This window comes from Camarhynchus parvulus, chromosome 25 (assembly GCF_901933205.1).
Source record: "Camarhynchus parvulus chromosome 25, STF_HiC, whole genome shotgun sequence".
Classification (NCBI taxonomy): Eukaryota; Metazoa; Chordata; class Aves; order Passeriformes; family Thraupidae; genus Camarhynchus; species Camarhynchus parvulus.
Window position 1 is genome coordinate 57,807 of NC_044595.1, and position 130,194 is coordinate 188,000.

General features: G+C 54.1%; 10 protein-coding genes across 15 annotated transcripts in view; 4 read left to right on the forward strand and 6 right to left on the reverse strand.

Annotated features, from left to right (window-relative positions):
* Positions 1-10,722, reverse strand: part of PI4KB (phosphatidylinositol 4-kinase beta) — a 21,089-nt gene extending 10,367 nt beyond the window's left edge. The window contains exons 1-5 of the mRNA XM_030965097.1: positions 10,480-10,722; positions 5,437-5,664; positions 4,438-4,665; positions 3,463-3,572; positions 1,790-1,901 (exon numbers count right to left, since the gene is read on the reverse strand). Of these exons, the coding sequence (XP_030820957.1) occupies positions 1,790-1,901; positions 3,463-3,572; positions 4,438-4,665; positions 5,437-5,664; positions 10,480-10,722 (921 nt within the window). The remainder of the gene's footprint in view (positions 1-1,789; positions 1,902-3,462; positions 3,573-4,437; positions 4,666-5,436; positions 5,665-10,479) is intronic.
* A 6,145-nt stretch (positions 10,723-16,867) lies between these two features.
* On the reverse strand, positions 16,868-22,727 carry RTL9 (retrotransposon Gag like 9). Its single transcript, XM_030965518.1, has 2 exons — positions 20,823-22,727; positions 16,868-20,789 (listed from the first exon to the last, which is right to left on the reverse strand). Exons 1-2 carry the CDS (start codon positions 22,568-22,570, stop codon positions 18,773-18,775), a joined length of 3,765 nt encoding a protein of 1,254 aa, XP_030821378.1. The 5' UTR covers positions 22,571-22,727; the 3' UTR covers positions 16,868-18,772.
* A 7-nt stretch (positions 22,728-22,734) lies between these two features.
* Positions 22,735-27,376, reverse strand: RFX5 (regulatory factor X5; the record flags this gene model as incomplete). Its single annotated transcript, XM_030965099.1, is given in 11 exon segments — positions 22,735-22,859; positions 22,862-23,006; positions 23,090-23,178; positions 23,611-23,812; positions 24,310-24,391; positions 24,630-24,746; positions 24,966-25,103; positions 25,828-25,910; positions 26,010-26,043; positions 26,394-26,528; positions 27,200-27,376. Coding segments are annotated over 10 exon segments (1,134 nt in total), but the record flags the coding sequence as incomplete, so codon positions are not given.
* Positions 27,377-29,879: 2,503 nt separating this feature from the next.
* LOC115913173 (methanethiol oxidase-like) lies at positions 29,880-34,989 on the reverse strand. Its single transcript, XM_030965100.1, has 12 exons — positions 34,902-34,989; positions 34,427-34,480; positions 34,052-34,164; positions 33,454-33,642; positions 33,202-33,322; positions 32,773-32,955; positions 32,197-32,378; positions 31,941-32,019; positions 31,541-31,662; positions 31,357-31,449; positions 30,481-30,599; positions 29,880-30,042 (listed from the first exon to the last, which is right to left on the reverse strand). The coding sequence occupies exons 1-12, from the start codon at positions 34,903-34,905 to the stop codon at positions 29,880-29,882; spliced, it is 1,422 nt and encodes a 473-aa protein (XP_030820960.1). The 5' UTR covers positions 34,906-34,989.
* Positions 34,990-39,527: 4,538 nt separating this feature from the next.
* On the forward strand, positions 39,528-44,422 carry LOC115913174 (methanethiol oxidase-like). The gene is given in 13 exon segments (XM_030965101.1): positions 39,528-39,615; positions 40,035-40,088; positions 40,351-40,463; positions 40,815-41,003; positions 41,135-41,192; positions 41,195-41,254; positions 41,501-41,683; positions 42,042-42,223; positions 42,395-42,473; positions 42,828-42,949; positions 43,041-43,133; positions 43,703-43,821; positions 44,260-44,422. Coding segments are annotated over 13 exon segments (1,419 nt in total). The 5' UTR covers positions 39,528-39,611.
* Positions 44,423-46,706: 2,284 nt separating this feature from the next.
* On the reverse strand, positions 46,707-54,542 carry LOC115913453 (methanethiol oxidase-like). Of its 2 annotated transcripts, none has more exons than XM_030965481.1 (12): positions 54,417-54,542; positions 53,107-53,163; positions 52,909-53,021; positions 51,908-52,093; positions 51,437-51,557; positions 50,818-51,000; positions 50,332-50,510; positions 49,981-50,059; positions 49,628-49,749; positions 49,449-49,541; positions 49,078-49,196; positions 46,707-47,144 (listed from the first exon to the last, which is right to left on the reverse strand). In XM_030965481.1, exons 1-12 carry the CDS (start codon positions 54,418-54,420, stop codon positions 46,982-46,984), a joined length of 1,419 nt encoding a protein of 472 aa, XP_030821341.1. In that variant the 5' UTR covers positions 54,421-54,542; the 3' UTR covers positions 46,707-46,981. The 2 variants fall into 2 exon arrangements, with proteins under 2 accessions (XP_030821341.1, XP_030821342.1); XM_030965482.1 differs by having other exon boundaries at positions 53,107-53,160; positions 54,417-54,527.
* A 1,264-nt stretch (positions 54,543-55,806) lies between these two features.
* On the forward strand, positions 55,807-83,474 carry POGZ (pogo transposable element derived with ZNF domain). Of its 2 annotated transcripts, none has more exons than XM_030965381.1 (18): positions 55,807-56,212; positions 59,752-59,876; positions 68,771-68,946; positions 69,592-69,700; positions 70,284-70,463; positions 71,203-71,415; positions 71,731-71,840; positions 72,044-72,354; positions 72,753-72,907; positions 73,292-73,392; positions 73,931-74,077; positions 74,647-74,781; positions 75,654-75,808; positions 77,046-77,186; positions 77,638-77,697; positions 78,119-78,231; positions 78,524-78,548; positions 81,360-83,474. In XM_030965381.1, exons 2-18 carry the CDS (start codon positions 59,753-59,755, stop codon positions 82,861-82,863), a joined length of 3,759 nt encoding a protein of 1,252 aa, XP_030821241.1. In that variant the 5' UTR covers positions 55,807-56,212; position 59,752; the 3' UTR covers positions 82,864-83,474. The 2 variants fall into 2 exon arrangements, with proteins under 2 accessions (XP_030821241.1, XP_030821242.1); XM_030965382.1 differs by having other exon boundaries at positions 74,650-74,781.
* Positions 83,475-84,869: 1,395 nt separating this feature from the next.
* Positions 84,870-89,015, reverse strand: PSMB4 (proteasome 20S subunit beta 4). Its single transcript, XM_030965313.1, has 7 exons — positions 88,830-89,015; positions 87,626-87,832; positions 87,023-87,169; positions 86,624-86,705; positions 86,358-86,477; positions 85,232-85,320; positions 84,870-84,996 (listed from the first exon to the last, which is right to left on the reverse strand). The coding sequence occupies exons 1-7, from the start codon at positions 88,973-88,975 to the stop codon at positions 84,984-84,986; spliced, it is 804 nt and encodes a 267-aa protein (XP_030821173.1). The 5' UTR covers positions 88,976-89,015; the 3' UTR covers positions 84,870-84,983.
* A 4,697-nt stretch (positions 89,016-93,712) lies between these two features.
* CGN (cingulin) lies at positions 93,713-106,965 on the forward strand. The gene is made up of 21 exons (XM_030965102.1): positions 93,713-93,830; positions 95,282-95,629; positions 95,713-96,282; positions 96,635-96,726; positions 97,005-97,074; positions 97,622-97,713; positions 98,143-98,269; positions 100,661-100,840; positions 101,450-101,598; positions 101,755-101,887; positions 102,046-102,108; positions 102,343-102,474; positions 102,617-102,769; positions 103,182-103,352; positions 103,451-103,612; positions 103,836-103,925; positions 104,401-104,484; positions 105,025-105,146; positions 105,457-105,565; positions 105,988-106,151; positions 106,390-106,965. Exons 2-21 carry the CDS (start codon positions 95,300-95,302, stop codon positions 106,505-106,507), a joined length of 3,111 nt encoding a protein of 1,036 aa, XP_030820962.1. The 5' UTR covers positions 93,713-93,830; positions 95,282-95,299; the 3' UTR covers positions 106,508-106,965.
* Positions 106,966-108,195: 1,230 nt separating this feature from the next.
* Positions 108,196-121,662, forward strand: TUFT1 (tuftelin 1). Of its 4 annotated transcripts, none has more exons than XM_030965376.1 (14): positions 108,196-108,299; positions 109,822-109,935; positions 110,245-110,313; positions 111,087-111,188; positions 111,514-111,588; positions 112,071-112,169; positions 112,681-112,740; positions 113,143-113,223; positions 113,465-113,572; positions 114,604-114,698; positions 115,243-115,348; positions 115,791-115,874; positions 116,389-116,489; positions 120,929-121,662. In XM_030965376.1, exons 1-14 carry the CDS (start codon positions 108,258-108,260, stop codon positions 120,981-120,983), a joined length of 1,191 nt encoding a protein of 396 aa, XP_030821236.1. In that variant the 5' UTR covers positions 108,196-108,257; the 3' UTR covers positions 120,984-121,662. The 4 variants fall into 4 exon arrangements, with proteins under 4 accessions (XP_030821236.1, XP_030821237.1, XP_030821235.1 ...); XM_030965377.1 differs by having other exon boundaries at positions 108,197-108,299; positions 109,825-109,935; XM_030965374.1 differs by lacking the exon at positions 108,196-108,299 and adding an exon at positions 108,794-109,169 and having other exon boundaries at positions 109,825-109,935.
* The last annotated feature ends 8,532 nt before the right edge of the window (positions 121,663-130,194 follow it).

A 130,194-nucleotide genomic window follows, 5' to 3' on the forward strand; every position in this document is an offset into this window, starting at 1 on the left:
GGATTGGGGCAGATCCCGGGAATTGGGGCAGATCCTGGGACTTGGGGCAGATCCCAGAATTGGGGCAGATCCTGGGATGGGGCAGATCCCAGGATTGGGGCAGATCCTGGGAATCCCAGGGGGGCAGATCCTGGGAATGGGGCAGATCCCGGGATTGGGGCAGATCCCGGAATCGGGGCAGATCCTGGGAATTGGGGCAGATCCCGGAATGGGGCAGATCCTGGGAATGGGGGCAGATCCAGGGAATCGGGGCAGATCCCGGAATTGGGGCAGATCCCAGAATCGGGGCAGATCCCAGGATTGGGGCAGATCCCGGGATTGGGGCAGATCCCGGGAATTGGGGCAGATCCCAGAATCGGGGCAGATCCCGGGAATTGGGGCAGATCCGAATTGGGGCAGATCTGGGAATGGGGGCAGATCCGGAATTGGGGCAGATCCTGGGAATTGGGGCAGATCCAGAATTGGGGCAGATCCGGAAGATGATGCAGATCAGATGGGAGATCGATTAGGGCAGATCCCGGATTGGGGCAGATCCTGGGAATGGGGGCAGATGCCAATTAGGGCAGATCCCAGAATCGGGGCAGATCCTGGGAATTGGGGCAGATCCGAATCGGGGCAGATCTGGGCAGATCCCAGGAATCGGGGGCAGATCCTGGGATGGGCAGATCTGGGAATGGGGGCAGATCCTGGAATGGGGGCAGATCCCGGGATCGGGGCAGATCCCGGGAAACTGGGGCAGATCCAGGGAATTGGGGCAGATCCCGGAAATTGGGGCAGATCCTGGGAATTGGGGCAGATCCCGGGAATTGGGGCAGATCTGGGAATCGGGGCAGATCCTGGGAATGGGGCAGATCCTGGAATTGGGGCAGATCCCAGGGAATTGGGGCAGATCCGGGAAATTGGGGCAGATCCGGGATTGGGGCAGATCCCGGGATATTGGGGCAGATCTGGGAATCGGGGCAGATCCGGGAATCGGGGCAGATCCCGGGAATCGGGGCAGATCCCAGATTGGGGCAGATCCTGGGAATCGGGGCAGATCTGGGAATTGGGGCAGATCCTGGGAATCGGGGCAGATCCGGGAATTGGGGCAGATCCTGGGAATGGGGCAGATCCCGGAAGGGGGCAGATCCCGGGATCGGGCAGATCCCGGAGCGAGGGGCAGATCCCAGGTTGGGGCAGATGCCAGGATCGGGGCAGATCCCAGGATTGGGGCAGATCCTGGGAATTGGGGCAGATCCCAGAATTGGGGCAGATCCCGGGATTGGGGCAGATCCCAGGATATTGGGGCAGATCTGGGAATCGGGGCAGACCCCGGGATTGGGGCAGATCCCAGAATTGGGGCAGATCCCGGGATGGGCAGATCCCAGAATTGGGGCAGATCCTGGGAATTGGGGCAGATCCGGAATCGGGGGGGCAGTTGGGAATCCAGGGGGCAGATCTGGGAATCAGGGCAGATCCCGGGATTGGGGCAGATCCCAGAATTGGGGCAGATCTGGGTATGGGGGCAGATCCCAGGATCGGGGCAGATCCCAGGATCGGGGCAGATCCATGGGCAGATCCCAGAATTGGGGCAGATCCTGGGAATCGGGGCAGACCCCGGGAATGAAGCAGATCCTGGGAATGGAGCAGATCCCGGGATCGGGGCAGATCCCAGGATCGGGGCAGATCCCAGAATCGGGGCAGATCCCGGGATCGGGGCAGATCCAGGGAATGGAGCAGATCCCGATCGGGGAAACCCGGTTTGGGTCGGGGGTTTTCCCGGACCCCGGATCCGGGATCCCCACCTGACTTTTCTCCTGCGAAGGCTCCGGTTGGCGCACGGAATTCCTGCGTTTTGGCTCAGGGCGTTGGGTCGGAAATGCCGGGTTTGGGTCAGGAAATTCCCGCTTTTGGCCAAAATTCTGGTTTCAGGGAAAAACCCCATCGCTCCGGGATGCCGGAGCGCGGGTTTGGATCAGGGAAAATTCCTGCATTTTGCCTCAGGGAATGTTGGAATTCGGGGTTTGGATCAGGGAAAATTCCTGCGTTTTGGCTCCAGGGAATGCCGGAATTCGGGGTTTGGATCAGGGAAAATTCCCGCATTTTGGCTCCAGGGAATGCCGGAATTCCGGGGTTTGGATCAGGGAAAATTCCTGCATTTTGGCTCCAGGGAATGCCGGAATGCCGGGGTTTGGATCAGGGAAAATTCCTGCATTTTGGCTCCAGGGAATGTCGGAATGCCGGGGTTTGGATCAGGGAAAATTCCTGGATTTTGGCTCCAGGGAATGCCGGAATGCCGGGGTTTGGATCAGGGAAAATTCCTGGGTTTTGGCTCCAGGGAATGTTGGAATTCCGGGGTTTGGATCAGGGAAAATTCCTGCATTTTGGCTCCAGGGAATGTTGGAATTCCGGGGTTTGGATCAGGGAAAATTCCTGCATTTTGGCTCCAGGGAATGTTGGAATTCCGGGGTTTGGATCAGGGAAAATTCCCGGATTTTGGCTCCAGGGAATGCCGGAATTCGGGGTTTGGATCAGGGAAAATTCCTGCATTTTGGCTCCAGGGAATGTTGGAATTCGGGGTTTGGATCAGGGAAAATTCCTGCATTTTGGCTCCAGGGAATGTTGGAATTCCGGGGTTTGGATCAGGGAAAATTCCGGCATTTTGGCTCCAGGGAATGTTGGAATTCCGGGGTTTGGATCAGGGAAAATTCCTGGATTTTGGCTCCAGGGAATGTTGGAATTCCGGGGTTTGGATCAGGGAAAATTCCTGCATTTTGGCTCCAGGGAATGTTGGAATTCCGGGGTTTGGATCAGGGAAAATTCCTGCATTTTGGCTCCAGGGAATGTTGGAATTCCGCGGTTTGGATCAGGGAAAATTCCTGGATTTTGGCTCTGGGCAACGCCAGAAAGCCAGGGTTTTATCAGGGAAAACGCCTGCATTTTTGCTTTGGGGAATATCAGAACTCCAGGGTTTTTACGAGGAAAAATGCCTGGATATTTGCTCTGGGGAATGCCAGAGTTTGTATCAGGGGAAAATCCATTTGTTTTGGGGAATGCCGGAATTCTGGGATTTTTATCAGGGAAAATTCCCGGATTTCTGCTCTGGGCATTGTCAGAATTCGTGTTTTGGGGAAAATCCGGATTTCTGTTGGGCATTGTCAGAATTCTGGGATTTTTTATCAGGGAAAATTCCGGATTTCTGCTCTGGGCATTGTCAGAATTCGTGGTTTTTATGAGGAAAATTCCCGGATTTCTGCTCTGGGCATTGTCAGAATTCCGTGTTTTTTGAGGGAAAATTCCCGGATTTCTGCTCTGGGCATTGTCAGAATTCCGTTTTTTATGAGGGAAAATTCCCGGATTTCTGCTCTGGGCATTGTCAGAATTCCGTGTTTTTTTGAGGGAAAATTCCCGGATTTCTGCTCTGGGCATTGTCAGAATTCCGGGATTTTTTGAGGGAGAATTCCCGGTTTTCCCGGAGCTCACCGGATGTCCCCAGCGGCGATGAAGACGGGCTCCCGGCTCTCCTGGCTGGTGATGGAATCCACGGAAAACTGGGAGATGTTGTCACAGCTGTTGGTGTGCATCTCTGGGAGCTGCGGGAATCCCGGGAAAACCCACAAAATTCCATCAAATCCCATCAAATCCCATTGAAACCCCACAAAATTCCATGAAATCCCATCAAATCCCATTAAAACCCCATAAAATCCCCTGAAATCCAATAGAATCCCATAAATGCCATAAAAACCCAAAGAATCCCATAAAATGCCACGAAACACCATTAAAATCTTATCAAATCCAACTAAAATGCCACGAAATCCCACAATATCTCGTAAAACCTCATTAAAACCCATGAAACCCCATAAAAACCCATGAAATCTCAGTTTTTGGGGGGGGCGAGAATGACAATCCCGCACGGAACCCCCAAGGACACCTTGGGGACACCCAGAACCTTCTGGAAAATCCCATTCCCAGCATTCCCACCACCCTGGTGCCATCACAGTGACCAGAACCTTCTGGAAAACCCCATTCCCAGCATTCCCACCACCCTGGTGCCATCACAGTGACCAGAACCTTCTGGAAAACCCCATTCCCAGCATTCCCACCACCCTGGTGCCATCACAGTGACCAGAACCTTCTGGAAAACCCCATTCCCAGCATTCCCACCACCCTGGTGCCATCACAGTGACCAGAACCTTCTGGAAAACCCCATTCCCAGCATTCCCACCACCCTGGCGCCATCACAGTGACCAGAACCTTCTGGAAAACCCCATTCCCAGCATTCCCACCACCCTGGTGCCATCACAGTGACCAGAACCTTCTGGAAAACCCCATTCCCAGCATTCCCACCACCCTGGCGCCATCACAGTGACCAGAACCTTCTGGAAAACCCCATTCCCAGCATTCCCACCACCCTGGTGACCAGAACGTTCCGGAAAACCCCGTTCCCGGCGCTCCCACCTCCACCTGGAGCTCGCCGATGTCGTCCACGGACCAGGCCTCGTCGTCGTTGTCGTAGTTGGGCACGGTGCTGAAGCTGCCGGCCCTGTGCTCGGGGCCCATCCCGCATTCCGGAAGGTTCTCGGCCGAGCGCGTGCTGCGGATCCGGTTCTCGGGGATGCGCGCGGGGACGCTGGCCGTGTCGAAATTGTCACACTCCAGGACCTCCACGTAGATCAGATAGGGAGCCTGGGGCGGCGGGAACGGGGGATCAGGGGCAGCCCGGGGCTGTTCGGGGGGAACCCCGGGCTTGGTGGGACGGGAGGCGCAGGGCGCAGATCCCAGAGGGAAGCTGGAGCTTCTCGGGGCTTTGGGCCCAATTCCAGCTGTGCCAGCACTCCCAGCACTGCAAGTGACACCTGCAGGACCCTCCCACCATTCCCAGGCCATCCCAAACCCCAACTCCCATCCCAAACCCCAACTCCCATCCCAAACCCCAACTCCCATCCCAAATCCCAACTCCCATCCCAAACCCCAATTCCCATCCCAAACCCCAACTCCCATCCCAAATCCCAATCCCATCCCATCCCATCCCAAACCCCAACTCCCATCCCAAACCCCAATTCCCATCCCAAACCCCAACTCCCATCCCAAATCCCAACTCCCATCCCAAACCCCAATTCCCATCCCAAACCCCAATTCCCATCCCAAATGCTCTTTCCCATCCCAAATTCCTTTTCCCATCTCAAATTCTCCCATCTCAAATCCCCTTTTCCATCCCCAGTTTTCCCACCCCAAACCCCCAGTTTTCCCACCCCAAACCCCCCAATTTTCCCACCCCAAACCCCCAGTTTTCCCACCCCAAACCCCCAGTTTTCCCACCCCAAACCCCCAGTTTTCCCACCCCAAACCCCCAATTTTCCCACCCCAAACCCCCAGTTTTCCCACCCCAAACCCCCAGTTTTCCCACCCCAAACCCCCAGTTTTCCCACCCCAAACCCCCAGTTTTCCCACCCAGACCTTGTCCTTGGAGTTGAGCACCACGGCCTGCGAGTGGGGCACGCGCACCACGTGGTGCTCGAAGGCGGCCGTGGGCAGCCAGGCGCGCTCGGGCAGTTTGTGGTTGAGCAGCGACAGCTCCGAGATCAGGCGCTGCGTCTTCTGCTCCTTGGTGGGCAGCGTGGCCAGGCGCTTCCCGATGGCCATCAGGGACTTGATGAACTCCCGCTCCGGAGCCAGCCGGGCCGGCTGCGGCGTCGGGAGAACGGGGGAGAACGGGGAAAAGGGGAAAAGGGAGGTGGTGTCACCTTCTCCACAGGGAAACACCTTCATCCCATCCCGTCCCATCCCGTCCCATCCCATCCCATCCCATCCCATCCCGTCCCGTCCCATCCCGTCCCATCCCATCCCATCCCATCCCATCCCATCCCGTCCCGTCCCATCCCATCCCATCCCATCCCATCCCATCCCATCCCATCCCACCCCATGGGATGTTCCCACCCCTCGCTTTCCCCTGCTCTTCTCATCCCAGACTAGCTGAGAAAGGCTTGGGACGAAAAATAAAAAGTTGGGAAAACAGCAGGAAAATGGAGGTGATGGCTTGCAGTGGTTTTCCAGTTTTCCCGCTTTTCCCTTTTCCTGCTTTTCCCTCTTCCCTGCCCTTTCCCTTCCCCTTTCCCGCTCCGGAACCAGCCAGGCTGGCTGGAAAAGAATCTGGATAAAAATAAAAACTTGGGGAAAAAAGGAGGAAAATGGAGGTGATGCTGGTGGTGTTCCACTGGGACCAAATTCCTGCTCTTCCCTCTTCCCACTTTTCCCTCTTCCCACCCTTCCCTTCTCTTCCCTGGAAATCTGGGAGTCCCACCCATCCCCCAGCAGAGCAGGATCCCGGGGCCTTTTCCTTCCCCCTGGAATTCCAGAGCCAACGTTCCCAGCGGGATCTCCCAGTCCCGCTGGATTCCCGGGATCTGGGATCACCCGGATTCCCGGGATCTGGAACCACCCGGATTCCCGGGATTTGGGAGGATCCTCCCCCCGCCTGTCCCAATCCAACGATCCCACGGGGATTTGGGATTTCCCTCGGGATGCAGCAGCCCCTCCCCTCCCCGCGCCGATCCCAAGTTCCCGCTCCACATTCCCAAACTCGGGAATAACCCGCGGCTGATTTTCGGGACCCCCAAGCGCTCCGATCATGCTGGAAACGGCGCATGCAGAAAGCCACGGTCGGGAACAGGGGAGCAACGGAAAACCGGGAAGATCGGGAATATCGCAGAGCAGGAGGGAAGGATCAGGAAAATCAGGGAGAGGAGGATGGGGAGGGCATTCCCGGCTGGGAACCCGCTGGGCTTGTAGTCCAAAAATTCTCTCAGGAATTCCGGGATAGCGCTCGGCTGCCCTGCCCCCACCTGGCTCCAGGCACGGCAGGAACATTCCAGAGGCTCCCGATCCCGGCCGGATCCCAAAATCCCTCCAGCTCTGCGCGGACTGGATCCCACCCCGCAATCCCGGGACAGCCCATCCCATGGGCGCTCCCCGCTTTTCCCGCGGAATTCCGGCGGCTCGGACATTCCTGCTCCTCCCACCCAGGTTCTCCACGGGCGCTGTCCCCTCGGAATTCCGGGAAATCTTCTCCCAGAGGAATTTCCCAAGGAGTTCGGGAATCTGGGATCAGCCCAGGGATCCCTCTGCATCAGCCCCGCATTTTCCAGGGATCCCAAAACGCTTCCCAAGGATCTTCTCCCGGCCTCAGGAACATTCCGGAGGTGCCAGGATCCGTTCGGAGCCTCCGGAATTCTGGCTCCGGTGGGAACGCTGGAGATCTTGGATCTTCCAGCCACGGGGGCTGGGAAATTCCATCACATTCCCGAGGGAAAATTCCTCTTCATCCCGTTCCGCAGGGAAATTTCATCCCATTCCAAAGGGGAATTTTTCTCTCCGTCCCATCCCATTCCAGTGGAATTTTCCTCATCCCATTCCAGAGGGAAATTCCAGAGGGAATCTTCCTCTTCTTCATCCCATTCCAGAGGGGAATTCGCCTCTTCCTCCCATTCCAGAGGGAAATTCCAGAGGGAATTTTCCTCCTCATCCCAGCATTCCCAAGGATCCTTCCCACACCAAGATCTCCCACTCCAGCAGAACATTCCATGGGGAAGGAGGAATTATCCCTGTTTTCCGCTGATTCCCAAAAAAAACCCCGGAGAGGAGCCGTTGGCTGGGCTGGGAGGAGCAAGAATGGGCGGAAACCAAGGAATTCCCGGAATTTTGGGCGGGAATTTGGGGCTTGGAGCTCACCCCAAGCGTCCTGTTATCCCTAAAACCAGCGGGATTTAGGACGAGCCCGAAATTTGGGATCAAATCCCGACAGAATTCCCAAATCCAGGCGTGGGAATGATCCCTGGGAATTCCCAGCAGCATCAGAGCTGGGCTGGAATCCAGGAATTCCCAGAAAAGCCTCCCCCAAAAAAATCATGGAATTCTTCCCAAACTCCCCATGCTGGAGGAAATCATGGACTACACATTCCCACCGGGAATCCTGGTGGGAAAAGAGGGAAAGATTCCAAAAAAACAATGGAAAAAACGGGAAAAGGGTTCATTCTGCAGAGAAAAATCAGGGAAAAACGCCAGGATTCGATTGGAATTTTCATGGAAAAAAAGAAGGAATTGAGAGAATGGAATCAAGGAATGATTGGCGGGGGAAAAAAACATGGAAAAAAAGCAAATCAATTCAATCCGGCCGAGAATTTTGGGAGCCAAATTCCAAGGGAAAACAAAAACAGCATTTCCTCTTCCACCTGCAACTGAAAAGCAGGAAAAGCGGGAATTCCCTCATTCCCGGATGGCTTTCGGTGGAAAAACGGGATTTTCCTGGATCTTATCCAACTGGAAGGGGTTTTCCTGGAATTCCCATTCCGAGGAAACGCCGCCGGGATTTTTTTTTTGGAGGTTTTTTTTGGGAATATCTGGGGAATGCTGGGGAATTCCAGAGGGGCGGAATTGAGGAAATGCTGTGGCGGGAAGAGGGAGCCTCCGGAAAACGGGATCGGAACTTACGGGAGCCAGGGATTTATCCAGGCTTTCCGTACTCGAGGAGAATTCCTGGGAAAAGCAGGAACGGGGGGACGCGGGGCAGTTTTTTTGGGGAATGTTTTCCACAGGGAAGAGGGGAAGGAGCAGGGAAAAGGGGGGAGAAAAAGCAAAGTTTAGCTCCAGGTGCACTTCCAGCAACTCCCAAGTTTGTTTTGGTCCCATCCTCTTGGAATTGCCAGGAAAATTCCGGGAAGGAAAATTCTACGGATCTCCAGGGGGATGGGATCAAAGCGGAGCAGATCCGAACGCTGAATTCCCGGGATTTTCCCGGATTTCCTCCTCTCCGGGATTCCTCACCCCAGCCCAGAAGGACCAGGACGGATCCAGCTCCGAATTCCTCGGATTTCTGACCTTTTCCACCACCAAATCCACGGTTTTTTCCTTCCCTGGACTGCAGTTTATCCCAAATTTCAGCACACCAAACGAATCCCATGGAAACGATCCCGAAAGTTCCCAAAATCCCGGGTTTTGAGGCCCTTTTTACCACGGAGAAATTCCTGATTTATCCCAAGTTTTCCTGCCATTCCCACATTTCCCTCCAAGCTCCATCCCAAGCAATTCCCATCCCAAATATCCTGAAATTCCAGCGCTTGGAGTCCCTCAATTCATGATTTTATTCCTAACAAGGATCTCATGGAGCTTCATCCCCTAAAACCCAGGAATTTTGGGGCTAAAATTCCCAAAAATTCCCCCCAAAAAAAGGGACAACCAGGTCTGGATCCCACCTGGGGGGGAAACTGATGGGAAATGACCCCAAAGTTCACCAGGGGAGGGAAAATTTGGGATGATTTTCCATCGATTTTCCTTTCCCTGACGAATTTTGGGATAATTTCCCTGTTTTTTCCAAGGAATTCCTGGATTCCAGAGGGAGAAGCACCCAGCGCTTCCAAGGACCCCGGGATTTTTGAGGGGCAGTCGGGATCCAGGGCTGGAGCCTCCCTGGTTTTGTGCTTTCCCAGCTTTTTCAGGGTCGTTTCCAGGAGTTTCCTCATCCATAATTTATGGAAAGGCTCCGGTTTCCGCCTCCTCCTTTTCCATATTAAAAATTCATCCCGGCGGGAACGGCCCCGGATTTTTCCGGGGCGTTTTGATCCCGAATCCGGCCTGGAAAATTCCTTCCCAATCCTTCCTTCCACCCTTATCCCAATTCCCAGGGCGTGGAACAATCCTTGGCTCCTTCCAAGGACTCCCAGCGGAACCAAACCTCGGATTTCCGATCCACCTCCCAGGAATTCCTGGGAATTCCCAGCCAGCTTCCCGGGGTGCATTCCCCCCTCTGGAGGATTCCTTTTTCCCACATTTGGGAAGCGCCGCTCCCAAAATCTGCTTCCGGCACCAGCTCGGGGCTCCCTTCCCGCCTGGAACTCCCAGCTCATCCTGGGATCAGCCCTGGAGCACAGCCCAGCCCCAGAGGAGCTCTGGGACGAATCCCGAGGAACCGCCACGGGATTTCCCCAGCACACCAATCCTTGGAGCTCAGCCCCACAGAATTCCCTCAGGAATATCCCAGACTTTACCTTCTATTCCTCGCTCCCCACCTTGGGGCTGCTGGCTGGGCCTCGGAGCACAACCCCAACCCTGCATCTGTGACAAACCTCAATGCAGGACCACGGGATTTCCCCAGCACACCAATCCTTGGAGCTCAGCCCCACAGAATTCCCTCAGGAACGCCCCAGGCCTCGCCTCCTCCTCGCTGTCCCCCTTGGGGCTGCTGACTGAGCCTTGCAGCTCCATCCCAACCCCACAACAGCCTTTCCCACAGAATTCCCTCAGGAATATCCCAGACTTTACCTTCTATTCCTTGTTCTCCACCTTGGGGCTGCTGGCTGGGCCTTGCAGCTCCATCCCAACCCCAAAGGAGCTCTGGGATGAATCCCAAGGCAGGACCACGGGATTTTCCCCACGAGTTCAATCCTTGCAGTCAATCGAGCTCCATCCCAACCCCACAGCATTCCCTCAGGACACCCCAGGCCTCACCTCCTCCTCGCTCTCCACCTTGGGGTTGCTGGCCGTGCGCTTCAGGTTGCTGCTGAGGCTGATGGACACCGTGGCGTCCGACTTGGACCTCTGGTGAGTCCGTTTGGAGGGGGACAGCCCCGTGTCGGGCCCGGGCAGGGCGGCGCCCAGCTCCCTCCTCCTGCCCGCCGGCTTCAGCTCGTCGGAGAGGATGAGCCTGCGGAGCTTGGTGCCGCGCGAGTGGCGCTGCGTGGAGATGTGCATTAGGGTTAAAATGGGGAAAATTGGATTTTTAGGGTTAAAAATGGGAAAAAATGGTGGGATTTTAGGGTTAAAATGGGGAAAAAATTGGGATTTTTAGGGTTAAAAATGGGGAAAAAATTGGGATTTTTAGGGTTAAAATGGGGGAAAATTGGGATTTTTAGGGTTAAAATGGGGACAAAAATTGGGGATTTTTAGGGTTAAAATGGGGGAAAAAATGGGATTTTTAGGGTTAAAATGGGATTTTTAGGGTTAAAATTGGGGGAAAAATTGGGATTTTTAGGGTTAAAAATGGGACAAAAATTGGGATTTTTAGGGTTAAAAATGGGGGAAAAATTGGGATTTTTAGGGTTAAAATGGGGAAAAAATTGGGATTTTTAGGGTTAAAATGGGGGGGGAAAATTGGGATTTTTAGGGTTAAAAATGGGGGAAAAATTGGGATTTTTAGGGTTAAAATGGGGAAAAATTGGGATTTTTAGGGTTAAAAATGGGGAAAAATTGGGATTTTTAGGGTTAAAATGGGGACAAAAATTGGGATTTTTAGGGTTAAAAAGGGGAAAAATTGGGATTTTTAGGGTTAAAAATGGGGAAAAATTGGGATTTTTAGGGTTAAAATGGGGACAAAAATTGGGATTTTTAGGGTTAAAATGGGGAAAAATTGGGATTTTTAGGGTTAAAAATGGGAAAAAAATTGGGATTTTTAGGGTTAAAATGGGGAAAAATTGGGATTTTTAGGGTTAAAAATGGGGAAAAAATTGGGATTTTTAGGGTTAAAAATGGGGAAAAATTGGGATTTTTAGGGTTAAAAATGGGACAAAAATTGGGATTTTTAGGGTTAAAAATGGGGAAAAATTGGGATTTTTAGGGTTAAAATGGGGGAAAAATTGGGATTTTTAGGGTTAAAAATGGGGAAAAATTGGGATTTTTAGGGTTAAAAATGGGGGAAAATGGGATTGGGTTTTAGGGTTAAAATGGGGAAAAATTGGGATTTTTAGGGTTAAAAATGGGGGAAAATTGGGGATTTTAGGGTTAAAAATGGGGAAAAATTGGGATTTTTAGGGTTAAAATGGGGGAAAAATTGGGATTTTTAGGGTTAAAAATGGGGAAAAATTGGGATTTTTAGGGTTAAAAATGGGGAAAAATTGGGATTTTTAGGGTTAAAAATGGGGGAAAATTGGGATTTTTAGGGTTAAAAATGGGGGAAAAATTGGGATTTTTAGGGTTAAAATGGGGAAAAATTGGGATTTTTAGGGTTAAAATGGGGAAAAAATTGGGATTTTTAGGGTTAAAAATGGGGGAAAAATTGGGATTTTTAGGGTTAAAAATGGGGAAAAATTGGGATTTTTAGGGTTAAAATGGGGAAAAATTGGGATTTTTAGGGTTAAAAATGGAGGAAAATTGGGATTTTTAGGGTTAAAATGGGGGAAAAATTGGGATTTTTAGGGTTAAAAATGGGGGAAAAATTGGGATTTTTAGGGTTAAAAATGGGGAAAAATTGGGTTTTTAGGGTTAAAAATGGGACAAAATTTGGTTTTTAGGGTTAAAAATGGGGGAAAAATTGGGATTTTTAGGGTTAAAATGGGGAAAAAATTGGGATTTTTAGGGTTAAAATGGGGAAAAAAAATTGGGATTTTTAGGGTTAAAATGGGGAAAAAATTGGGATTTTTAGGGTTAAAATGGGGAAAATGGGAAAAATTGGGATTTTTAGGGTTAAAATGGGGGAAAAATTGGGATTAAAAATGGGGAAAAATGGGATTTGGGATTTTTAGGGTTAAAAATGGGAGAAAAATGGGATTTTTAGGGTTAAAAATGGGGAAAATTGGGTAGGGTTAAAATAGGGTTAAAAATGGGATTTTTAGGGTTAAAATTGGGATTTTTAGGGTTAAAAATGGGACAAAAATTGGGATTTTTAGGGTTAAAAATGGGGGAAAAATTGGGATTTTTAGGGTTAAAAATGGGGAAAAAATTGGGATTTTTAGGGTTAAAAATGGGGAAAAATTGGGATTTTTAGGGTTAAAATGGGGAAAAAATTGGGATTTTTAGGGTTAAAATGGGGGAAAAATTGGGATTTTTAGGGTTAAAAATTTTATTTTTAGGGTTAAAATGGGATTTTTTTTAGGGTTAAAATGGGGAAAATTGGGATTTTTAGGGTTAAAAATGGGACAAAAATTGGGATTTTTAGGGTTAAAATGGGGAAAAATTGGGATTTTTAGGGTTAAAAATGGGGGAAAAATTGGGATTTTTAGGGTTAAAAATGGGGAAAAATTGGGATTTTTAGGGTTAAAATGGGGAAAAATTGGGATTTTTAGGGTTAAAAATGGGACAAAAATTGGGATTTTTAGGGTTAAAAATGGGGAAAAAATTGGGATTTTTAGGGTTAAAAATGGGGAAAAAATTGGGATTTTTAGGGTTAAAAAATTGGGATTTTTAGGGTTAAAATGGGGAAAAATTGGGATTTTTAGGGTTAAAAATGGGGGAAAAATTGGGATTTTTAGGGTTAAAATGGGATTTTTAGGGTTAAAATAAATGGGATTTTTAGGGTTAAAAATGGGGAAAAATTGGGATTTTTAGGGTTAAAAATGGGGGAAAAATTGGGATTTTTAGGGTTAAAAATGGGGGGAAAAATTGGGATTTTTAGGGTTAAAAATGGGACAAAAATTGGGATTTTTAGGGTTAAAATGGGGAAAAATTGGGATTTTTAGGGTTAAAAATGGGGAAAAATTGGGATTTTTAGGGTTAAAATGGGGGAAAAATTGGGATTTTTAGGGTTAAAAATGGGACAAAAATTGGGATTTTTAGGGTTAAAAATGGGGAAAAAATTGGGATTTTTAGGGTTAAAATGGGGAAAAATTGGGATTTTTAGGGTTAAAAATGGGGATTGGGATGGATTTTAGGGTTAAAAATGGGGAAAAATTGGGATTTTAGGGTTAAAAATGGGGGAAAAATTGGGATTTTTAGGGTTAAAAATGGGGAAAAATTGGGATTTTTAGGGTTAAAAATGGGGGAAAAATTGGGATTTTTAGGGTTAAAAATGGGGAAAAATTGGGATTTTTAGGGTTAAAATGGGGAAAAATTGGGATTTTTAGGGTTAAAAATGGGGAAAAATTGGGATTTTTAGGGTTAAAAATGGGGAAAAATTGGGATTTTTAGGGTTAAAATGGGGGAAAAATTGGGATTTTTAGGGTTAAAAATGGGGCAAAAATTGGGATTTTTAGGGTTAAAATGGGGAAAAATTGGGATTTTTAGGGTTAAAAATGGGACAAAAATTGGGATTTTTAGGGTTAAAAATGGGGAAAAATTGGGATTTTTAGGGTTAAAAATGGGGGAAAAATTGGGATTTTTAGGGTTAAAATGGATGGGGACAAAATTGGGATTTTTAGGGTTAAAATGGGGGAAAAAATTGGGATTTTTAGGGTTAAAATGGGGAAAAATTGGGATTTTGGTAGGGTAAAATGGGACAAAATTGGGATTTTTAGGGTTAAAATGGGGAAAAATGGGATTTTTAGGGTTAAAAATGGGGAAAAATTGGGATTTTTAGGGTTAAAAATGGGAAAATTGGGATTTTTAGGGTTAAAAATGGGGAAAAAATTGGGATTTTTAGGGTTAAAATGGGGAAAAAATTGGGATTTTTAGGGTTAAAAATTGGGATTTTTAGGGTTAAAAATGGGGGAAAATTGGGATTTTTGGGTTAAAATGGGGAAAAAATTGGGATTTTTAGGGTTAAAAATGGGGAAAAATTGGGATTTTTAGGGTAAAAATGGTTTTTAAAAATGGGGAAAAAGTGGGATTTTTAGGGTTAAAAATGGGGGAAAAATTGGGATTTTTAGGGTTAAAATGGGGAAAAAATGGGTTTTTAGGGTTAAAATGGGGAAAAATTGGGATTTTTAGGGTTAAAAATGGGGAAAAAATTGGGATTTTTAGGGTTAAAAATGGGGAAAAATTGGGATTTTTAGGGTTAAAAAGGGGAAAAATTGGGATTTTTAGGGTTAAAAATGGGGAAAAATTGGGATTTTTAGGGTTAAAAATGGGGAAAAATTGGGATTTTTAGGGTTAAAATGGGTAAAATGGGGAAAAATTGGGATTTTTAGGGTTAAAATGGGACAAAATTGGGATTTTTAGGGTTAAAATTGGGATTGTTTTAGGGTTAAAAATGGGGAAAAATTGGGATTTTTAGGGTTAAAATGGGGAAAAAATTGGGATTTTTAGGGTTAAAAAATGGGGGAAAAATTGGGATTTTTAGGGTTAAAAATGGGGAAAAATTGGGATTTTTAGGGTTAAAAATGGGGAAAAATTGGGATTTTTAGGGTTAAAAATGGGGGTTAAAAATGGAAAAATTGGGATTTTTAGGGTTAAAATGGGGAAAAATTGTTTTTAGGGTTAAAATTTGGGATTTTTAGGGTTAAAAATGGGACAAAAATTGGGATTTTTAGGGTTAAAAATGGGGAAAAAATTGGGATTTTTAGGGTTAAAAATGGGAAAAAATTGGGATTTTAGGGTTAAAATGGGGAAAAATTGGGATTTTTAGGGTTAAAATTTGGGGAAAAATTGGGATTTTTAGGGTTAAAATGGGGAAAAAATTGGGATTTTGTTAAAAGGGTTAAAAATTGGGAGGGTTAAAATTGGGATTTTTAGGGTTAAAAATGGGGGAAAATTGGGATTTTTAGGGTTAAAATGGGGAAAAATTGGGATTTTTAGGGTTAAAAATGGGGAAAAATTGGGATTTTTAGGGTTAAAAATGGGGGAAAAATTGGGATTTTTAGGGTTAAAATGGGGAAAAATTGGGATTTTTAGGGTTAAAAATGGGGAAAAATTGGGATTTTTAGGGTTAAAATGGGGGCAGGTCGGCAAATCCCCGTGAGGAAAAGCGGCTGGGAAAGGCTCTGGAAGGGGAACTGCGCCACTTCCCCCGCGGGGAGCGGGGCTCCGGCAGCGATGCCCTGCAAAAGGGACTGGAAAAGGCTTCGGGAGAGGTACCTGGAGCGATCCCGTCCCGCGAGGCTCCGCTCGGCGAGCCCGGCCCTGCGGCCGGCGCGGGCGGCTCATCCCGGGCACCGGCGGCTGCTGCGGGGAGAGGCGGAAAACAGCCGGGGATCAGCGCCGAGCCTCGGCCGGGAAAGGCCAAACCCTGCCCCGCTCCTGCGCCACGGAGCCGGCCGAGCAGCAGCAGGAGGAGGAGGAGGAGGCGAGGCCGGACGCGGCCGCGGAACCGCCGGGGGGACCGCGCTGAGGGGGCGGAGGAGGCCGCGGCGGGGGCGGCGAGGGCCGGGCTCACCTCGGCGGAGCGGGGAGGAGCGGGGCGGCGGGGAGAGGCGCGGAGGGGCCGGGAGGGGCCGGTGGAGAGGCCGGAGCGGGGCCGGGCAGCGGGGCCGGCCGGAGAGGAGCGGGGCCGGCGGAGCGGGGCCGGTGCAGCCTCGCCAGGCCCGGCCCGGCGCCGCCTCACGGGGCCGAGGGGCCACAGCGCCCCCTGGCGGGCCGGAGGCGCGGGAAAGGGGCGGGGTCTGTCGCCGGGGGCGTGGTTTGTGTATTTATATCAGCGTGGGGGCGTGGTTTGAACACGAATATGGACGGCGGGCGGGGCATAGAGGCGTGGCTTACAGCGCCGGGGGCGTGGTCTATACGTCAGATGCGGAAGGGAGCGCGGTTTATGTACAAATATGGTTAAAGAGGCGTGGTCTCGTGGTGTTTGGGGGCGTGGTCTCGGCACGGAACCAGCCCACGGCGCCCCGCGGCTTCCGCGTTAACCAAAATCGGCGATTTCGGGGCAAAATCGCCTCGGATGTCCCTGTCACCGCACGGGGGATGGGACGGGTTGTCCCCCCCCTTGTCCGTGTCCTCTTCCACTGCGGCGCGTCCCCTCCCGGCTCCCAGTGTCCCCTTCTCAGTGCCAGTGTCCCCCTCCCCGGTCCTCTCCCCGCTCCCAGTGTCCCCTCCCGGCTCCCAGTGTCCCCTCCCCGCTCTCCGTGTCCCCTCCCCGCTCCCCGTGTCCCCTCCCCGCTCCCAGTGTCCCCTCCCGGCTCCCCGTGTCCCCTCCCAGTGCCCGTGTCCCCTCCCAGTGCCCGTGTCCCCTCCCGGCTCCCAGTGTCCCCTCCCCAGTGTCCATGTCCCTTCCCGGTGCCCGGGCTCACAGACACACAGCCGCACGGCAGTGATTGGTTTTTACTGGTTTTTACTGGTTTTTACTGGTGTGACGCAGGGGACCCCATCCCTGTGCCCGCCCTCGTGTGTCCCTGCGTGTCCCCGAGGGGGGACCCGGCCCGGCTGTGACCCCGCTGTGCCAGGGCTGCCGGTGCCACTCTGGTGCCCGTCCTGCCATCCCTGATGACACTGACACGGACAGGAGGGACGGGCCTGTCCCCAGGGGTGGCACTGCTCCTGGATGGGCAGTCTCTGACAGGGATGGTGGCACTGCCACCGACCGGTGTGTCCATGCTGGGGGGACTGGCAGTGACGTGCCTGCTGTCCCCAAGGGTGGCACTGCCCCTGGACGGGCACTCCCTGACAGGGATGGTGGCACTGCCACCCACTGACCCAGCCCCAACAGGGAGGGTGCCACCGTCCCTGGATGGGCACTCCTTGGCGGGGACGGTGGCACTGTCCCTGCCCGGCCCGTCCCCACCAGGGACGGTGGCGCTGTCCCCAGACGGGCTCTCACTCACAGGGACGGTGGCACCGTCCCCGGACGGGCACTCCCTGACAGGGACGGTGGCAGTGCCACAGGCCAGCGTGTCCCCGAGGGGCAGGATGGCATGGCCGGGCACCCTGGACTCCACGATGGTGGCGGTGACCCTGGGGATGGAGTCCCCAACGAGGACGGTGGCGCTGACAAAGACGGGCGTGTCCACGATGGTGGCAGTGCCCCGGGCCAGGCTGGCCCTGACGGGGACGGTGACACTGCCCAGGATCCTCCTGTCCACCACGGTGCCACTCAGGGTCACCAGCGCGTCCACGATGGCGGCGGTGCCCCGCGAGGGGCAGTCCCTGACGGGGAGGGTGGCACTGCCGCCCCCCGCGCTGTCCCCAGCGGTGCCACGGGCCCAGAAGGGGCTGTCACCCACAGGGACGGTGGCACTGCCGGTGACAGGCGTGTCCACGATGGTGGCAGTGCCCCTGGATAGGCTGTCCCTGACGGGGACAGTGGCACTGCCAGGGACCAGCCTGTCCCCAGGAGTGCCACTGTCCCTGGAGGGACAGTCCCTGCCAGGAGGGGTGCCACTGTCAGTGGCCAGCCTGTCCCCAACGGTGCCACTGTCAGTGACCAGCCTGTCCCCAGCAGGGAAAGTGGCAGTACCAGTGACCAGCCTGTCCCCAGCAGGGACAGTGGCAGTGCCCCTGGATGGGCTGTCCCTGTCCTCGATGGGGACAGTGGCACTGCCAGAGACTGGCATGTCCCTGACTGTGCCACTGCCCCCAGCTGGGCTGTCCCTGGCAGGGACAGTGGCCCTGCTCCTGCCCGGCCTGTCCCCAGGGTCAGGGGCGCTGGGGGACCTGTCCCTCATGGGGACAGTGGCACTGTCCCTCATGGGCATGGTGGCACTGTCCCTCATGGCGACGGTGGCACTGTCCCTCACGGGCATGGTGGCACTGTCCCTCATGGGGACGGTGGCACTGTCCCTCACGGGCATGGTGGCACTGTCCCTCATGGGGACGGTGGCACTGTCCCTCACGGGCATGGTGGCACTGTCCCTGACCAGCCTGAGCCCGCTGCCGCTGGCCCTGGGGGACCTGTCCCTGATGGGGACACTGCCCCTGCCCGGCCTGTCCCCAGCGGTGGCACTGCCCCTGCCTGGCCTGTCCCCACTGCCACTGTCTCTGGGTGACCTGTCCCTGACAGGGACAGTGGCACTGCCCCTGCCCAGCCTGTCCCCGCTGCCACTGTCTCTGGGTGACCTGTCCCTGACAGGGATGGTGGCACTGCCCCTGCCTGGCCTGTCCCCAGCGGTGGCACTGCTCCTCACTGGCCTGTCCCCAACAGCAGTGGCCCTTGGTGACCTGTCCCTGATAGGGATGGTGGCACTGCCAGACACTGGCCTGTCCCCAGTGGTGGCACTGCTCCTCACTGGCCTGTCCCCAGTGGTGGCACTGCCCCTGCCCAGCCTGTCCCCAACAGCAGTGGCCCTTGGTGAGCTGTCCCTGACAGGGATGGTGGCACTGCCAGACACTGGCTTGTCCCTGACAGGGACGGTGGCACTGCCCTTGACTGATCTGTCCCCAGCGGTGGCACTGCCCCTGGATGTGCTGTCCCCAGCGGTGGCACTGCCCTTGCCTGCACTGTCCCTGATGGGGACAGCAGCACTGCCCCTGCCCAGCCTGTCCCCAGGGGTGGCACTGCCCCTGGCTGCGCTGTCCCTGACAGGGATGATGGCCCTGCCACTAACTGGCCTGTCCCCAGTGTCACTGGTCCTGGATGAGCTGTCCTTAACAGGGATGGTGGCACTGCCCCTGCCCGGCCTGTCCCCGTGGTGCCACTGGCTCTAGCTGACCTGTCCTTGACAGGGACGGTGGCACTGCCACTGTCTGAGCTGTCCCTGATGGGGACAGTGGCACTGCCCCTGCCCAGCCTGTCCCTGATGGTGCCACTGCCCCTGCCTGGCCTGTCCTCGTCAGGGACACTGCCACTGCCCCTGCCCGGCCTGTCCCCACTGGTGCCACTGCCGGGGACTGGCCTGTCCCCACTGGTGGCACTGTCTCTGGGTGACCTGTCCCTGACAGGGACACTGCCACTGCCCCTGCCTGGCCTGTCCCTGACAGGCATGGTGGCACTGCCCCTGCCTGGCCTGTCCCCACCGGTGGCACTGCCCCTGCCTGGCCTGTCCCCGCTGCCATTGTCTCTGGGTGACCTGTCCCTGGTGGGGACAGTGGCACTGGCCCTGCTCAGCCTGTCCCCAGGGGTGGCACTGCTCCTGGAGGAGCTGTCCCTGACAGGGATGGTGGCACTGCCACTCACCGGTTTGTCCCCAGTGCCACTGCCCCTGGGTGAGCTGTCCCTCCTAGGGACAGTGGCACTGCCACGGACTGGCTTGTCCCTGACAGGGATGGTGGCACTGCCACTGGCTGACCTGTCCCCAGTGGTGGCACTGCTCCTCACTGGCCTGTCCCCTGTGGTGGCACTGCCCCTGGATGAGCTGTCCCTGACAGGGACAGTGGCACTGCCACCAGCTGGGCTGTCCCTGACAGGGACAGTGGCACTCCTGGTGACCGGCCTGTCCCCTGCGGTGGCACTGGCCCTGGGTGAGCTGTCCCCCGTGGTGGCACTGCCCCTGGCCCGATTGTCCTTGACTGGTGTGGTGCCACTGCCACCAGCTGGGCTGTCCCTGACAGGGACAGTGGCACTCCTGGTGACCGGCCTGTCCCCAGTGCCACTATCTCTGGGTGACCTGTCCCTGATGGGGACAGTGGCACTGCCCCTGCCTGGCCTGTCCCCAGGGGTGGCACTGCCCCTGGGTGAGCTGTCCTTGACAGGGGCAGTGCCACTGCCACCAGACAGGCTGTCCCCAGGGGTGGCACTGCCCCTGACTGGCCTGTCCTGAGTGGTGGCACTGCCCCTGGACAGACCTTCCTTGACAGGGACGGTGGCACTGCCACCAGCTGTGGGGACAGTGGCACTTCTAGTAGCCGGCCTGTCCGCAGTGGCACTGGCCCTGGAGATGCTGTCCTGCCTGGGGACAGTGGCACTGCCCCTGGGGGAGCTGTCCCTCCTAGGGACGGTGGCACTGCCAGTGACAGGCTTGTCCCTGACAGGGACCGTGGCACCACTGACTGGCCTGTCCCCAGTGGTGGCACTGCCCCTGCATGGACTGGCCTTGACAGGGACAGTGGCACTGCCACCAGCTGGGCTGTCCCTGCTGAGAATGGTGGCACTCCTGGTGACCGGCCTGTCCCCAGTGCCACTGGACGGGCTGTCCCTGATAGGGACGGTGGCACTGCTGGTGACAGGCCTGTCCCCAGTGGTGGCACTGCCAGTGACTGGCCTGTCCCCAGTGTCACTGACCCTTGCTGGGCTGTCCTCAGCAGGGACGGTGGCACTGCTGGTGACAGGCATGTCCTCTGTGGTGGCACTGCCAGTGACAGGCCTGTCCCCAGTGGTGGCACTGCCAGTGACAGGCCTGTCCCCAGTGTCACTGCCCTTGGGTGAGCTGTCCTTGACAGGGCTGGTGGCACTGCCAGGGACTGGCTTGTCGCTGACAGGGACAGTGGCACTGTCACCACCAGGAGAGCCACCACTGGGGGAGCTGGCACTGTCACTGACCGAGCTGTCCCCAAGGGGGACACTGGCACTGCCACTGACCGAGCTGTCACTAAGGGGGACAGTGGCACTGCCACCACCACTAGAGCCACCATCAGGGATGCTGCCACTGACTGGGCTGTCACTAAGGGGGACAGTGGCAGTGCCACTGACTGAGCTGTCCCCGAGGGGAGTGGTGGCACTGCCACTGATGGAGCTGTCCCCAGGGGAGACGCTGGCACTGCCACTGATCAGGCTGTCACTAAGGGGGACAGTGGCACTGACCAAGCTGTCCCCAAGGGGGACAGTGGCACTGACCAAGCTGTCACCAAGGGGGACAGTGGCACTGCCCCCAACCAGGCTGTCCCCATTGGGGACAGTGGCACTGCCATTGACCGAGCTGTCATTAACGGGGACAGTGGCACTGCCATTGACTGCACTGTCACTAAGGGAGACAGTGGCACTGCCATCGTCCCCAGCGGGGACAGTGGCACTGCCATTGACCAAGCTGTCCCCACTGGGGATAGTGGCACTGCCATTGACTGCACTGTCACTAAGAGGGATGGTGGCACTACCATTGTCCCCAGCGGGGACAGTGGCACTGACACTGACCAGGCTGTCCCCAAGGGGAACAGTGTCAGTGCCATTGATCGAGCTGTCCCCAAGGGGGACAGTGGCACTGCCATTGACTGCACTGTCACTAAGGGAGACAGTGGCACTGCCATTGAGCGGGCTGTCACTGAGTAGGACGCTGGCACTGACTGAGCTGTCACTAAGGGGGATGGTGGCATTGCCATTGACTGAGCTGTCCCCAAGGGGGACATCGTCCCCAGCGGGGACAGTGGCACTGACACTGACCGAGCTGTCCCCAGTGGGCACAGTGGCACTGCCATTGACTGAGCTGTCCCCATTGGGCACAGTGGCACTGCCACTGACCAAGCTGTCCCCAAGGGGGACAGTGGCACTGCCATTGACTGCGCTGTCACCAAGGGGGACAGTGGCACTGCCACTGACTGAGCTGTCACTAATGGGCACAGTGGCACTGCCACTGACCGAGCTGTCCCCATTGGGCACAGTGGCACTGCCACTGACTGAGCTGTCACTAACGGGGACAGTGGCACTGACACTGACTGAGCTGTCACTAACGGGGACAGGGGCACTGACACTGACTGAGCTGTCACTAACGGGCACAGTGGCACTGCCGCTGCCCAGGCTGTCCCCAGTGGGGACAGTGGCACTGCCATTGACTGAGCTGTCACTAACGGGCATAGTGGCACTGCCACTGACTGAGCTGTCACTAACGGGGACAGTGGCACTGCCGCTGCCCAGGCTGTCCCCAGTGGGGACAGTGGCACTGCCATTGACTGAGCTGTCACTAACGGGCACAGTGGCACTGCCACTGACTGAGCTGTCACTAACGGGGACAGTGGCACTGCCGCTGCCCAGGCTGTCCCCACCAGTCACTGTGTCACTGTCCACCTCCATGCTGTCCCCACCATCCTCAGCAGCACCGCCAGCCTCCCCTCTGTCCCCACCGGGCACGGTGGCACTGCCACCCCCGGGTGACGCCCCCGGGGGCGAGTCCCCTCCCTCCTCCCCCCGGGCCACCTCTGCGTCCTCGGGTGACATCGCGCTGTCCCCCGGCCGCTTGCGGGGCCTCCCGCGCCGCCTCTTGTGCGCGGCGCCGTCCCCCGCTGTCCCGTCCGGGCGCTTGGCGGCCCTGCCGCGCTGCTGTCCCTCGCTGTCGCTCCGCCGCCGCCGGGGCTCTCGGCCGCGGGCACCCCCACCCCGGGCAGCAGCACGTTGAGCACGGGGATGGCGGCGCGCGCCACGGGCAGCGGCAGCGCCACCCTCACGGTGCCCCCGGGCCGCGGCACCAGCACGGGCGGCGCGGGGCCCGCGCCGGGCACGGGCGGGCGCTGCGGGCCGGGATGCGGGGCAGCAGCAGCGGCAGCCGCGCCACCAGCGCGCTCACCTGCGGGCTGCTGCCCGCCCGCGCCTCCGCCGCCTTCTTCTTGTCCGGCCGCGGCTGCGCGGGGACCTTGGGGACAGCGTCCTTCTTGGCCTGCGGAGGGAGGAGGTGGCACCGGGCTGGGGGCGCCGCCGGTGCCCGCCCGGCGAGGGGGCCCGGGGCTCCTGGGGTCTCACCTGCTCCTGGCTGCTCTCCGCGGGGTCCGGGCCGTTCTTCTTGGGGGCTGAGGGCGGCCGGGGGTCCTGGGGGGGCTTGTCCGTGTTTTCTGTGGGAGGAGGGGACGTGAGCGGGGTGGCACTGGGGAAGGTGGCCCTGGGGAGGGGACACGGGCACTGAGAAGGGGACACTGGGAGCGGGGAGGGGACATGGCGCAGCGGAAGAGGACACTGACAAGCGGGGGACAGCCCGTCCCACCCCTCCCCCCGTGCGGTGACAGGGACATCCGAGGCGATTTTGCCCCGAAATCGCCGATTTTGGTTAACGCGGAAGCCGCGGGGCGCCGTGGGCTGGTTCCGTGCCGAGACCACGCCCCCAGACATCGCGAGACCACGCCCTTTTAACCATATATGTACATAGCCCCCGAGGCCACGCCCATCCTCAATGCCCATTCAGGTCCAAGCCAGGACCCCCCCGCGCTCAAACCACGCCCCCAGGGGGGTGACAGTGTCCCCACGGGTGACAATGTCCCCAGGCTGACCTGAGAGCACCATGGCCATGAGCAGGTCGGCGTGGGCCGAGCGGGGGCTGATGATGTGCTGCTGCAGCAGGAACTGCGCCACCTCCACGATGTTGTTGAAGGAGCGCCGCAGGATCTTCTCGGCCCAGTCACACGTCAGGGCACACGCGGCCTCCGTCACCTCGGCGCTGTAGGAGTGAGCCAGCTCGGCCAGCTCTGCCTGCTGGGGACAGCGACAGCAACATCAGACAGGGACACGGTCACTGTCACCTTGCTGCTGTGGGACTGTGCCAGCTCAGCCAGCTCTGCCTGCTGGGGACAGCACGGGGACATCACTGAGGGGACAGGGACAGGGACGGGGACATCACTGAGGGGACAGCAGGGTGGGGACACCAACACCTCACTGCTGCTGTAGGGCTCTGCCTGCTGGGGACAGGGACGGGGACAGCAGACAGGGACAGTGTGTGAGACCAGGGACAGGAGGACAGCAGGGAGGGGACAGCAGGAGGGTCACGGAGCAGGGCAGGACATAGGGATGAGCCCACGGAGCAGGAGGGGACACCGGGATGGGGACGGGATGGGATTCATGGAGCAGAGCAGGACCTGCATCCCATTATCCCACTATCCCATTATCCCACTATCCCACTATCCCATTATCCCATTATCCCATTATCCCACTATCCCACTATCCCATTATCCCACTATCCCACCCAAACTCACCGTCTCGGTCACTTTGAGGTCCAGGCTGGGCAGGGGAGGAAGGCTGACCACGGTCTTCCTCCGGATCCCCCCGTAGCAGTACGTTGGGAAGAGTCAAGGATTTTTCCCAAGCCCAAAAAACCAGGAACCAACCCCTGAAGAACCCTCAGGAATGGGAAAAACTGGGGAAAACTGGGGAAAACTGGGGAAAACTGGGGAAAACTGGGGAAACCAGGAAAGGGAAAAAATCGGGGAAAAAAAGGGAAAAAACCAAGAAAGAAAAAGGAAGAAAACGGGAAATAGAGCAGCTGGCACAGGGATTCCAGGCCAAGGAAGGATATTTGGACTGGCCACGGCCCCCCAGGCGCCGCGCTTTGATGTTTGGGAAGATCTCGCGGATGATCTTGCCGGAGTTGGCCGTGCTCAGCGGGCGGCAGCCCAGGTTGTCACAGTAACGCCTGCGGGGACAGAGGGGTGACACGGATCAGGGACAGGGCAGGGAACGGCACCAGGGCCTGGGGACACGGGGACACAGCGCGCCGGGACACGGGGACATGGGACACCAGGACAGGGGCGTCCCCAGGGAGGTGGGGACACGGGGACATGGGACACCAGGACAGGGGGGTCCTTGGGACACGGTGACACGGTGACACGGTGACGTGGGACACCGGGCTCACTTGTAGGCGTCGTAGACGTCCTGCTTGGGCAGGCAGGTGTCCGTGTGCTCCTCCAGGTGGTTGCGGATCCAGCTGCAGGCGTGCATGTGCTCGGCCGTGCCCAGCGTGCTCAGCTCCAGCGAGGAGGAGCTGCTGCTGCTGCTCCAGGGGCACACGGGCAGGGAGGGGAGCCCGTCAGCACCTCTGTGCCAGCACCTCCGGGCGATGGACCCGCCCTGGGGCATCCCTGTGCCAGCTCTGGGTATGGACCTGCCCTGGAGCATCCCTGTGCCTGCCCTGGGGCATCCCTGTGCCAGCCCTGGGGCATCCCTGTGCCAGCTCTAGAGCATCCCTGTGCCTGCCCTGGGGCATCCCTGTGCCAGCTCTAGGTGATGGACCTGCCCTGGAGCATCCCTGTGCCAGCCCTAGAGCATCCCTGTGCCTGCCCTGGGGCATCCCTGTGCCCGCCCCGGGCACTGGACCTGCCCTGGAGCATCTCTGTGCCAGCACCTCCGGGCGATGGACCCGCCCTGGGGCATCCCTGTGCCAGCTCTGGGTATGGACCTGCCCTGGAGCATCCCTGTGCCAGCCCTGGGGCATCCCTGTGCCAGCCCTGGGGCATCACTGTGCCTGCCCTGGGTATGGACCTGCCCTGGGGCATCCCTGTGCCAGCTCCAGACCCATCCCATCTTGTCCTGTCCTACCTCCATCCCATCCCACCCTACCCTATAGATCCCATCCTATGGACCCCACCCCACAGATCAGATCCCATCCCATCCCACCCCACAGACCCCACCCCATGGATCCCACCCCACAGACCCCACCCCACAGACCCCACCCCACAGATCCCACCCCACAGACGCCACCCCCGGGTCCCCCTGACCTCTTCTCGCCCAGGCTGGGCCCCGAGGGCAGCTGCAGGTACAGGTAGAGTTTGTCACTGTCCGAGAACTTCTGCACGTCCTGCTGCACTCCGGGGACAGGGGGAGGAGGAGATGGGCATGGATGCTGTGGGGCGAGCCCCAGGAATGGCCCTGCCCTGCCCTGCATCCCCAGAACACTCACCAGGATGGAGTCCACCTTGCTCTGCACGGATTTGCTGCGAGGAACAGAGGCCACGAGTCAGGGACGATCCCAAAAACGCCGGGATCCCAATTCCAGCTCTGCCCAGGGCTCCCCAGGTGCCCCCAGGCCCTGAGCTGGACCCAGGATGGATCCAGGAATCCTGCATGGACCCAGGATGGATCTGGGATGGATCCAGGATGGACCCCAGGGCTCAGGGATCCAGGATGGATCCAAGATGGAATTCCCAATCCCCTACCCGTGAGCCCCCTTGGGGTGCCCTGGGGTGATTCCCACATTCTGGGGTGCCCAATTCCCAATCCCCCACCCGTGAGCCCCCTTGGGGTGCCCTGGGGTGATTCCCACATTCTGGGGTGCTGCCCTTACGAGATGTTGCCCCGGAGCTCCTGGAGCAGCGTGCTGGACTCGGTGGCACCGCCCCGGGCACTGCCAGCTGACACAGGGCCCCTCCTGGTGGCCCTGGTGCCCAGCTCCTCGTCAGCCATGGCAGCGCTGTGCGTCCTGCTGGGAGCAGGGAAACGGGAATTTGGGGTAAAAACGGCAATAAATCCCATTCTGGGCTCTAATGGGAATCGTGGGCACGGACAGGAGCCACGGAAATGGGACAGGGACACCTGCAGTGACCCCGGCAGGGCTGGGGACAGCAGGACAAGGGGGACACGGGGACAGGGGGACACCAGGACAGGGGGACAGAGGAACACCAAGGACAGGGGGACAGCAGGACAAGGGGGACACCAGGACAGGGGGACAGGGGGACAGGGGGACACCAGGACAGGGGACACCGGGACAGGGGGACAGAGGAACACCAAGGACATGGGGACACCAGGACAGGGGGACACCAGGACAGGGGGACACCAGGAAGAGACCCACAGCGCCGCCAGGAAGAGACGCCCAGGGACACGAGGCCATGAGGCCACCGGAAGCGACCCCTGGGGCCGCCACCGCCCTCCGCGCCCTCCCCGCGGCACCGGCCCGGTACCGGCGGCCCCGGCCCGGCGCGACCCCCGCGCTCCGGACCGGGCCGGTATCGGGGGCCGGGACCCCGCTGCGGGGCCCGAGCCCGGGGGTGTCCCGGGGAGTTCCGGGGTGTTCCCGGGTGTACCCAGGGGTGTCCCCGCGGTGTCCCCGGGGATGTCCCCAGGCCTGTCCCCCCCCCCCAGCCCCGCACCCACCTGGTCCCGTCCGGCTCGGGGGGCCCCGGGAGGGGGAGGGGAGGGGTCCCGCCACGTGCCCCGCGCCCCCCGCGCGAACCGAAAGTGGACGCGCCCCTCGCTCGCCGCGCGCGCGGCCCCTTCTTTTTTCTGATTGGCTGCGGCGCCGCTGGTCTGCCCGGATACGGCAGCGCTCGCGGCTGTGATTGGCTGAGTGCGCCCCCCCCCTCAGCTGGGGGTGAGCGCCCGGATGTGGCGAGGCGGGAGGGGCTGAAATCTGCCTGGCAACAGCGATCTGATTGGTCGGGGCGGGCGGCGCGAGGGGAGACGGGTGTGCGGCGAGTGTGCAAACGGGTCACGTGGGGTGGTCACGTGTGCGGGGGTTGTGCAACGGGTGTGTGTCACGTGCGCGTGTCACGTGTGAGTGTGCAAGGGGGCGCGCGGGGAGGTCACGTGGGGGGGTTGTGCAACGGGTGTGTCACGTGCGTGTGTCACGTGTGCAAGGAGTGTGCACGGCGCGTGCAAGGAGCGCTCCGGAGCAGGAAAAGGAAAAGGAAAAGAAAAGGAAAAGGAAAAGGAAAAGGAAAAGGAAAAGGAAAAGGAAAAGGAAAAGGAAAAGGAAAAGGAATTTCTTTGGATTGATTTCATCCCGCGGGTCACGTGCATCCCGCAATTCCCAAAGTCCGGAATTCCCCAATTTCCAAATCCGGAATTCCTGAATTCCCAAATCCTCCAATTCCCAACTCCAGAATTCCCAAATTCCCGACTCTTGGAATTCCCGAATTCCCAGATCCCAGAATTCCCGAATTCCCAACTCCTGGAATTGCTAAATTCCCGACTCCAGAATTCCCAAATTTCCGACTCTTGGAATTCCCGAATTCCCAAATTCCTGAGTCCCGGAATTCCCGAATTCCCAATTCCCAGAATTCCTGAATTCCCAAAATCCCAAATCCCCGAATTCCCGGGTTTCCCGGGGGATCACAGCCAGGCGCCGGGGGTGCAGTCCCCGGAATTCCCAAACTCCTGAGGGGAAAAAAGCCGGGAATCGGATTTAAAAATCCCCAATTTTAATCAATTTTTAATATAAATTCCCGCTGCCGTTGGGAATTCCAGGGGAAAGGCTTTGGAACAGCTGGAAAAATCGGGGGAAAGGGATTTGGATGTTCAAATTCCACGGAGGAATTCCAGCCGCTCCCTGAGGGGAAGGATTTTTTTCCCCCGTGGATTTTCCCGGGATTTGATCCCAGAATTTTCTCTTGGCTATTCCTGTTCTTTTTTTTTTTTTTTCGGATTTCTGGGCTTTGCTTTGGGGTCCTTATTCTCAAAAAATGCCCCTTTTCACCCAAAAATTCCAGTTTCTGGGAATAGCCGGTTGAAAATTTGCCAGGAAAAAATAAAGAAAAAAAACCCCAAAACCAAAACAACCGAAGGGTCCTTTTTCTATCAGGTTTGGGAAAAAAAAAAAAAAAAAAAGATAAAACCGAAAAAAATATAAAAAGGAGGATCCAAAAATCCCAAAATTCCCGGGGCGTGGGAGACGTGCAGGGAAGAGGATCTGGAGCTTCCCGACTTTTCCAGGGATGCTCGGGAATGGGGGAGGGAAAACCCCACATTGCTGAGGAAATTGGGGGAAGGGAAATCCCGCATTCCCAGGGATTTTTGGGGCAAGGGAAATCCCGCATTCCCGGGGATTTTTGGGGGAAGGGAAATCCCGCATTCCCAGGGATTTTTGGGGCAAGGGAAATCCCGCATTCCCGGGGATTTTTGGGGGAAGGTCGGAGATTTTTATCGGGAAGGGGAGAACTGGACAAGTGGGGTTTTAATTGCAGGGGGTGAGGCTGAGTCAGAGCCGGCCCCGGCTTCGGAACTTTGCCGAGTTTGGGATGGTGGGGTTGTGGGGTTTTGGGGTTGTGGGGTTTTTTGGGATTTTGGGAGCGATGGGATCTCAAAGCTCATCTCGTCCCACGCCCTTGGGCGAATCCCGCTGGCCCAGGCGGCTCCAAGAGCTGCCCGGGCTGGGCTGGGGCAATTCCAGGGATGGGGAATCCATGGAAAAACCGGGGCCGGGGGAGGATCCATCCCAAATATCCACCTGTATCCCGTTTTGTTTATATCCACCTGGATCCCACTTTATTTCTGGGCCAAACCTTCTCCAGAATCCCCCAGGGATAAAACAGGGGGAAAAAAGAGGGGAAAAAAAGAGGAAAAAACGGGGATAAAATGCCCAGCTGGACGCAAAGCCCGGGAAAAGAGGCAGCGCCGGAATTTCCCCCAGAGCCTTCCCGCAGTCCCGGCTCCGCCCGCGCCCGGCCCGGGGATTGTCCCGGCCCCGACGCCGCCCTCGGCCCCCCCGGGATTTGTTTGTCCCGGGATTTTCCGGGAATGAGCCTCGGGAAGCTGCGGCTGATGCAGAAAACAACTTTATTGATGGCAGGGAAAGCAGGGACGGGGACAGGGATGGCCGGGAATGGCCTGGGGGACCCCGAACCCTGAAATCACCCGGGGCACCCCAAAGCCCCGATCCCCCCAGTCCCATCACCCGGGGCACCCCAAAGCCCCGATCCCCCCAGTCCCATCACCCGGGGCACCCCAAAGCCCCGATCCCCCCAGTCCCATCACCCGGGGCACCCCAAAGCCCCGATTCCCCCCCGGACCCCAATCCCGGCGCTGCCGGGGGGGACAGCGGCGCTGCCGGGGCCGCTCAGGGCAGGGTCACGGATTTGGCATCGCCGCCGGGGAAGCGCATCTCGTGCGCCAGGCACGGCCCGTTGGGCTCCTTGCCGAAATCCACCAGGAAGTTCTTGTTGACGCTCAGGCCGCCCTTGTCCGTGTCCACGTCGAGCTGCAGCATCACCGAGCCCTCCCTGCGCGGGGACAGCGGCGGCTCAGGGCGACAGCGACCCCGGGGCCGCAGCGAGCCCGCCCGGAGCCGCTCCGGACAGCGCCGGGGAGCGCCCGGGCCCGGGGCCAGCGGCACGGGCTGGGATGGGGGCGGCTTGGGGTCCCCAATGCCCGATGGAGGGGACAGGATGGGCGCAGGGACAGCTTTGGGGCCCCAGCTCCCTCAGGACGGGCACAGACCCAGGGCAGGACGCGCTCGGCGCCGTTTCCCCTCCCCAGCTCCCCCAGGCTCGGCTCCGGCTGTGCCCGGCCAGGCCGGAGCCCCTTGGGCTGAGCTCAGCCCGGGCTCTGCCCGATCCCGACCCGGCCGGCAGCGGCTCCGGGGCAGCCCCGGGGGGGTCGCGGCCCCGTCCCCGCGCCCGCCGGGCCCGGGCAGCCTCGGGCAGCCGGGAGGGGCTCACTTGATCAGGCTGGGGTAGAACTGCCGGTCCCAGGTGCTGTAGAAGGAGTTGGTCACGTAGAGCCGCTTCCCGTCCAGGCTCAGCTGCAGCGTGGCGGGGCCGCCGTACACGCGCTTGCACTGGGACACACGGACCGGGGTTACTGGGGCTACTGGGGGCGCTGGGACACACGGGCCGGGGGTACTGGGGGTACTGGGGTTACTGGGGGCACTGGGACACACGGACTGGGGTTACTGGGGGCACTGGGACACACGGACCGGGGGTACTGGGGTTACTGGGGTTACTGGGGGCACTGGGACACACGGACTGGGGTACTGGGGGCTGACACACGGGGGGGGTACTGGGGGCGGGTACTGGGGCGCTGGGACACACGGACTGGGGTTACTGGGGGGCACTGGGGGGTACTGGGACACACGGACCGGGGTTACTGGGGGTACTGGGGGCACTGGGACACACGGACTGGGGGTACTGGGACACACGGACTGGGGGTACTGGGGTTACTGGGGCCACTAGGACACACGGACTGGGGTTACTGGGGGCGATGGGGGCGCTGGGACACACGGACTGGGGTTACTGGGGGCACTGGGGGAACTGGGGCTGGATTCCAGCAGGGGCAGTGAGAGCAGGCTCAGGCTCACCCGCGCTCAGGTGAGCCACACACTCACAAACACACCCGCGCTCAGGTGAACACACACACTCACAAACACACCCACGCTCAGGTGAGCACACACTCACAAACACACCCACGCTCAGGTGAGCGCACACACTCACAAACACACCCGCGCTCAGGTGAACACACTCCCACTCCCACGCTCACGCTCACGCCCGGCCACGCCCCCCAGCCCCGCCCAGGTGCTCCGGCCCCGCCCCGCTCACCTTGACCACCAGCGGCTCGGGCTGGCACTTGAGCTCCTCGTCCCTGCACACGGTCACGGGGCCCCCTCGCAGGATGCTGCCCCCCACGAACACCTGCAAGGGCCGCGCTGGCACACGAGCGTTCCCCGGCCCGGACCCCCGGCCCCCGGCCCCGCTCGGCCCCCGGCCCGGCCCTGCCCCTCACCTGCCCCACCAGCCGGGGCTTGCAGCTCCGGGACAGCTCGTACTGCCGGATGTCCCCGTGCAGCCAATTGCACACGTACAGGAACCGGTCGTCCTGGCTGATGACGAGGTCGGCGATGAAGGCTGCGGGCACACCGGGGCTCAGGGGCACGGCCAGCACCGGGGAGGCCCCACGGACCTGGGGTGAGCTGGGCTTTGGGACAGGGACCAGGACTTTGGGCTCGCTCGGGATCGGGGTCAGTCCCGATTCGGGGTCAGTCCTGATTTGGGGTCAGTCAGGACTCGGGGTCACCCAGCGGGATTCGGGGTCCCCCAGCCGGCTCAGGGGTCACCCCGCAGGCCGTGCCCGGCTGCAGAGCTCGCCCAGGGAACAGGAATGCCACCCCCGAGGGCACACGCACCCGGCATCTTGGGCATGATCCAGCCCGACACGTCCTTGGCCGGGATGCAGATCACCTCCTCCACGGCCCAGTTCTCTCTCTGCACAGGGACACCGAGCCCGGCTCAGCCCGCGCTGCCCCGGCCCCAGCCGAGCCGAGCCGAGCCGAGCACGACGGGCTCAGCCCCGGACCCGCCTGGCCCCGCTCCTCCTCCTCCTCCTCCTCCTCCTCCTCCTCCTCCTCCTCCCGGCCCCGCTCCCCGCCGGCCCGCACTCGCCTCGCAGGATTTGTAGAAGCGGAAAATGGCCCCGCTCAGGGCACAGGCCACGTAGCCCTCGGCGGCCTCGGGGTTGTGCAGGAAGCGCACGGTCAGCGGCAGAGAATCCTCGCCCAGGTCGAAGCACTGCGTGAGGCTGCGGCACGACAGGTTCCACACGTTCAGGCGGCGGCCGAAGACCCCTGCGGGACACGGGGGAGAGGCTGGGGGCGGCCGGGGAGAGACCCCCGAGGGGCTCCTGGGGGGCATCGGCACGGCAAGGGCGGGAGCTGGGGAGGGGGAACTGGGAACTGCAGGAGCTGGGGAGGGAGAACTGGGAACTGCAGGAGCTGGGGAGGGAGAACTGGGAACTGCAGGATTGGAGGAGAACTCAGAGAAATGCAGGATTTGGGGAGAACACAAAATGAGGGAAATGAGGGATCTGGGGGCAGCAGGACCCTGCCCACCCGGGTTCCACCCTGCCCATCCTCAGCCCGAGCCCGGCCGAGGCTCCGGGCACACATCGGCCTCTCGGGGGCACCGAGCCCTGCCAGCCCCGGCTCAGCCCTGCCGGCGCTGCCGCCCGCGCGTCCCCACCTTTCTTGAGGTCATCGGGGTTGAAGCCACGCCCGGCCACTCTGGGCACCACCCCGGCCGAGCTGACCAGGACGTTGTGCCGGGCCTGGTACCAGAAGTCGTAGCCGGTCGGGGGAGCCTCACACTCGTTCTCCCAGTTGCCCTTCAGCTCGAAGGTCTCTCCGTCCAGCACCACGAAGCCACCTGGGACACACGAGGGACGGGCGGGGACAAATCCAGGCTGCCGCGTTTCCAGCGGGACCCCCGGAGTGGGAGTTCGGGCAGGGACATGGGAATTCGGGAAGGGAAAGGGGAATTCCAACAGAGACATGAGAATTCGGGAAGGGGAGTGGGAATTGCGGAATGGAAATTCGGGCGAGGAAAGGGGAATTCGGGAAGGGACATAACAATTCGGGCAGGGACATGGGAATTCGGGCAGGGAAAATTCACCTTTGCCGTGGCCAGCGGCGTCGCCCATGTTGGCGACCAGGACGTCTCCGTTGGGCAGGGGGTGGGTGGTAGCCAGGTAGCCCTTGTTGCACTTCCAGAACACATCCACGGGCTCGATCATCTGCGCGAATCGGCGCCACTTTCAGCCTCCGCCTGCTCGGCGCCTTTCCCGGCATCACAGAATCCATCCCCGCTCCCTCCCTCCCTCCGCCCGTCCCTCGCTGCCGGTGCCCCCGGCTCCCCCGGCCGTACCTTGCAGATCCGCGGCGCCCGGCACTGGGAGCCCACATCCACCACGTAGATGCGGGAGGAGATGAGGCAGGGCAGCACCAGCTTGGTCCTTTTGGCCGCGGCGCCGCCGTCGAAGCAGCCGCAGGCGGGGCCCCAGCCCGCGCAGTGCAGCTCGTCCTTGAGGTTGGGCATGGGCAGCCGGTGGATCACCTGGGCACGGCCAAGGCAGCTCAGGCCGGGCCGAGCCGGGACAGCCCGGGGGAGCGGCCCCGGGGTGTGGGGAGCCCCGGAGCGGGGCTGGGGGCGGCCCCGGGGTGTGGGGAGCCCCGGAGCGGGGCTGGGGGCGGCCCCGGGGTGTGGGGGCCGGGGGGTGGGGGCGGCCCCGGGTGTGGGAGCGGAGAGGGGTGGGGGCGGCCCCGGGTGTGGAGCCCCAGGGGGGGCGGCCCCGGGGTGTGGGGAGCCCCGGAGAGGGGCTGGGGGCGGCCGGGAGCAGAGCGGACAAAGGTTTAAAGGTTTTCCTCGGTTCCCCGGCACCGAGAGCTGCCCGGGCGGCCCCGGAGGGCTCGGGGGCCGCGGCCCCGGCTCGGTGCCGCCCCGGGAGCCCGGCACGGGCCCGTACCTGGCCGTAGTGGCAGGAGCGCGGGTTGAGGTCCACGGTGGCCAGGAAATCGGGCTGCTCGATGCCGGTGCACCTGTAGGTGCAGGTCACGTAGGCGACCTCCTCCCGCGGGGCTGGGGACACAGAAGCGGCTCGAACCACGCCGAGAGACCCGAACGGGACCGGGAGAGCCCCGGGCGGCTCTCCGGAATGACCGCCCTGATTTCGGGGCGCTGCCGTTCCCTGCAGCTGCCCCCGGGCCGCTCCCGACCCGGGAACGAGCAGCAGCGACCTCCGGCAGCTCTGGCCGAGGGGCTCGGCACAGCCACCCAGCTCGGGGGACCCCAAGGAGCCCAAATCCCCCCGGCCCAGCCCCGCCGCACGGGCACCACTCGCCTTTCAGCACGTCGGGGCACGACGGGTACTCGTAGCACTGAGCTCTGCATCTGTCTGGGGAGCAGAGGGGACAACACCGTGAGCCCGGCCCGGGCCCGCACCGAGCCCGCTCCGGAGGGTCCCTCCCGGCCCAGAGACCCCCGGCACCACCCCGGGGCCACCGCGGCCCCTCCCGGGCACCCGTGCGAGCGCTCGGAGCGGCGCTGCCACCTCCCGGCTCCGGCAGAGGGACCCTGGGGACAGCGCGGGGACCCCTCCCCACTTCCCACAGGGACAGAGCCCGGACGGGACGGGGACAGAGCTGCCACCCGGAGCCAGGACACGGTGGCAGCTCCAGCACGGACAATCCCTCTGGATCCCGGCTCGCCAAGGGCCCCGCAGCAGCTCCGGGAGCAGCGGCCCCGCGGGCAGAGCTCGGGCCCGGCTCCCTCCTCGTGCCCGGGGCACAGAGGCACCTGCCGCGGGGGTCCCTTACCCATGGCTGCAGCTCTGGGGGTCGCGGCGCTGGCGGCGCAGGAAGGAGCCGGAGCTGAGGGGCAGCTGCTGCTGTCTCGGGGCTGGAGCGGCTGTGCCGTGCCCTGGCTGCTCCCGGGGGCCTTTTATCCCCGCCGAAGGCTGGGGGGAGCGCGGCCAAGCCCAGGGAGGGGCTGCCCAGCGCTTGGGAGGGGCCAGCCCGGCGCTGCGGCTTCTTTCCTCCTCCCCGCCGCCAATCTGGGCCCAAATCTGCTGCTCCCTGCAGCTCCCGAAGCCTCAAACCCCGGGGCCGGCCCCGGCTGAGCCCGGCTCGCCCCGCACGGAACGGCTGCTCCGCACCCGCAGCGCCCCCGGCCCGGCCCCGCCGCCCCCAAACTGCTCCTGCTCCTGACACGGGGACCCGGGCCCGACCCCGGCGTCAGCCCGGGGCTCCCGGGGGTCCCCGCTGGCCCAGCAGGGCCCCCCAGCGGGCTCTGCCAGGGACGGGAGTTTGGGAGCTCGGGGACGCCGGGATGGGCTCGGGGACACCGGGATGGGCTCCGGGAGCTGCTCAGGGCATCCCAGGGGACGGGGACAGACCCAGGGGACACCGGGAGCTCCGCCTGGATCAAGGGGCATCCCGGGGAATTTGGGATCTGCCCGGAGGGATTTGGGATCTGATCCCCGGAATGGGGCCAGGACAAGAGGGAACGGCCTCGAGCTGTGCCAGGGGATGCTCAGGGCTGGAAATCCGGGAAATTCTTCCTGGAAAAGGGAAAAGGCCTTGGAAGGGGCTGCCGGGGGGGTTTGGAGTGGCCACCCCTGGAGAATTCCTGGACGTTTGTCTGGGTGACCGGGGGGGATCGGTCCCATCTTGGACTGGATGAGCCTGGAGGGATTTTCCGACCCCAAAAATCCTGGAATTCTCGTAAGGGTCCCTTCAATCCTCGGTGCAATTTCCAAACCAAATTAATCCTGGGATTCTCCTAAAGGTCCCTTTAGCACTCAGCGCTATTTCCAAACATCAAATCCAGTTCCTAAATCCCCCGAAAATGAGCGAATCCTACAAAAACCGCAGCAAATGAACGTTTGGGAGAGCTCGAAATTCCCGTGGTGAGCCTGGCCGGGAGGAGATAAAGCTGCGGCTGATAAGATCAAGTTGCTGATAAGAGCTGGGATTACTTCCTGCCCCTCCCTGCGCCCAGGTGAGCCGGGCTGGTTCTCCCTGTGCTCACCTGCGGCTTTTCCATGACCAGAGGTGGGGGCAGCGTCCCCCCAGCCCGGTTCGGGAAGTTTCCCGGCTTCTCCTGCTCATCCCCACTTCCCATAACCCAGGGAAAATCAGATTTCTCCGTTCCTGACACTGCAGATCGCGTTATCTCCCCCGATTTGGAAGGGATTCATCTGGGATCTGTCCCGCCCATCCCGAACAGCCTCTGGAGCTGGACATTCCTGCCCTGTGGAGCGAGGAAAGGCCACCCCGAGCCTTTCAAGTCCCTCATTCCAAGCGGATCCAGAGGAGCGAGAGACGCCCTGGAATTATCTCGGGCTGTGGCGGCTGCTCGGGGGCTGCTCTCGCCCAAAAAACTTCAAAGCTTTGGGAATTCTGGGACCCGGCCCAGGGCAGTGGCTCCTCCCGGCCGGTTTTCCTGCTGGTTTGGGGAGTCCGGCTGTTCCCTGGAACAATCCCGAGGGAATTCGGGGTTCGGGACCCCCGCGTGTCCCCCTGGGCAGGGACAGGGACCGGGACAAATCTCCTCCCTCGGTCCCGTTCCAAGCCCGAGCCGGGGGATCGCGGCCCCGTCCTGGGCTGCAGCGGAGCCCCCCGGGTTTTGGTACCAAGGAAAAGCTCACAGGCTCCCCCGAGTGTGATTTTCCCCGTTTATTTCTGGTGGAGGAGCGGGGAACAGACTCCCGAGCTCATCCAGTGTCACCTGCCTTCCACTGGCCGGGGAATTTCGGGTTTTGCCACATTTTCAGGTGAACTCCGAAGCCAGCTCCCAAAAATCACACTTTTCCCACCCAATCATCAGAAAATCAGGGAATTCGTGGCTCGGAAGGGAATTTGAGCTCGAGGCTTTCTGATGGGAGAGCCGGGAACGCTGCGGAGCCCCGGGGGCGGCTCCTGGGTGGAACTGCAGCCCCCGGGGAGGAACGAGCAGCGGGATTTGGGGCTCCCTCCGCGAACCAAACGTTTTCCCAAAGTCAGTGCCCGGCTGAGGGGGCGGGATGAGGCCGAGGCCGGGAACGGAGGACGGAGAACGAGCCAAAAGCGCAGGAAATGGCGATTTAGGAACGGGAGGTGCTGAAGGAGCCCCGGCCCCGCTGCGGCAGCCTCAGGGGAAACCAAAGCCTCGCCGGGAGCTGCGGGAGGCCGGGGCCGCTGCCGGAGCCGGGAGCTGTCCGAGGTGGCGGCGGAGCTCGGGCCCGTCCCGGTGCGGCTCTCCCGCGCTCCCAATCCCGCCGCTCCCGCGCTCCCAAATCCCGGCGCGCTCCCAATCCCGCCGGGGCCGGAGGAGCCGGAGGGGCCGGCGGGGCGTGGGCAGCGGCCGGAGGGTGCCGGGGCTTGTCCTGCGGCCACGCGAGCTGCGCTGAGCCCGCGCTTATCTCGCTCTTATCAGCGCCGCGGGGACACGCGAGCGCAGAGGGGGGACAGGGAGGGACACGGCGACGTCAGCTCGGGAAGCCACTGGGAGCAGCGCGGCTCGTTAATGAGGGGCGGGCTAATGAGCTGGCTAATGAGGAGCGGGCTAATGAGCTGGCTAATGAGCGGGTGTGCAGCGCCAGGGGAGGGAGGCGCGGGCACGTGGGGACGCCGAGGGGTGTCCGGGGGACCCCAAGGCGGGGCTGGAGGCCAAGGACAGAACCTCTTCTGTACTTTTCCACCCCAAACTCGATCGTTTTTCGCGATTTTGCCGCTCGCAGTGCCCAGAGAAGGCCCGGGAGGCCCTGCCCGGTGCCCGGTGCCCTGTGCCCGCTGCCCTGTGCCCGGTGCCCTGTGCCCTGTGCCCGCTGCCCTGTGCCCGCTGCCCTGTGCCCGGTGCCCTGTGCCCTGTGCCCGCTGCCCTGTGCCCGCTGCCCTGTGCCCGGTGCCCTGTGCCCGCTGCCCGGTGCCCGCTGCCCTGTGCCCTGTGCCCGCTGCCCTGTGCCCGGTGCCCTGTGCCCGGTGCCCTGTGCCCGCTGCCCTGTGCCCGGTGCCCTGTGCCCTGTGCCCGCTGCCCTGTGCCCGCTGCCCTGTGCCCGGTGCCCTGTGCCCGCTGCCCTGTGCCCGCTGCCCGGTGCCCTGTGCCCGCTGCCCTGTGCCCGCTGCCCGGTGCCCGGTGCCCTGTGCCCTGTGCCCGCTGCCCTGTGCCCGCTGCCCTGTGCCCGGTGCCCTGTGCCCTGTGCCCGCTGCCCTGTGCCCGCTGCCCTGTGCCCTGTGCCCTGTGCCCGGTGCCCTGTGCCCTGTGCCCTGTGCCCGGTGCCCCATGCCCGCTGCCCTGTGCCCTGTGCCCTGTGCCCGGTGCCCCATGCCCGCTGCCCTGTGCCCGCTGCCCGGTGCCCTGTGCCCGCTGCCCGGTGCCCGGGGTGGCCCCGAGCGGCCAGGCGGGCTGAGCTGTCCCCGCTGCTGGCACATCCCCGGGCCCCTCGCGGGCGGCGTCCCCGCCCCGCTGGCGGCAGCAATTCCGTGTCCCTGCGCCCTCCGCAGCGCCCGGGCGGCTCTCCCCAGGGCTGGAGCCGCACTCCAGGGCGCTGAGTGTCCCTGGCGGTGGCACTGCTGGCGGGATCCGGGGGTGGCCTGGGGGGGAGACCCTGCTGCGAGCCCTCGGGGCCTGGAGCGGGATCTCGGCTCCTTTGGGGCCACTTCAGCCCAGTTTGGGTCAAATCCAGCGCGGCTGGTGCCACTTTAGTGCTGCTGGTGGCACCCGGGGCTGGGGCTGGGCACGGCCCAGGGGCTTGGGGACACTTGGGGGTGACCAGAGGGTTGGGGACAGTCCCGGGTGACCCTTCCAGCCCCAATTGCCAGAGCCGACTTCCCCAAATCCCCCTTGTCCCCAGCTGACCCCACGTCCCCACCCACAGGTGGCATCCACGGAGGCTGCCCCGTGTCCTGCCCTGGCCGCAGCTGCCCCAGGGGGGCTCAGGGAAGATTTCCTGAGGGTCCCCGGTGTCCCCTGGGTCTGTCCCCGTCCCCTGGGATGCCCTGAGCAGCTCCCGGAGCCCATCCCGGTGTCCCCGAGCCCATCCCGGCGTCCCCGAGCTCCCAAACTCCCGTCCCTGGCAGAGCCCGCTCGGGGGCCCTGCTGGGCCAGCGGGGACCCCCGGGAGCCCCGGGCTGACGCCGGGGTCGGGCCCGGGTCCCCGTGTCAGGGGCAGGAGCAGTTTGGGGGCGGCGGGGCCGGGCCGGGGGCGCTGCGGGTGCGGAGCAGCCGTTCCGTGCGGGGCGAGCCGGGCTCAGCCGGGGCCGGCCCCGGGGTTTGAGGCTTCGGGAGCTGCAGGGAGCAGCAGATTTGGGCCCAGATTGGCGGCGGGGAGGAGGAAAGAAGCCGCAGCGCCGGGCTGGCCCCTCCCAAGCGCTGGGCAGCCCCTCCCTGGGCTTGGCCGCGCTCCCCCCAGCCTTCGGCGGGGATAAAAGGCCCCCGGGAGCAGCCAGGGCACGGCACAGCCGCTCCAGCCCCGAGACAGCAGCAGCTGCCCCTCAGCTCCGGCTCCTTCCTGCGCCGCCAGCGCCGCGACCCCCAGAGCTGCAGCCATGGGTAAGGGACCCCCGCGGCAGGTGCCTCTGTGCCCCGGGCACGAGGAGGGAGCCGGGCCCGAGCTCTGCCCGCGGGGCCGCTGCTCCCGGAGCTGCTGCGGGGCCCTTGGCGAGCCGGGATCCAGAGGGATTGTCCGTGCTGGAGCTGCCACCGTGTCCTGGCTCCGGGTGGCAGCTCTGTCCCCGTCCCGTCCGGGCTCTGTCCCTGTGGGAAGTGGGGAGGGGTCCCCGCGCTGTCCCCAGGGTCCCTCTGCCGGAGCCGGGAGGTGGCAGCGCCGCTCCGAGCGCTCGCACGGGTGCCCGGGAGGGGCCGCGGTGGCCCCGGGGTGGTGCCGGGGTCTCTGGGCCGGGAGGGACCCTCCGGAGCGGGCTCGGTGCGGGCCCGGGCCGGGCTCACGGTGTTGTCCCTCTGCTCCCCAGACAGATGCAGAGCTCAGTGCTACGAGTACCCGTCGTGCCCCGACGTGCTGAAAGGCGAGTGCTGCCCCTGCGGCGGGGCTGGGCCGGGGGGATTTGGGCTCCTTGGGGTCCCCCGAGCTGGGTGGCTGTGCCGAGCCCCTCGGCCAGAGCTGCCGGAGGTCGCTGCTGCTCGTTCCCGGGTCGGGAGCGGCCCGGGGGCAGCTGCAGGGAACGGCAGCGCCCCGAAATCAGGGCGGTCATTCCGGAGAGCCGCCCGGGGCTCTCCCGGTCCCGTTCGGGTCTCTCGGCGTGGTTCGAGCCGCTTCTGTGTCCCCAGCCCCGCGGGAGGAGGTCGCCTACGTGACCTGCACCTACAGGTGCACCGGCATCGAGCAGCCCGATTTCCTGGCCACCGTGGACCTCAACCCGCGCTCCTGCCACTACGGCCAGGTACGGGCCCGTGCCGGGCTCCCGGGGCGGCACCGAGCCGGGGCCGCGGCCCCCGAGCCCTCCGGGGCCGCCCGGGCAGCTCTTGGTGCCGGGGATCCGAGGAAAACCTTTAAACCTTTGTCCGCTCTGCTCCCGGCCGCCCCCAGCCCCTCTCCGGGGCTCCCCACACCCCGGGGCCGCCCCCAGCCCCTCTCCGGGGCTCCCCACACCCCGGGGCCGCCCCCAGCCCCGCTCCGGGGCTCCCCACGCCCCGGGGCCGCCCCCAGCCCCGCTCCGGGGCTCCCCACCCCGGGCCGCTCCCCGGCGAGCTGCCCGGCTCGGCCCGGCCTGAGCTGCCTTGGCCGTGCCCAGGTGATCCACCGGCTGCCCATGCCCAACCTCAAGGACGAGCTGCACTGCGCGGGCTGGGGCCCCGCCTGCGGCTGCTTCGACGGCGGCGCCGCGGCCAAAAGGACCAAGCTGGTGCTGCCCTGCCTCATCTCCTCCCGCATCTACGTGGTGGATGTGGGCTCCCAGTGCCGGGCGCCGCGGATCTGCAAGGTACGGCCGGGGGAGCCGGGGGCACCGGCAGCGAGGGACGGGCGGAGGGAGGGAGGGAGCGGGGATGGATTCTGTGATGCCGGGAAAGGCGCCGAGCAGGCGGAGGCTGAAAGTGGCGCCGATTCGCGCAGATGATCGAGCCCGTGGATGTGTTCTGGAAGTGCAACAAGGGCTACCTGGCTACCACCCACCCCTGCCCAACGGAGACGTCCTGGTCGCCAACATGGGCGACGCCGCTGGCCACGGCAAAGGTGAATTTTCCCTGCCCGAATTCCCATGTCCCTGCCCGAATTGTTATGTCCCTTCCCGAATTCCCCTTTCCTCGCCCGAATTTCCATTCCGCAATTCCCACTCCCCTTCCCGAATTCTCATGTCTCTGTTGGAATTCCCCTTTCCCTTCCCGAATTCCCATGTCCCTGCCCGAACTCCCACTCCGGGGGTCCCGCTGGAAACGCGGCAGCCTGGATTTGTCCCCGCCCGTCCCTCGTGTGTCCCAGGTGGCTTCGTGGTGCTGGACGGAGAGACCTTCGAGCTGAAGGGCAACTGGGAGAACGAGTGTGAGGCTCCCCCGACCGGCTACGACTTCTGGTACCAGGCCCGGCACAACGTCCTGGTCAGCTCGGCCGGGGTGGTGCCCAGAGTGGCCGGGCGTGGCTTCAACCCCGATGACCTCAAGAAAGGTGGGGACGCGCGGGCGGCAGCGCCGGCAGGGCTGAGCCGGGGCTGGCAGGGCTCGGTGCCCCCGAGAGGCCGATGTGTGCCCGGAGCCTCGGCCGGGCTCGGGCTGAGGATGGGCAGGGTGGAACCCGGGTGGGCAGGGTCCTGCTGCCCCCAGATCCCTCATTTCTCTGTGTTCTCCCCAAATCCTGCACTTCTCTGTGTTCTCCCCAGCTCCTGCAGTTCCCAGTTCCCCCTCCCCAGCTCCTGCAGTTCCCAGTTCCCCCTCCCCAGTTCCCGCCCTTGCCGTGCCGCTGCCCCCCAGGAGCCCCTCGGGGGTCTCTCCCCGGCCGCCCCCAGCCTCTCCCCCGTGTCCCGCAGGGGTCTTCGGCCGCCGCCTGAACGTGTGGAACCTGTCGTGCCGCAGCCTCACGCAGTGCTTCGACCTGGGCGAGGATTCTCTGCCGCTGACCGTGCGCTTCCTGCACAACCCCGAGGCCGCCGAGGGCTACGTGGCCTGTGCCCTGAGCGGGGCCATTTTCCGCTTCTACAAATCCTGCGAGGCGAGTGCGGGCCGGCGGGGAGCGGGGCCGGGAGGAGGAGGAGGAGGAGGAGGAAGAGGAGGAGGAGCGGGGCCAGGCGGGTCCGGGGCTGAGCCCGTCGTGCCCGGCTCGGCTCGGCTCGGCTGGGGCCGGGGCAGCGCGGGCTGAGCCGGGCTCGGTGTCGCTGTGCAGAGAGAGAACTGGGCCGTGGAGGAGGTGATCTGCATCCCGGCCAAGAACGTGTCGGGCTGGATCATGCCCAAGATGCCGGGTGCGTGTGCCCTCGGGGGTGGCATTCCTGTTCCCCGGGCGAGCTCTGCAGCCCCGGCGGGGGACCCCGACGGGACCTCGGGGTGCCCCCCTGCTGGGGCCCCGAGCCACCCCAACGGTCCCCAAATCCCGCTGGGGACCCACCCCTGGGTGCCCCCGAGTCCTGACTGACCCCGAATCAGGACTGACCCCGAATCAGGACTGACCCCAAATCAGGACTGACCCCAAATCAGGACTGACCCCGAATCCCGAGCGAGCCCAAAGTCCTGGTCCCTGTCCCAAAGCCCAGCTCACCCCAGGTCCGTGGGGTCTCCCCCGGTGCTGGCCGTGCCCCTGAGCCCCGGTGTGCCCGCAGCCTTCATCGCCGACCTCGTCATCAGCCAGGACGACCGGTTCCTGTACGTGTGCAATTGGCTGCACGGGGACATCCGGCAGTACGAGCTGTCCCGGAGCTGCAAGCCCCGGCTGGTGGGGCAGGTGAGGGGCAGGGCCGGGCCGGGGGCCGAGCGGGGCCGGGGCCCGGGGGTCCGGGCCGGGGAACGCTCGTGTGCCAGCGCGGCCCTTGCAGGTGTTCGTGGGGGGCAGCATCCTGCGAGGGGGCCCCGTGACCGTGTGCAGGGACGAGGAGCTCAAGTGCCAGCCCGAGCCGCTGGTGGTCAAGGTGAGCGGGGCGGGGCCGGAGCACCTGGGCGGGGCTGGGGGGCGTGGCCGGGCGTGAGCGTGAGCGTGGGAGTGGGAGTGTGTTCACCTGAGCGCGGGTGTGTTTGTGAGTGTGTGCGCTCACCTGAGAGCGGGTGAGCCTGTGAGCCTGTGTTCACTGCGCCTGGGTGTTTGAATCCAGCCCCAGTTCCCCTGTGCCCCAGTAACCCCAGTCCGTGTGTCCCAGTGCCCCCAGTAACCCCAGTAACCCCAGTACCCCCGGTCCGTGTGTCCCAGTGCCCCCAGTAACCCCAGTCCGTGTGTCCCAGTGCCCCCAGTACCCCCAGTACCCCCAGTCCGTGTGTCCCAGTACCCCCAGTAACCCCAGTCCGTGTGTCCCAGTGCCCCCAGTTCCCCCAGTACCCCCGGTCCATGTGTCCCAGTGCCCCCAGTGCCCCCAGTACCCCCAGTCCGTGTGTCCCAGCGCCCCCAGTAACCCCAGTCCGCGTGTCCCCCAGTGCCCCCAGTAACCCTAGTACCCCCGGTCCGTGTGTCCCAGCGCCCCCAGTAACCCCAGTCCGTGTGTCCCAGTGCAAGCGCGTGTACGGCGGCCCCGCCACGCTGCAGCTGAGCCTGGACGGGAAGCGGCTCTACGTGACCAACTCCTTCTACAGCACCTGGGACCGGCAGTTCTACCCCAGCCTGATCAAGTGAGCCCCTCCCGGCTGCCCGAGGCTGCCCGGGCCCGGCGGGCGCGGGGACGGGGCCGCGACCCCCCCGGGGCTGCCCCGGAGCCGCTGCCGGCCGGGTCGGGATCGGGCAGAGCCCGGGCTGAGCTCAGCCCAAGGGGCTCCGGCCTGGCCGGGCACAGCCGGAGCCGAGCCTGGGGGAGCTGGGGAGGGGAAACGGCGCCGAGCGCGTCCTGCCCTGGGTCTGTGCCCGTCCTGAGGGAGCTGGGGCCCCAAAGCTGTCCCTGCGCCCATCCTGTCCCCTCCGTCGGGCATTGGGGACCCCAAGCCGCCCCCATCCCAGCCCGTGCCGCTGGCCCCGGGCCCGGGCGCTCCCCGGCGCTGTCCGGAGCGGCTCCGGGCGGGCTCGCTGCGGCCCCGGGGTCGCTGTCGCCCTGAGCCGCCGCTGTCCCCGCGCAGGGAGGGCTCGGTGATGCTGCAGCTCGACGTGGACACGGACAAGGGCGGCCTGAGCGTCAACAAGAACTTCCTGGTGGATTTCGGCAAGGAGCCCAACGGGCCGTGCCTGGCGCACGAGATGCGCTTCCCCGGCGGCGATGCCAAATCCGTGACCCTGCCCTGAGCGGCCCCGGCAGCGCCGCTGTCCCCCCCGGCAGCGCCGGGATTGGGGTCCGGGGGGGAATCGGGGCTTTGGGGTGCCCCGGGTGATGGGTTTGGGGGGGATCGGGGCTTTGGGGTGCCCCGGGTGATGGGTTTGGGGGGATCGGGGCTTTGGGGTGCCCCGGGTGATGGGTTTGGGGGGATCGGGGCTTTGGGGTGCCCCGGGTGATGGGTTTGGGGGATCGGGGCTTTGGGGTGCCCCGGGTGATTTTGGGCAGGGCTTTGGGGTCCCCCAGGCCATTCCCGGCCCCATCCCCGTCCCTGTCCCCGTCCCTCTTCCCTGCCATCAATAAAGTTGTTTCCTGCATCAGCCGCAGCTTCCCGAGGCTCATTCCCGGAAAATCCCGGGACAAACAAATCCCGGGGGGGCCGAGGGCGGCGTCGGGGCCGGGACAATCCCCGGGCCGGGCGCGGGCGGAGCCGGGACTGCGGGAAGGCTCCGGGGGAAATTCCGGCGCTGCCTCTTTTCCCGGGCTTTGCGTCCAGCTGGGCATTTTATCCCTTTTTTATCCCTCTTTGTCATCAATTTTTCCCCCTATTTTTCTCGATTTTATTTCTATTTTCTCCCTGTTTTAGCTCTATTTTATCCCTATTTTTTCGTGTATTTTATCCTTATTTTTCTCTATTTCCCCCTCTATTTTAGCCATATTTTACCACTATTTTATCCCTATTTAAGTTTTATTTTATTCCTATTCTATCCCCATTTTGTCCCTATCTTATCTTTAGACAACAAAAGAAGAGGGGAAAACGTCAGAAAATGACATGGTTTTTTAGCCGAAAATGCCCAAAAACCCGAAAAAAAAAGGGAGTTTCAGCTGCTGGAAGTCGAATTTTATTGGGAGTTTTGATTTTTGATCAGAAATCTCAGAGATGATTTCCAGGAGAGGCTGCTCCGGGAGCTGATGAAGCCCCAGGCACCCCAAATTCCCTGGGAAAAGCGATAGAGAGAAGAAAGGAGTGCGAAAAAACGGGATAAATTCTGAATTTCCTGGGATCAAAGGCAGATGGTGGAGGTGCAGTTCCCACATTCCCAAATATTCCCAAATCTTCTGTCGTCCGGGGAAATCAGGATATCCATGATCAGCCCTTCTTGAGGGAATTCCAGAGGAAAATCAGGGAATGGGAGCAGAGAATTCCGGTGGGCTCACAGCCACATGTCGGAGGCGCAGTCCCACATTCCCCCACTCCCACATTCCCAAACATTCCCAAATACCCCGGAATTCCAGCAGGATCACAGCCAGATGTCGGAGGCGCAGTCCCACATTCCCAAACATTCCCGAACATTCCCGAACATTCCCGAACATTCCCAAACATTCCCAAATACCCCGGAATTCCAGCAGCATCACAGCCAGATGTCGGAGGCGCAGTCCCACATTCCCGAACATTCCCGAACATTCCCAAACATTCCCAAATATCCCGAATATCCCAGAATTCCAGCGGGATCACAGCCAGATGTCGGAGGTGCAGTCCCACATTCCCGAACATTCCCAAATATCCCGAATATCCCAGAATTCCAGCGGGATCACAGCCAGATGTCGGAGGCGCAGTCCCACATTCCCGAACATTCCCAAACATTCCCAGATTCCCGAATATCCCGGAATTCCCCGGAATTCCAGCAGGATCACAGCCAGATATCAGAGGTGCAGTCCCACATTCCCAAACATTCCATATTTTTCGAATTCCAGCAGGATCACAGCCAGATATCAGAGGTGCAGTCCCACATTCCCAGATTCCCAAATACCCCGGATTTCCCCGGAATTCCAGCAGGATCAGAGCCAGATGTCAGAGGTGCAGTCCCACATTCCCAAACATTCCCAAATACCCCGAATACCCCGGAATTCCAGCAGGATCACAGCCAGATGTCAGAGGTGCAGTCCCACATTCCCAAACATTCCCAAATACCCCGAATACCCCGGAATTCCAGCGGGATCACAGCCAGATGTCGGAGGTGCAGTCCCACATTCCCAAACATTCCCAAATACCCCGAATTCCAGCAGGATCACAGCCAGATGTCGGAGGTGCAGTCCCACATTCCCAAACATTCCCAAATACCCTGGATTTCCCCGGAATTCCAGCAGGATCACAGCCAGATGTCGGAGGTGCAGTCCCACATTCCCAAACATTCCCAAACATTCCCAATATCCCGAATACCCCGGAATTCCAGCGGGATCACAGCCAGATGTCGAGGTGCAGTCCCACATTCCCAAACATTCCCGAACATTCCATTCCATCGCACCCTACCCCGGAATTCCAGCAGGATCACAGCCAGATGTCAGAGGTGCAGTCCCACATTCCCAAACATTCCCGAACATTCCCAAACATTCCCGAATATCCCGGAATTCCAGCAGGATCAGAGCCAGATGTCGGAGGTGCAGTCCCACATTCCCAAACATTCCCAAACATTCCCGAATCCCCCGAATACCCCGGAATTCCAGCAGGATCACAGCCAGATGTCGGAGGTGCAGTCCCACATTCCCAAACATTCCCAAATACCCTGGATTTCCCCGGAATTCCAGCAGGATCACAGCCAGATGTCGGAGGTGCAGTCCCCCCCCGGGTAGCGCACCTCGTGCGCCAGGCAGGGCCCGCCCGGCTCCTTCCCGAAATCCAGCAGGAACTGGGCATTGACGGCCAGGCCGCCCCGCGCCGTGTCCACGTCCAGCTGCAGCAGCACCGAGCCCTCCCTGCGGCGCCGGGACAAACACGGGGATGAAACCAAAACCACGGAGTAAAACCGAACTAATCAGCAATTAATAACCCAAAATTCCCCCTCAAAAACCCCCCTACATTTGGAATTACCAACCAATTAATACCAATTAACGACAAATTATGAATCAATTATAAACCAATTAGCAGTCGATTATTTGCCGTTTAGCAATCAACTAATAACCAATTAATCAATCAATCAACAACCAATTAATAATCAGCAACCAGTAATAACCAATAACCAGTTATAAACCAATTAATGATCAATTAATGATCAACTAATAACCAATCAATAATCAATAACGAATAATAACCAACAACCAATTGTTAACCAATTTAAACTAATTATTACCCAATCAATACCCAGCCAATACCCAGCCGACAGGCAGTTATTGATCGGGAGGGCTCACATGAGCAGGCTGGGGTAGAACTGCCAGTCCCAGGCGATACCAATCAATACCCAATCAATACCCAATCAATACCCAATCAATACCCAATCAATACCCAGCCAATACCCAATCAATACCCAGCCAATACCCAGCCGATACCCAATCAATACCCAGCCAATACGCAATCAATACCCAGCCAATACGCAATCAATACCCAGCCAATACCCAGCCAATACCCAATCAATACCCAATCAATACCCAATCAATACCCAATCAATACCCAATCAATACCCAGCCAATACCCAGCCGATACCCAATCAATACCCAGCCAATACCCAATCAATACCCAATCAATACCCAATCAATACCCAGCCAATACCCAATCAATACCCAGCCAATACCCAATCAATACCCAGCCAATACCCAGCCGATACCCAGCCAATACCCAGCCAATACGCAATCAATACCCAGCCAATACCCAATCAATACCCAGCCAATACCCAGCCAATACCCAATCAATACCCAATCAATACCCAGCCGATACCCAATCAATACCCAGCCAATACCCAGCCGATACCCAATCAATACCCAGCCAATACCCAATCAATACCCAATCAATACCCAATCAATACCCAGCCGATACCCAATCAATACCCAGCCAATACCCAATCAATACCCAGCCAATACCCAGCCAATACCCAATCAATACCCAGCCAATACGCAATCAATACCCAGCCAATACCCAGCCAATACCCAATCAATACCCAATCAATACCCAATCAATACCCAGCCGATACCCAATCAATACCCAATCAATACCCAGCCAATACCCAATCAATACCCAGCCAATACCCAATCAATACCCAATCAATACCCAATCAATACCCAGCCGATACCCAATCAATACCCAGCCAATACCCAATCAATACCCAGCCAATACCCAGCCGATACCCAGCCAATACCCAATCAATACCCAGCCGATACCCAGCCAACAGGCAGTTATTGATCGGGAGGGCTCACGTGAGCAGGCTGGGGTAGAACTGCCGTCCCAGGCAATACCCAATCAATACCCAATCAATACCCAATCAATACCCAGCCAATACGCAATCAATACCCAGCCAATACCCAATCAATACCCGATCAATACCCAATCAATACCCGATCAATACCCAGCCGATACCCAGCCGACAGGCAGTTATTGATCGGGAGGGCTCACGTGAGCAGGCCGGGGTAGAACTGCCAGTCCCAGGCGATACCCAATCAATACCCAGCCAATACCCAATCAATACCCAATCAATACCCAGCCGATACCCAGCCGACAGGCAGTTATTGATCGGGAGGGCTCACGTGAGCAGGCCGGGGTAGAACTGCCGGTCCCAGGCGATACCCAATCAATACCCAGCCAATACACAGCTGATACCCAATCAATACCCAGCCGATACCCAATCAATACCCAGCCGATACCCAATCAATACCCAGCCGATACCCAGCCGACAGGCAGTTATTGATCGGGAGGGCTCACGTGAGCAGGCTGGGGTAGAACTGCCGGTCCCAGGCGCTGAACAGCGACGTGGTCACGTAGAGCCGGCGCCCGTCCAGGCTGAGCTGCAGCATCTGCGGCCCCCCCGGGATCCGCTTCCCCTGAACGGAAAAACATCCGTGGGCTCGGAAATCCTGGAGTCGGGAATGGCCGGGCCCCAGATCCGGGCAGAAAGTTTTTTCCCCAAATTTCTTAATTCCACGATTTTTTTCTGAGGGAGATTTGGGATTTCGGGATGGAACCAATCCCTAAGGAAGCAAAATTCAGGTGGGAACAACCTCAGGAGGGGTTTTGGATGTCGGGAATCTCCAAAAATCCGGGATGAATCAGGAAAAAAGTTTGGGAATCCTCACCTGGATCACGCATGGCTCCGGCTGATCCCGCAATTCCCGATCCTCCACCACGGTCACAGCTCCCCCTTTGGAGATGCTGCCTCCCAGAAAAACCTGGAAAACCGTTACAATCCATGGGAAATCTGAATGAATCCCTTCAAAACCGCAGAAATTGGGTTTTTTGGGAATTTCCTCCTCACCTGCCCCACCAGTTTTGGGTTTTTGGGATCGGAGATGTCGTACTGCCGCACGTCCCCGTGCAGCCAGTTGCTGAAGTACAGGAATCTGTCGTCCAGGGAAATCAGGATATCCGTGATCAGCCCTTCCCGAGGGAATTCCAGAGGAAAATCAGGGAATGGCAGCAGAGAGAATCCCCAAAATCCCCAAATTCCCACGTGGAAATGCCAAACACACTCCGGATTTCCTTTGCTCATCCCAAAATTCTCCCTCAAAAAAAACCCCCAATATTTGGAATTTTTTGCCATTTAAAGATAGAATTCTGCCAAAATCTGCTCTGGATCCATGAGAAAATTCCCAAATTTCTCCCACTGACCTGGCATCTCCGGGAGGAGCCATCCTTGGACTTTCTTGCTGGGCACCTCAATCACCTTCTCCGCTTCCCATTTTCCTTCCTGAGGGACAGAAAACATGGAATTCCCAAAATTCACGGAATATCCGCCCCACCCCACGGCGATAAAACCTTGGAGATTTCCCTGAAACCCCAGGAATTCCATGGAAAAAGCCCCGATTCCCTGACGATTCCCCCCAGATCCCAGAGCTCACGGGGCTCCTGTAGAACCTCCGGATGTCCCCGCTCAGGGCAATGAAACCATGGAAAATCCCCCATTATATCATGGAAAAAGCCCCGATTCCCTGACGATTCCCCCCAAATCCCAGGGCTCACGGGGCTCCTGTAGAACCTCCGGATGTCCCCGCTCAGGGCACAGCCCACGAAGCCCTGGGCAGCGCTGGGATCGTGCAGGAATCGGATTTCCAGCGGGATGCAGCCCGCGCCCAGGTCCAGCTGCTGCGCCAGGCGCCGCTCCCTCCAGTCCCACACGTTGATGTGCCGCCCGTAGTGCCCTGGAAAGGGGAGAAATTCCCCAAACTCCCAGTTTTTATGGAATACTCAGCGGTTCGGAGTGAAACTGGGGGCAAAAGCGGGATTAAAAAAAAAATTTGGAATTTTTTAGGGGTTTTGGACGTCAGAAATAGAATTTTTGAGGAATTTTTATTTGGATTTTTTTTTAGGAATTTGCATGCAAAATTTGGACTTTTTAGGAGTTTTAACTCTCAAGATGTGGATTTTTTATGAGCTTCTGCTCTCAAAGATTGGATTTTTTAAGAGTTTCTGCTCTCAAAAATGGAATGTCCCAGATTTTCCCCTGACCTTTTTCCACATCCTTGGGATCGAATCCCTGGGCCAGGACTCTGGGGACGCCCCACTCGGTGCTGAGCAGGACGTTGTGCCGGGGCTGGTACCAGAAGTCGTAGCCCAGATTTGGGATTTTTCCTCCTTTCTCCCAATTTCCTTTCACTTCAAAGGTTTCTCCATCCAGGAGGACAAAAGTGCCTGGAAAAAATTCCCAAAAAAAGGAGTTTGGAGCGATTTATAGAGCTTGAAATAAAGCAATTTTTAAAAATCTATTTCTTCTTCTTCTTCTTCTTCTTCTTCTTCTTCTTCTTCTTTTTCTTCCCAATAATAATAATTTCTAGAATTATTTACCATTATTTTATTATTGGTAATGAAAATAATTTCCTAGGATTTTATATTTTCATATAACAATTCCTAAAATTATTCTGCTTTAAATAAAGCAAATTATTTATGTATATCTACTTCCATTTTTAAATTAAATGAAACATAAAAGCAGTCTAGGAAATCAATAAACAACCTGCAGGAATGTGCTAAAAATTCCAGGAAAATTCCAGGTATTCCATGGATTTTGCAGGATTTTGCAGGGAAACGAATCCCTGCGGATGTTTTTATGGAATCTGGCGGAATTCCGAACCTTTCCCGTTGCCATCAGGATCCCCCAGGCAGCTGATGAGGATTTCCCCGGAGCCCAGGCAGTGGGAAGTGTGCGGGAACGCGGCGTTCGCCTTCCGGGCCAGCTCCTCGGCTTCCACCACCTGGAACGGGGGGAAAAATGGGGGAAATTCCAGGAGAAACGGGAAAAATGGGAATAATCCCTCAGTTTCCACCACCTGGAATGGGGAAAATTCTGGGAAAAATGGGAAAAGTTCTTGGAAATCAGGTGGCAGGGGAGAAATGGGGATTTGCGGGCAAAGGTTTGTGGGAATGTTTGAAGGGAAAAGGGGGAAAAAAGGGGAAAAAGAGAAAAAATGGGAAGAAAGGGAAAAATCAGGGAATGAATAAATCAGGGAATAAATCAGGGAATAAAGGAAGAAATTGGGATAAAAGGATGAAAAAAGGGAAAAATAAGTGGGAAAAAAGCAGGGAAAAGGGGGGAATTGCAAACCTTGTGGAGCCTGGGAGCCCTGGGATCGGTTGCCACGTCCACGACGTAGATGCGGGAGGAGACGAGGCTGGGCAGGATCAGGAATCGCCGGGACTTGCCGGGGTCCCCGTGGCAGCTGCTGCAGGCGTTCCAGCCCGAGTGGTGCAGCTCGTCCCCCACGTGCGGCATGGGCAGCCGGTGGATCACCTGTGGGACATCACCTGTGAAACATCACCTGTGGGACATCACCTGTGGGACACCACCTGTGGGACATCACCTGTGAAACATCACCTATGGGACATCACCTGTGAAACATCACCTGTGGGACATCACCTGTGAAATATCACCTGTGGGACATCACCTGTGGGACATCACCTGTGAAACATCACCTGTGAAACATCACCTGTGGAACATCACCTGTGGGACATCACCTGTGGGACATCACCTGTGAAACACCACCTGTGGGACATCACCTGTGGGACATCACCTGTGGGACACCACCTGTGGGACACCACCTGTGGAACATCACCTATGGGACATCACCTGTGGGACATCACCTGTGGGATATCACCTGTGGGACATCACCTGTGAAACATCACCTGTGGGACATCACCTGTGGGACATCACCTGTGAAACATCACCTGTGAAATATCACCTGTGAAACATCACCTATGGGACATCACCTGTGAAATATCACCTGTGGGACATCACCTGTGGAACATCACCTGTGAAACATCACCTGTGAAACATCACCTGTGAAACATCACCTGTGGGACATCACCTGTGGGACATCACCTATGGACCCACGGGAATCCAGCTCCAGATCCCCCTTCCCGGAACTCCGGCATTGCTGTCCCTGCCAGGGCCGGGAAGGACTTGGGAGCCCGGATCTTGCTGGATGTGGGATGCCAGGTTCTTCCCCCGGATTTTCCCGGATTTTCCCGGATTTCCCCGGATTCGGGATCCCAGCTTGCCCCGGATTTCCCCGGGCTGGGGATCCCCGGTCTCTCCCAGGCCCGTACCTGGCAGTACCGAGGGGATTTGGGATCCACATCCACGGTGGCCAGGAAGTCGGGAATGCCGATCCCGGTGTTCCGGTAGATGCAGGGCAGGTACAGCAGCTGCTCCCGCGGCCCTGCGGTCACACCTGGGGCTCAGATCCACAATTCCAGAGTTCCCAGCAATTCCAGGATTTGGGAATGCCCGATTCCAGCACTTGCCTTTCATGGCCTCCAGAGGGCTGGCATAGCCCGGCCCGCACGCTCCGCACTTTCCTGCTGGAAAAGGGCAAAATTCCATCACTTCCACATCCCAAAAATCCCGGGAATTTGGGGCCTTCCATTGGCTCCTCATTGGCAATTCCCCACTGCCATCTCCCAGCCTTAAATCCATGGAATTCCCCATTCCCAGCTCCTCATTCCCAATTCCCAATTTTTGTGCCTTGGATTTGCTCATTCCAGGGGAAAAACCCATTGGAATTTATCCCAATTTTGGGCTCCCCGAGTTGTCCCAAAGTGCCAGATTAGGAGGGATAAATTTGGGATTTTAGCAAAGGCTGGAAAAAATGGGAGTTTCTGTGGAATTCCAGGGTTTAATATCAAAAATATTCCAAGTTCCAGGGAGGAAAATCCAGATTAAATTTGGGAAAAATCAAATTCAAAGTCCATTGAAAAAAACAGAGAGGTCACTGGAAAAAATCCAGGAATTTCAGGGATCTGCTCCCAAAAAAACAAATTCCCAAGGGATTTAGGGAGTTCATTTTTCAGAACATTCCAGGATTTATTTCCTTCCATAATTCCCAGTTTTTTTGAGCTCCCAGATCATTCCAGGCGTGTCAATCATTCCCAAAGTTATTTATTGACTTCCAGGAACTTGGACCCAAAAAAATTCCTCAAAAAATTCCACTTGGGAGTGAAAAAAATCCCAGGAAATCTGGGATGTCTTTGGTTAGAATATTGATATTTTTTGCTACATTCCTGCTACAAATTCCTCATGTTTGGCTAGGTTTGATCCCAAAATTCCTGATATTTTCCCGCTGTTTTGAGCTCCCAACTGTTTCCCATGGAAACGGCTTCCAACTTTTTGGCCCCTCCCACTTTTCCCACAGAGCCAAAAGTCAAAATTCCTGGAAATCCGAGGTTCTATTCTCAAAAAACATAATCAGGAAAACTATCCTGGAAATCAAGGATTTATCCCCATAAATATGGAATACGTCAGGGGAAAGCTCAAATCTGATCTTTAAGGATTTTTTTCCCGAGGGTTTTTCCTGTTCCCAAGCAGCAAATCCAGGAGTTTCTCCCAGTTTTTGGAAGTTTAGGGATCATAAATTCCCAATACTTCGAGGGAAAATGGATTTTAATGAAGGAATTCGAGCCCTTAATTAAAACCCACGGGGGTTTCAGGGGATATTTAAATATTTAAATCCAGGGAAAAGCTGGACTTTCACCCCCCCCCCCCCGGGAAACCAAAAGCAGCAAATCCCGGGATTTTGGGTTTTTTTGGGATTGTTGGGGATTTTGGGATCTCTTACCCATCCTGGGCCGGGCTGGGAATGGGAATTCCAGGAGTTTCGTTGGATTTTTACGGAGGAAAAGCCGGGAAAGGGTCGGAAACCCAGGGGGAAAGGGGAGGGCTGCGGGAGAGGAGGAGCCAAGGGGAGGATCCCGGGCACGGAAAAAACAAAATTCCGCCTTAAAATGCCAAAGGGAAACTTCCAAACTTCTCCCTCCGTGGAATTCCCGCTTCCCCCCCGATTTTCTCCTTCTTATTCCAAATTTTCCTGGGTTTTTTTTTTCCAGCCCGGAGAAGGAATTTGGGAATAGCGAAGGAAGGAGGAGTTTTGGCTGAGTGAACCCGAGTTGGGTTCAAAACCTCGGGATTTTGGGAATGTCTCCAGAAAATTCTCCCCCAAGGGATTTCAGCAACTTTTAAAAATATTTTGTGGCTTTTCTGGGGAAAAAAAAAAAATTTTTTTTTTCCTCTGGAAAATCAGGATTTCACTCTGAATTCCTGCTGGGATGGTCCCTAATGAGAATTAATTTATTAATTAATGATTATTTATTTCTTTAGTATGGAATTTTTAAGGAATCTGCCCTTTTTTTCCCCTCCTTCCAGGGAATGTTTATTTTGGAATTTCCAAAATGTTTCCATTTTTTTACATCCCTGCTTTTTTCCACGAACCACCAGGAAAAGCAGAAAAAAAGCAAAAGGGATTCTTCTGCTATGAATAAAGAGATTTAAATGGTTATTTTGGGGTAGTTCCTTTATTATTGAAGATATTTAAATTCTTACTTATTTTTCCTTTTTTTGGCTGTTTTTCACTCAGTTTTTGGGCTGTTTTACCAACACCTGCCCCAGGTGGGAGATTTTGCCCTCAGCTGGACAATTTTGGCCTCAGGGGTAGAATTTCTGCCCTCAGCTGGACGATTTTGGCCTCAGGGGGAGCTTTATTGCCCTCAGGTGGAGAATTTTGGCCTCAGGTGAATTATGGCCCTCAGGTGGAGTTTTATTGCCCTCAGCTGGACAATTTTGGCCTCAGGGGGAGAATTTCTGCCCTCAGGCGGACGATTTTGGCCTGAGGTGTAAGATTTCGGCCTCGAGCATCCCTCAGCTGTGAGGGCTGAGCGCTGCTCAGGGCCCGCCCGGCCCTGAGGGGCTCTCGGGCCGCTCACACCCAGCGCGGGACACCGGCCCGCGAGCAGCGCCGGCCGTTCTCCCGCCGCTCCCCAAGCGCTCAGCGCCTCAGCGCCGCCTCGGCCCCGCAGCAGCGGCGGATCCATGAGGGGGAAAGCCGCGAGGAGCGGGCGGGGGTCGCGACCCAGCGGCGCCATTTTCCCGCCCTTCCCCTTCCCTCCCTCAGCCGCCTCAGGGTCCGGCCCCGTGACGTCACCGCGCGCAGGCGGAAGTGACGCCAGCGGTATCCCTCCGCCGGCCAGGTCCCCTTTTTGTGTGTGTGGTGTGTGTGTTGTGTGTGTGGTGCGGCTGCGGGCGCCGCGCGCCTGTATCAGCCCGCCGGGCCCGACGACCTTTTTTTTCTTATCCCCCCCCCCCTTTTCCGTGAGGGGTGAAGTAGAGGAGGGGGGGGGAAAAAAACCCACACGCACGCCAAGCAAGGAGCCGCCCCCTGGCAGAACGTACAGAGGGCGAGCAGAGCCAGGGATAATTCCTTCTTCTTCTTCATCACCATCTTCATCCTCCTCCTCCTCCTCAGCATCCCGCCAAGTGTGAGGGGGAGGGCTCATGCCACCTGCCCCCGTGCCCTGCGGGTCGCCTCGCCCGGAGAGCGGCGGAGCCCCGTAGGAGCGAGCGGCGGCAGCGCTGAGGAAGGTGAGGCGGGGGGCGCGGGGAAGGGGGGGGATGAAGGCGGCGGGGTCCTCCGGGGGTGGCGGCGGCGGCAGTGGGAGATGGACATGGTGGGGGGGATCGGTGGCGGTGGAACCGGCTCGAACCGCCCGGGAATGGGGGAGAAGGAGGGAATGAAGGAGGGGGGGCGGCAGGGCCGGAGCGCGCCGTACACAAAGCGGTGGCGGGAGGAGGAGGAGGCGAAGAGCAGGAGGAGGAGGAGGAGAAGGAGGGAGGGCTCGGGGTGCCGAGGAGGGGCCGGGGAGGAGCCGCGGCGGCTCCGGCGGCCGCTCCCGCCGGGCCCGGGCGGGCGCTGAGGGACGCGGAGGGATCCGCGCGCAGCCCTCACGGCCCGGGGGGCGCGGTGAAGCGGCTGCCCTCAGGGGAGGGGGGCGGTGGTGATGCGGCCCCACCGCCGCTCCCTCCGCGCACCCCCTCCCGCCATACCGGGGGTCCCCTCACGGTCCCCTCACGGTCGCCCCCCGGTCGCCACCGCCGGGGTGAGGAAGGGGCGGTCGTGCCCGTCCTTTCCCTCGTCTCCCGGTGCTGCCGCCCCCTCCTCTCTTTGGCGGCGCTGCTTCGCTGGTGGGCGGCCATGTTGGGCACAGGGACTGTTTTTCGCTCTCTTTCTTAGCCGCCACAATACGCTGAGGGTGTGCGGGGGGGCTTTTCCCGGAGTTCTCGGGAGAAGCGGCCTTTTCCCGGTTTTTAGGGGAGGCTAAGGAAAAGGGGAGGGTCTGGGATCAGCGGTTTGCAGGGTGAGACCACCCCCCCATTATCCTTGGCCCTGCTGGTGCTTCCCCTTCGCTGCGTGAGTGCCCCTGTCCAGCGCCGTGAGGGGAGCGAGCCCCGCGGCCGCAGGGATTGGGATCCCAGTCTCCTTCCTCGGGATTTGCGATTGGGATCCCAGTCTCCTTCCTCGGGGATTTTGGGATTGGGATCCCAGTCTCCTTCCTCGGGATTTGCGATTGGGATCCCAGTCTCCTTCCTCGGGATTTGGGATTGGGATCCCAGTCTCCTTCCTCGGGATTTTGGGATTGGGATCCCAGTCTCCTTCCTCGGGTTGGATTGGGATCCCAGTTCCTTCCTCGGGATTTGCGTTGGGATCCCAGTCTCCTTCCTCGGGATTTGGGATTGGGATCCCAGTCTCCTTCCTCGGGTTGATTTGGGGGATCCCAGTCTCCTTCCTCGGGATTTGGGATTGGGATCCCAGTCTCCTTCCTCGGCATTTGGGATTGGGATCCCAGTCTCCTTCCTCGGGGATTTGGGATTGGGATCCCAGTCTCCTTCCTCGGGATTTGGGATTGGGATCCCAGTCTCCTTGCTCGGGATTTGGGATTGGGATCCCAGTCTCTTTCCTCGGGATTTGGGATTGGGATCCCAGTCTCCTTCCTCGTTTGGGTTGGATCCCAGGATTTTGGGATCCCTCCTTCCTCGGGATTTGGGATTGGGATCCCAGTCTCCTTCCTCGGGGATTTTGGGATTGGGATCCCAGTCTCCTTCCTCGGGATTTGCGGATTGGGATCCCAGTCTCTTTCCTCGGGATTTTGGGATTGGGATCCCAGTCTCCTTCTCGGGGATTTGGGATTGGGATCCCAGTCTCCTTCCTCGGGTTTGGGATTGGGATCCCAGCCCTTCCTCATTGGGATCCCGTTCCTTTGTGTCTCTTTGATTTGGGATTGGGATCCCAGTCTCCTTGCTCGGGATTTGGGATTGGGATCCCAGTCTCCTTCCTCGGGATTTGCGATTGGGATCCCAGTCTCCTTCCTCGGGATTTGGGATTGGGATCCCAGTCTCCTTCCTCGGGATTTGGGATTGGGATCCCAGTCTCCTTCCTCGGGGATTTGGGATTGGGATCCCAGTCTCCTTCCTCGGGATTTGGGATTGGGATCCCAGTCTCTTTAGATTTGGAGGGATAGTCTTCTTTTTTGGGATTTGGGTTTGGGTTGGCTGTTGGGTTGTGTTCATTTCCCTCGGATGAGATGATCCAGCTGAGTGCCATCAGATTCCTTTTGGGAGGCCTTTTCCTGAGGGATCGGTCACTCCCAGATTCTCCTCAGGGATTTGGGATTTCCATCCCATCCCTTTCCTCAGGGATTTGGGGCTGGGTTTTCCAACTTTCTCCTCAGGGGTTTGGGATCACCATCCCACGCCTCTTCCCAGTTTTTCCTGTCACCCTCAGCAGCAGCTCCATCCCCTCATCCCTCCCGGATCCAAGCAAGAAAAAATAGGAAAGCTCCTCATTTTCTCCCAAGCTGGGATCCCAAAACTCCTGGCTCAGGAATTCCCTCCCTCCAGCAGGATTTGGGATTCCATCCCCAAAACTCCCCGAGGCTGCTTCTCTGAAAATTCCCAGAGTTTGAAGTTTTGCTGGAATTCCCTGGGGCTGGGATGTGCCAGGGAGCTGGGGAGGGATGGGATCCTGCTTCCCAAAAACCCGATTTTATTGGGATTCACTGGATTTTATTGGGATTCACCTGATCCCAGCGTGGGCAGAGGATGGGAGGGATCCCACCAGAAAAATTCCTAAAGGTGCTGGAAAAAGTAATAATAAAACAATTTTAAAAAATCAAAATAAAGGATTTTAGAGGCTTTTAATGATTAATTAGCACAAATTAAATCTGATTAATTAACAGGATGAGGTTTTTCCTGTTTTTTTTGTGGATGGGAAGGTGAAGGGTGAAGTCCCAAAGGAAATTTGCATTTTGTTTCCCAAATTCCTCAAAATTTTCCCAATTCCTGGATGTTTTAGGGCTCTTAATTAAACAGAATTAGTAATTATTATTAACATCTAATTTGGGTGTGTTATCCACTTCAAAGCCAAGGAAAACCAACCCTTCCTGATATTTTTGGGATTATTTTTCCAGCTTCTCAAGGCCTGGAGGTGAGGAATTTTTTGGGAAGAGGCAGGAGAGCATTCCAAGGTTCTGCCTGTGGGATGGGAGACAGCAAAATCCCATTTTTTCCCCCATTCCAGGAAAATTTTCCACTATTCCCCCCATCCCAGACTGAAGCAATGGAGAGAATTCCCAGATTGGGAAGCTCTGGTTAATTTTTGTCTTTATCCCTGCAAATTTTTCCTTTGATCCCAAAATTATTGGAATTCTCCTCCCAGTGCTTTTATTTTTATTGTATTCTAATTTTAATTAAAAGCCCCCCAAACTGAAGCTCCTGCTGCCTATTCTAGTATTCTGGGAATTTCAGGATAACCAAAAATCCTTTGGGATTTTTTAAAATCTTAATTTTTATGGATTTAGAATTTTTCAAACCATGAAATAACCTGGAATAACTTAATGGGAGAGGAAGGAAAAAATTCCAATTTTTTGTCAAATCCAGGAATTTACCACAAATTTCTCTGGAAAAAAACCCAGAAATAATCTGAAAAATTCTAGCTCCTTTCGTTTTCCCTTGGAATTTTGGGATCTAAAACCAACCCAGACCCATCATTCCCATTCCTCCCCTTGGAATAAAAATCCCTGCGAGTTTTTTAGCGCCAAATTCCCTTTTCCCCCCCATTTTTCCAGGATGGCAGACACGGACCTTTTCATGGAATGTGAGGAGGAGGAGCTGGAGCCATGGCAGAAAATCAGCGACGTCATCGAGGACTCCGTGGTGGAGGATTACAATTCCATGGAAAAAAATCCCACAGGTCATTTCCCCCTTTTCCCACTTCATTTTCCCCAATTTTCCCCTTTTTCCAACTTCGTTTTCTCCCTTTTTCCGCTGATGTTTCCCATTTTTCTCAGTGACTTTTTCATATTTCCCACCGACTTTCCCCACTTACATTTCCCCTTTCCCCACGGACTTTTTCCCCCCATGTTCCCACGAATTTTCTCATGGATTATCCCTTTTTGTCCCACTTAATTTTGTCCCTTTTTCCTCCACTTGTTTTTCCCCAATTTTCCCATGGATTTTCCCCTTGTATTCCCCTGGACTTTCTCCCTTTTGCCATGGATTTTTTTCCCCCTTTCCTCCTAGATTTTCCCCCTTTTCCCCTTGAGTTTTTCCCCCTTTTGCCATGGATATTTTCCCCCATATTCCCATGGCTTTTTCCCCATATTCCCATGGTTTCCTGCTGATTTTTCCCCCTTTTCCCCCAGCTTTTCCCCCCATATTCCCCTGGTTTTTCCCCCCTCTCCCCTGTATTTCCTCCCATATTTCCCCTGTATTTCCCCCTATATTCCCCTGTATTTCCCCTCATATTCCCCTGTATTTCCCCCCATATTCCCCCTGTATTTCCCCCCATATTCCCCTGTATTTCCCCCCATATTCCCCTGTATTTCCCCCCATATTCCCCTGTATTTCCCCCCATATCCCCCTGTATTTCCCCCCATATTCCCCTGCCTGTTCCCCCCATATTCCCCCTGTATTTCCCCCCATATTCCCCTGTATTTCCCCCCATATTCCCCTGTATTTCCCCATATCCCCCTGTATTTCCCCATATTCCCCTGTATTTCCCCATATCCCCTGTATTTCCCCATATTCCCCTGTATTTCCCCATATTCCCTGCCTGTTCCCCATATTCCCCGTATTCCCCCCTGTATTTCCCCATATTCCCTGTATTTCCCCATATTCCCCTGGCTTTCCCCATATTCCCCTGTATTTCCCATATTCCCCTTCCATATTCCCCTGCTGTTCCCCCCATATTCCCCTGTTTCCCCATATTCCCCCTGCCTGTTCCCCATATCTCCCCTGTATTTCCCCATATTCCCCCTGTATTTCCCCCCATATTCCCCCTGCCTTTCCCCCCATATTCCCCTGTATTTCCCTCTCCCCGTATTTCCCCATATCCCCCTGTATTTCCCCATATTCCCCTGTATTTCCCCCATATTCCCCCTGTATTTCCCCATATTCCCCGTTTCCCCATATCCCCTGTATTTCCCCATATTCCCTGCATTTCCCCTTGTATTTCCCCATATTCCCCTGTATTTCCCCATATTCCCTGTATTTCCCCATATTCCCTGCCTGTTCCCCCGTATTCCCCCTGTATTTCCCCATATTCCCCTGTATTTCCCCATATTCCCTGTATTTCCCCGTATTCCCCTGTATTTCCCCCATATCCCCCTGTATTTCCCCATATTCCCCTGTATTTCCCCCCTGTATTTCTCCCCATATCCCCCTGTATTTCCCCCCATATCCCCCTGTATTTCCCCCCATATTCCCCCTGTATTTCCCCCCATATCCCCCTGTATTTCCCCCCATATTCCCCTGTATTTCCCCCATATTCCCCCTGGCTTTCCCCCCATATTCCCCCTGTATTTCCCCCCATATTCCCCCTGGCTTTCCCCCCATATTCCCCTGCCTGTTCCCCCCATATTCCCCCTGTATTTCCCCATATTCCCCTGTATTTCCCCATATCCCCTGTATTTCCCCCATATTCCCCTGTATTTCCCCCCATATTCCCCTGTATTTCCCCATATTCCCCTGTATTTCCCGTATTCCCCCTGGCTTTCCCCATATTCCCCTGTATTTCCCCCATATTCCCCTGTATTTCCCATATTCCCCTGCATTTCCCCCTCTCCCCTATATTTTCCCCCCATATTCCCCTGGCTTTCCCCCCATATTCCCCTGTATTTCCCCCCATATTCCCCTGTATTTCCCCTGTCCTGGTTCAGGGACAAAATTAGGGGAAATCTCCAAAGGGAGATCCCCCCCCCCAAACACTGGGTTCGGAAGGAATTCTCGGAGGAGCAAAGTGGAAAACAAAACCTATTTATTGACAAATAACAAAAGAACACTCCCAACACAAGAAAAGAAAAGAAAAACCAGTTCAGTGTTGTGGAGGGTGCCAAGCTTCTCTTGCAGGCTCCAGAGATCCCGCCGGGACGTCGGACGTTCCCAGGTCAGGTCCAGAGCCGGTCCAGTGTCTTCAATGGAGGGTGAGAAAGAGAGGAGACGAAAAGAAAAGGGAAAAAAGAGGAAAAAAACCAAAACAGCGCAAGAGAAAGCAGCAAAGGGAAAAAGCAGCTATCAGCTAGGGCTAAGGCAGTAGCAAGCAAGCGAAGCAGCAAGCAGAAGCAAGCCGGCCAGCCAGCCAAGCAGCTCAAAGCCAGCAAAAACTACCAAAAGCAAAAGTGCACCTCCACCCCCTCCTCCTCCTCCCTCCCCCCTGCCGCGCAAGACGGCTGGCAGGGGGAGAGAGAGAGAGAGAGAGAGAGGAAAAACACAGCTGCCAGATACAATACATGATATTGGGATAAAAGCGGTCATCCCAAGACACTCCACCCCTTATCCCGCATATCGTGAATATACAATAAAAAAACTTCGATTTCACTTTACTCACACCTTTTGACACCCCTTATTTCCTCTCCTCATCTTACTTGTTCAGACCTTTGACACTTACAGTTTCCTTCTGTCTCACATTCAGCAAACAATGACATTCATATATGAGCCTTATCCCACAGTCAGGTCTCCTGAGGTACACACCGTGTTGTTCCATCTTTCTGCATTATCTCACCACGTATAACCTGGTCCTTGAGCAAAAACAATCCTACGGATGGGTTTTGTCTGTACTGAGGCAGGGCTGATCCATACTGTCTTTCCCAATAAACCTCTGACATGGGCCACGCGGGCTTCTTTATCCCCATCATATTAAGGAGTTTCAGACCGAGCAGGACCCGCCGGTTGGTGGAACCCTTGAGTGCTAATTCAACCAGGTAGCCACGCAAATGCTGCTCCCAGTTTTTTAAAGACCCCACCCAATGCTTTTAAGGTGGTTTTTAACAATCCATTATACCTTTCCACTTTCCCTGCAGCTGGTGCATGATAGGGGATATGGTATACCCACTGATGCCATGTTCCTAGCCCAAGTATTAATAAGATTGTTTTTAAAATGAGTTCCATTATCCGACTCAATTCTCTCTGGAGTACCGTGCCTCAAAGGACCTGCTTTTCAAGGCCCAAGATAGTGTTACGAAGCTGTGGCATGAGACACAGGGGTAGGTTTCCAACCATCCCGTGGGTGGCTTCTACCATGGTTAGTTACATAGCGCTTGCCTTGGCGGTTTGAGGCAGCGTGATGTAATCAATCTGCCAGGCCTCCCCGTGTATTTGTACTTGGACCACCGCCCACCGCACCAGAGGGGCTTCAGCCGTTTAGCCTGCTTAATGGCAACGCACGCCTCACAGTCACCGAATAACCTGAGAATACTGTCCATGGTTAGATCCACCTCCGTCTCGTGCCCATTTTATAGGTGGCATCTCTACCCTGGTGGCCTGAGGCATCATGGGCCCATCGTGCCAAGAATAACCCTCTCTTATGCTCCCAGTCGAGATCTATCTTCAATTCCCTATCTTTGCAGCCTGAATGTACTTGCTGGTTGTTTTGCTGCTCTTCATTAGCTCTACTTCTGGGGACATGGGTATCTACATGTCCGGAACCTTCACAGGGTAACTCTCTCAACCCAGTAGCGATATCTTTCCACTCTTCTGCAGCCCAAATTGGTTTTCCCTCTGCGCCAGTTCGCCTCTTTCCATCTCTTCAGCCATCCCCTATAGAAGCGTACTACCATCCAAGAATCGGTATACAAATAGAGCCTTGGCCACTTCTCTCTCTCTGCAATACCTAGGACCAGTTGAATAGCTTTGATTTCAGCAAAGTTGACTGGATTCACCTTCTCCTTCAGTAGCCTCCGAAACCCGTCGAGTGGAACTCCATACAGCTGCTTTCCCACCTCGTTTCATCCCTATGACGCGACAAGAAACCATCGGTGAATAAAGCGTAACGTAGTTTCTTCTGCTGGCAACTGATTGTGTGGTGGAGCTTCCTCAACCCGGGTCACTGGCTCTTGTTCCTCATCCGCACACACTAAAGCTTTCACCTTCAGCCAATTTGTAATTATTTCCAGGATCCCAGGCGATTTAACCTCCCACCCCTGAGCGGGCCATGTGATGAGGGCAATCCACTTACTCCAAGTAGCATTGGTGGCATGGTGGGTAGGGAACCTTCCTCTGAACATCCATCCCAGCACCGTAGTCGGGTGCCAGAAGAAGTTGTGCCTCTGTACCAATCACCACCTCCGAGGCGCCCTGGACTCCTTCATAGGCGGCCAAGATTTCTTTTCTGTTGGGGTATAGTTATCTTCAGACCCCCTGTAGCTCCGACTCCAAAATCCCAATGGTCGGCCTCGGTCTCGCCGAGCACCTTCTGCCAAAGGCTCCAGGACAGAACCATGGCTCCCCAGCCGCAGAGTAGAGTACGTTCTTCACATCTGTTCCGTCCTAATCTGGACCCAGGGCTTTACAGCACGAGCATCTCCTGCTTGATTTGGACAAACGCTTGCTGCTGCTCAGGGCCCCAATGGAAAGTCGTTCTTCTTGCGGTAACCAGATAAAGGGGTTCCCCGCCACAATCTGACTATACTGGGATGCATCCTCCAGAAACCTATAGCACCTAAGAAGGCTTGTGTTTCCTTCTCTATCAGTTGAGGACATAGCAGTGATTTTTGTTAATAACATCCGCAGGAATCTGGCGCCGTCCATCTTGCCACTTCACCCCCAAGAACTGAATTTCTCGGCAGGTCCCTTTGACTTTGCTCTTCTTAATGGCAAATCCAGCTTTCAGGAGAATATGAATGATCTTTCTCTCCTTTCTCGAACACTTCCATTGCCGTGTTCCCAAACAATGATATCATCAATATATTGTAAATGTTCTGGAGCCTCACCCTCTAGTGCAGCCTGGATCAGTCCATGACAGATGATAGGACTGTGTTTCCACCCCTGGGGCGTAGTCGGGTTCCAGGTATACTGCACTCCCCTCCATGTAAAACACTGAGAGCCTGCATTCTGTTGCCAGAGGAATGGAGAAAAACGCCGTAGCAATATCGGTGGTCGCGTACCACTTTACTGCCTTGACTCCAACTGCATACTGCAGTTCCAGTATGTCCGGTACAGCCGCACTCCAGTGGTGGAGTCACTTATCCAAGGCACTCGATAGTCCACAGTCAATTTCCATTCTCCGTCGGATTTTCGCACGTGGCCAGATAGGCGTTGTTAAAGGGTGGAGTGGTTTACTGACCACCCCTTGGCCTCCAGCCTTCCTCAATCATCTTGTGGATGGGGGATCCGGCATCTCGATTCCGTTCGTAACTTGCCTGCGGTGCACTGTCGAAGTGGCAATTGGTACTCGTTGCTCCTCTACCTTCAAGAGTCCTACTGCAGATGGGTTCTCTGATAGTCCAGATAAGGTATTCAATTGTTTAATACCCTCTATCTCCACTGCAGCTATTCCAAAAGCCCACCTGAATCCCTTAGGATCTTTTGTAATAGCCATTCCGGAGGAAGTCTATGCCCAAAATACACGGGAGCCTCTGGACCAGTCACAATCGGATGTTCCTGCCACTCCCTTCCCAGTCAAGCTCACCTCAGCTTCCAACAAAGTCAACTGTTGTGATCCCCGTCACTCCAGCAATGGAAACAGGTTCTGTCCCCATATATTCTGATGGCATTAAGGTACACTGTGATCCAGTGTCAACCAATGCTTCATAGTCTTGTGGCTCTGATGTGCCAGGCCATCGATCCACACCTTCCAAAAAACCGATTTTCCGTGCCTCTTCCTGGCTAGAGGCAGGGCCCCTCTAAGCCAGATTGTCCTTTTTTCCTTGGGCGTATGCCTTAGAAGTTCCCTTCAAGGGGATCGACATGTCATCGTCATACTCAACATCTCGCGTCTGCGAAGCAAACGAGCTGCCCTCTTTTTGGTGATACTTCCTCTTCTCTTCAAATCACGCACCCGTTGTGCCAAAGCAGCAGTGGGTTCTCCATCCCATCTCCTCATGTCTTCTCCAGACTCACGCAGAAAGGCCCATAACTCAGCCCGTGGGGTGTACCTTCTCTCGCCATCCAAGGAGCGCCAGCGTTGGATACCAGGGCCTCTAATTTGCACAGCCGAGATTTGAATAAGGTCCTCCTTAATCTCTTCCCGGAGTTTCTTATGATTCTCCTCTATTTTTGTCCTCTAGTTTCCGCGAGTTGTGTTTCCACTGCTGCAATTCTGGCATGAGTTGGTCCATGCACAGCATCTGCATATGCTCGAAGCTTCTTCGCCATATCAAGCACAGTCTCATATGTATCATCCCGCTTCATTATTGCCAGAGCAGAAACGGTATTCAGGTGGCCCAAGTCGCACAAGTTTCCTCCACATTACAGGTGTGCATGGTACCAGGTCCGATTCCTAGTTGTTATATCATCTGAGAAAATGAGCTCTGCCACCGCCATTTCTCTCAGGCGTTGGATCCCCTGCTCTATGGTCTTCCACCCTGTCTGCTGCATATAGAGATCATCAGCACATAAGTATCTTTGTGCTACACTCTCAGGACCCGTTCCCAGAGGCTGTGAGGGCTAGCCCTGCTCATCATACCTTGATCGATCAACAGTATCCTGCGACAGGGATCCCAAATGCCTCGCTTCAGTACCATCCAAAATCGTAACCTCCCCTGCAGCATCCCAAAGGCCGGACTAACCAACTGATTATAGATTCGTCAGGTTGTCGTCTGTAATCCTTTCTTAGGCCCCTGAGGTCCTTCAGAGAAAGGAGTCAGTATTAGCTCAGAATCTGTGCCCCTTGATGTGGCCTCTGATTTTGGTGAGGGTCCTTCTCCTGCATCATCATCATCATCCTCCACCTTCGATCGGTCTTGTCTTTACACTTTCCACCTCTTGTATTAGCTGCGACAGCCATGGGTTGGGGCCTGTCGTCTGATTCAGCTGCTAGCCTGGAGCCTGGGATGTTAGCTGCAGCCTGGGTCACTCGGGATAGTAACTAACTTATCTCCCTGTTCCCTTTCTACTATCTGCTGCTCCACAGTATCTAGCAGAGTACGGTAAACAAACGCTAAGGCCCAGCTCACTGCAGTAAGTCTTTCCTCCTTAGTATTACCATGGCACTTTTCCCTCAAATACTTTGCCACCTCGACTGGGTTCTGAATTTGATCAGATGGAAAGTCCCAGCCTATAGGATCAGCAAATTCCTTTAAAGTCTGGCCCATATCCTCCCATTTCCCACTCCAGTCAAGATTTTCCCTGCTTTGTTTTACTCCTGAATCAGGAGTCTCTCTAACCCCCTCTAGAGATCTCGGCTTTCATTTTATATACACTCCAGACAGTATAGGAAAGGCTTAATAAGTTAAATGCCAGAAAGATGGTTTCTTTTTAAACTCAGGGGAAATTCAACATTTCCTAATAGAGATGTCAACAATTTGGAGGGAGAAGAAGGAAGACAAAAGCTGAGAAGCCCCCTTCCCCTTCTTCTCCCCAAACAAACTGAGTACACAGCCATGACAGCAATCCATACATTCCTGAAACAAGGTTTTCCATAAACCTCCGACAAATCAGCACACATAAGACCAGCCCAATGACTATTCTGGTTAGTGCCCCCTGCTTACAGAAGCTACTTATTACGGACAACACCAGAGCTATTTTTGGGTAAGGGAAATAACCCTAGGGACCACAAAGGTATTAAAGCTTCAAAAACCCCAAGGGACCAGAAATACCGGCAAACATTCACCCCAAATGACATTATGAATTACCAATATGCCCACAAAACAACCAAGACCAAAAATATTATTGTTATAGGTTTGTTTTCCACTGTCTTCGGCCTCCCTTTGTTTCCCGGCCAACGCACCAAAAAGGATGTCCTGGTTCAGGACAAAATTAGGGGAAATCTCCAAAAGGGAGATCCCCCCCCCCCCCAAACACCGGGTTCGGGAAGGAATTCCTCGGAGGAGCAAAGTGGAAAACAAAACCTATTTATTGACAAATAACAAAAGAACACTCCCCAACACAAGAAAAGAAAAGAAAAACCAGTTCAGTGTTGTGGAGGGTGCCAAGCTTCTCTTGCAGGCTCCAGAGATCCCGCCGGACGTCGGACGTCCCAGGTCAGGTCCAGAGCCGGTCCAGTGTCTTCACGGGAGGGTGAGAAAGAGAGGACGAAAGAAAAGGGAAAAAAGAGGAAAAAAAAAAACCAAAACAGCGCAGAAAGCAGCAAAGGGAAAAAAAGCAGCTATCAGCTAGGGCTAAGGCAGTAGCAAGCAAGCGAAGCAGCAAGCAGAAGCAAGCCGGCCAGCCAGCCAAGCAGCTCAAAGCCAGCAAAAAAAAACAAAAAAAAGCAAAGTGCACCCAGTCCCCCCTCCCTCCTCCCTCCCCGCCCCGCCGCGGCAAGACGGCCGGGAGGGGGGGAGAGAGAGAGAGAGAGAGAGAGAGGAAAAAAAAACACAGCTGCCAGACACAATACACGATATTGGGATAAAAGCGGTCATCCCACGACACCCCCGTATTCCCCCTGTATTTCCCCCCATATCCCCCTGTATTTCCCCCCATATTCCCCCTGTATTTCCCCCCATATCCCCCCTGTATTTCCCCCCCTATCCCCCCGGTATTTCCCCCATATCCCCCTGTATTTCCCCCCATATTCCCCCTGTATTTCCCCCCATATTCCCCCTGTATTTCCCCCCTCTCCCCTGGCTTTCCCCCCATATTCCCCTGCCTGTTCCCCCCATATTCCCCTGCCTGTTGCCCCTTTCCCCACGGCTGTGGGCTGTTTTCCAGGCGGGAACGCCGCTGTCCAGCCGGGCGGGCAGTCGCTGCTGCTGGCGCAGAGCCCCGCGCCCGGCCTGGGCGCCGTGGTGACGCAGCCGCTGCTGCGGCCGGTGCAGCTGATGCAGAACGCCAACCACGGCACCAACCCGCCCGCGGGCACCCAGCCCATCTTCATCACCACCCAGGTCAGCTCCTGGCCCAAAGCTGCCCCGGGAATCCCCTGCTTTCCTGGGAAAAATTCCCATTCCTCGCTCTGGTTTGGGTGCTGCTTTTTCTGTCATGCCAAAATCCCCTGGGCTGTGGGATGGGGGTTGGAGACCATTGCTTGGTTTGATTTTTCTGGGAATTGTCCTGGAATTCCGTGGAAAATCCATGGAAAACTTCTCTTTCCTGGGAAAAAAATCCCGTTTTTCAGTGATTTTTTTAATGCTGGTTTTCCAAAATCCCCCCGGGGTTGTGGGATGGGGGCTGGACCCCGTTGCGTGTTTGGCTCAACAAAACTTCAAACCCTCCAGAGGATTTGTTTTCCTTGAACCCCAATCCTGCAAATTCCAGTCCTGATCCCAATCCTAAACCCCAGCTCAAATCCTAAACCCAGTTCTAAATCCCAATCCTAAACCCCAAACCCAACCCCAATCCTGGGTGATTTTTAGGTTTGTTTGGGATATTTTTTGGGGATGGCATTCCCTCAGGAACGGCCTGGGGGTGACGGATCTGTTGGATTCCAGGGGTTATTTTTGGGTTGGTTTGGGACGGTTTTTGGGTTGGTGTGGGATGGTTTTGGGTTGGTTTGGGACAGTTTTGGGGCCGATGCATCCCTTGGGTTCCAGGGGTTCCCGGTGCAGAACGTCCGGCCTGTGCAGAGCCCCATGAACCAGGTGGGCATCGTGCTCAATGTCCAGCAGGGCCAGACCGTCCGGCCAATCACCCTTGTGCCAGGTAATTAATTCATTAATCAAATGAGAACCATCCAGTCATAGCTAGTAATGGGAATGATGATAATAATGATGGTGGTGATGAGGTGTGGCCAGTGCAGAGCCCCCTGAGCCCCCCTTGTGGCAGATAATAATAATAATAATAATAATAATAATAATAATAATAATAATAATAATAATAATAATAATAATAATGGCTGCATTAATAATAGTTTATAATAATGATAGTAATAACAATGACAAGGGGCCAATGCAGAACCCCATGGGCCAAGTGGGCCCCATCACCCTTGTGCCAGGTGATCATCATTAATAATATTAATAATAATTATTGTTAATAAGAATAACAGCTGTAAATCCCAAATAAAGCTGTAAATCCCATATTTCCTGGGGTTGGGGTTGGATCATGGCTCTCTGTTTGTCTTTGAAGCCCCAGGCACCCAGTTTGTTAACCTAGCAGTTGGGATTGACTAATTTCCAGATTCCTAACTCAGGATTACTCACACCTGGGTTAAAGCTGTAAATCCCAAATTTCTCCTGGATGTTTTTGGGACTGAGGTCGGATGACGGCTCTCTGTTTGTCTTTGAAGCCCCAGGTACCCAGTTTGTTAAACCAGCAGTTGGCGTTCCCCAGGTGTTCTCGCCGGTGGCGCAGGTGCGGCCGGGCAGCGCCGGGCCCGGCCGGCCGGCCACCAACGCCTTCGCCACGGTCATCCCGGCCACGCTGACCCTGCGCAGCACCGTGCCCCAGGCCCAGGCGCCCCAGCAGAGTGAGTCACCCAGTTCCTGATCCTGGCCCGAGTTCCTGACCGTATCCCAAATTCCTGATCCTGGCCCGAGTTCCTGACCGCATCCCAAATTCCTGATCCTGGCCCGAGTTCCTGACCGTATCCCAAATTCCCATCCTGGCCCGAGTTCTGACCCAAATTGTCGGCCCGAGTTCCTGACCGCATCCCAAATTCCTGATCCTGGCCCGAGTTCCTGACCGCATCCCAAATTCCTGATCCTGGCCCGAGTTCCTGATCGCATCCCAAATTCCTGATCCTGGCCCGAGTTCCTGATCGCATCCCAAATTCCTGATCCTGGCCGCAGTTCCTGATCATATCCCAAATTCTCGATTCTAGCCCAAATTCCTGCGGGAATTCTCATGGAAAAATCCATGGGAGCCAGGGGGCGGTGTTGGGAGTTGGGCCTGAGTTCGCTTTTGGCTCAGAGTTCATTCACAGATTAGGAAATGAGGAGAATCTGGGGCAGTTTGGGTAAAAAAGTGGTTCAGTTTGGGAATTCCTGGCTGGGATTTCACTGGAGTTTTGTCCAAACCATCCCTTGGGGGAGACTCGAGGTAGAAGATCCAGGCCGAGTGGCAGGGGTAGAATTCCAGGCTGGAATTTCACCGGAATGTTGTCCAAACCATTTCTGGTGAAGCCCCAAGAAGGGGGCCGGAGGAGGTGGCTGAGTTCCCAGCCCCGTTCCCGTCGGGAATCCCACGGAGCGCTCTCCCCTCCGCAGTGAGCATCGCCAGCTTCGTGACCGTGAAGCGCCCGGGCGTGCCCGGCGATGGTGGCAGCGGCGGCCCCGAGGTGGCCAAGCTGGTGAACACTCTGGGCACGGTGCCCTCGCTGGCACACGGCCCCGCCGCGCTGGCCGTGCCCAACAGCAGCCCCGGCAGCGCCCAGCGCGGCCCCGCCGGCGAGGCCTCGGCCTCGGCCGCGCCCCGGAAAGGTAAATCCCCTAAAAACAGGGAATCCCGCCCCGCCGGGGGGCAGGAGTGGGGTTTGAGGGTGCTCCGGGTTTGGGGGCGGCAGGAGTTGGTTTAAGATGCTTTTTGGGATAAAGGGTAGAGAAGAGAAAAACGGGGGGCTTGGGAGGCTTTGTGGGATAAAGGGTGGTGGGAAAGGGAAAAACAAGGAATTTTGGGAGGCTTTGTGGGACAAAGGCTGTGAAAATTGGGGATTTTTTTGGGATTATAAGTGTCCGGGGCAGGGGAGAAGTGGGAATGGTGGCGCTGGGAGCTGATCCACGTCTGTCCCGCTGCAGGCAGCTCCTCTCCCATTCCCAGCCTGGATTTCCAGGACGGGGGACGCAAGGTCTGCCCCAAGTGCGACTCGCAGTTCCGCGTCACCGAGGCGCTGCGGGGCCACATGTGTGTAAGTCATCATCCCAGCACTGGGGAGCTCTAGGCCTGGCTTAGCGAGCGGGGATTCATCCTAGACCCAGTTCAATGTCTCCATATTCATTGTCCCAGCCCCAGTTTAACAAGCAGAGATTAATCCCAGCCCCAGCTCACTGTCTCTCATTAATTACCCCAGCCCCGATTAACGAGCAGCCGTTAATTGCCCTGTTCCCGCAGTACTGCTGCCCGGAGCTGGTGGAATTCCTGAAGAAACGCAAATCCCTGGATTCCGAGCCTGCCCCACCCTCGGCCAAGGCCCCCTCCCCCGCCCAGGGCGCGGCCCCGGCCCCGCCCCCGACCCCGCCCAAGGCCGCACCTGAGCCGGGTGAGGGCGGGGCCGACCCCGCCCAGGCCAAGCTGATCATGCTGGTGGACGAATTCTACTACGGGCGGGACGGGGGCAAGGGGGCGGCTGTGCCACCGTGCCCCAGGGTGCCCACGTCCTTCCGCTGCCCCCACTGCACCAAGCGCCTCAAGAACAACATCCGGTGAGCCATCGGCCTTTAATTAGCCGTTAATTAGCCATTAATTACCCGGGCATAACCCAGAAATGGGATGGGAACGGTGTGGGAGTGATGGGCAGTGGGCTGGGGGCACCGCTGCTCCCACTACATCCAGTGAGCTCTTATCTGTTAATTATCCGCTAATTATCCATTAATTATCTGGGAATAACCCAGGAATAACCTGGGATTGTGGGAGCTGTGTGGGAATGGGCTGGGATTGTGGGAATGACGGGCAGTTGGGGCATGGGCACAGCCCAGTGAGGAATTATCCAGGAATTTGCCAGGAATAATCCACGAATAGCCCAAACGGAGCTGGGAGCGATGCGCAGAGTGCGTTTTCCCGGGATGAGGAACGGGAATCTGTGGGAATTCCGTCCCTGCAGGTTCATGAACCACATGAAGCACCACGTGGAGCTGGACCAGCAGAATGGAGAGGTGGACGTGCACACCATCTGCCAGCACTGCTACCGCCACTTCAGCACGCCCTTCCAGCTGCAGTGCCACCTGGAGAACGTGCACAGCCCCTACGAGTCCAGCAGTCAGTGCTTTTCCTGCTTTTCTTTGGGATTCACCTGGCAATTTCCTGTGGGGTTGGTTCATCGGGGGTTTGGACAGGGAAAATTGTCCCTCCTCCCTCGCCCCTTGCTTGAGGTCGCCACAAAATCCACCCCAAATCCCAGCCAAGTTTCATTTCTCCAGCCCCAGTTCCACCATCTCCCATTTCCCTCTGCCCTCTTTTTTTTTTCCCTCTTTTTCCATTTCCCCTTCCTTTACCCCCTTTTCCTGCTTTTTCCCATTTCCTCCCTTTTCCCTTTTCCTGCTTTTCTCCCTTCCCTCTTTTCCCCCTTCTCCCTTCCCCCCACACCTCCAACTCCCACATTTTTCCCAACTTTTGCCCGTTCTCCCCTGTTTTTTGGTGCAGCCAAGTGCAAGATCTGCGAGTGGGCGTTTGAGAGCGAGCCGCTCTTCCTGCAGCACATGAAGGACACCCACAAACCCGGGGAGATGCCCTACGTCTGCCAGGTATGGGAAACTCCCGGAATTCCCGCCTGGAACTCCCAGTTCCCACCCCAAAAATCCCAGAGTTATTCCCTGTGTGTGCCAGGTGTGAAAACTCCCGGGATTTGGTGCCCAAAAATTCTGATTTCAGCCCCCAAAGCTGCCCCAAAAATCCTAGAATAATTCCCTAAGGTGCCCTATATCTGCCAGGTATGGAAAACTCCTGGAATTCCTGCCTGGAATTCCCAGTTCCCACCCCAAAAATCCCAGAGTTATTCCGCCACCTCTTTGCCAAAAATCCTGATTTCAGCCCCAAAGCTAAAAATCCTAGATAATTCCTAGGTGCTATATGTGCCAGGTATGGAAAACTGCCTGGAATTCCCTCACCCCAAAAATAGTATTTTGTGTGAGGTGAAAACCCCTGTTAATTGGGATTTTCCCCCACCCTGCTGCTGAAATGCCCCAAATCCCGGGATTTTTTCCCCATTTTCCCGCATATCCCGGCTGCCTGGATTTTCCCGGCCCCCATGCCGGTTTTTCCGGGCTTTCCCGGGTTTTCCAGGTGTGCCAGTACCGCTCGTCGCTGTACTCGGAGGTGGACAGCCACTTCCGGCTGATCCACGAGGACACGCGGCACCTGCTGTGCCCCTACTGCCTCAAGGTGTTCAAGAACGGCAACGCCTTCCAGCAGCACTTCATGAGGCACCAGGTGAGCGGCGGAAAACGGCGTCAGGGCAGTGCCGAACTGAGTCTGGGGGGGAATTGGGGAAAAGCGGGGATTGGGAATTGCCTCGGCGCGATCAAGAATGGCAGCGCCTTCCAGCAGCCAGGTGAGCCCCAGTTCCAGGGAATTCCTTGGGGAAAGTGCCTACTTAATAACTAATACCTACTTCATAATTAATAAATGATTAATCAATCCCTACTTAATAATTATTAACTAATTAATAATATAATAAAAAATGATTTCCAGAAGAAGAGCACGTACCACTGCAACAAGTAGTTGAGGTTCTAATACCCATTCAATACTCAATAAACAATTGATAGCTACTTAATAACTGTTAAGTAATTAATAAATTAAAAATAAATAATAATTAGTACTAATTACTGCTTTTTCCCATAAGAGCATGTACCACTGCAACCAGTGCAGTTTTCAGTCCTAATATCCATTCAGTACTCAATAAACAATTGGTACCTATTTAATAACAGGTAGTAACTAATAAACAATCAATGCCTAACGGAACAATTAATGATTAATTAATGCTGATGGGTTTTTTCCAGAAGAAGAGCGTGTACCACTGCAACAAGTGCCGCCTGCAGTTCCTGTTTGCCAAGGACAAGATCGAGCACAAGCTGCAGCACCACAAAACCTTCCGCAAGCCCAAGCAGCTCGAGGGGCTCAAACCCGGCACCAAGGCACGCCCTGCCCGGGAGAATTCCCGGAAAAAATCCCGGAAAAATTCCCGGAAAATTCCTGGAAAAATTCCCGGAAAAATTCCCGGAAAAATTCCCAGAATTAATGGGAAAATTCCCAGAAAAATCCCGGAAAAATTCCTGGAAAAATTCCTAGAAAAATTCCCAGAATTAATGGGAAATTTCCTGGAAAAATTCCCCAAAAAAATTCCTGGAAAAATTCCCGAAAAATTCCCAGAATTAATGGGAAAATTCCCAGAAAAATCCCGGAAAAATTCCCGGAAAAATTCCTTCCCAGAATTAATGGGAAATTTCCTGGAAAAATTCCCCCAAAAAATTCCTGGAAAAATTCCCGGAAAAATTCCCAGAATTAATGGGAAAATTCCTAGAAAAATTCCCAGAATTAATGGGAAATTTCCCGGAAAAATTCCCGAAAAAAATTCATGGAAAAATTCCCAGAATTCCCAGAAGAATTCCCCAAAAAATTCCCGGGAAAAACTCCTGGAAAAATCCCCGTGGCTTTTGTTGGCTGGGGGTGGTGGGGATGGGGAAAGGGGTGGGATTAAGGGGAGGATTTGGGGAGGGGTTTATGGGATTGAGTGGATTTCCTATGGAGTTTGGTGTGTGGTGGGATTCACTGGGAATTTAAGGAGATCCGTTGAATTTTGTGGGATTAATTGGGAATTTAGTGGGATTAATTGGGAATTTACTGGGGTTCATGGGGTATTTCCTGTGCTTAATCGGATATTTCCTGGAGTCGATTGGTTTTTTTATAGAGCTGGCTGGGTGTTTGGTGGCACTGATGGGGAGTTCGCCCGAACCCCCGAGTGCCCGTGGAAAACGCCGATTTCCCCGATGTTTCTGTGCTCCCCCAGGTGACGATCCGCGCGTCCCGGGGCCAGCCCCGCTCGCTGCCGCTGGAACCGCCCCACGGCATGGGCCCGGACCCGGCGCCCCTGGGACCCTGCTCCGACCCCCAGCCCCTCTTCCTGTGCCACCGCAACGCGCCCCGCAGAGCGGGCAAAAAAACGTCAGCGCTTCTCCGGGCAAAAACGGGGCTTTGGGGAAAAATGGGGGTGTGGGGGAAAAACGGGGATTTGGGGGAAAACGGGGCTTTGGGGAAAAATGGGGGTTTGGGGAAAAACGGGGCTTTGGGGAAAAACGGGGCTTTGGGGGAAAAACGGGTTTGGGGAAAAAACGGGGATGTGGGGGAAAAACGGGGGTTTGGGGGAAAATGGGGGTTTGGGGAAAAACGGGGGTTTGGCGGAAAAACGGGGGCTTTGGGGAAAAACGAGGCTTTGGGGAAAAACGGGGGTTTGGGGGAAAAACGGGCGTTTGGGGGAAAATGGGAATTTAGGGGAAAAACGGGGGTTTGGGGGAAAAACGGGGGTTTGGGGAAAACCGGGGGTTTGGGGAAAAACGGGGATGTGGGGGAAAAACGGGGGTTTGGGGAAAAAACGGGGGTTTGGGGAAAAACCGGGGTTTGGGGAAAAACGGGGGTTTGGGGGAAAACGGGGCTTTGGGGAAAAACGGGGCTTTGGGGAAAACGGGGTTTGGGGAAAACGGGGGTTTGGGGAAAAACGGGGGTTTGGGGGAAAACGGGGGTTTGGGGGAAAACGGGGGTTTGGGGGAAAACGGGGGTTTGGGCGAAAACGGGAATTTGGGGGAAAACCGGGGTTTGGGGAAAAACCGGGGTTTGGGGAAAACCGGGGTTTGGGGGAAAACGGGGCTTTGGGGGAAAAAGGGGGGTTTGGGGGAAAAACGGGGATTTCGGGGTTCTCCAGCCACCATGGGATCCTCAAGAGAGGCAGCAAAAAATAAAGTCAGTGCTTTTCCTGGAGAAGTAGGAATTTTGGGGGAAACTCGAGGGAAAAACAGGGAAAATACAGGAATCTGGGGAAAGAATGGGGATTTTGAGGTTCCCCAGCCAGTGAAGCATCCCCGGAGAGCTGGCAGGAAAACATCAGTGATTTTCTGGGAGAAATAGGGGAAATTTTGGGAGAAAATTGTGTCATTCTGGGGAAAAAACAGGAATTCTGAGGTTGGTTTGGAAAGGTGGAGCTGGAAAGCGGGGAATTAAAGCTGGAATTCTGTCCTGGAATATTGACACTATTGATAATTTAGTATTAGTTCATTAGCATTGGTTAGTTTTAAATAATCATTCGTTTGTAGCAAATGCCCATCCCAAATCCTCCCATCCCCTTTCCTGCCCACCGAGTCCCTCCCCAAGCGCTGCTTTTGACGGATTTTGCCGTTTTTTGCCCCAGGAGCGGCCTGGGCCGGCAGACGTGCCTGGAGTGCAGCTTTGAGATCCCCGACTTCCCCAACCACTTCCCCACCTACGTGCACTGCTCCCTGTGCCGCTACAGCACCTGCTGCTCCCGCGCCTACGCCAACCACATGATCAAGTACGGGGTTCTGGGGGAAAAAAACGGGATTTGGGGAAAAACGGGGAGAAAACTGAGCAAAAACGGCAAAGAAAGGGGGAAAAATGGGGGAAAAATGGGGGAAAACGGGGGAATTCCTGCTGCTTCCATGCCTGTGCCAACCACATGATCAAGTACGGGGTTGTGGGGAAAAAACCGGGGATTTGGGGAAAAACGGGGGGAAAACTGAGCAAAAACGGCAAAGAAAGGGTGAAAAATCGGGGGAAAACCGGAGGAATTCCTGCTGCTTCCATGCCTGTGCCAACCACATGATCAAGGATGGAAAAATCTGGGATTTGGGAACGATTTTGGGCTCCTGAGCAGTTTTCCAGTGTTTTATAGGGGATTTTTTATTATTTGCGGGGTGTTTTCTGTGATTTTACAGCCGTTTCTCCAGCTTACCCCTCACTTGCCCACCTTTTTCCCTCTCCAGCAACCACGTTCCCCGGAAAAGCCCCAAATATTTGGCTTTGTTCAAGAACTACACGGCCAGGTATGGAAAAAATTCCCAAAATCCCCATTCCAGGGGAACTCCAGCCCCTGGGAATTCCTGACCTTTTTCATTCTGGGGGAAAATCCAGGGATTTTGGGATTTATAGGTCCTGTTCCCATTGGGGGGGAATTTTACATTTTAATTATTAATAATTATTATTTAATGTTCAATTATTGTCAATACTTTAATTATTATTAGTTTAATTACTAACGAGAAACAATTGATAATAATGATTTAGTTATCAATGATTTAGTTATAAATGAGGGGTTGGACACATTTTTCTATCTGATAATGAAGTTTATTTATTTATTTTTCCTCCTCCTCCCATTTTCCTCCCTTTTTCTTTCCCCTCTTTTTCCCTTTTTTCCCCCTTTTTTTCCCCTTTGTCCCCCATTTTTCCCTCTTTTTTCCCATTTCCCAGCGGGGTGAGGCTCTCGTGTTCCTCCTGCCTCTTCGTCACCTCTGAGGGCGACTCCATGGCCAAACATTTGGTGTTCAACCCCTCCCACGAGTCCAGCAACATCATTGTCCAAGGTAAAACTGGGAGGAGAAACCGGGAAAATGGGAAAAACCCGGAATTCCAGCCAAAATCCAAGAAATCTTCATATTCTGCAGCTCGGGTTGGGAATAAACTGAATTAATTTTACTTTTTTTTAATGGGATGGGAATTCAGAATTCATTCCTGAGGGAGCTTGGTTTGATTCCAGTTTTTCCAGGAATTCCCGCAAATCCCAAATTCCTCTGAAATAAAATTAAATAGAAGTAGAAACCTAAAACACCTCAAATGAATCAGAATAAAAACTGGAAATATTCTGTTTTATTCCAGGGCCTTCTTGGATATCACATTCCAGGTAAGCCAGAAATTCCTGTTTATCCTCATCCCTCCCAGTCCATGGGATTGGGAATTTTTTCTCATCTTTTTTCCTCCCTTTTCCATCCTTTCTTTCCTCCACTTGTTTTTCCTTTTCCCTCCCTTTTCCCCCATTTTTCCTTCCCCTTTTTCCTCTCCCTTTCCCTCCTTATTCTCCCTTTTTTCTCCCCTTTTTTCCCTTTTTTGTTCCCTGTATTTTTCCCTTGCCCCCCTTTTGTCCTCCTTTCCCCCCTCTTTTTTCTTTCCCTTTTCCGCCCTTTCCCATTTTTTTCCTTTTTTCCCCTTCCCTCCCCTTTCTTCTCCTTTTCTCCTTTTTTCCCTCCCCTTTCCTCCCATCCCCAAACACCCCAAACATTTCACTTTTCCCCCTCCCCCTTTTCCCATCCCCAAACACCCCAAACATTTCACTTTTCCCGCTCCCCTTTCCTCCCAATCCCAAACACCCCAAACATTTCACTTTTCCCAATGCCCCTTTCCTCCCATCCCCAAACACCCCAAATATTTCACTTTTCCTGCTCGCCTTTCCTCCGTATCCCCAAACACCCCAAACATTTCACTTTTCCCGCTCCCCCTTTTTTCCCAATCCCAAACACCCCAAATATTTCACTTTTCCTGCTCCCCCTTTTTCCCAATCCCAAACACCCCAAACATTTCACTTTTCCCAATGCCCCTTTTTCCCAATCCCAAACACCCCAAACATTTCACTTTTCCCAATGCCCCTTTCCTCCCAATCCCAAACACCCCAAACATTTCACTTTTCCCAATGCCCCTTTCCTCCCAATCCCAAACACCCCAAATATTTCACTTTTCCCGCTCCCCTTTCCTCCCAATCCCCAAACACCCCAAATATTTCACCTTTTTCCCAATGCCCCTTTCCTCCCATCCCCAAACACCCCAAACATTTCACTTTTCCCAATGCCCCTTTCCTACGCATCCCCAAACACCCCAAACATTTCACTTTTCCCGCTCCCCCTTTTTCCCATCCTCAAACACCCCAAATATTTCACTTTTCCCAATGCCCCTTTCCTCCGCATCCCCAAACACCCCAAATATTTCACTTTTCCCAATGCCCTTTTTTCCCAATCCCAAACACCCCAAACATTTCACTTTTCCCAATGCCCCTTTCCTCCCAATCCCCAAACACCCCAAACATTTCACTTTTCCCGCCCCTTTCCTCCCATCCCCAAACACCCCAAACATTTCACTTTTCCCGCTCCCCCTTTCCTCCCATCCCCAAACACCCCAAATATTTCACTTTTCCCATTCCCCAAACACCCCAAATATTTCACTTTTTCCCAATGCCCTTTTTTCCCATCCCCAAACACCCCAAATATTTCCTCCTCCCCCATCCCCAAACACCCCAAATATTTCACTTTTCCCGCTCCCCCTTTCCTCCCATCCCCAAACACCCCAAATATTTCACTTTTCCCAATGCCCTTTTTTCCCATCCCCAAACACCCCAAATATTTCACTTTTCCCAATGCCCCTTTCCTCCCAATCCCAAAACACCCCAAATATTTCACTTTTCCCAATGCCCTTTTTTCCCAATCCCAAACACCCCAAATATTTCACTTTTCCCAATGCCCCTTTCCTCCGCATCCCCAAACACCCCAAATATTTCACTTTTCCCAATGCCCCTTTCCTCCCAATCCCAAACACCCCAAATATTTCACTTTTCCCGCTCCCCCTTTCCTCCCCATCCCCAAACACCCCAAATATTTCACTTTTCCCAATGCCCTTTTTTCCCAATCCCAAACACCCCAAACATTTCACTTTTCCCAATGCCCTTTTTTCCCAATCCCAAACACCCCAAACATTTCACTTTTCCCAATGCCCTTTTTTCCCCATCCCCAAACACCCCAAACATTTCACTTTTCCTGCTCCCCTTTCCTCCCAATCCCAAACACCCCAAACATTTCACTTTTCCCAATGCCCCTTTCCTCCCATCCCCAAACACCCCAAACATTTCACTTTTCCCAATGCCCCTTTCCTCCCAATCCCCAAACACCCCAAACATTTCACTTTTCCCGCCCCCCTTTTTCCCAATCCCAAACACCCCAAACGTTTCACTTTTCCCGCTCCCCCTTTCCTCCCAATCCCAAACACCCCAAATATTTCACTTTTCCCAATGCCCCTTTCCTCCGCATCCCCAAACACCCCAAATATTTCACTTTTCCTGCTCCCCTTTCCTCCCAATCCCAAACACCCCAAATATTTCACTTTTCCCAATGCCCCTTTCCTCCGCATCCCCAAACACCCCAAATATTTCACTTTTCCTGCTCCCCTTTCCTCCCATCCCCAAACACCCCAAATATTTCACTTTTCCCAATGCCCCTTTTTTCCCATTCCCCAAACACCCCAAATATTTCACTTTTCCCCGCCCCTTTCCTCGCATCCCCAAACACCCCAAACATTTCACTTTTCCCGCTCCCCCTTTTTCCCATTCCCCAAACACCCCAAATATTTCACTTTTCCCACTCCCCTTTCCTCCCCATCCCCAAACACCCCAAATATTTCACTTTTCCCAATGCCCCTTTCCTCCCAATCCCAAACACCCCAAATATTTCACTTTTCCCAATGCCCCTTTCCTCCCATCCCCAAACACCCCAAACATTTCACTTTTCCCGCTCCCCTTTTCCCAATCCCAAACACCCCAAATATTTCACTTTTCCCAATGCCCCTTTCCTCCCATCCCCAAACACCCCAAACATTTCACTTTTCCTGCTCCCCTTTCCTCCCATCCCCAAACACCCCAAACATTTCACTTTTCCCGCCCCCCCGTTTTTTCCAGGCACACCCAGGACACGCCTCAGCCCCCTCCCTGCCCAACCCCGTCCCCTCCTGCCGCTCCCAAGCCCCAAGCGCCCCCGCAGCCCCTGAGCCCCGCCCCGAGCCCCCCGCAGCCCCCCGAGGCCCCGAAGGCGCCGGAGCCCGCGCAGCAGCGGGGGGAGCCCGAGCCGCCGCGGAAGGAGCCGCTGTCGGTGAGGAAGCTGCGCGTGGTGCTGTTCGCGCTCTTCTCCAGCCCCGAGCAGGCGGCGCGGCACTTCCGCAGCCCGCCCCGCCGCATCCGCCGCTGGCTGCGCCGCTGCCAGGCCCTGCAGGACGAGCGCCCCGAGCTGCCCGAGGGCAAGTACCTCAGCCTGGAGGCCGAGGAGAAGCTGGCCGAGTGGGTGCTGACCCAGCGCGAGCAGCAGCTGCCCGTCAACGAGGAGACGCTCTTCCAGAAGGCCACCAAGATCGGCAGGGCCCTGGAGGGGGGGTTCCAGATCTCCTACGAGTGGGCCGTGAGGTTCATGCTGCGGCACCACCTCAGCACCCACACGCGCCGCGGCGTCGCCCACCCCCTTCCCAAGGAGATCCAGGGCAACGCCGGCGCCTTCATCGAGTTCGTGCAGCGCCAGATCCACGCGCAGGAGCTGCCGCCGGCCATGATCGCCGCCGTGGACGAGATCTCGCTGTTCCTGGACGCGGAGGTGCTGGGCAGCGACGAGCGCAAGGAGAGCGCGCTGCAGACCGTGGGCAACGGCGAGCCCTGGTGCGAGCTGGTGCTGACCCTGCTGGCCGACGGCGGCGTCCTCCCCGCCCTGGTCATCTCCAGGGGCCGCCCGCCCTGTCCCACCACCCTGCCCAACTCCATCCTGCTGGAGTCCAAGGAGGGCGGCTGCGGCGATGACGAGATCATGGAGCTGTGGGCGGCCCGCGTGTGGAGGAAGCACACGGAGTGCCGAGGCGGCGCCTCCAAGGGGATGCTGGTGCTGGATTGCCACCGGACGCACCTGTCCGAGGAGGTGCTGGCCGTGCTCAGCGCGGCCGGGGCGCTGCCGGCCGTCATCCCCGCGGGGTGCAGCTCCCGCGCCCAGCCCCTGGACGTGTGCGTCAAGAGATCCCTGAAAAATTTCCTCCACAAAAAATGGAGAGAGCGGGCGAGAGACCTGGCGGATTCCGACTCCTCCGCGCTGCTCCAGCTGCTGCTGGGGTGGCTGGGAGAAGCTTTGGAAGTGCTCGGGAATTGCCCGGAATTGATCCGGAAATCTTTCCTGGTGGCCAGCGTCCTGCCGGGGCCGGCCGGGGACTCGGGGTCGCCGCGGCGCAACGGCGACGAGCAGGAGGAGCTGATCGCCGCCATGGAGGAGAGGCTGAAAATCGCCAAAACCCGGGAATCGTCCCCGGAATTCCCGGAGAACGACGACCCCGAGGCCGACCCCGAAATCCTGCACCGGCTCTTCGAGGGGGAGAGCGAGGCCGAGTCCTTCTACGGCTTCGAGGAGGCGGATTTGGAGCTGATGGAAATCTGAGAATTCCCGTAAAAAAAGAAAAAAAAAAAAAAGGAACGGATTCATCCCCGAAATTCCTGGGTTTGGAGAGGCCGAGGAGCGCCGGCAGTGGGAGGGCTGTTCCCTGGTTTTGGGCCCGAAAATTGAAGGATATTCCAAGGTTTTGGCCGCAGAAATGGAAGGATATTCCCAGTTTCTGGCCCCCAAAACTTAAAGGATATTCCCTGTTTTTTGGAGATCCCAACACGTCCCAGAAATTGAAGGCTATTCCCAATTTTCCACCCCAAAAATTGAAGGATATCCCCTATTTTTGGCCCCCCAAAATGAAAGGTAATTCCTTGGTTTTGGCCCCAAAAATTAAAGGATGTTCCCTGTTTTCGGCGAGCCAAACCCACCCCAGAAATTAAAGGATATTCCCATTTTTTAGCCCCCAAAACCCAAGCATATTCCCAAATTTTTGGCCCCAAAACAAAGGACATTCCCAGTTTTTGGAACAAAGAGATGAGATCCCAGTTCCCAGCAGATTTCTGGGATTTTTCCGGATTTGCCGTTTCCGCCGATTTTTTGGAAGGATTTTCGTGACTTTTTTCCTTTTTTTTTTTTAATATAAAAAAAAAAATGGAAAAAAAAAACAAACCTTGGATTCACTGTGTTGGTATTTCCTTGGAATTCTCTCTCGTGGGTGGATATTTTTTGGGAATTTTCTTTACCTCACTTGTACCATAATTCCTGGTTTTTAGCGGTGGGAATTTGACGTCGTTCGTGCCCGGGTTTTTTTCCAAGAAGACAAAAAGTCCCTGGATTTAACTCCCAAAAAATTGGGGGAATTTTTCTTTCTTTTTTTCTTGACTTTTGTTTGGAATTTAACCCAGAGAATCCCTGTTTCTTACAGAAAACTCCTTCAGATTGGCTGCGAAGATTCAGTTACTCTGGGGTTTTTTAATGGAAATTGGGAATTTGGATGGAATTTTGGTGGAATTTTAGGGAGTTCTGAGGGAATTTGGCTCGGGAATTGTGGAGCCACCATTCCACGCCAGCAGTTTTTGGGATTGGCGCTGCTTTTCCTGCCCCGAACTCAATTTTCCCAATTTCTCCCCAAAAACTTCCCATTGGAGGGGCGGAAAACCCCAACTTCTCCTTGGACTTCCCCCTTTTGGATTGTTAATTATCAACTTTATTTAAAAAATAACCATCCTGGAAAACTCCACCTTCCTTAGGGTCGAAAAATCTGGGATTTGTGACTAAAACTGTGACGAAAAACCCAAAAAAATCCATGAAAAAAAAAGATTTTGGGTTGATTTTTCACTGCCAGCTCCGATTTTTTACCGGAATTTGCATGGTTTTTTTTTTTTTTAATTTTAAAAATTCTTGGAATTCCCAAATTCCAGAGGCACCTGGCACCTGTTTCTCCATAAGATTTGTGGAGTTTTTTTGGGGGGTTTTTTTCCCGGAAGGAAAACAGGAAAAACAGTTTAAAAAAAAATCAAAATAAATGAAATTTAAAACTAAAAAAAAAAAATATGGATCATCATGGAATTGTACAGGAGTGGAAAATGTGGAATAAAAGCAGGGAAATGGATTTATAAATAAAGAGTGGTTTTATTGTGGAAAAAATTCCTTCATTCCCATGGGATTTGGGTGGGAAAATCCTGGATTTAATTAATTGGTTTTTTCCGTGGAGAATTCCTGGCTTCTTTTAAGGAAAAGTTGGGAAAATGCTGCCGGAGGAATTTTGGGAAGGGGGAGGGGAAAAATTCCATTTTAATTGGATTTTTGTGGCCTCGAAATCCCTCCGGGTTTGGGATTTTGAGGAAAAATCCCATGGAATGCCCCAAAATTGTGGACGGGGTTTAGGGATTCCTGGGCTCCATCCCAGAAGGGCTTTTCCCGCCTCAGAAATTCCACAATTTCGGTAAAAATCGATCTGGGGCCACAGCATCTACCCAGAATTCCAGAACTTCCCGAAATCTGCGTTTTCGAGGAGAATTCCCACGGTTTTTTGAGGGTTCCCAAAGAACAAACACAGATTGGTCTCAAACGATCTGTTTTATTCCCAAAAACCGCCAGATTTGCCGTTCCAGAGGGAAGGAAGGGATGGGATAAAAACGGGGATTTGACAAGGCCGGAGCAGCTCCTGGAGATCACTCGAAACCTCTGGGAAAACAGAAAAGGGGAAAATGGGGGAAAAAGGGAAAAATGGGGGTTAGAGGGGCAGAAAAAACACCTGGATGTTCCTCGGGGAGCAGGAATTGTCACCCTGGAACACCTGGATCTCAGAACACCCGGATGTCACCTGGAATTCCCAACCCCGCTGTATCCAGGTGGGAATTACCTGGGTGTCCCCAGAACCCCCGGAATTCCCAAGCCCGACGTTCCAGGTGGGCATTACCTGACCACGTGGGCGATGTCCCAGTTGGCCTCCAGGGTCAGGGGCCCCTCCAGCTCCACGCCCTTCTCCGTCACTGTGGCGACCTCGTACTGTGGGGAAAGCCTGGAATTCCTCAGTCCCCACCCGGAATTCCACGGGAAAAGCCCTGGAATTCCCCTAATCCCCACCCAGAGTTCCTCAATCCCCACCCGGAATTCCACGGGAAAAGCCCCGGAATTCCCCTAATCCCCACCCAGAGTTCCCCACCCGAATTCACAGAAGCCCTGGAATTCCCCTAATCCCCACCCAGAGTTCCTCAATCCCCACCTGGAATTCCACAGGAAAAGCCCTGGAATTCCTCAATCCCCACCCAGAATTCCATGAGAAAAACCCCAGAATTCCTCAATCCCAGCCCTGGGATTCCACAGGAAAAACCCCGGAATTCCTCAATCCCCACCCGGAATTCCACAGGAAAAGCCCTGGAATTCCCCTAATCCCCACCCAGAGTTCCTCAATCCCCACCCGGAATTCCACAGGAAAAGCCCTGGAATTCCTCAATCCCCACCTGGAATTCCACAGGAAAAGCCCTGGAATTCCTCAGACCCCACCCAGAGTTCCTCAGTCCCCACCCGGAATTCCATGAGAAAAACCCCGGAATTCCTCAATCCCAGCCCTGGGATTCCACAGGAAAAACCCCGGAATTCCTCAATCCCCACCCAGAGTTCCTAGTCCCACCCGTTCCATGAATAAGAAAAACCCGAATTCCAATCCCAGCCCTGGGATTCCACAGGAAAAACCCCGGAATTCCTCCACCCGGAATTCCACAGGAAAAGCCCTGGAATTCCTCAATCCCCACCCGGAATTCCACAGGAAAACCCCGGAATTCCCCTAATCCCCACCCAGAGTTCCTCAGTCCCCACCTGGAATTCCACAGGAAAAGCCCTGGAATTCCCCTAATCCCCACCCAGAGTTCCTCAATCCCCACCCGGAATTCCACAAGAAAAACCCCGGAATTCCTCAATCCCAGCCCTGGGATTCCATGGGAAGGAGCCCTGGGATTAGGATGGGTTTGGGGTGGATCCCATGGATCTGGGGACGGGTTTTGGGGTGAGTTCCCAGGGTTTTGGGGTGGATCTGGGATACCAACCCTGTTGAAGGAGCGAGCATCCCGGTAGTAGAGCACCTTGAGGCAGCGCTCCAGCAGCTCCCGCGCCTCCTCCCGCGTCGGGCCGCCGCGCTCCCGCTCCAGCTCCGCCCGCAGCAGCGGCTGCACGCGGGTTGGGAATAAAGGGGAAAAAACCACTCAAAATCAGATCCAAAAAACCAAAATATCGATGACAAAATAATGAGCTGAAAAAGGAAAGAATCAATCGATGATTCAGTGATGAAGTAAAGACCCGAGCGCGGGCTCACCTGGGCCAGGTAAGCCCCGAATCCCGTGGCCAGCGACGGCGCCTCGTAGGCCACGCCCAGCATGTCCACGTATCCCAGGAAACTGCGGAACAACGGGACAGCGAGAATCACCCCGGGAGCCGGGAATTCCCTTGGGGAAAGAGCAGGAAGCACCCCAGGAAAAAGCAGGAATTTCCCTGGGAAGAAGGAGCAGGAACCACCCCACGGAAAAGCCCAATTTCGCTGCGAAGCAGCGGGAACCACGGCAGGAAAAGGGAGCAGCAATTTTCCCAGGAAGGAGCAGGAACTTCCTCAAGGAAAGAGCCAGAAACCACCGCAGGAAAGCGGAGAAATTTCCCCAGGAAAAAGCAGGAATTTCCCTGGGAATAAGGAGAAAGCAGCCAGCGCCGGGCCCCTCACCTCTCGCCGCCGTAGACGCCGGCGATGAGCACGGTGTTCCAGAGCGGGTTGATCTTGGAGCGCCGGTTGTACAGCACCCGCGTCAGCCACGAGTGCAGCGCCCGCGGGCTGTAGCTGTGCCCGTCCCCCAGCAGCTCCTCGTCGATCCTGAAATTCCAGGGAATTCCGGCCTTGGAGATCAGGGATTCGGGGATTGGAGAGCGGGGATTGGGGGATTGGAGCAGAGCAAAAAATGCCGCAGGAAATTCGGGGATTTGTGCTCAAGGAATTCTAAAGAATTCAGGGATTCTGTGCCCAAAGAATTCAGAGGAATTCGTGGATTTGAGTTCAAGGAATTCTGGGATTGGTGCTCAAGGAATTCCGGGATTGGAGCAGAGGAATTCTGGGGATGGGAAATTCCCATATTCCTCTGGAATTCTGGGGTGGGGACTTTGCAGGAATCAGTCAGGGATTTGGAGATGGGAAATTCCCAAATCCCCGGGAATCAGCTGGAGATTGTGGGATGGGGAATCTCGGAATTCCCAAGGCATTTTGGGCTGGGAATTCCCGGGAATCGATCCGGGATTTTGGGATGGGGAATCCCCGAATTCCCGGGAATCTTACACCATCTGCTCCAGGAGCTGCCGCAGGTGCTGGAAATCCGCCAGGTCCCCGGAGGCTCCGAGCACGGTGGAGTCGTTGACCTTGAGGAGCCGGGAGATGCCCCGGAACCGTGCCAGGGATCCGAAGGATCCCACCGTGTCCGCGGCCAGCATCACCCCCCCGGAGAACTTCAGCCCCAGCACCGACGTCCCGGTCACCATCGGGCTCCTGGCACACGGAGATCGGGGTCGCTCCAGTCTGGGTCCCACTCACACCGCTCTGGGTCCCACTCACACCAGTCTGGGTCCCACTCACACCAGTTTGGGTCCCACTCACACCGCTGTGGGTCCCACTCACACCAGTCTGGGTCCCACTCACACCAGTCTGGGTCCCACTCACACCAGTCTGGGTCCCAAGTCCACTGTGGGTCCCACTCACACCAGTCTGGGTCCCACTCACACCAGTGTGGGTCCCACTCACACCCACTCACGTCTGGGTCCCACTCACACACTCACACCAGTCTGGGTCCCACTCACACCAGTCTGGGTCCCACTCACGCCAGTCTGGGTCCCACTCACACCAGTTTGGGTCCCACTCACACCAGTGTGGGTCCCACTCACACCAGTTTGGGTCCCACTCACGCCAGTTTGGGTCCCACTCACACCAGTTTGGGTCCCACTCACACCAGTGTGGGTCCCACTCACACCAGTTTGGGTCCCACTCACGCCAGTTTGGGTCCCACTCACACCAGTGTGGGTCCCACTCACACCAGTCTGGGTCCCACTCACGCCAGTCTGGGTCCCACTCACACCAGTCTGGGTCCCACTCACACCAGTGTGGGTCCCACTCACACCAGTGTGGGTCCCACTCACACCAGTCTGGGTCCCACTCACACCGCTCTGGGTCCCACTCACACCAGTCTGGGTCCCATTCACACCAGTTTGGGTCCCAGTTTGTCCGTTCTGCGCCCCTGGAGTCTCCCCGGCATTCCCGGATTTTCTGCCCCTTCCCTCTCCCCCTCCCCAGCACGCCCCAGTTCTGCTCCCAGTTCGCCCCCCCAGCCCTCAGAGACCCTCCCCAAACGCCCCCATTTCCCCTCCTACTCCCCAAATCCCCTCCGTCTCCCCATTTTCCTGCCCCCTCACGGACCCCCCCAGTTCCTCCCCCCATCCCCCACAGGACCCCCCATCCCCCTCAGCCCTTCCCGCGCCCCCGCTGCCCTCACAGCGTGCGGCCGGCGGGCAGCGCGGCGGGCCCGGTGCCGGTGCCCCGGGGGGCGATGTCGGTGTGTCCCAGAGCCCGGGGGATGTACGTTTGTCCCGGGGCCGGGCCCCCGGCCCAGAACGGCGGCGGCGCTGCCCCGACCTCCATCTTAGTCACGCCGCGATTGCGCCTGCGCCGAGGAAACGCGGCCTCTCCCTGCCGCCGTAGAGTGGGCGTGGCTTCGCCGCCATCTTGAGCGTGGCGAAAACACAGGCCTGTTCCCTCCTCAAGATGGCGGCACCACCACGTGACGCAGCACCGGTGCGGTGGTGGGCGGGGTTTGTCGTGCGGGGCCGCGCCTATTGGGCGGGGTTTGTGGTTGCGCCGGCCAATCAGTGGCGAGGGGCGGGGCCTGGGCGAAGGTAACAGGTTGCGGTGGCTGCGGCGGGAGCGGGCGGTGAGTGGGGGACACCGGGAAACGGGGCCTGGGGACACCGGACACGGGCTGGGGACACCGGACAGGGCTGGGGACACCGGACACGGGCTGGGGACACCGGACACGGGCTGTGGGAACATCGCACAGGGATCTCGGGACACCGGACAGGGCTGTGGGGACACCGGACAGGGGCCGGTGGCACGGGAGGGGGTCCTGCCCCCGGGGCGGGGGGCTTGGTGACACCGGACAGGGCGCTGGGGACACCCGGCAGGGCGCTGGTGGCACCGGACAGGGTCGTGTCCCGCCGGGCAGGGCGCCGGTGACACCGGAGGAGGCGCCGGTGACACCGGAGGCGCTCGTGGGGGCGCGGGAGAGGGCACTGGTGGCACCGGGAGGGGACCTGGGGACGCGCAGAGGGCACTGGGGACACGGGACAGGGTCCCGCTGTCCCTTTATGGGGTCCTGTCCCCAAGGAAGGGGCCCTGGTGTCCTTTAATGGGGTCCTGCCCCATGGAAAGGGGTCCCGGTGTCCCTCTATGGGGTCCCGGTGTCCCTCTATGGGGTCCCGGTGTCCCTTTTTTTTTGGGGTCCTGTCCTGTGGGATCCCCTCAGAAAACCCTTCCCGACCTTTCAGGCCCGCGCAACTTCCGCCTTTTATCCCTTCAGTGTTTTGGGGAAAATCCAGGGGGATTTTTGGAGCCTCTTCCCAAATCCAGAGGATCCCAAATCCAGAGGATCCCAAATCCAGGGGATCCCCAATCCAGAGGATCCCCAATCCAGGGGTTTTGTGCCTTTTTGTTCCGGGTTTTTGGGATCGCTCCGGGCATTCCCAGACTGGTCAGACCGGTTTGGGATCCTCGGAATTCCCTTTCCCTGGGCAGGATTTGGGGTTTCACCTTTTCCCTGCGGCTTTTTGGGGCCAGGGAGGGAATTCCCGGAGGGGAGCGTGTGGGATTGAACCCAGGGCGAGCTCCTCGGGGCGGGAATTTCGGGGTGAAAGCCGGGATGGAGCGCAGGGCAAGCCCAGAGTGACCCCAAACCCCGCAGGGATTTTGGTGTCCAGGGAATGGGGTCGTTCCCGGTTATCCCAAAGGAACGGGATCGTTCCCAAAGGAATGGGATCATTCCTGGTTATCCCAAGGGTATGGGATCATTCCTGGTTATCCCAAAGGAACGGGATCGTTCCCAAAGGAACGGGATCATTCCCGGTTATCCCAAAGGAACGGGATCGTTCCCAAGGGAACAGGATCATTCCCGGTTATCCCAAAGGAACGGGATCATTCCCAAAGGAACGGGATCATTCCCAAGGGAACAGGATCATTCCTGGTTATCCCAAAGGAACGGGATCATTCCCAAAGGAACGGGATCATTCCCAGTTATCCCAAAGGAACGGGATCATTCCCAAGGGAACAGGATCATTCTCGGGGTTATCCCAAAGGAACAGGATCATTCCCGGTTATCCCAAAGGAACGGGATCATTCCCAAAGGAACAGGATCATTCCCGGTTATCCCAAAGGAACGGGATCATTCCCAAAGGAACAGGATCATTCCCGGTTATCCCAAAGGAACGGGATCATTCCCGGTTATCCCAAAGGAACGGGATCATTCCCAAGGGAACAGGATCATTCCCGGGATCATTCCCAAAGGAATGGGATCATTCCCAAAGGAACGGGATCATTCCCGGTTATCCCAAAGGAACGGGATCATTCCCAAGGGAACAGGATCATTCCCGGGGTTATCCCAAAGGAACGGGATCATTCCCGGGGTTATCCCAAAGGAATGGGATCATTCCCAAAGGAACGGGATCATTCCCGGTTATCCCAAAGGAACGGGATCATTCCCAAGGGAACGGGATCATTCCCAAGGGAACAGGATCATTCCTGGTTATCCCAAAGGAACGGGATCATTCCCGGTCATCCTGAGGCTTTTCGGCGTTTCTGTGCTCGGGAATTTTATCCTGCGGGCTCCGGTTCCAGGGGTTCGATTTCCCTGGGAACCGACACCCGATCGGCCGGGATGGGATTTCCCGGGATTTGGGGTCGGTGCTGGGCTGGGGTTCCTGGAACTGAGCTCCGTGGGCGCCCCGGGAGCAGCACCGGGGACGATCCCAACCCCGAACACCCCTGATCCCGAATGGAAATCCCTCTCCAGGCCTTTTCCCAGGGCAAAGTTCCCATTCCCGACCCTCTTTCCGGGCGGAAATTCCCATTTTCCAGCTGTAATTCCCTCTCCCCCCTCCATCTCCGCCCCTGCCCGGTTTCGGGTTCCCAGGAAAACGGGAAAAACTGGAAAATCCGGAAAAGCCGCTCCCGGTTTTTGGGCGCGGCTCCAAATCCCCGGACTTTGGCCCCAAACAACGCCCGCGGGAGGAGCCGAGGGCGGAATTTTGGGAAAGATCCAAAAAAAAAATCCCCCTGGAGGCAAAAAATCTGGGATGGTTTGGGATAATTAACTGGGCATGGTTTGGGATAATTTTGGATAATTAATTTGGAATAATTTGAGATAATTTATGATCATTTAGGATCATTTGGGATAATTCATTTGGGATCATTTGGGATAATTCAGGAATTCTTTGGGATTATTTGGAACTCGATTTGGGCCCCAGACTCCAGAATGGGGCAGAATTTTGGGAAAACCTCACTGGGACCATTCTAAGTATTGGGAAGATCCCAACCCAGCAATTTTGGGAATATTTTGGGAAAATTTGGGATTTTTTTCCTTCCTTTCCCACCCTTGATCAGCCGGATTTTTCCCTCCCTTTCTCCATTCTCAAAATCCCAAATTCCCCTTTCCTCCTTCAGGAAGAGGGGAAAAAAAAATGGAAGAAAAACCTGGAAAAGGAACTCCAGTTTATTTTTTTTTTCCCAGATTTTCCGGCAACTCTGGGAATTACAAAACGGCTTTTTCTGGGTCGGAGCCACAAAGGCTCTTTGTGCTTCCCTGGATCCCGGCCAGCCAGAAAATTCCCAAAATTCCGCCCTTCCAAAGGGGCCGGGATGGCCCCTCCTGATTTTTCCCGACCCCATTCCAAGGGAAAATTCCCATTTTTGGGGTTTTTTTAGGCCCTAAATTCCCTTTTCTGCTTTTTCCCCCTCTGGTTTTCCAGGGAAATCCCCAAAAATCTGGTTTTTCTCAGCCCCAAAATTTGCTTTTTCCCCATTTTTTCAGGCCCCAAAATTCCCTTTTCCCGTTTTTTTTTTCCTTTCAGTTTTCCATTGAAATCCCGGGAGAGCAAATGAGCCATTCCTGTCCCAGATTTCCTCATTTCGGGAATATCCGATCCTCTCCCGAGTTTCTGGAAATTCCAAATCCTCTCCCAGTTTTCTGAGCCTCTCCTGTTCCCAGTTTTTCCGGAGCCATCTGGGAGCTTTCCCAACCCCCTCTCCCCCACCCCGTGGATTCTCCACCTGCTCCAGGAGGGAGCTGGGATGGATCCCGGGATCTGAGATGGATCCAAAGATCTGGGATGGATCCCAGGGTTGGGGATGGATCCAGGGATCTGAGATGGATCCAAGGATTCGGGATGGTCCCAGGGCTGGGATGGATCCCAGGGTTGGGGATGGATCCAAGGATTCCGGATGGATCCCAGGTTTGGGGATGGATCCAGGGATCTGAGATGGATCCGAGGGCTGGGGATGGATCCAGGGATTTGAGAAGGATCCAAGGATTCAGGATGGATCCCAGGGTTGGGGATGGATCCAGGGATCTGGGATGGATCCCAGGGCTGGGGATGGATCCAGGGATCTGAGAAGGATCCAAGGATTCGGGATGGATCCCAGGGTCTGGGGATGGATCCTGGGATTTGGGATGGATCCAGGGATCTGAGATGGATCCAAGGGCTGGGATGGATCCCAGGGCTGGGGATGGATCCAGGGATTTGGGATGGATCCCGGGATCTGAGAAGGATCCAAAGATCTGGGATGGATCCCAGGGTTGGGGATGGATCCAAGGATTCTGGATGGATCCTGGGATTTGGGATGGATCCAGGGATCTGAGATGGATCCCAGGGTCTGAGATGGATCCAAGGATTCGGGATGGATCCCAGGGCTGGGATGGATCCAGGGATTTGAGAAGGATCCAAAGATCTGGGATGGATCCCAGGGTTGGGGATGGATCCAAGAATTCAGGATGGATGCCGGGATCTGAGATGGATCCTGGGATTTGAGAAGGATCCAAGGATTCAGGATGGATCCCAGGGTTGGGGATGGATCCCAGGGCTGGGGATGGATCCAGGGATTTGGGATGGATCCCGGGATCTGAGATGGATCCAAGGATCTGGGATGGATCCCAGGGTTGGGGATGGATCCCAGAATCTGAGATGGATCCCAGGGCTGGGGATGGATCCAGGGATTTGAGATGGATCCTGGGATTCAGGATGGATCCCAGGATTGGGGATGGATGCCGGGATCTGAGATGGATCCCAGCCCTTCCCGGTGACCCTGACGCCTCCCGGCCTTTCCAAAGGTCTTCCCCGGATCCCGGAATTCCCATCGGGATCACTCCCGGCCCCGCCCCGGCCCCGCCCCCGCTGCCCTTTGGCCACCTGGAAAAATTCCCGATTTTCCGCCGGCGCTGCTCCCTGCTCAGGTCGGTTCCCGGATTCCCTAGATTTCCTGGATCCCGGGGGTTTGGGAGTTTGGGGGTTCCACTCCCGGGATCCTTCCCCCGAAATTCCGGGGGTTTTGAGATTCCTGAGATTTGTGGCGATTCCAGAGGGCCGGCGGGATTTGGGGATTCGGGAATTTGGGGATTCGGGAATTTGGGGATTCGGGAATTTGGGGATTTAGGGATTCGGGAATTCTGCTCCCAGGATCCTTCCCCTGCCAGTTCAGGGATTTGTGGGGGTTCCGGAGGGGCAGCAGGATTTGGCCCGGGATCCTTTTCCCCACTCCCATCCCACGCTCAGCTCAATCCCTTTGGGATATTTTTGGGGATTTTTGGGATTCTCCTGACACTTCAGACCCATCCTGGCATCCCAAAATCCCCAAAATCCCAACAAACATCCCCAAATCCCAACAAACATCCCAAAATCCTTAACAAACATCCCAAAATCCCCAAATCCCAACAAACATCCCCAAATCCTTAACAAACATCCCCAAATCCCAACAAACATCCCCAAATCCCCTTCCCCCTCTCATTCCGCAGCTCCTCGCGTCATTCCCGCGGAAAAAAAAAACCCAAAAAACGGATTTGGGGTGGAATCGCGGCTTTTCCAACCCGAAATTTCCGATTTTTTTCCCAGCCGCGGCTGCTCCCGGGAGAAAATCCCGGGATTTGGGGCCGATTCGGGGCGGGCTCGCGGCTTCTCCGTCCCAAAATTCCCGATTTTTTTTTTTTTTTCCCGGGGCTTGCAGAGGATTTCTGGGATCGAGGGCGGGGGGAGGTTCCGTCCTCGCGCTGCTCCCAAAATGTCACCGCTCGTCCGAAAAACCGGGAAAAAACCGGGAAAAAACCCGGGAACATCAGGGGAAACGGGAAAAAAGCGGGGAGGGAAAGGGGAAGACAAGTGAAAAAAGGGGGAAAATGGGGAACGCCGGGGAAAAAATAGGGAAATCGGAGAAAAAACAGGAAAAAACGGGGAGAAAAGGGAGAAAAAGGGGGAAAGCGGATAAAAAATGGGAAAAACCGGGAAACTGGGAAAAAATGGGGGAAAGGAGGGAAACCTGAAATAGAATGTGGAAAACTGGGAAAACCGGGGGGCAAAAGCGGGAAAAAAGAGGAAAAGCAGGGGGGAAAACCGCGAAATGGGGAAAAACGGGGAAAAACCCCGTGATAAAATGGGGAAAAAACCTCGAAAAACGGGGGGGAAAGGGGAAAACCGGGGGGGGGAAAGGTGGGGAAAAAATGCCAAAACCCGGGGAAAACCGGGGGGCAAAAGCGGGAAAAAAGAGGAAAAGCAGGGGGGAAAACCGCGATAAAACGGGGAAAAAAAACCCCGTGATAAAATGGGGAAAAAACCTCGAAAAACGGGGGGGAAGTGGGGAAAAATGCCAAAACCCGGGGAAAACCGAGGGAAACGCATTTTCTCCCCCCCTAAGGAGCCCGAATTCGGCTCCATGGCGGAGCAGCCGCTGGACCACGGCGTCCAGATCCGCTTCATCAGCGACCTGCGCGAGCCGCGGCGCGCCCCGCGCTCCTCCCGCGGCCGCGGCGGCTCCTACGGCGTGGCCGTGCGCGTCCAGGGCATCGCCGGGCAGCCCTTCGTGGTGCTCAACAGCGGCCAGCGCGGCCGAGACAGCTTCGGCGTGCAGATCCGAGGGGGCCGCCCCGAGCCGCCCCCGAGCGCCCCCAGAGCCCGGCCCCACAGCGGCTCCGGGAGGAGGAGGAGGAGGAGGAGATTTGGGATGGGGGGATGCGCGGGGGGCGCGGGTTTCCCGAGCAGGAAGGTGCAGGGGGATCTCGGGGCGTCCCAAAAGTTTTGGAGAAGGAGCTGGGGGGAGTTCAGGGGGTGCCAAGGTTTTCAGAGCAGGAAGGTTCAGGGGGGTCGCGGGGGGTCCCCAAATCCTGGGATGAGGAGCTGAGGAAGGTCCCCGAATCCTCGGATCAGGAAATTCCGGGGGGATCCAGGGCGGTTCCCAAATCCTGGGATGAAGAAACTTCGGGGCGGCCTCAGGGGATCCCAAAATTCTCGGATCAGGACCCGGGAAGACCCCGGGGTGCCCCAAAATCCTCGGATCAGCGCCCGAAAATCGCCAAACCCTCGGAGGAGCTGCGCCGATCCCAATCGCACGGGGACCTCAGCGCGCCTTTTCCCAAGAGCGGGGAAAAACCGGGAAAAGGGGATGCGGAAATTCCCAAAATTCCCGGGGATGTGGACACGGAGCCGCTGCGCTCCGTGGATTCCTTGATCACCAAATTCGACGGGAATTTGCCTCGCGGGCGAGCGGCGCGGAGGTTCCGCGGCCCCGGGGCGGCTCCGAGGAAGCGCTCGCAGAGTTTGGATGCGCGGAATTCCCGGGAATCCGCCGCGACCCCGCCCCAAATTCCCCAAATTCCCGGCGGGTTTGGGGGCGTGGAGGAGCAGAGCGTGGAGATGCAGGTATGGGGGAAATTCCTCAAAAAATTGTTTTGTTTTTTTTTTTTTCCTAAAAAATGGGGGCTTTACATGAAAATTGTAAATTTACATGAAAATTGGGGGTTTTCCTAAAATTTTTTTTTCCTATAAAATTTAAGGAGTTTTCCCATTAAATTTGGGGGGTTTTCCCATGAAACTAGGGGGTTTTACCTATAAAATTGGGAGCTTTTTCCCCATTAAATTTGGGTTGTTTTCCTATGAAATTGTGGTTTTCCCCTATAAAATAATGGGTTTTTCCCATAAAATTCGGGGGGTGTTCCCCTGTGGGGATTTGGGGTTTTTTGTTGGAATTGAGGGTTTTTGTTCCCTGCTGAAGCTGAAATCCACCCCGGACCTGCTGCGGGACCAGCGGGAATTGGGGGGCGGCGAAAACCCCACCGAGCTCATCTACAGCATCCTAAAGGAGGGGTGAGCCCCCAAAACACCCCAAAAATAGCCTCCAATTCCCCCAAAACAGCCCCAAAAGGCCCCAAATCCCCCCGAATTTCCCCCAAATGCCACAAAATCCCCTCAAAACCTCCCTAAAATTCACCAAAATCCCCCGAAAGTGCCCTAAAATTCCCACTCCATGACCGCAATTCCCCCAAAATTGGGGTTTGGGGGAATCCAGCAGCAATTCCTGCCCTTCCCTTTTCCCATGACCCCGTTCCCAATTTTTTTCCCCCAAAATCCAACCCCAAATCCAGGAGCTCCGAGAGCGAAATTTCCCTGAAAAGGAAAACCTCGAGGCTGCTGGGAAAATTCCAGGAGCTGGCGGTGAGTGGGAAAACTCCGGCGGTTTGGGGTTTGGAGTTCCGGATGGATTTGGGGTTTAGGATGGGTTTGGGGTTTGGGATTTAGGATTTAAGATTTAGGATTTGGGGTGGCTTTGAGATTGGGGATAGGTTTGGGTTTTGGGATTCGGGATGGATTTGGGGTTTGGGATTTTGGAGTTTTGGATTTAGGATTTGGGATGGCTTTGAGATTGGGGATGGGTTTGGGATTCGGATGGATTTGGGATTCCGGATGGATTTGGGATTCGGGATTTGGGATGGATTTGGGATTCGGGATTTGGGATGGATTTGGGATTTGGGGTTTGGGATTTGGGATGGATTTGGGGTTTGGGATGGGTTTGGGGTTTGGGATTTAGGATTTAAGATTTAGGATTTGGGGTGGCTTTGAGATTGGGGATGGGTTTGGGGTTTGGGATTTGGGATGGATTTGGGATTCGGGATTTGGGATGGATTTGGGATTCGTGGGATTTGGGGTTTGGGATTTTAGGACGTGATGTCCCCAGCATCCCAAATGTTTCCATATGCCCCAGAGTTCCACGGTGGCCCCGGACTTGCCACAATCCCAAATCCTGCGGGAGGCCCTGGACAGGAAATCCCAGGAGCTGCAGCGGAGCCAGGCCCAGTAATGGGGTCACCGATGGGCGGATGGGTTTGGGGTCACCCCCAGGGGTTTGGGATCCCCTAAAGGGTTGGGGGCCAGTTTGGGGTGGCCATTGGGAGTTTGGGGTCACCCCTGGTGTCCCTTTGGGGGTTTGAGGTCCCCTCAAGGGTCGGGGGCAGTCTTGGGTGGCACTTTGGGGTTTGAGGTCACTGTGGGTCCCCCTTTGTCCCTTTTGGGGTTTAGGGCCCCAAAGACCCTTTCCAGACCCTCTAGACCTCCCTTAATCCCCCCCAAACACCCCCAAACCTCCCCTAATTCCACCTAACACCCCCAAACCCCCTCTGAACCCCCAAAAACCCCAGGAACCATTTATTTCCCCCAGAAAACCCCAGTAAGCCTCGATTTCCCCCATTAACTCCTGATTTGCCCCGTTAACCCTTCACTGCCCAGGCTGAGTGAGCTGAGAGCCGCCAAGGAGGCGCTGGAGGCACGGCTGGGCCACCTCGAGGGGCAGCTGCTGGCCACCGAGCCCAAAAGTGACCCCAAAAATGACCCCGACACGCAGGACCTCTACCAGGTACCCCTAAAAACCTCAAAAATGGGGAAAATTTAAAAAAAAACAAGCCACAAAAAAAAAGCTCTAAAAACCTCAAAATGAGAAAAATCCCAATAAGAACCACACAAAAAAAACCCCAAAACCAAAACGCCAAATCCCAAATTTCCCGTTCCCAGGAGCTTTTGTGTGTTTTTCCACCCCCAAATCCCGATTTTCCTGTTGCCAGGAGGTTTTGGGGTTTCCCCACATCCCAAATCCCAAATTTCCCGTTCCCAGGATGTTTTGGGGTTTCCCCACATCCCAAACCCCGAATTTCCCGTTCCCAGGATGTTTTGGGGTTTCCCCACATCCCAAACCCCGATTTTCCCGTTCCCAGGAGGTTTTGGGGTTTCCCCACATCCCAAATCCCAAATTTCCCATTCCCAGGATGTTTGGGGTTTTCTACATCCCACCCTAAATCCCAAATTTCCCGTTCCCAGGAGGTTCGTTTTTCCCACATCCCAAATCCAATTTCCCTGTGTTTTGGGGTTTCCCCGCATCCCAAATCCCGGTTTCCCGTTCCCAGGATGTTTTGGGGTTTCCCCGCATCCCAAATCCCGGTTTCCCGTTCCCAGGATGTTTTGGGGTTTCCCCACGTCCCAAACCCCGATTTTCCTGTTCCCAGGATGTTTTGGGGTTTCCCCACGTCCCAAATCCCAAATTTCCCATTCCCAGGAGGTTTTGGGGTTTCCCCACATCCCAAATCCCAAATTTCCCATTCCCAGGATGTTTTGGGGTTTCCCTGCATCCCAAATCCCAAATTTCCCGTTCCCAGGAGGTTTTGGGGTTTCCTCACATCCCAAACCCCAATTTTGCCATTCCCAGGAGGTTTTGGGGTTTTTCGGCACCCCAAATCCCAAATTTCCCATTCCCAGGAGGTTTGAGGGTTTTTCCCACCCTAAATCCCAAATTTCCCGTTCCCAGGAGGTTTTGGGGTTTCCCCACATCTCAAACCCCGGTTTTCCCGTTCCCAGGATGTTTTGGGGTTTCCCGCATCCCAAATCCCAAATTTCCCGTTCCCAGGATGTTTTGGGGTTTCCCCACATCCCAAACCCCAATTTTCCCATTCCCAGGATGTTTTGGGGTTTCCCCGCATCCCAAATCCCGAATTTCCCGTTCCCAGGATGCTTTGGGGTTTCCTCACATCCCAAATCCCAAATTTCCCATTCCCAGGATGTTTTGGGGTTACCCCGCATCCCAAACCCCGATTTTCCCATTCCCAGGATGTTTTGGGGTTTCCCCGCATCCCAAATCCCAAATTTCCCGTTCCCAGGATGTTTTGGGGTTTCCCCACATCCCAAATCCCAAATTTCCCATTCCCAGGATGTTTTGGGGTTTACCCGCATCCCAAACCCCAAATTTTCCCATTCCCAGGATGTTTTGGGGTTTCCCCACATCCCAAATCCCAAATTTCCCATTCCCAGGATGTTTTGGGGTTTCCCCACATCCCAAACCCCGATTTTCCCATTCCCAGGATGTTTTGGGGTTTCCCACATCCCAAATCCCAAATTTCCCATTCCCAGGATGTTTTGGGGTTTCCCCATCCCAAACCCCGATTTTCCCATTCCCAGGATGTTTTGGGGTTTCCCCACATCCCAAATCCCAAATTTCCCATTCCCAGGATGTTTTGGGGTTTCCCCACATCCCAAATCCCAAATTTCCCATTCCCAGGATGTTTTGGGGTTTCCCCACATCCCAAACCCCGGTTTTCCCATTCCCAGGATGTTTTGGGGTTTCCCCACATCCCAAATCCCAAATTTCCCATTCCCAGGATGTTTTGGGGTTTCCCACATCCCAAACCCCGATTTTCCCATTCCCAGGAGGTTTTGGGGTTTTCCGGCACATCCCAAATCCCAAATTTCCCGTTCCCAGGATGTTTTGGGGTTTCCCCACATCCCAAACCCCGATTTTCCCATTCCCAGGATGTTTTGGGGTTTCCCCACATCCCAAATCCCAAATTTCCCATTCCCAGGATGTTTTGGGGTTTCCCCACATCCCAAATCCCAAATTTCCCATTCCCAGGATGTTTTGGGGTTTCCCCGCGTCCCAAACCCCGATTTTCCCATTCCCAGGATGTTTTGGGGTTTCCCCACATCCCAAATCCCAAATTTCCCATTCCCAGGATGTTTTGGGGTTTCCTCACATCCCAAACCCCGATTTTCCCATTCCCAGGATGTTTTGGGGTTTCCTCACATCCCAAATCCCAAATTTCCCATTCCCAGGATGTTTTGGGGTTACCCCACATCCCAAACCCCGGTTTTCCCGTTCCCAGGATGTTTTGGGGTTACCCCACATCCCAAACCCCGATTTTCCCATTCCCAGGATGTTTTGGGGTTTCCCCGCATCCCAAACCCCGGTTTTTCCCGTTTCCAGGAGCTGCAGGAGTGCCGGGAGCAGCTGCAGGAGGTTTTGGGGGCGCGGCGGCGCCAGGAGCGGGAGCTGCAGGCGCTCAAGGGTGCGCTGAAGGCCGAGGTGGCCGCGCACGATTCCGACCTGGAGCGGCTCCGCGGGGAGGTGGAGGCGATCCGGGCGGAGATGGAGCGGGTCTCGGAGGTGGGAATGTGGGGTGGGAATGTGGGGCGGGAATTCGGGGCGGGAATTCGGGGTGAGAATTCGGGATGGGAATTTGGGGCGGGAATTTGGGATGGGAATGTGGGGCGGGAATTCGGGGTGAGAATTCGGGATGGGAATTCGGGGCGGGAATGTGGGGCGGGAATTTGGGATGGGAATTTGGGATGGGAATTTGGGATGGGAATTTGGGATGGGAATTCGGGACGGGAATTTGGGAATGGAATTCGGGGCGGGAATTCGGGGGGAATTTGGGATGGGAATGTGGGGTGAGAATTTGGGGCGGGAATGTGGGGCGGGAATTCGGGAATGGAATTCGGGCCGGGAATTTGGGATGGCGCTGGGAATCCCAGGCTTTTCCCCATATTCTAAACCTCTAGAATGGGGGAAAAAAACGGGAAAAAAGACCTCTCCCAGTTTCCCCCAGTGGAACATGGGAAAAATTGGGAAAAATCCCTCTGGCATGGGGGGAAAAATTGGGGAAAAAACCCTCTGGAATTTCCACAGACTCAGCGCTGATTACGTGGATATTTTGGCTGGAATTCCCGGGGAATTTTTTTTCTTTCCTGGGGGAATCTTGTCAATTCCTTGCAGGAGAAATCCAGCCTGGAGCAGGAACGGGAAAATTTGGGAATGCAGCTCCGGAATCTGCGGCGGGAGCTGGAGGAGAGCGCGGAGGAGACGGAGCAGTGGCGGGAAATGTTCCAGAAAAACAAGGAAGAGCTCCGGAATTCCAAGCAGGAGTGAGTCCCAGAGCCTGGGGTGATCTGAAATTTGGGATTTTCCGGGATTTTCCAGGATTTTCCGGGATTTTCATGATTCTCCACTCCAAATCCCAACAAAACAGGGTCGGGGGTTTTGGGATGGAGGGAATGTTGGGAATTTTTGGGGTTTTCCAGGCTGCTGCAGGCACGGCTGGAGCGGGAGGAGCTGGAGGAGGAGCTCCGGGAGCTCCAGGAGCGATTCCAGGCGGCGCGGGAGGATCGGGATCGAGCCCGGAGCGACCCCCAGGAGATGGAAAAGCTCCGGAAGGTGCGAGAAATCCGGGAAGTTTTAACCCAAAATTCAGGACTTTCCCCCCAGATTTGCGACTTTTTTTGGCTTAAATTTGGGATTATTTCCTCCCAGTATTTGGGATTTTCCCCCAAAAATCCATTATTTTTTTCCCTAAAATTTGGGATTTCTCTCAGGAGCTGGAGCAGGCCCGGAAGGATCTGGAAAAGCTCCGGGGGGAGCGGGACGAGGCTGCTCAGGTAAGGGGTGGGGGGAAATCCCAGGAATTGGAAATTTTTTGGAAAATTTTGGGACTTTTTCGGAATTTGGGGTCCCAGATTTGCTCATTGTGGGCTCAGCCAAAATTGTCCCAAAAAATTAAAAAGAATTCCTACAAATTCCCCCCCAAAAGCCTTCAAAATAAAAAAAAATTCCTCAAGAGTCCCCCAAAATTAAAAAAAAAAATCCCCAAAATCCCCCCTGGATCCCCCAAGGCCCAGATTTCCCTGGAATCAGCGCTGGAGGCGTCGGTGGAGGCGCGGAAAGTTCTGGAATCGCGGCTGGAGGAATCCCAGGAGCAGCGGGAAAACTGGGAACGGCTCCGGGAGAAAGTGGCCGAGCTGGAGGTGCTGGGAATTCCCAAAAACCCAAAGAAAAATCCCAAAAAATCCCCCCAAAAACCCAAAAAAAACTCCCCACCCAAACCTCCCCCAAAAATCCCCCCAAAACCCCCAAAAGATCCCCCAAACGGGGCGGTGTCTGCGTCAGGCGGAGCGCGCGGCGCTGGCCGAGTCGCTGGGAGCCGGCGCGGAGCGGGAGCGGGATTTGGGATCGCGCCTGGAGCGGGCCCAGCGGGAGCTGCGGGACCTGGGAGCGGCGCTGAGCGAGGAGCGGCGCCGGCGGGACCGGCTCGGCCGCGAGGTGCGCGGCTCCCCGCAGTCCCGGCGGCTTCCGTGGGATTTTGGGGCTTTTTTTGGTGAATTATTGGGGTTTTTTTTTTTGGGAGGGGCTCTTCCCGAATTGTGGGGTTTCCCGTCGGCTCCGTGGCGCGCCAGGAGGTGTGCGAAAAGATTCCAGGGATTTTCACGCAATTTCGGGGGTTTTCCACTGAATTTCAGAGGTTTTTTGTGGCATTTTGGGGTGGGGGTTTTTTTTTGGGGAATCTGGGGGAAATTTGGGGTTTTTTTTTTTCATTGAATTCTGGGGGTTTTCCGTGGAATTTTCAGCTTTTTTTCGTGGAATTCTGGGATTTCCACCCCCCAAGACTCCCACCCAGATCCCAGTTTTGGCACCGTCCCACAAAATTGCCAATCCCAAAATCCCTGTTGTCCAGCTGGAGCAGATGACGGCGGAATCCCAGAGCTCCCTGGCCTCGCTCCAATCCCAACTGGAAGAATTCCAGGAAAAATCCCGGCGGGAACTCACGGATTCCCAAAAAATTGCCCAAGACCGCGAGGCTGAGGCAGAAAAATTCCAACAGAACCTCGGGAAGCTCCAGGACGAGGTTTGTTGGGAATCGGAGCTGAGTTTTCCAGGAATTCTGCGGATTTTTTGGGAAAATCCGGCCAGGAGTTTGGGGGAATTTTGGCGTTTTTCCGGCAGGTTTCCCGGCTGAAGGAGACGATCCAGGAAAACCGGGAAGAGCGGGATCGGATCCTGCTGGACAAGGAGCTGCTGCTGCAGAGGCTCCAGGAGCTGGAGCAGGACCTGGAAAATCGGAAGCGATCCCAGGAAGAGCGAGCTCGGCATTCCAAGGCGCTGGAGGTGGGGATTCCTTGGGAAAAAAAAAAAAAAATCTCGGAAAATTATCCAAGAAATGGAAAAAAAATTCCCAATATCACTCCCAGAAAATTCCTCCTAAAAAATAATGGAAAATTCCTAAAGAATTCCCGGAAGATTCCCAGAAATTTCCCCAAAAATTCCCCCCAGATTTTTTTCCAGAATTCCCAGAAAATTCCCTAGAAATTCCATCCCAAATTCCCATCAGGAAAAATCCAAACGTCTGGAATTGGAGCTGGACGAGGAGCGGAGCTCGGTGGAGCTGCTGAGCGAGAGGGTGACCCGGAGCCGGGATCAGGTAAAATCCAGGGAATTTTGGGAATTCTCATCTTGGCAAAAATTGTCTTCTCCTGGAATTCCAACCCCCGCCTCCAAGGACCCATCTGAAAATTCCAACTGGGAATTGTTAGTTGGGGCGGGAATGGGGATTTAAAGAGGTTGGGAAAAGGGATAAAGAATTCCCAAAGGAATTCACAATTTTTGATGTTTGGGTGGGAATTTGGGATTAAATCCCAGTGGATCCTGGGCTTTTCCCCAACTTTATTCCGTCCTTTTTCCGCAGAAATTCCAAGGCATAAATGGGGCATAAAATGGGAATTTGTCCCAATTTTTCCCATTTTTCCAGCTGGGAATAATCCCAGGGATCCTTTTCCCGTAATTCCTGGAGAATCCCAGCGCATCTGCTGATCCCATTCCTGAAATCCATGGGAAAATCCATGGAAATCCATGGAACATCCTGGAAATTCGTGGATTTTTCCCGGTTTTATCCCCAGATCGAGCAGCTGCGGGCAGAGCTGCTCCAGGAACGTTCGAGCCGCCAGGACCTGGAATGTGACAAATCCTCCCTGGAGCGCCAGGTGCGGGAAATCCCCGGAAAATCCTGGAAAAATTCCCAGGAAAAATCCTGGAATAATTCCCAGGAAAAATCCCTGGGTCCAGCCTCGAATCCTGGTGGGAATGGCCATGGGGGAACCCAGATTTCATGAGGAATTCTGGGAAGAGAATCCTTGGGAATGGGGTCACGATTCCAAAGAGTTTTCCCAGTTTTTTCCTGCTTTTTTCCTGCTTTTTCTGTTTTTTTTTTCCAGCTTTTCCTGCTTTTCCTTTTATTTTCCTGCTTTTTTTTATATTATTTTCCTGCTATTCCATTCCCAGCTTCTGGGGTTCTCTGCCCCTCTCCCAGGGCGTTTTTCCTGCAGTATTCCAACAGAATTCCCACTTTCCCTGTGCAGAATTCCCACTTTTCCTCACAGACAAGTCCCAGAATTCCCACTTTTCCCCACCTTCCCGGCTCCTGGAATCCTGCAAAGAATTCCCGGAATTCCTCCCCATTGGGAAACTTGGCAAAACCGGGAAGAGCCCCGGGGTCAGGGGGATTTTTTGGGAATTTTTCCCAGAACAAGGAGCTGAAGAACCGGCTGGCCGCTTCCGAGGGGCAGCAGCGACCCGGGAACAGCCGGAATTCCCAGCTGGAATCGCAGCTGGAAGAGCTCCGGGAGCAGCTCGAGGCCGAGGAGAGGTGCCCGATCCCAAATCCCAATTTTCTGCAATCCCAATTCCCACATTTTCCATAATCCCAAATCCCATTTCCCAATCCCCAAATCTCAAATCCCAATTCCCAGATGTTTCCATAATCCCAAATCCCTTAAAAATCCCCCCCAAAATATTCCTTGAAAATTCCTTACCAGTTCTGAAAATTGCTTAAAGATTCCTTAAAAATACCTTAACATCCTTGGAATTCCTTAAAAATTCCATAAAGATCCGTCGAAATCCCACTCCCAGGACGCTCCAAAGGGTGGGGAATCCACGGAATTCCCGGTTTCCCACAGGGAGAAGAGCGTCCTGCTCTCGTCCAACCGGAAGCTGGAGCGGAAAATCAAGGAATTGTCGCTGCAGCTGGACGAGGAGCGGCAGAGCAGCAGCAACCAAAGGGACCAGGTGGGGCTGGAATTCCTGGAATTCCATGGAAAAACCTGGGCTAGGATCCAGGATTTATCCCGAAAATCCCATCTGAGCCGTGGCAGGGAATCCTGAAATGGTTTGGGCTGGCGAAGATCCCAAAGGTCTTTAAAAATTCCATAAAAATCCGAGGCCAGTGACATTCCCACCATCTCAGGGGTGGGGAATCCATGGAAAAAATGGAGCTTGGATCCTGAAAATCCCCAAAATCCCAACCCAGGAATTCCCGGAGTGACTTGGGACGGAAAAAAACCCCAAAAATCCTTAAAAATTCCTTTAAGATCCCTAAAAAAAGCTCTGAAATCCTTAAAATTCCGAGGCCAGGGCCAGGCCTGGGCACCCCAGGAGTCTCCCATAATTCCCAAATCCCAAATCTGACCCTGAATCCCGGGAATTCCCAGCTGAGCCTGCGGGTGAAGGCCCTGAAGCGCCAGGTGGACGAATCCGAGGAGGAAATCGAGCGCTTGGAAAATGCCCGGAAAAAATCCCAGCGGGAGCTGGAGGAGCAGCAGGAGCTCAACGAGCAGCTCCAGCGGCGCCTGAAATCCATGGAAAAGGAGGCCTGGTAAGGAATTCCCAGCTGGAAAATTCCAGAATCCATGGGAAAGGTCCCTAAACCCGTGGAAAGGTCCCCAGTCCATGGGAAAACCCCAAATCCCGAGGAAAAAGTCCTAAATTCATGGGAAAGGATCTAAATCCACGGAAAAGGAGGCCTGGTAAGGGAATTCTGGTTCGGAAAAGGCCGGGAATTCCACGGGAGAGGCCGGGAATTCCATGGGAGAGGCCGGAATTTTCCCCCGCAGGCGCCGCGCTGTGGACTCGGCGCTGCAAGACGAGCGGCTGAGCTCGGATGAGGAATTCGGATCCGCAGCCATCGCCTCCCTCCTGAGCGAGGCCAACCTGCAGGCCAGCTCCTGCTGAGCTGGGAGGGAATGCCGGGAATGCCGGGAATGCCGGGAATGCCGGAGTCACCGTCATCATCATTGTCATCATCATCGTCATCACTGAGGCGGGGACCGGTTCCAGGATCGGTCCCATCCTGGGTCCGGTTCCGGGCTCATCCCCGGGATCAGCCCCCTCCTGCTGATTCCCGGGAATTCCGGCGCTGGGATCGGATCAGCCCTGGAATTCCGGCCGGGATCAGCCCCGGGCTGCAGCTGCTCCATAGGAAAAGCTTCCCAAAGCGAGGACACGAAGGAAAAACAGCTGGGACCCCTGTGGGAATCCTGGGATTTCCAGGGATTTCCCAGAATTTCCGGGGATTTTCAGAGATTTCCCATCTCCTGAGGACACTTTGGGGGAACCCTGGGATTTCCCCATTCCAGGAATTTTTATTCCCACGTGCTCCCGAAGATGTTGGGAATAAAATCCAGTGGTTTAAGGGCAGCAGGGTCTGGAATTTTTGGGAATTCTGGATGGGAATTCTAGGTGGGAATGTTCAGGAATTTTTAGGAATTCTGCGTGGGAAATTCTTGGGAATTTTGGGGAATTCTCGGTGGGAATTCTGGGTGGTATTTGGGAATTCTGGGTGGGAATTTTCAGGAATTCTCAGGTGCCACCTCTGTCCCCCGATGTCCCTGTGCCACCACCCCCGCAGGGCCGCGCCCGGGGCCCGCCCCGCGCAGGTGACACCGGGATGTCCCCCGCGGGTGGCCCTGGAGCCACCCCTGTCCCGTGCGGCCGCCTCCGGCCGTGTCCCCTGCGGTCACCGTGTGGTCACCGCCCAGGGAGGCGCCGCCGCTGCCACCTCTGTCCCCTCGTGTCCCCTGCAGGTGCCACCGCTGTCCCCTGCTGTCCCCCGGCCTCCCCCGGTGTCCCCACCCCGGAAGGACCGTGCCCGGTGCCCTCGGAGGTGCCCCCGGACCGGCCCGACCGGTCCCGCGCTGTCTCCACCCCTCCGTGCCTCAGTTTCCCCCGAGCCTTGGGGACATCCCGGGGACAGCGCGGCCGGAATTCCCAATCCCTGAAATGTCCCGGGAAATCCCGATCTCCGCGGTTTTCTGGAATTCCCTGAAATCCCCCGGGATTGCCTGGGATTCCGCTGTGCCACCGTCGCCGGGGATGTCCCCAGGGTGTCCCCAGCTGGGCACACCCCCGGAGGACACCGCGGTGGCACCGGGGGGTGGGGACAGCGCCTGGCACGGCTTTGGGACACGCCCGGGCCTGGCTTGGCACGGCTCCGGCCTTGGCAGGGCACGGCCAGGGCGGGGCCTTGGCACCGCTGGGGACACGCGGGTGTGACATTGGCACGGCTTGGGCACACCCGGGTGTGACACTGGCACAGCCCGGCACGGCTCGGGTCACCTTGGGCACGGCTTGGCAAAGCTTTGCCCCAGTTTCCCCCCAGTTTTATCCCAGTTTCCCCCATTTTTTGCCAACTTTTATCCCGATTTTCCCTCAATTGTATCCCGACTTTCCCAGCAGCTTTTCCCCCTTTTTTCCCAATTCTCCCCCTTTTTTCCCAATTCTCCCAACTTCCCCCTTGTGGGCGTGGCCTCCACGTTGTGGGCGTGCCCACATTGCCTCATTACCAAATTTAGCCGTCCCCAAACATGGGCAGGACCCAGAGGGGGCGTGGCCAGACGCCGGGAACAACAGCCAAACCCCGGGGGGCGTGGCCGGAGTGGGCGTGGCCACCTGGCTCAGGTGAGGCGGAAGTGGCGGCGGGGCCATGAACGGACTCCCGGGCTGGGCCGCGCTCCCGGAATCCCCGGTAAGGACCCCCGGGACCCTTCCCCGCATTCCGAAACCCTGCCCCAAAAATCCCCCCCAAATTCCTGCGGCATTCCCAAAAAGTTCCTGCATCTTCCGCAAAAATCCCCGGGAAAATTCCTTTCCTTTGGCTCTTCCCGGAACTCCCGGGGTTTTTTTCCGCCGTTTGGGGATCCCTTTGGCGTTCCCAGGATCCCGCCCCAAATTCCGAGATCCTTCCCAAAATTCCTGGATCGCTTCCCTAAAAACTTCGGGACCCTTTCCTGAAATTCCTGGATCCCCTTCCCAAAATTGCCGGGCCTCTCCTTTCCCCACTCCCGGAACTCTCGGGCTCTTCCCGCCCTCCTGGGAGGAGTTTGGAGGATCCCAAATCCCTTTGGAATTCCTGGGACCTCATTCCCAAAATTCCCAAATCCTTCCCAAAATTCTCGAATCCCTTCTCTAAAATCCCCTGGACCCCTCCCCAAAATTCCTGCGTCCCTCATTTTCCTCATTCCCGGAATTCCCGGAATTCCCGGGATTTTTTTCCCCCTCCTGGAACGACTTTTGGGGGATCCCAAACCCCCTTGGAATTTCCGGGACCCCTCCCAAAATTCCTAAATCCTTCCCATAATTCCCTCGGGATCCTTTCCCTAAAATCCCCGGGACCCCCCTCCCCAAAATTCCCGGGTCCCTCCTTTTTGTCATTCCCGGAATTTCCGGGATGATTTTTTGGGCGATCCCAAATCCCTTTTTCCCACGTTCCAACCCCAAACCCACCCGGGATTTTCGGGATCTTCCCGGCTCCGTTTTCCAATGGAATTCCCGGGAATCTCTCCCCAAGATGCCCTCCCGAAATCACGATTGTTTTGGGAATTCCGAACCCCAGGGGGTGGGGCCATCCTGGAATTTTCCAGCTGGGATTTGAGGAGTTTTCCCAATTTTTTTTCCCGGGTTTTTTTCCCGCTTTTCCCAGCCGGGCCTTGGGGCGGGGCTGGTGCATTCCCAAAAATCCAACCCCGCCCCAAATCCCAGGGAATTTGGGAATTTTGTGTCTCAAATCCCAACGATCCCAGTTTTTTTTTTTAGGATTTGGGGAACGCTGGGATTTTTCCTGGGATTCCAGGCTGCTTTTCCCAGTTTTCCAGAGGGAAATTCCTCATTCCCAGCCTTTTAAGGAACAATTTGGGATCGCTGGGAACTCCCAAATTCCCGGGGTTTTTTTGGGATCTCCACTCCTGGAATTTTTGGGATTCCCCATTCCAGGATTTTTGGAGTTCCCTCCCCATCCTTCCAAGCTTTTCCCAAAAAATCCTTTGGAATGATGGGAAAAAACCTTGGAAAAATGGGAAAACTTGCCTTGGAGATTCTGGGATGGGGTTGGGATTTTGGGATTCCCCATCCCAGGAGTTTTGCGATTCCCAAAATTCCCATTCCCAGTGAATTCCCCCCAAAAGTCCCCTTGGGGTTGGGCTGGAAAACGCCTTGGGAATGAAAATTTGGGAATTTTGGGAATTTTCCAGTTCAGGGCAGACTTTTCCCAGCAGGAGCTGAGCATGAGGCGCCCCACGAAATTCCCAGAATTTCCCAGCCCTGAAAACTCCCCCGGATCCCTGGAAGATTCTGGAGGGGGCCCCAAATCTGCCTGGAATCCGGAGGTGAGTCCTGGAATTTTTGGAAAATCCCCCCCCCCCAAAAAAATCCGGATCCGGTGTCTCTTTTCCTTCCCTTTCTCATTCCCGATCCCGGCGGAGAAATCCGGGAAGGGTGGGATTTTCCCCAGATTTTTCCCGGATTTATCCCAAATTTATCTCGGATTTCTTCCCGTTGATCCCAGATTCTTTCTGGATTTATCCCAAATTTTTTACCGGATTTTTACTGGGTTTCTTCCCAGTTTATCCTGAGCTATCCATTTGCCCCAAAATGCTGATTTTTAGCCCCGATTTTAAACCGGGTTTAACCCTTAGGAGGCCGGGCCGGTGCTGCGGCTGCGCCTGCCCCGAGACCCCCCCGGGGAGCCCCGGCCCAAACAGAAGGTGCGGAAAAAGTGGGAATTGGGGGGGGATTTGGGAATTTCAGGGGGAAACTCTGGGAATTTCAGGGAAAAATGAGAATTTTAGGGGGAAATTTGAGAGTTTGGGGGGGAAATTTGGGTATTTGGGGGGGAAAAGGGGAATTTTGGGGAGGAAAAATGTGGGGTTTGGGATCATTCTGGGAGTTTTTTGGGGAATTGTGGTGAAAATTCAGGGTTGGGGGAATGGGAAATCTGGGATTTTTATGGGAATTTTGGGGAAAACTGTGGGTTTTGGGAGGAAAATGGGAATTTTGGGGGTAATTCTGGGAGGAAATTCAGGACTTCGGGGGGGAGAAAGTGAAATTTGGGATTTTTCTGGGAATTTGGGGGGAAAATCTGGAAATTTTGGGGGGAAATTGGGGTCTTGGGGGGAAATTTGGGAGTTCGGGGGGGTAAAACCAGGAATTTGGGAGAGGAAAATGGGAATTTTGGGATAATTCTGGGATTTTGGGGATGAAAATTCAGGATTTTGGGGGAAGTCTTGGCTTTTGTGGTAAAATCCAGGATTTTTGGAATCATTTTGGGAGAGAGAATGGGATCATGGTTTTCCCAGATTTATCTGCAGCAGGAAACAGCTGTGAATCCTGGGTTTTCCATGAAAATCCTGGAATTTTCCCTCCAAATCTGGGATTTTCGGGACAATTCCCACCCGGCCACCACCCTGAGGGTGGAGATCCCAATTCTGGGCGTTTCCTGGGGATTTTTTTCCTGAAATCGCTGCGTTTTCCCCCGAAGCCGGTGGGCAGAGCCTTTGCCATGGTGGCCAAGAGATCTGACGGGAATTCCTTGGCCTCGGAGTGCGTCAAATCCAAGGACGGCGATGAGGAGATCATCAAGGTGCCCCAAATCCTGGGATTTCTGCTCGGAATTTCAGGGATAAAACGCGGATTTTTTTGGGGATTTGGTGTGGATTTGAGGGGCTCCAGGTGGAATTTCGAGAATTCCTTGTGGATCTCAGGGAATTCCACTCCTTGGGAACAACACAGGTGGGGAAACCCCTCCCGAAACAAACCCTGGAAAATGGAAATCTAACAGGAAAATTCAGGGACAAAAAATTCCGGGAAATTTTGGGAAGCCTTGCCCCAACCCCTCTGGATCAGTTGGAATTCCCGGAGGGGTTTGGGGCGTTTCCAATCCCGTTTCATTCCCGTTCCCGTTCCAGGTTTACCTCAAGGCTCGTGCCGACCACGAGGAGCCGGTGACGCAACTCAAGAGCGAAGTCCGGCACATCCAGGAGGTGAGATTCCCAAAATTCCACAAAATTCCCTGAAAAATTCTGCGAAATTTCCGCAGCTTCCTGTAAAATTCCCTGATTCTCTCACAAAAGTCCCTGAGTTTACATGAAATTCCCAAAAAATCCTCCCAAAATTCTCCAAATCTCGGCCCAAATTCCCCCAAAACTCCCAAAAAATTCCTCTCAAAATTTCCCCAAATTTACCTCAAAATTTCCACAGATTCCCCCCAGATTCACTCAAAATTCCGCAAAAATGTCTCCGAATTCCCCTGAAATTCCCACAAAATTCCCCCAAATTTTCCCTGAATTATCCCAAAATTCCCAAAAAGTTCCCCAGATTTCCAAATTTTATTTTCATTTATTTTCCTTTCATTGGATTTTTTCCCCATTTCTACTTGGACTTTTTAACCTTTTTTCCCCCCTCCCAATTCCCTGGAAATTCCCACATCCCAAGAAAACCCCAATTTTTCCCTTTTTTTTCCCAGGCCGGGAGTGCCCTCAAAAAACTCCGTGAAGATTTGAGCACCAAACTCCAGACCCGGACGGAATTTCTGGAATTCCGGGAATTCCAGGAGAGCTCCGAGGTAAAAAATTAGGGAATTACAAAACAAAAAAAAGTGGAATTTTCCCCTGGAAAATCCCAGAGGGATTTTGGGTGGAGAAAAGGGGATAATCCCAATTATTCCAGTGGGAAAATTCCCATTTTTTTCAGGGAAAAAGGGAGGAATTCTCGTTTTTGGGGTGGTGAAAGGGAAAATTTCCGATGTTTGGTAGGGAAAACAGGAAAATACTTTTTTGGGTGAAAAATGTGAAATTTGGGATTTTCTGGAGGGATTTCACAGCTCCCAGGGATGATCCTGGAATTTTGGAGTTGCTATTTTGCCAAAATTCCCAAATTTCGCCCCAAATTGGGAAGTAGGAGCAGGTCCTGGAAATAAAAAAAAAGGGGGGGAAATGAGCATAAATCCATAGAAATTTAGGAATAAATGGATTTAAATTTGGAGTACATCCATTGAAATTTGGGAAAAGGGAATTGGGGAATTAGAGAAATTTGGGATAAATCCTGATTTCCCCCCTTATTTCCCTGGATCCCAGGTGGTGCTGGAGAAGCGGAACCAGAGCTGCTCCTGCCGGGGAAATTCCCAGGATAATCCGGTAGGGAACAGAAAATAATTCTGGAATTTTCCAGGACAGGATTTGGGTCAGGGGGAAAACGTTTAAGAAACCCATTTTCCACCCAAAAATGGGGAATAGTTGGGGTTAATTTGGGAATTATTTGGTGTTTTCCACCAAATTTTGAGTCCTGAAATTCCAAGTTTTAATTGGGATTTGGGAGGTTCAGTTTTTAGCTAAAAATCCCAAATTTCGTGAAATTTTGAGCTCTTGGAAAATTAAAAATTTCGGATTCTCGACCTCTGGGAAAACTCAAAAGCGTGGGAATTTTTGACATCTTGGAAACACCAAATTTGGGGAATTTTCGAGCTCTTGGAAAACACAAAATTTGGGGGTTTTGGGATGTGTGGGGGACACCGGGGCCTTTTGGGGCCGTTCCCGCAGGAGGACCCCAAGGCCCCGCAGCTCCTGTGGAGGCTCCAGGAGGTGGAAAAGCGGCACCAGCTGGAGCGCAGCGGCCTCGAGGTGAGCCTGGAATTCCCAAAAAACCCGGAATTTCGCCCAAATTCAGCCGTCTTGGAGGAGAGCTTTGCCCGAGTTCTGGAATTTTAGGGGCGATTTTGTCCAGGTTCTGGAATTTTAGAGGAGATGCTGGGGTTTTTTGAGGGATCTCCAGGAAAATCCTCCTGCCGAGGAAAGTCCTGGAATGTGTCCTGGGATCCTGGGAGAGCCGGAATTCCCGGAATTCCTGGGTTTCCCATTGCAGAGGGCGCTGCTGCGGTGCCAGGAGGACGCGGAGCGGGCGGATTCTGCCCGCAGCCGAGCGGAGACAGAGGTGGAGCAGCTCCAGAGGCTCCTGGCAGGCATGGAAAAGGTGATTTGGGATCGGGGGCTTTGGGATCAGGAACCAGCGCTGGGATGAGTGGATTTGGGATTGGGATGAGTCGGAGGCCATTCCCAATATCCCACCCCATTCTTGATATCTTGCTATCCCGTTATCCCTGTATCCCAATATCCCATTCTCCCGTTATTATCCCGTTATCCTGTATCCCATTGTCCCATTATTATCCCGTTATCCCGTATCCCATTATCCTGTTATTATCCCGTTATCCCGTATCCCATTGTCCCGTTATTATCCCGTTTTTATCCCGTATCCTATTGTCCCGTTATTATCCCGTTTTTATCCCGTATCCCATTCTCACGTTATTATCCCGTTATCCCATATCTCGTTGTCCCATTATTATCCCGTTATCCCGTATCCCATTGTCTCGTTTTTATCCCGTTATCCCGTATCCCATTATCCCGTTTTTATCCCGTTATCCCGTATCCCATTGTCCCATTATTATCCCGTTTTTATCCCGTATCCCATTGTCCCACTATTATCCCGTTTTTATCCCGTATCCCATTATCCTGTTATTGTCCCGTTTTTATCCCGTATCCCATTCTCATGTTATTATCCCGTTATCCCATATCTCGTTATCCCATTATTATCCCGTTATCCCGTATCCCATTGTCTCGTTTTTATCCCGTTATCCCGTATCCCATTGTGCCATTATTATCCCGTTTTTATCCCGTATCCCATTATCCTGTTATTATCCCGTTATCCCATATCTCGTTGTCCCATTATTATCCCGTTATCCTGTATCCCATTGTCTCGTTTTTATCCCGTTATCCCGTATCCCATTGTCTCGTTTTTATCCCGTTATCCTGTATCCCATTATCCCGTTTTTATCCCGTTATCCCGTATCCCATTGTCCCACTATTATCCCGTTATCCCGTATCCCATTCTCCCGTTATTATCCCGTTATCCCGTATCCCATTGTCCCGTTATTATCCAGTTATCCTGTATCCCATTCTCCCGTTATTGTCCTGTTTTTATCCCGTATCCCGCTCCCCGATCCGCAGGATCACCGGGATCTGCTGGCGCGGATGGAGTCGGGGCAGGCGGAGCTGGAGCGGCTGCGGAAGGCGGAAGGGGAGAGAGCAGCGCAGCAGGAGCGGTGCGAATCCGGGAATGGGAATTCCGGGAGTGTGGGAATCCGGGAATGGGAGTTGCAATTGCGGGGATAGGGGAATCCTGGAAATGAGGAAATCCCAGGAATGCCCAATTCCTGATGTCCTGACTTGTTCCTGATATTCGAGGGTCTTTTGGGATGGGCATTCCCAGTTTTTTGCGGGGCTGGGCATTCCCACATTTTTTGGGACAGGCATTCCCAGGGTTTCTTTGGGTTGAGCATTCCTGGTTTTTTTTGTGGTGGACATTCCCTTTTTTTTTTTTTTTTGAGTGGGAATTCCAGAGTTTTATGGCTGTGAACATTCCCAGTTTGTTTTAGGTGAACATTCCCGTTTTGTTTTTTGGGATGAGCATTCCCGGGTTTTTCTGCTGCGAGCAATCTCAGTTTTTTTAGCTGAACAGCCCCAATTTTTTTGGATGTGACCATTCCCAGGCTGTTTTTGGAGGAGGAATTCTGGGTTTCTTTTGATGTGGGCGTTCCCTGTTTTTGTGGAGGCTGTTCCTGGAGATTTTTCCCGGTATTTTCTCAGCTCATCCCAGCTGGAGAAGGAGGTGGCGGGGCTCCGGGAGAAAATCCATCACCTGGATGACATGCTCAAGAGCCAGCAGCGCAAAGTCCGCCAGATGATCGAGCAGGTGATGGGAAAACTGGGAAAAACCTTGGAAAATCCAGAGGAAAAAATGGGGAAAGCTCTGGGGAAAGAATGGGGAAAAATTCCCGGAAAAAATGGGGAAAAGGGGGGAAAGCCAGAGGAAAACCCAAGAAAATTCTAGGAAAACCTAGGAAAAAACCTGGGGAAAATATTGGGAAAAATCCAGAAAAAAAAGGCGAAAAACCTGTGAAAAACCCCGGTAAAAAACATGAAAAAATCTGGGAAAAACTGGGGGAAAATCTGTGAAAAACTGGGAAAAAACCCAGGAAAAACCAGGGAAAGAATCCAGGCAAAATCCATCAAAAAATCTGGGGAAAATCCAGGAAAAATCAGGAAAACATCCTGGGGAAAAAACAGGGAAAAAAAAGGAAAAAAGCAGGAAAAACCCGGGAATTACCGATGCCTTGGAAATGTCCGGGTTGCAGCTGCAGAACTCCAAGAGCGTGATCCAGGCCAAGGACGCGGCGATCCAGGAGCTGAAGGAAAGAGTTTCCTATCTGGAAGCAGAGGTGGGGCCTGGAATTCTGGGGGCTGGATCCGAGCTTGGATCTTTTTGGAATGTCGGGATCGGGGTTGGGCTCCTCGTGGGGGTGGTTGGGGAACTGGGAATGGGGGAAAAGCAGGAAAAAGGCGGGAAAAGCAGGGAAAAGGGAGGAAAAGGGGGAAAAAGGTGGGAGGGAATCAAGACCTAGAAAGTCCCGCAAGACCAATAAAAATGCTGCAAAAAACCCCAAATTCCCAACCTGAGCCTGACCATTTCTGCCAGGATTTGGGAAATTCCTGGGAAACTGCCAATCCAACAGCGAGCTTGAGGATTTTTGAGATGGAAAATTCCCCTGATCCTCATTTTTCCCGGGACAAACCTTCCCAAATAACTCAGGAACTCCCCAGTCGCATTCCTACGCTCCACATTACCCCAAATCCCAGAAATTCCCATTCCGGGCACAGAGGGACCATCCCGAGGCAGCTCTCCAGGGTTGGAAAATCCTTTCCGGATCCCAAATCCTGGTTTTTTTCCCCCAGAATCTGGAGATGCACGACCGGATCGAGCACTTGATCGAGAAACAAGTGAGCCGGGGCGGGAGCAGTGCCCGTGCGCGCTCCAAGTCGGAATACGTCAGCAGGTGCGGCGGGAATTCTGGGATCAGGGTCGGGAATTCTGGGATCTGGGTTGGGAATGGTGGGACTCAGGTTGGGAACTCCAGGATCTCTTCTGGATTTTGGGGGTTCTCTTTGGGATTTTTGGGATGAACGGTTGGATTTTGGGGATTTTCTTCTGGATTTGGGGATTCTCTTCTGGATTTTGGGGATTCTCTTTGGGATTTTGGGATGAACTGTTGGATTTTGGGGATTTTCTTCTGGATTTTGGGGATTCTCTTTGGGATTTTTGGGATGAACGGTTGGATTTCGGGGATTTTCTTCTGGATTTGGGGATTCTCTTCTGGATTTTGGGGATTCTCTTTGGGATTTTTGGGATGAACGGTTGGATTTTGGGGATTTTCTTCTGGATTTGGGGGATTTTCTTCTGGATTTTGGGGATTCTCTTTGGGATTTTGGGATGAACGGTTGGATTTTGGGGATTTTCTTCTGGATTTGGGGATTTTTCTTCTGGATTTTGGGGGTTCTCTTTGGGATTTTGGGATGAACGGTTGGATTTTGGGGATTTTCTTCTGGATTTTGGGGATTCTCTTTGGGATTTTTGGGATGAACGGTTGGATTTTGGGGATTTTCTTCTGGATTTGGGGATTCTCTTCTGGATTTTGGGGGTTCTCTTTGGGATTTTGGGATGAACGGTTGGATTTTGGGGATTTTCTTCTGGATTTGAGGATTCTCTTTGGGATTTTGGGATGAACGGTTGGATTTTGGGGGATTTTCTTCTGGATTTGGGGGGATTCTCTTTGGGATTTTGGGATGAACGGTTGGATTTTGGGGGATTTTCTTCTGGATTTTGGGGGTTCTCTTCTGGATTTTTGGGGGTTCTCTTTGGGATTTTGGGATGAACGGTTGGATTTTGGGGGATTTTCTTCTGGATTTGGGGATTTTTCTTCTCTATTTTGGGGGTTCTCTTTGGGATTTTGGGATGAACTGTTGGATTTTGGGGATTTTCTTCTGGATTTTGGGGGTTCTCTTTGGGATTTTGGGATGAACGGTTGGATTTTGGGGATTTTCTTCTGGATTTGGGGATTTTTCTTCTGGATTTTGGGGGTTCTCTTTGGGATTTTGGGATGAACGGTTGGATTTTGGGGATTTTCTTCTGGATTTTGGGGATTCTCTTTGGGATTTTTGGGATGAACGGTTGGATTTTGGGGATTTTCTTCTGGATTTGGGGATTCTCTTCTGGATTTTTGGGGTTCTCTTTGGGATTTTGGGATGAACGGTTTGGATTTTGGGGGATTTTCTTCTGGATTTTGGGGATTCTCTTTGGGATTTTTGGGATGAACGGTTGGATTTCGGGGATTTTCTTCTGGATTTGGGGATTCTCTTCTGGATTTTGGGGATTCTCTTTGGGATTTTTGGGATGAACGGTTGGATTTTGGGGATTTTCTTCTGGATTTGGGGATTTTCTTCTGGATTTTGGGGATTCTCTTTGGGATTTTGGGATGAACGGTTGGATTTTGGGGATTTTCTTCTGGATTTGGGGATTTTTCTTCTGGATTTTGGGGGTTCTCTTTGGGATTTTGGGATGAACGGTTGGATTTTGGGGATTTTCTTCTGGATTTTGGGGATTCTCTTTGGGATTTTTGGGATGAACGGTTGGATTTTGGGGATTTTCTTCTGGATTTGGGGATTCTCTTCTGGATTTTGGGGGTTCTCTTTGGGATTTTGGGATGAACGGTTGGATTTTGGGGATTTTCTTCTGGATTTGAGGATTCTCTTTGGGATTTTGGGATGAACGGTTGGATTTTGGGGATTTTCTTCTGGATTTGGGGGATTCTCTTTGGGATTTTGGGATGAACGGTTGGATTTTGGGGATTTTCTTCTGGATTTTGGGGGTTCTCTTCTGGATTTTGGGGGTTCTCTTTGGGATTTTGGGATGAACGGTTGGATTTTGGGGATTTTCTTCTGGATTTGGGGATTTTTCTTCTCTATTTTGGGGGTTCTCTTTGGGATTTTGGGATGAACTGTTGGATTTTGGGGATTTTCTTCTGGATTTTGGGGGTTCTCTTTGGGATTTTGGGATGAACGGTTGGATTTTGGGGATTTTCTTCTGGATTTGGGGATTTTTCTTCTGGATTTTGGGGGTTCTCTTTGGGATTTTGGGATGAACGGTTGGATTTTGGGGATTTTCTTCTGGATTTTGGGGATTCTCTTTGGGATTTTTGGGATGAACGGTTGGATTTTGGGGATTTTCTTCTGGATTTGGGGATTCTCTTCTGGATTTTGGGGGTTCTCTTTGGGATTTTGGGATGAACGGTTGGATTTTGGGGATTTTCTTCTGGATTTGGGGATTCTCTTTGGGATTTTGGGATGAACGGTTGGATTTTTGGGGATTTTTCTTCTGGATTTGGGGATTCTCTTCTGGTTTTGGGGGTTCTCTTTGGGATTTTGGGATGAACAGTTGGATTTTGGGGATTTTCTTCTGGATTTGGGGGATTCTCTTTGGGATTTTTGGGATGAACTGTTGGATTTTGGGGATTTTCTTCTGGATTTTGGGGGTTCTCTTTGGGATTTTTGGGATGAACGGTTGGATTTCGGGGATTTTCTTCTGGATTTTGGGGATTCTCTTTGGGATTTTTGGGATGAACGGTTGGATTTTGGGGATTTTCTTCTGGATTTGGGGATTCTCTTCTGGATTTTGGGGGTTCTCTTTGGGATTTTGGGATGAACGGTTGGATTTTGGGGATTTTCTTCTGGATTTGGGGGATTCTCTTTGGGATTTTTGGGATGAACTGTTGGATTTTGGGGATTTTCTTCTGGATTTTGGGGGTTCTCTTTGGGATTTTGGGATGAACGGTTGGATTTTGGGCATTTTCTTCTGGATTTGGGGATTCTCTTCTGGATTTTGGGGATTCTCTTTGGGATTTTGGGATGAACGGTTGGATTTTGGGGATTTTCTTCTGGATTTGGGGGATTCTCTTTGGGATTTTTGGGATGAACTGTTGGATTTTGGGGGATTCTCTTCTGGATTTTGGGGGTTCTCTTTGGGATTTTGGGATGAACGGTTGGATTTTGGGGATTTTCTTCTGGATTTGGGGATTTTTCTTCTGGATTTTGGGGGTTCTCTTTGGGATTTTGGGATGAACGGTTGGATTTTGGGGATTTTCTTCTGGATTTTGGGGATTCTCTTTGGGATTTTGGGATGAACGATTGGATTTTGGGGATTTTCTTCTGGATTTGAGGATTTTTCTTCTGGATTTTGGGGGTTCTCTTTGGGATTTTGGGATGAACGGTTGGATTTTGGGGATTTTCTTCTGGATTTGGGGATTCTCTTTGGGATTTTGGGATGAACGGTTGGATTTTGGGGATTTTCTTCTGGATTTGGGGATTCTCTTCTGGATTTTGGGGGTTCTCTTTGGGATTTTGGGATGAACGGTTGGATTTTGGGGATTTTCTTCTGGATTTGGGGATTCTCTTCTGGATTTTGGGGATTCTCTTTGGGATTTTGGGATGAACGGTTGGATTTTGGGGATTTTCTTCTGGATTTGGGGGATTCTCTTTGGGATTTTTGGGATGAACTGTTGGATTTTGGGGATTCTCTTCTGGATTTTGGGGGTTCTCTTTGGGATTTTGGGATGAACGGTTGGATTTTGGGGATTTTCTTCTGGATTTGGGGATTTTTCTTCTGGATTTTGGGGGTTCTCTTTGGGATTTTGGGATGAACGGTTGGATTTTGGGGATTTTCTTCTGGATTTTGGGGATTCTCTTTGGGATTTTGGGATGAACGATTGGATTTTGGGGATTTTCTTCTGGATTTGAGGATTTTTCTTCTGGATTTTGGGGGTTCTCTTTGGGATTTTGGGATGAACGGTTGGATTTTGGGGATTTTCTTCTGGATTTGGGGATTCTCTTTGGGATTTTGGGATGAACGGTTGGATTTTGGGGATTTTCTTCTGGATTTGGGGATTCTCTTCTGGATTTTGGGGGTTCTCTTTGGGATTTTGGGATGAACAGTTGGATTTTGGGGATTTTCTTCTGGATTTGGGGGATTCTCTTTGGGATTTTTGGGATGAACTGTTGGATTTTGGGGATTTTCTTCTGGATTTTGGGGGTTCTCTTTGGGATTTTGGGATGAACGGTTGGATTTTGGGCATTTTCTTCTGGATTTGGGGATTTTCTTCTGGATTTGGGGATTCTCTTCTGGATTTTGGGGATTCTCTTTGGGATTTTGGGATGAACGGTTGGATTTTGGGATTTTCTTCTGGATTTAGGGACCAACTTTTGGAATTTTGGGATGCTCTTCCAGATTTGGGGATAACTGAAATCTCCCATAATTTTTCCACGTCTGCAGCAGATCCCAAATCCCTCCCACAGGAATTTTTAGGAATCCAGATCTCCCCAAAACCCTTTTCCCTGTTTTTTCCTACTGAAAATTCCTTTTATTTTTTTTTTCCCCTTTTCCCAGCAAACGCCTCCCAGGCCCGAAGCCACTGCCCCTGATCCGAGTGGTGGAAACCTGAATTTTGGGGTCTGGGCTCCGCCGGATCCTTCCCCTTCAGAATGGCCAGAATTCCCAGCTGGACTCAGAGCCCTTCCCAAGGGAAGAGGTTTGGGATCGCCCCGGGCGCAATTCCGGGTCGGAATCGGGAATTTTCACCCTTTTCCCAGTGATTTTCCGGCTCTCGCCATTCCTGCGTGGATTCCAGAGGCTTTTCCCAACCGGATTCGGGATTTCACCTTTTTTTTTTTGGGAATTTCCAAATCAAAATCTTGGATTCTGCTTTTTTCCTGAAGAGATATTTCAAAAAGCTGGGAGCCACCGCACCTTCGACCTCCAACACCACCCTTGGACTTGGAAAATGCTCTCCCAACCCTAAAAATTCTGTGTCTTTCCTGCTGAATCCTGTGTCTTTCCCACGTAATTCCATGCTTTTCCCGCAGAATTCCGTGCTTTCCCCTCCAAATGATTATTGTTGAAATTCCCGCGATTTTGGGATTTTATTCCCTGTATTTATTTCTGTAAATTATTGGAGTCTCTGGGTGAGGTGGGGGATGGGCACAGGCCGGAATTCTTGGGAATTTTGGCCCAGGACTGCCCCAATCCCACGTTTGACCCCGGGGGCTCCAACTGGGATCACTCAGCATTCTCTTGGAATTTTTTAATTCCCGGTTTTCGTATTAAAGATAAAAAAATTCTGTCTGCTTTAAATCCCAGAAGTTGTGGTTGGTTGGAAAAGATTGGGAATTTTGGGGGGAAGGTGGGGGCTTTTTTTCTGGGTTTTTTGGCTTTTTTGGTTTTTTCCGGGTCCTGATTCCATGGGAATGGTGAAACTTTGGGATTGGGGGGGGCTCAGGTTGGGAATTTGGGAATTTTTCCAGGGTTTTTCTTTTTGGCTTTTGGGGTTTTTGCGGGTCCTGATTCCATAGGAATGGGGTAACTTTGGGATTAGAATTAGGGTTTTCTGGGTTCCCAAAACCTGGGGGACTCAGGGTGGGATTTGAGGGGTCTTGGATTCACCTCCAGATCCCAAGAATTCCTCTTCCAAAGGTCTGGAGCCTCAGGATCCGTGGATTTACGGGGCGTGGGCCTGGGGACATCCGAGATCCTCGGGAATGACCAAGAGGGGACCCCCAGGAAAATTGGGGATGGTCAAGGGATTACTGGAAATGAGCAGGGGAGGAAAAGATGAAAAAAGGAGAGACAAATGAAAATAAAAAGAAAAATACAGGAAAATACAGAAAGAAAAAAAGAGAGAAAGAGAGAGGGGATAAATGAAAGCGAGAGAGAGAAAGAGAAAAATAAAGGGAAAAAGAGAGGAAAAATGAGAGAGATGAAAATTGAGGAAATTACAGAAAAGAAAAAAAAAGGAAAAAGAGGGAATTTTGGGGGTGATTTTAGGGAGGAATTGGGTGATTTTGGGAATTTCTTTGGGGATTTTTCAGGGGATTTTTGGGTCCCCCTGGGCCCCCCAGGAATTCCAGGACCTTTAAGGGGATTTAGGGTGATTTTAGGGGATTTAGGGATGATTTGGGGTGATTTTGGGGAGATTTTCAGGGGATTTTGGGTCATTTTTAACCCACTTTTATCCCTATTTTAACTCCTTTTAATCCCTATTTTTATCCCTACATACTTCCCCAATTTCCCGTTTTTATCCCTATTTTTACTCTTTTAAAACCATATTTTAACCCATTTAATCCCAATTTTCAACCCTTTAACCCTGTTTTTATCCAAATCCCCAGCCGGGAGGTTTTTTTTCCCGGTTGGGTTTTATTTTCCTCGGTCCCGGTGGGTCTGCGAGGCGACGTTCATCACCAAAGTTTGGGCACGGGCCGCCCAGGGATCGGGGTTTTCGTCGGGCAGGAGGATTTTTTGGAGGCTCCCGGGAACCGCGTTCCCGAGGAGCAACGATTGCTGGGGTGTAATTTAGCAGTTGTGATGGTGTGTTTGTGTGTGATCTGAAGGGGGTGTTCGTGGTGGATGAGCGTTGTTTTCTGTGTGCTTTTGTTGTTTTGGGTTTCCTGTAACAGTAAATCAGCGTGTAATGAAAATAGAAAAAGGTGACCTTGTGTTAATGTGTGTTTTGTGTTGTATTGCTCTGCATTGCTCTGTACTGCAGGCTGAGCACAGGGTGAGCTCTCTCCTCCCTGCTGTGGCACCCGGGCTGGCAGGGATTGCACAGCGACCTCGGCCAGCCGGTGCTGCCTGTGCCATCCCCTGGCACTGACGTGTTCGATGGAAATAATTCCGCTGGGATTTCTCTCCTGGGAAGCCTCAGAACAGAAATGGAACCAATAATGATCTGCTGGCTATGGAATGTGGGCTGGAGATGGTTCAGCAACAGGGGCAGCTTGCATTGGTCTCCTGTGCATTGTTTCTGCTTGGTGACCAATCACAGTCCAGCCGTGTCGGGGCTGTGAGCAGCCCCAGGTTTTTATTATTCATTCATTTCCAGCGTTCTGATATCTCCTTGCTCTTTTAGTATAGTTCTGATATCTCATTTTATTTTAATATAATAGAGATCATAAAATTATATCGTTATTATAATTATTATATTTTAATATAATAGAGATCATAAAATAATAAATCAGCCTTCTGAAAGGTGGAGTCAGGATTCTGATCTCTTTGCTCGTCCTGGGGACCCCCAAACACCCCCACAATCACCGGCTTGAGCTGGTCTGGGCAGCACCAAATAAAATGAAATAAAAAGCTTTAAAAATAGAAAAATTAAAAATGAAAATTAAATAAAAAAATAACTTAAAATTTAAAAAATAAAATAAAAAATAAATGAAAAAAAAAAAAACCAAACCCAAACCATAAATTGCTGTAAAGTGATCTGCCATAAAGTGCCGTGAAAGTTCCATGTAAAGAAGCACCGTAAAGCACGACTGTTGTAAAACTGGGAATTTTTGGGAAAATTTGGGAAAAATTTGAGAATTTTTTTTGGTGAAAAAATGGGAATTTTAGAGAGGAAAAAAGGGCAGTTTTGGGGAGAAAAAAATGGAGATTTTGAGGGGAAAAATGGGAATTTTAGGGAAGAAAAATTGGGAATTTTGTGTGAAAAATTGAGAATTTTGGGGCAGTAAAGATGGAATTTCTTGTGGAAAATTTGGGAATTCTTTGGTAGAAAATTGGGAATTTAGAGAGGAAAAAATGGGAATTTTGGGGAAAATTTGGGAATTTTAAAAGGGAAATATGGGAATTTTTTGGGAAAAAATGAGAATTTTTTGGGAATTTATCCTGATTTTTTTCCCCCCAGGAACTGGAAGAATCCAAAGCTTCAAGAAGGAGGAAAATGCCAGAAGATGCTGGGAAAAATCAATTTTTTCGTGTAAAATTGTGAGGAAAAATCAGAACTTTGGAGGGAAAAAGGCAAAAATTGGGGAATTTGTTGAGATGTTGGAAATTGTAATAAAATTTTTGGTTGTAGGTTGGAATTTCTGTAAAAAACCCTAAAAATATCCTTAAAAAACCAAAAAAATTCCATTTAAAACCCAAAAAGAATTCCCTAAAAATCCCCAAAAAATTCAGGAAAAACACCAAAAATTCCATTAAAATCCCTAAAAATTCCCTTAAAAACCCAAAAAATAATTCCTCAGGAAACCCCAAAAATTGCATTAAAAACCCAAAAAATTCCACAAAAAATCTACAAAAAAGCCCAAAAATTCCATAAAAATTTCAGAAAAAAAAATTCCATAAAAAAACCCCAAAAATTCCAATAAACATCCCCTTTAAAGACCTTCCAAAACAATCAATTAATAATCCCTAAAAATTCCCTTTAAAAATTCCAAAAAATGCCATAAAAACAAAAAAAAATTCCTTTTACCACCCCAAAAATCTCAAAATATCCTAAAACCCTCAACAATTCAATTTCAAACATCCTAAAAATTTCCATTAAGATCCCCCAAAAATTCCATGAAAAATCACCAAGAAACCCCAAAATTTCCCCAAAAATCCTTTATTAACCCCCCCAAAATTCTAGTAAAAACTCCCTAAAAATTACAAAAAAATTCCATTAAAATTCCTTTAAAAAACCCCAAAAATTCTATTAAAAATTCTTAGAAAAAAATATACCCAGAAATATCTCCAAAAATTCCTTTAAAAATAAAAAAAATCCTCAAAAAAACCCCAAAACAAAACAAAACCAACACCAAACAAACCCCAAAACCCCCAAGAATCCCATTAAAAATCCCAAAAATTCCCCCAAAAATTCCATTTAAATATCCAAAATTTTCCATTAAAAATCCAAAAATTTCATTAAAAATCCCCCAAAAATTCAAAAAAATACCATTTAAAAATCCCCAAATTTTTCCTTTAAATACCAAAAAATCCCAAAAAAATCCTTTAAAAAACCCCAAAATTCCATTAAAAAACCCTCAAAAAATTCCTTTAAAAATAAAAAAAATCCTCAGAAAACCCCACAAGAATTCCTTAAAAAAAACCCCAAAATTCTGTCAAAAATTCTAAAAATTTCACTAAAATTCCATTAAAATTCCTTTCAAAAACCCCCAAAATTCCAATAATAAACTAAAAATTCCCTAAAAATAAACCCCAAAAAATCCCCTGAAATCCCCTGAAAAATTCCTTTAAAAACCGAAAAGAATTCCTTAAAAAACCAGAAAAAATCCTTAAAAAATTCCCCAAAATACCCAAGAAATTCCATTAAAAAACTCAAAAAAACCCTCAGAAAATTCTTTTCAAATAAAAAAAAATCCATTAAAAATCTTAAAAATTCCATTAAAATTCCATTAAAATATCCCAAAAATTCCAATAAAAATCCCTAAAAATTCCCTAAAAAATCCCCAAAAAATCCCTCAACAAATTCCCCTAAAATTAAAAAAAATCCGTAAAAACCCCAGAAAAATTCCTTTAAAAATCAAAAAAATCCCAAAAACCTCCAAAAATTGCATTAAAAACTCCCAAAATATCATTAAAAACGCAAAATTCTGCCAAAAATTCAACTTAAAAATCCCCTCAAAAAATCCCCCAAAAATCCCAAAAATCCCATTAAAAACCCTAAAAATTGCACCAAAAGTTTCTCAAAGGAACCCATCAATTCCATTAAAAATCCCCAAAAATCCCAAAAAATCCCTGAAAAATCTCAAAAAATTCCTGAAAAATTAAAAAAAAAATAAAAACCCCAAAATATTCCTGTTAAAACCCCCAAAAATTTCCCCAAACCGCCAAAAAACTCCCAAAATTGCATTAAAACCACGAAATTCTCCCAAAAATTCAACTTAATAATTCCCAAAAAATTCCATTAAAAATCCCCCCACAAAAAAGCTTTGAAAACCCCCAAAAATTCCATTAAAAACCCCAAAAATTCCATTAAAAACCCTAAACACTCCCCAAAAATTCCTTAAAGGAAGCCAAGAATTCCATTAAAAATCCCTAAAAATTCCCAAAAAATGCCTCAAAAAATCCCTGAAAAACCCCAAAAAATTCTTTAAAAACCTAAAAAATTTCCTTTAGAAAATCGAAAAAAATTCCCAAAAACCATTATAAATTGCGTTAAAAAAACCCTCCAAAACGGAATGAAAAACCCAAATTGTCCCAAAAATTCAATGTAAAAATCCCCCAAAAAATTCCAATAAAAATTCCCGTAAAACGAGACTGTCGTAAAAAGTGTTGTAAAGCGCGACTGTAGTAAAGAATGCCCCACCGCCACCCCGCGTTTTTCACAGGGAGGGTGCAATATGACAGCTACTTTAATAAATACAGGACAGACAGAGAATTTTTTTGCCCCTGCAAATGCCAACCCTTTGATCCCAACACAAAAGAATTTTGAAAAAGAGCTGTTCCCAAACAGCTCCAGAGTCCCCCCAGTGTCTGGGACAGATTTCTCGACCCAGAAAGAGACACTAAACCCTGAAAATTCGCCAGCATTAATCCCAAAATTAGAAAACTCACAAAAATATTTTGATAATTTTCAACTAAGAGACTACGGAGACCTGTTACTTCTCTCATTTCCTAGGAGAAGACTGCCCTCATTTAAACGTTACCCCGTATCACACTGCTTATAGCAATATGACTTCTCAGTGTAATCAAACTATTTATGTATGACGAACCTCACGCAGATCTTTTTAACAAACTTCCAATTCGATTCCCCAGAGGAATCTGGCTCATCTGTGGAGACAGGGCCTGGCGAGGTATACCCTCAAAAATAGATGGTGGCCCCTGTGCCTTGGGACAGCTTACAATAATTGCTCCCAGTGTCAAAGAGGTAGTCAAAAAGAAAAGCAGAAAGATTAGGTCCTCCTGGGGACATCAATATGAAAGCAACTGCGATAGCGATTTTCACTCTTGGAACTCTGGAAAATCAATTGCTGCAAGCATTTTTCTACCTCAGTGGGGTTCCTCAGCTGCATTGACACAATTAAACAAGTTAGGGTGTTGGCTCAGCAAAGAAGTAAATGCCACCTCTACTGCAATCAGTGATTTGTTGACAGATGAAGAAGCGGTCAGAGACGCCACTCTACAAAACAGAGCTGCCATTGATTTTCTTCTACTAGCACATGGGCATGGTTGTGAAGATTTTGAAGGATTACGTTGTACGAACTCATCTGATCATTCTGCTTCCATTCATAAACAGCTACAGGACCTAAAGGATTTAGCTAACCAAGTTACAATAGGTGACCCATCTTGGCTAGACAGTTTGTTTGATGGTTGGAGCTTTTGCACCTTGCCTAAAGGAACTCTGTAAAATAGGCTTGATTATTCTAATAGTAATAATTGTAGTTTTAGTAGCAGTACCCTGTATACTTCAGTGTGTGCAAAGAATTATGAGTAAGACAGTGTCTAGTATCTCAGTTGTTCATCAGAATGGGGGAGAGGAGATGTTGGGGAAGATGAAACAAGAAAGCCTTACAAATATGATTGCCTGGTAAAAGAGTTTGAGAATATAGAAACTATAAATGAGATTGAAATGAAAGAAAGCTTTGAGATCCCTCAGTTACTGAACAACTGGAAAACAATGGTGTGGCCAGCTGAAGGTAATTCCCTTTTGATGAAACAACACCCTCTGCTTGCAGACAGGCCCAAGGGTCCGAGCAGCCCCTACCAGCTTGGCAGAAGGGGCCCAAAGAGGAGTTTTTAGGGTTTAAAATGTAACACAGTATGGAAATGTAATGATTCTTATAGGCTGTATGGAAACGCTATAGGATTTGTGTATTGTACTAGATTGGTTAGTGAGAATTAGAATATTCAACACAGAAGATGATTTATTGTATTGTAATGGGAACTTCGCTCTCTTGCCCTTTTACTCGCTTACCCCTTTTTACTCTCTTATACTTTTGGTCTCTTACCCTTTTATGCTCTTACCCTCTCATCCTCTCTTCCCCTCTCTTCTCTCAGGCCTGCTCTGAGCTGTGCCTGGCAGCTCCCAGCAGGGCCCTGCCCCAGGCCCTTTGCAATGAACCCCAAGTTCCAAAAGGCCCCTGCCCCCAGGCCCTTTGCAATGAACCCCAAGTTCCAAAAGGCCCCTGCCCCCAGGCCCTTTGCAATGAACCCCAAGTTCCAAAAGGCCCCTGCCCCCAGGCCCTTTGCAATAAACCCCAAGTTCCAAAAGGCCCCTGCCCCCAGGCCCTTTGCAATAAACCCCAAGTTCCAAAAGGCCCCTGCCCCCAGGCCCTTTGCAATAAACCCCAGTTCCAAACCCCCCCCCAGGCCCCTGCAATGAACCCCAAGTTCCAAAAGGCCCCTGCCCCCAGGCCCTTTGCAATGAACTGCAAGTTCCATGACCTGGCTTCAGAGATCTCTCGTCTCCATCCGTCCTGACCGTGTTACCTCCCAATGCTCCTACAGGTAAAAACTCACTCACTAGCAAGGAAAAATCCTTCCAAAGCATTTTTTCAATTTTTATCCTCTGTGTCCAACTTATTTTGCTAAATTTCTAAAGATTGGAGCTCAAATTACCATTTCTGACCAGCGCAGAGACAAATGCTAAGACATTCTTGAGTTATTCTTACTCTTCATCTCACGGAAGTACCAGCCAGCACTAAATTTGCATGATCTAACCAAAGTAGACGTTTCACAGAAAAGAACTTTCTATAGCAATATTGAAAAACTATAGATTGAGGTAAAACCATCAAGTATCTACCCCCAGTGGTGCAAAGTCACATGTTGTTTGAAGAGCATCCCACTGAATTTTCTAAAGATGTGTAAATGTGTCATCTTCACCACAGGAGATAAAGCAGGGTTAAAACATTGAGCAAAACTGAAGTTAAAAAACACAAGGTTCATCAACCTCGCAACCAAAGCTTGCAGAAACAATTCAAGGCCCATGCAATAAAGCCCTGTGGGACTTGGTTCTTCCCTCCCTCCCAAATTTCCATCTGCAGATTGCAGGAGTAACTTTAGAATGTCAAACCAGCCTGAGTTGCAAATGGTGGCTACTTGGGTCTGGGAGGCATCCTGCCTATTGCGAAATTACAGGAGCCAGCGGAACCCTCCGGGCCACAGGCCCCAAAACACGAACCTCGGTCCTTTTCTGGGGGAAACAAAACTCGCCAGCTCAGGGTCAGTAGGGCAGATTGCAGGAGTCATACTGTATTGTGAAACAAGCCGGAGTTGCAAATGGTGGCTCCTTGGGTCTGGGAGGCACCCTGCTTATTGCGGAATTTCAGGAGCCAGCCAGCCACTCCAGGCCACAGGCCCTAGAATGAAAACAACGGATCATTTTCTTAAGTAACAAAACTCACCAGCCCCGGTCCTTGATGGCAGATTGTGGGACTCCGTTGGCACTATCAAACCAGCCCGAGTTGGCACTGGTGCCAGCTTGGGTCTGGGAGGCATCCTTGCGTATCGCTGGATTTTCAGGAGCCAGCCGGCCACTCCGGGCCTATGGCCCCCAAACATAACCAACGGGCCTTTCCCGCTGAAAAAAAAGTCACCAGCCCCGGGCCTTGGTGGCAGATTGTAGGACTCCGTTGGCACTTTCAAACCAGCCCGAGCTGGCACTGGTGCCAGCTTGGGTCTCAGAGGCAACCTGCGTATCGCGGATTTTCAGGAGCCAGCCGGCCACTCTGGGCCAGAGGGCCCCAAACATAAACAACGGGCCTTTCCCGCTGAAATAAAAGTCACCAGCCCCAATTCCTGATTGCAGATTGTGGGACTCCGTTGGCACTATCAAACCAGCCCGAGTTGGCACTGGTGCCAGCTTGGGTCTGGGAGGCATCCTGCGTGCATCGCGGATTTTCAGGAGCCAGCCGCCACTCTGGGCCTATGGCTGCCAA

Excerpts from the sequence above, each read along its gene's own strand:
- RTL9 (XM_030965518.1), bottom strand. The coding sequence starts at position 22,570 with ATGTCACCCGAGGACGCAGAGGTGGCCCGGGGGGAGGAGGGAGGGGAC. Across the intron at positions 20,790-20,822 it reads GGCAGTGACACTGGGGACAG|GCCTGTCACTGGCAGTGCCA; the intron begins GCCTGTCACTGG and ends CACTGGGGACAG.
- LOC115913173 (XM_030965100.1), bottom strand. Across the intron at positions 32,956-33,201 it reads CGCCGCTGGCCACGGCAAAG|GTGGCTTCGTGGTGCTGGAC; the intron begins GTGAATTTTCCC and ends CGTGTGTCCCAG. Across the intron at positions 31,663-31,940 it reads GATCATGCCCAAGATGCCGG|CCTTCATCGCCGACCTCGTC; the intron begins GTGCGTGTGCCC and ends GTGTGCCCGCAG.
- LOC115913453 (XM_030965481.1), bottom strand. Across the intron at positions 53,022-53,106 it reads CCCTCTGGAGGCCATGAAAG|GGCCGCGGGAGCAGCTGCTG; the intron begins GCAAGTGCTGGA and ends GTGTGACCGCAG. Across the intron at positions 51,558-51,907 it reads GGGCTCCCAGGCTCCACAAG|GTGGTGGAAGCCGAGGAGCT; the intron begins GTTTGCAATTCC and ends CCCCCGTTCCAG.
- POGZ (XM_030965381.1), top strand. The coding sequence starts at position 59,753 with ATGGCAGACACGGACCTTTTCATGGAATGTGAGGAGGAGGAGCTGGAG. Across the intron at positions 68,947-69,591 it reads CCATCTTCATCACCACCCAG|GGGTTCCCGGTGCAGAACGT; the intron begins GTCAGCTCCTGG and ends CTTGGGTTCCAG. Across the intron at positions 78,549-81,359 it reads TCTTGGATATCACATTCCAG|GCACACCCAGGACACGCCTC; the intron begins GTAAGCCAGAAA and ends CGTTTTTTCCAG.
- PSMB4 (XM_030965313.1), bottom strand. The coding sequence starts at position 88,975 with ATGGAGGTCGGGGCAGCGCCGCCGCCGTTCTGGGCCGGGGGCCCGGCC. Across the intron at positions 86,706-87,022 it reads GGCGTCTACGGCGGCGAGAG|TTTCCTGGGATACGTGGACA; the intron begins GTGAGGGGCCCG and ends GTTGTTCCGCAG. Across the intron at positions 85,321-86,357 it reads ATGCTCGCTCCTTCAACAGG|TACGAGGTCGCCACAGTGAC; the intron begins GTTGGTATCCCA and ends CTTTCCCCACAG.
- CGN (XM_030965102.1), top strand. The coding sequence starts at position 95,300 with ATGGCGGAGCAGCCGCTGGACCACGGCGTCCAGATCCGCTTCATCAGC. Across the intron at positions 95,630-95,712 it reads CGGGTTTCCCGAGCAGGAAG|GAAGGTTCAGGGGGGTCGCG; the intron begins GTGCAGGGGGAT and ends TTTTCAGAGCAG. Across the intron at positions 96,727-97,004 it reads TACAGCATCCTAAAGGAGGG|GAGCTCCGAGAGCGAAATTT; the intron begins GTGAGCCCCCAA and ends CCCCAAATCCAG.
- TUFT1 (XM_030965374.1), top strand. The coding sequence starts at position 109,002 with ATGATTTTTTGGGCGATCCCAAATCCCTTTTTCCCACGTTCCAACCCC. Across the intron at positions 110,314-111,086 it reads AGCCCCGGCCCAAACAGAAG|CCGGTGGGCAGAGCCTTTGC; the intron begins GTGCGGAAAAAG and ends TTTCCCCCGAAG. Across the intron at positions 113,573-114,603 it reads TCCTGGCAGGCATGGAAAAG|GATCACCGGGATCTGCTGGC; the intron begins GTGATTTGGGAT and ends CCCGATCCGCAG.